Source organism: Hirundo rustica, chromosome 1 (genome assembly GCF_015227805.2).
Source record: "Hirundo rustica isolate bHirRus1 chromosome 1, bHirRus1.pri.v3, whole genome shotgun sequence".
NCBI classification, from domain to species: domain Eukaryota; kingdom Metazoa; phylum Chordata; class Aves; order Passeriformes; family Hirundinidae; genus Hirundo; species Hirundo rustica.
In genome coordinates, this window is record NC_053450.1 from 11236537 (window position 1) to 11380715 (window position 144179).

The 144179-nt window shown below is 41.8% G+C and overlaps 1 protein-coding gene across 1 annotated transcript; it reads right to left on the reverse strand.

Annotated features, from left to right (window-relative positions):
* Positions 1 to 40599: 40599 nt before the first annotated feature.
* On the reverse strand, positions 40600 to 106990 carry FER1L6 (fer-1 like family member 6). The gene is made up of 41 exons (XM_040075882.1): positions 106956 to 106990; positions 99315 to 99397; positions 98481 to 98607; positions 97822 to 97876; positions 97595 to 97726; positions 96818 to 96880; positions 93355 to 93433; positions 91057 to 91213; positions 89811 to 89997; positions 88063 to 88255; positions 86685 to 87034; positions 83960 to 84068; positions 82016 to 82196; positions 77388 to 77508; positions 76029 to 76129; positions 75283 to 75373; positions 74387 to 74506; positions 73179 to 73331; positions 71684 to 71870; positions 71010 to 71134; positions 68884 to 69018; positions 68195 to 68344; positions 65956 to 66066; positions 65186 to 65347; positions 63904 to 64087; positions 63532 to 63716; positions 62847 to 62969; positions 62676 to 62715; positions 60861 to 60976; positions 59631 to 59762; positions 58106 to 58231; positions 56943 to 57070; positions 55453 to 55623; positions 54132 to 54292; positions 51113 to 51255; positions 50450 to 50538; positions 48451 to 48549; positions 46729 to 46970; positions 46244 to 46407; positions 44931 to 45031; positions 40600 to 40786 (listed from the first exon to the last, which is right to left on the reverse strand). The coding sequence occupies exons 1-41, from the start codon at positions 106988 to 106990 to the stop codon at positions 40600 to 40602; spliced, it is 5598 nt and encodes a 1865-aa protein (XP_039931816.1).
* Between the last annotated feature and the right edge of the window lie 37189 nt (positions 106991 to 144179).

Sequence of the window (144179 nt, forward strand, 5' to 3'; positions counted from 1 at the left end):
CGGATCCCCTGTACTATTATCTCCTTCAGATCCTGCATATTGATTCTGTGATCCTGTTGCTGATGATTCTAATTGGGATCCTGCAAAGGCCACTTGGTGTCTGCTAAGGGTCCTTGTGCATGTTGCGAATCCCATAGCCGCATCCCCGCTCGTCTAATCATATTTCTTTCCTCGGCCGTGAAGAGAATATTCAATATGGCTTGCAACTCGCCCCAAGTATAAATACTGGGTCCCAAAAATTGGTCCAGTCTCTCGGCCACCCCCAAAGGATCTTCCAGGAGGCTCCCCATCTCCCTCTTAAATTCCCGAACATCCCCAGAACTCAAAGGTACTGAAACAAACCCTATCGCTGGGTGAGGTCCCTGGCCCCCCCCCACAGGCATTTCTCTTAGGGGATATAGGTTATGCTGTCTAGCCCGACCTCGGGTTATGGGTCTCTGCACTTCCTCGGGGGGCTCGGGATTACTTCCTGCTTCCTGAGGCTCCACTGGAGGTGCATCCGGAATCTGGGGGTTCTGAGGGGGTATGTAAGGGGGTGGGATTAGTAAGGCTTCTTCTTCTTTACTCCTGTCTTTCTTTCGTCCTCCCTCTTTGAGGGGAAACAGGAGCACTTCACCCCCAGGTCTTGTAACCCATACATTAGCATATTCACTTTCTTCCTGACTAACAGGAATTTTAGTGTTTACTCACAAGTTGAGTTTTTGCCTCACCCAATCTTCTGATGATCCAAAAATAGGCGAAAAAAAAATATTCCAGGAAATCTCCTTTCCACCTTATACTACTACACAATAATGGATCATTTTAGCTTTATCTTTACCCCCTGTGTTAGGGTAATGTTTCCAATTGTCTAATATGAACCCCAGTGGGCTATCTGTTTTATGGGAGTAGAGGGCCTGCTCTTCCCCTGTCCCATCTTCTGGAGTGCCCTCACACAAGCGTGGTGCGGAAATCACTCGCTTCCCCTTGTTCGTGGCTCACGCCCTCTCGGGCAATGAGAACCGCACTACTGAGGGTCCACAATCACTTGGAAAATCCGAGCTGCCGGTTCTCCTCTCACTCACACACACACTCGCAGCACTCCAGGATACCCGACCCAGACCGAACGGAATCTTCCACACAGATACTCACGCGTCTTGCGTCTTCGTCCGGACCTTTGTGCACAAAGTTTATAGGGTCTGCCGGCTTCCTTTGCCTAATGCTTTGAATTTAGGTTCGTCGGTCCAACCGAGACAGGAATCGGGTCTACCAGGGCCGCCGACTGATCGGCGGGGCGCCCCCCAGGCAGAACCAAAAGTCCTATCTCACAGGTGGATCCGAGTCACGGCACCAAATTGTAATAGACTATGAACACGAAGAAAAGTTCCAATAGGAATTTATTACATTACAGCAGGCAAAGCAAAGGCAAATACAGCGCTGGACGGCAGGGGAGTCTCGCTCCACCAACTGCCGTGAATTGGCAGATTTTTCAGTCTTGCTTTTATCTTGCTTCTTTCCTCCGATGATGTATGTGTGACGTGTTGCTGGGAGGGTCTCTTTCTGTCCCTCGGTGGTCGCAGAGATGAAGGCTGTAGTTGTAAGCTGGAATTCCTGAAACTTAAAGCTGATTAAGCAAGTAGAGAAGGAATGAGCAAGGGTCTGTTTGCCTATCAGCTTAGATAGTGACATAGTAACTTCTTGTTATCTTGAGTTATTTGATCTTCAGTGAACAAAAAATAGTTAATGTTTATCACAAGGTAAATGCAGCAACTGGTCACAACAGTAATGCTTTTTTCAGTCTGCCTAGTAGGTCACTGATGGAACAACAGCAAATATTTTTGCAAGCCCTTTTCTGCACCTTTTGGTAGTACTGCTGGATGGGAAAGACCAGAGGTAACAGCCCAGCCTTGCGGGAGTTTCACTGTTCTTGGTGGTCTTGTAGACATCAGTTAAAGTTGCATGCCTTAGACCCTTGAAAATGTGGGTCCTGGCTTTTTGCAGCAAAAATCTATAGTTTCCATTGAATTAAATTAAGAAGACACCTCTAAATATATCCCTTCCTTTCTCTGTCTGTTTTCCCATCTGTGCAAGACACATACACACCTTTTAATGTCTTTTTTGTTGTGAAGTCCTGTGTCTAAGTCAAGTAGATTTATTACACCACTGGAGAAACAGGGAGAAAACCAGCCTGACCTATCTGGCCCCTTTGCTGCCCTCAGCTGCTCCATTCTCATCTTCTAAGCATGTTCAGAAGTCCAAACGAGAAATATAGTTAGGAAAAACAGGACATGTTTTCATGGGTGATTGATAGAACTGCTTTGTCTAAATAATCCATTCAAAAGAGCCGGTTGTTTTCTGAGTCATGGTGGCTGCTGAGATGTGTAAAGAACTTCAAACTAGTAATTACTGAAGAATTAGTCAAACTGAGAACTGAAGTTCCCACAAGAGAGACAGCAAAGAGAAAATAATAAAGGAGCTGCATGTCCCCTGTTGGTACATGTGTTTGAAAGGAAGATGTCAATGGCTTTTATATTAAGCCATTAATATAAATAATAATCCAAATTTTCCATCACTTGATGTCTGGTCAGAGGGACTGCTCCAGCTCTTGGTAATTTGATTCTTTTGTCATCTGAGTACATTCAGCCTTACAAATACACAAAATTGGCACAGAGGCAACACACAGAGTGACCCTGTCTTTCTTCCATTTTGGCTTTTTGTAGGAGAAAGGGACTTTTTGTAAACTGTCAGCATGGTATTGTAATTCATTGTCTGAATAAATTTATCCTCTGCTGGATATTCAGCATTTCTAAGAAGGAGCTGACGGAAATAATTTTCCCGTGATTAAAGGATTCCGAGATGTTGTTGAGCATCCACTCCCACAGTTACTGCAGTGTGACTTGTCAGGCAGAGTGTAAACAAAGACTTAATTGTTGTTGACTAACTCAAAGTTTTTTGAACATCCATATGAGATGAACTTTTTCTATGCTGAAAAAGTGACTGCAAAAACCAGCAAAAAGGAGGCAACGCCATCATTCAAAATCCGGTGTATGTAATTCCTCCATGTAAAACCACGCTTAGCGCCTCTGCCAGTGAATCCAGCATCCTGCACCCGCACCTCTAACCTGAAGCACAGGCATACTTTTGAGCTCTGTGAAACATTTCTATGTATCTGTTTCTAAAATACAACAAGAATTGACCATGAAGGTTCATGGCACAGTTTTATCTGTCTCAGTCAGAGGTTTTTGGGTACCTTAATGCCTGTAAGTCTCTTGCTCTTGCTAGTACAGGATATCTGGGAATGTAGTGTACCCACAACAGGCCATTAATCTAATAAGTTTCTCCTGAAAAGAGCCCAATACAATTTTTTTATAAAGCAATAACATTGTTAAAATCATCATTTCATATGCCATTTCATAGCAGCTATAAAACATAGTGCTAAAGTTTAAAACTCTGGTTAGCGTTTCAATTTCTTGGGAAATGTATATCATCACATCCTAGGTTGATAAAACTCTAATCCTTCTTGTTGATGGGCTGTGGATTGCTATAAAACTTTCATTTCCTGATAGTCTAGAGGTGGATGTTGTCATAATTTATGCAAGGTGGGTAAAATGCAGGAAGAAGAGGATGTAATATTAGCATATTTAAATTAATTTACATTTTGTTTCCACTCATATTTTTATCCTTGGTGAATGGTATCTAATAGTCCAAAATAGCACTCTCACTGTGTTGATTTGAGTCCTGAACAGACAAGTGATAAAAAAGGGGCTGAAGACATTAGAAAAAGCCAAAGGGGAACTATGTATCAAAAGTAAGTACAATATTTTCAGTTTGCTTTCAGTTATTATTCAGAAAGATGTCTGAAATGATTGACTAGTTCAACCTCCCGTCTTCTGGTGGCTGTTTTCAAATAACTCTAGTTCCTGAATTGGGCGGTCATATTTGACACAGACCGAGCTCCTGATTCCTTGTGCTTGCAGTAAAACTTAAAAAATAAATTTCATGACTCAGATATTGGACAGAATGCAAATTAAAAGGATATTTTTTCCTATATGTCATAGCTTAAAGACACCATTTGTGCATATGATTCTTGGGGTTTTGTGTTTGTTGGGTTTTTTGGGGTTTTTTTGGTTTTTTTTTTTTTTTGATGTGTGGGTGTCCTAGGGTAACTTTATGATGCTTGTATCCCCAATCGTCTGTTCTGTTTGTGCTGTATATTGAGTCCTGTGCTTTTAAGACTAGTTCTAAGAGCAAGGAGAAGCGTGGAGTTTGTTTTGAAAAAACTGCCTGACTCCTCCACGTTCTTCTGCGGACGGGGTGTTCGGTGGAGGCTTGGAGAGACTGCAGGACAGAAATCTTTTTTTTTGCTTTTAGTTAGTTTCAGCTAGCTAGGGCAGAGAAGTTCCCTGGACTGTTTTTTTTCCTTTTTCTTGGAACTGTTTAAACCTGCTCTGGACTGAAAACCCAGGGGAGCACTGGGGGCTGCACCTGCGGCCCACCGGGGCCTGGACCTCGGCATTTTCCAGCAGCACCGGAGGGACCGGGACTGAGGAGAGACTGAGAGAGAGCCGAGCTCCACCCACGGCAAGGACTTTCTCAATTTGCCATCTCACTTCAGAAGGAGAGGTTTTATTGTTTCATGATATTCATTCCTTATACTTGTATGCACTTCATTTGTTTAGTAAAATAGTTTTTTCCACTTTTCTCCAAAAAAGTTTTTTTTTTTTTTTACCAGACTGGTTAGAGGGAAGGGCCACTTAGGCTTGCTTCCTTAGAGAGATCCTCTACAGGGGTTTTCTCCCAAATTTGTCCCAAACCAGGACATACTTCTAACTGGTGCCCAACATGGGGCTCGAGAGAATGGAAAAAACCCAAATCACCCTAAAATTTTAAAAATAATTACAAACTAGCCAAAAAGTAAAAACTTTAGTCTCATAGATAAAAAAAAGCAAGAACAAGTAACAAGTGCCAAAAAAGGTCCACCATACAACCAACTGCCAGCAAAAAAAACACGCTATGCTCTTTTCACTAACAGTTCCTGCCACATCATAGAAATAAACCAGAAGTAAAAAGCAGCCGTATAAAGCCCAACACAACAAGTTGCACAAGCCACTAAAAAAAAAAGTAAGTCAAGCCAACTCGCTGAGCTCAAAGCTGTTCAACTAGCCCTAAACATTACTAAAAGAAAAAAGTAGCCAAAGCTCTACCTCTACACTATTTTGTAAATAGTAGCCAATGCTCTGTAGAGATAGCTAAAAAAGTAGAAAAAAGCCAACTAGCAGCGTAGAAGAAAACCAATCTAAGCTGCAAATAAGTAAAAAGACATTGCCACTCGAGTAAAAAAGCTACCTGTCAAAGTCCGTCATGTAAATGCCCATGTCCCCAAGAGTCAAGCTAATAAAGAGCACCGAAACAACGAGCAAGTAAATCAAGCTGCAAAGATAAAAATGTCAAAGATAAACTTAAATTAGCAACACAAAAGAAAGTTGTTTCTAGCTCGATAGGCCCATAATGCCTCAGGCCATCAGAGCAGAGATGCCACCTACAAGTGAGCACGAAACCGAAGAGTAAATCTAACCATAAACAGTATTTCTCAAGTTATCCATAACTGTAAGACGTGTGCTGCAATCAAGCAGGCCAAGCAAGTAAAGCCGCTATGGTATAGCGGGCGATAGTCCAAGTATATATATAAAAAAGCCTGGCAGATTAACTACATCACCCTTCCCCAAACCCGCCAAAGCAAGCGCTACGTGCTCACAATAGTAAAAGCCACCACAGGATAGCTAGAGACCTACCCCGTGCCTCACGCTACGGCCCGTAACACCATTCTAAGCCTTAAAAAACAAGTTCTTTAGAGACATAGTACCCCTAAAAAAATTAAGTCAAACAATAAAACTCATTTCCAAAACAGCCTCATCAACAACTAAGCTAAAGAACATACCATTAAGTAAGTGTACCATATCCCCTATCATGCACCAGCTTCAATAAAAGTAAAAAAATACAATAAACTGCTAAAAACCACCCTAAAAGCACTAAGTAAAAAATCATTCAAAAACTAAGAGCAGCATCTAGCAAAAGCCACCTAGTTAGTTAACACCCAAAGTTCCACCAACAGAGCAAGCCCTGCCCAGTCTAAGTCCCTACATACAGTAGATAAAAAAAGTCCCAGTAGTACATGTAAGAAGTTTGTTAAAGAAAACAATTTAAATCAATTCTGCTTCAAATACAAAAAATCCCATCCGTAAGATTGTCTTTGCTCAAAGACCAAGCTGCACATAGTAATGCAGAAAAATAGAACCACACAATGTGTACCCCAGAGAAATTTAATTGTTAAGTAAAAACCGTGTGTAATTATTGCTGTGTGCTGAATAGTACTGCCACTGTATGTAGCTGTATATTGCATATTGTTTTTATATAGATGTATGTGTGTGTAGAGCTGAAGTATATATTAGTTTTAGTAAATTGACGATATAGGGATAAGAGGTAGAATGTCCTAGGGTAACTTTATGATGCTTGTATCCCCAATCGTCTGTTCTGTTTGTGCTGTATATTGAGTCCTGTGCCTTTAAGACTGGTTCTAAGAGCAAGGAGAAGCGCGGAGTTTGTTTTGAGAAAATTGCCTTACTCCTCCACGTTCTCCTGCGGACAGCGTGTTCAGTAGAGGCTTAGAGAGACTGCAGGACAGAAATCTTTTTTTTTGCTTTTAGTTTCAGCTAGCTAGGGCAGAGAAGTTCCCTGGGCTGTTTTTTTTTTCCTTTTTCTTGGAACTGTTTAAACCTGCTCTGGACTGAAAACCCAGGGGAGCACTGGGGGCTGCACCTGCGGCCCACCGGGGCCTGGACCTCGGCATTTTCCAGCAGCGCCGGAGGGACTGGGACTGAGGAGAGACTGAGAGAGAGCCGAGCTACACCCACGGCAAGGACTTTCTCAATTTGCCATCTCACTTCAGAAGGAGAGGTTTTATTGTTTCATAATATTCATTCCTTATACTTGTATGCACTTCATTTGTTTAGTAAAATAGTTTTTTCCACTTTTCTCCAAAAAAGTTTTTTTTTTTTACCAGACCGGTTAGAGGGAAGGGCCACTTAGGCTTGCTTCCTTAGAGAGATCCTCTACAGGGGTTTTCTCCCAAATTTGTCCCAAACCAGGACATTGGGTTTTTTGTTTTTTGGGTTTTTTTTTTTGGGGGGGGGGGGATTAGCATTCAAAAAGATGGTCTCAAAGCATCAATAGGGAAACCATTCAGATTAAATCTTTCTATCCAGAGACCAGTGTATCCAGTGCATATAAACTCTTACCAATTTTTCATTCTATGGAGAATTCATCTTGCTGCCTAGAAAAGACCACAGAGTGCAGTGCTGGTAGTGCCAAATCCTCCCCTCCCAGTCTTGGGGCAGCTCTGGAGTGCTCCTGCAGGCAGCCCATGGGGTGAGACTGTCACTGAAGCTGTTCTGCATTCCTGTCTGTGATCACACGTCCTGCTGCATCCCAGCTGAGGAAGACTCATTAACAAGCAGACAGCAGGGATATATCAGGGCCTGGGGAGACACTTGTTCCTTTTTTCTTAACTAAGTTTATGGCAGAGAAAGGGCTTTGTGTCAGTTTACAGCCTGGTTTGTTTCCAAAGTGCAACCTAACCCCCTTCAAAATGATGAAACCACCTGTTTGTCCAAAGGCTGTATGGGACATTTTTGTATAAATAGCAGCCTCTTAGCGAACTAAGTCAGGACACCAGCAATGAGGGACTGCAAAGCCCCCATGAAAGGTGATAATGAGGAGGTGATTTGCTCCTGCCGCTGGCATGGCACACATGAGCTCAGTGCAGCCCTTTTTAGAGCCTGTCGAAGGACAAAGGTTTGTGGAAGAAGTCTACTTGGGGAGCCTGGGGTGACACAACCAATAGACTGGGGGTCCAGGGGACCAGGTGGAAACTCATCAGAATTGCACCCCTTCTGCTGCCACCACGCAGCACAGAGGGAAAAACCTCAGCACCAAAAAATCTGATCTTCCAAGCTGCTTGCCACTGCTGTCATTGGTAATATGGGCCATGAAATGGCCTCAATTGTCTTTATTTTTAAAGCCACATCAATTCCCAGCTGTATGTAAGATTGAATGACCATTATGATTTTAGTAACTTCTTAGTACCTTTTTCCCCCCATCTGTAAACCATAATTAGTAGCACTAAGCCTAACAGTAGAAGTTATGAGGCTAAATGAACTTCTGGCTCTCATCAAAGGATGCCGTTTAGACCCCTGCCTTTGATAATGCTATGATTATACTCTTCACTAGATTTATCCCACTAGCTGTTTTATCTGATCTCTTTGCATTATAGGTGTTAGAAAATAAATGGAGAAATATTTGCAGGCTGAAGAGTAAAGTCATTATCAATTTTGCCAACCATTTAATAAACAAGAAAGTGATAAACTCCCAAAAGATGATTTTAAAAAAGCACAAAAACTAATGGGATTATTTTCACTTACCATCTGTTTTTCATTCTTTAAATACATAAATATTAAATCCAGCAAAGACCGTTAAATGATTTGTTATGGCAGTCTGAATGGAAGGAGCTTAGACTTCTTCCTTGGATGGACTCTTGGATGAGCATGTGTTTGAGTAAAACAAACCTTCCAGAAGTACATCTTGTTCTGTGGAGATTTCCAGAGAGGCTGATGAATGTCAACTCCATGCTAAGGTTTAGAATAGGAGCAGCTTACATGTAAATATGAGATTTTTTCATTGCCAAATATGACCCACCTCAGCATCAGGGACTTTCAAAAAATACATTGTGAAGCCATGAGAGTTGGCAACTAGAGGAATTTCAAACAAGTGATGCTCACTTCTGTGTTGCTTGTGAAGTATCAAGCAGGTGTTTGCACCTCTGGTTTCATGAAGACTTTCCACTTTTGCTCCTGACCGTTCACACAAATGCTTTCTCTGACAGGGAGTGTACAACCCATACATTTTGCTTGGAGTAATACCAAGAATTCATCCCATGCCAATTTCTAGCCCTGTGTCAAAGCAGGTTGGTTTTATTTTTTTCCCTAGTTTATGAAAATAATTGTCTTCAACAAGGGATGTGTATGACAGATGAATAAAACAGGTTTTAAGACCACATGAGAGATGCATCCTAACAGACAAAAAATGCACCCATAAATTTTCTAACTTGTGTCATTTTGGTACAGATGGAAAAGATAATGAGCCACAGCTCTTCTGCCTCACTCCTATCTATAAGGGAAGTGGGACCATCTAGCTTGCAAAAAGCGCTTTGCCACAGAAAGAGTCCCCGCAAATCAGAGGTCCCCTGATATGGAGGCAAGGTCATGACTCTTGTTTCTAATTCTCAGCTCTATTTTTTAGAGCAAACAAAGCATCAATTTACGGTTTACTGCAGGTGGTTGAAGATAGCTGTGTGAGCAGGATATCTGCTTGAGCTATTGCATGACAGGTCCTACTTCAGCGCTTGAGAGCAGAGAAGACAGGATGTACCTGCACTTTTTCTCCCTCTGGATTGCATTATTGCATGGTTTTGGTGTCAGATTTTGGGCGTGGACCAGAATGACACGTATCAGATACTAGGTCCCATGCAAACAGAATGAAAAGACATCACTGGATGGAGAGGGCATTGTTAATAGTGTCTTAATTTGCTCTTTGTGGTCAGTGCTGCAGACTGCAAATATATCTGTGCGAGGAACTCACTTCAGCTGCTGCTGAATCCACATTTTTTGTTATTTTCGTATTTAGTGGTCTGGTTTAGACCACACACAGATTACAAAGTGTGTTATGACACATGGCTGTTGCTGCTGATTGATCTTTGGTTTACCAATGCCAATTTCTCCCCAGCTTCCTTCAGCTGATTTATAGTGTGGAAGAACAAGTTGAAGGATTATTCTCATTGGGAAATGAATTCTCACCTCATTGTTCAAGTCCTGTGCTTCCTCCACATCCTGCAAGGACAGGAATGGCTCTTTCTTTTCAAATATGTGTATTTGTCTCTAGCCATACATTGAGGATGCACATAGCCCTGCAATCAATCATAACCTGTGCTAGAAGAGGATTTTTAAATGGGTCTTCTCTGTTAAGCTGTATAATTGATAATATAGTGATGAGACAGAAAAAGAAGGAAAGTAAATGTAAGCCTGTTTAGTAATCTATGTTCCTTACAGACTTTGCCTGATTTTCTGAATGCATAGTTTCTATCTGTATATACAGAAAAGAATTGCCACGTATGTAAATGATTGTTGTAGGTGAAGGTTGGATTTTTCAGAATGACTGTCTCAGACCAAACACTGGAGATGGAACAAGTCACCTCTGGTCTGTCAAACTGTCCAAGTTACTGCACTACAAAGTAAAGCCCTAAAGCTGGTCCCATTACTTTCCGACTGATAAGACACAGTTATTAATAGCCAAGTTTACTAAGGTTTGTCAAAATCACTTTGGATGCCCACAGAACATTCTTGAATATTGATCTGTTAGTTAATGAAGACAGGCCTGTGGGGAGTAATTCTGCTTATTTAAACAGTATTGCCAACAGAAACAGACTGAATATTAAATCTTTCTTGTCTACTTTACAGACTTCTGAGAGTGTCTCGATGGTGCAGTCCAGATGGAGATATGGACACATAGAAGCCAGTATTTAGTCAGAATCCTGTTAATCCTCCCAGTTAAAGCTCTTTAACACACTATGTATCTGGACCATGAATTGCTTAGGATCATTTCAGGTCATCTGATCCACAAAAATAAAAAAAGATTGAGTGATTTTTCAAATACCTGTCCAAACGCTGGAGATACAAACACAGGTGTGCACCAGAAATCCCACACCCTCAAAATTCCAGAGTTAAGTCTATACAACTATTACCACAAATTCATGTTGATTTTCATCAGTACTGTTTATTATGTTGGAAAGTACTTTAAGGATAAAAGCAATTTATTAGTAATCATGCTCTGATACAGAATTGAATTACTTGAGAACTTTAAAGCTTTTTTTTTTTTTTCAAGTTTAACTCTTCTTCCAGATTATGCACATTAGTTTTCCTTTTGGAAATGTACAGAACAACATAGCCCTGACTTAAATGCACAGTCAATAGAGTCATGTGCACGGACTGTATATTTTCTTGTGTGAGTGGGGTCTGATCTTGTAGCCACTGAATGTGAATAAAAGCGTTTATTAACTCTGGTGTGCAGGAACATGACCATGGGTACCTGTGAATGTGACTTTCGATTTTTCCCTACCACTATCACTCAGCTTCTAAGACTTGCAGGACATAACTACACCATTTTTTCCACCGTACAAGTTCCAGTCAATTGGTGTGAAAGACATTCCTTTCATCAATGGAATAACGTGGCAAGAAAACAGACTACACATTGTGATTTTGGTTTTTCAATTATGTCAGGAGAATTCACAGAGTCTGGACGCATGGTTGTAAGTCATCATTGCCTTCCCCTCACAACCTGTGTACAAAAGAGATAGGTATTTCAAAGACTTGAGGAAACTGTTACAATCAAAGGATTGAATAAAGAGGATTTCCCCATCCTCTTTGCCCCCATGCTGTTCCTCCTGTCTTTGGGACTGTGAGAGCTAGCAAACACCAGCCCCTTCCTTGCCCAGGCAGCATATTTCAGAGGCTCCCAGTATTTGCAGGTTTCAGGCAATTCCATCTGACATGGGGAAAAGGGAATTAAGCAACTGATATCATTGGAGGATGGAGTACCCCAGAACTTGCCTAACTCTGGGTCCCTCCTGCTGCTCCCATTGGATTTGGCCCGTGCATTCCTCTCTGTGCTGTGTAAGCAGAAAGCAGTGTATACTCAAGTGTCCTTGAACATTTCCCAACATTGCACAATCCTCGTGTCCCTGTGAGCTGGGAGGTACGTGACCTGCACACATCTTGGGAGAACATTTGATACTGCCCACACACCCTCACCAGCATAGTTAAGTGCTGCCAATTTGCGATCAAAAAGTACTTTGAGCTTCCTGGGAGCAGTAGGGTAAGGTAGAGTGCCAAGATGGGTGTTCCTCTCCACCCACCTTGGTGTAGATCCAAGGGAACCACATAGCTGATGTGTGACAGCCTCCAGAAAATCCTTTGAGGGTGGGGAAGTCCAATCACAGAGGCTGGGACATTGTTCACTGGCCTCTAAGAAAACCTCAATCAAACAATTATACAGTAAATACATGTCATCTTCCAGACGGAGTCATGTAGGCTCTGAGGCTGGGTTTGGCTTGCCATGAAGACAAGGATGCCCAATGCCCAAGATCCCTGTACACAAATTGGAAGCATTAGAGCTTATCCCAAGATATATTACGTCTTTAATATGCAAAACATAAACCATGTCTCAGATGATTAAATGGGTTGAGCAGTTGGTAAGAAAGTCTTCAGTCCTCTCTTGCGGACAATTAAAGCAAGAACATTTAGATACATACAGGCTATTGAGTAAAGGCCAACAAAAGGCCCTGACAAGCTGCTACCTAATTTTTCTACAATTTTTGCTCTCTGGGCTGCGCTCCTGGACTCTGAGCAGTGCCCATGCACTGAACACTGGAGACTTGGTGTCTCATTTTACTGTTGCAAAGTCAGAGTGATTTGGTACTGAAATTACTGGTGTTACAGGGTGGTTATGATTGTCCCCTGTCCTTGGCACTTTTGAGGTGACACCTCAAATTCTGCATTCAGTTCTGAGCACCTCACTATAAGGAGGACATTGAGGTCCTGGAGCATGTCCAAAAAGGGGCAACAGAGCTGAGAAAGGGTCTGGGGAAGTCTGATAAGGAACAACTGAGAGATCTGGGGTTATTTAGCCTGGAGAAAAGGAGGTTCAGGGGAGACCTTATCAATCTCTTCAACTGCCTGAAAGAAGGCTGTAGTGAAGTGGAGGTTGGCCTCTTCTTCCAGGTAAGAGGTGACAGATTAGAGGCAATGGCCACAAGTTGTGCCAGGGGACCTTTAGTTTGGATATTAAGAAAAATTTCTTCACTGAAAGGGCTGCTAAGGATTGGAACAGTCTGCCCAGGGAGGTGGCTGAGTCACCATCGCTTGAATTGGTCAAAAAACTTATGGATGTAGCATTTGGGGATATGGTTTAGTGGTGAGCATGACAGTGTTAGGCTAATGTTTGGATTTAATGATCTTAAAGGTCTTTTCCAAACTAAATAATTCTATGGTCTCAGCGCTGAATCAGGACAGAAAATAGTATTATCAATCAAATTCCTGTCTTTAGGTGTATTCCTGCTTTTTCACAGGGTGACATGCTTCTGTATCTAATGGTATAGAATTGTGCAGGACACATTTTATGATAAAGGATCCCTTTTGCCCTTATAATTGCCTAAAAGACTAAACTATCAGTGGGATAGAGCAAATTTTCTTTTAAGCAGAGACTGAGCAGTAATGAGAGACTGAAAAGAATTTGAACGCTGTAGTGAACATTAAGTTCCTTCTTCTGTTCTTTATTTAGATTATAGATAAGCATGTTGCCATATAGATAGATGATTAAAGATACAGAAATCATAGACATTGGGGAAATGAAGGATTAGGGCTTGGCTTGACCTGAACCCATGTGACAAATTTCCTTTCAACATTTATTATTGTCTCGAAAACTGGGATTAGGCAGTGCTAAACACTGAGGGGAAAAAAAAAAAAAACCAACCCCCAAACCACAAAACTAAACAAAATCCCTGCCAGCATGAATTTACCATCTCGATACAAATGACACTGCACACAGACCACATGCAGGCACTCTCATGCTCGTGTTCAGAGCTGAGGTTTTAGTCCTGACCTATCTACTGTCAGATTTTCACCTGGATTCCCAAAGCTATTTTTTCTCACCATATTTGTAGAATCATAGGAAAATTCAGTGGCAGGGGTTCTTGATTCTGAAAAGTGGGCCACAAATGTGTGTTTGTATGGGCTGCGTTAGAAAGGAATTACATCAAAACCAGGTTTAAAATGTTTTAAACAAAAAAGGAGGTAGTGTTTCATAAGAGATACGTACTCTGCAATTATGCACAGCACTTGCAACCTCATTAAGCTCCACATTTTGTGCACTGTGTGAGATCTGCAGCAGAGCATGGTGTCGTGTCCTGGCTGAATGCTCAGTCTGATCCTGACTGACTGAACCCTCACTCACTCAGAGGAAACTTACATGATAATTGAGAAAAAAGCAAATTATTAAAAAATTTCAGATGAGAAACAAATCAGTTGCTGACTTGTGCTAACAATACTTTCATGGTTAACACATAGGACCAAGATCCTTGATCATGCATGTGCCACACAGGGTCTAGGGTCATGTGGAGGAATGAGCAATAATACTCAAATGACCTTTTTCCAGTGTATTAGGGATGTATGGCTGGAGGTAAAAATCACTATGAAAGCTATCAGCATTTGCAAGCTAACACACTGAACAACTGTGGTTTTTTCCACTATTAAGTCAAGTGCAATTGCAAACTACAGTAATCGAACATGAAGATAATGTTTAAAATAAGAACAGCAGTAGGAAGTGAAAAGAAAATAGGAAGCAAAAAAATCCAATGTGCTCTGTAGCCTGTAGGAAGGCAAAAGGAATTGGGGCATATTTCTGGATTTTGTTCCTTTATGCCAGTCAGTTCCACACAGCATGTGCTCTGGAGGAACTGGAGAAACAGATATAAAATAGCAGCAAGACCACAACATATGTGGAAATGTAGTCCACAGTCCAGAGCAGGGTAGAACTGGGAGGTGTGACTGGGAGCGGTGTCAGTGGCTCTGGCAATTCCTTACAGAGAGGAATTCAGCCAGTTTAAAAATAGCAGTTGTCAGGCAAAACAGAAAGTCCTGGAGACAAGCAGGTGGCTGCAGCAGATTTTTGTTTGAAATTATAAGGTCGAGGAAAATTACCATCTTCATGCAACCCTTCAGTTTCTTGAGATTGAGAAGAAGCCACAAAAGCTCATGGAAATCTCTTGCCTTCCCACAAAACACCTCTTTTCATGGAAAAATTAAGATAATGTGCAATGTGAGTTATTGCCTCCTCCAGTTAGTGTATTGATATGTTCTTTAGGTCCCACAGTTTGCAAGGTCACTTAAAGGCCAGATACTCTTCAAATGTAAAATGTCATTTACTGCCTGTGTCAAAGGTTTTTTTAGTTTCTCCAGGGCTCTGAAACACTCATCCTCATCCCTGCTAGCACTTGGAGACAGTTGCCTCTGGCAAGGAAGGAAGGGATCTATTGCCAAAGTAACCAGATTATGCCAGAAATGGAAACAGGCAGAAGCAGACATACAATAGCCAGAGCAATCAATCAGTGATTCCCCGGGCTCTTAGCAAACAGCCTTGACACACTCTGTGCAGGAGTTTACCATCCATGTAACCAAATAAAGCTCCATTTGCGCTGCAAGAAGAACAGAGCATTTTCAATGATTAGTTGCTACATGCAAACCAATAAACATATCGTCAAAGTACATGCTTTTGCAGATAATTCATTTTAAAAAGAGTGGACATTTTTTTGTGTGTGTGTTAAAAGTCCCTCTGCTGTTCAGGGAAAGAGATATCATTCCTAAGTTTAAATTACTATAGTCCTTGTTTATCTGAGCTCCTGACACTGCAATGGAAAGAAAAAATAGGCAATTCTAAATAGGATTTATGTAGTGTGTTCTAGACATTGACTTTAGAGCAGCATAATGGACAGTTGTAATCACTGTTAAGAAAAGCCAAGTGAAAGTCTCTGACATACTGTTCTCCACATCTGGTCACACGGAAATGAGTAGTTTAACCTAAGAGACCTCAGCCTGTGTAGACCAGCACTGGTCAGTAACTACAGCCTCCTGCCCCATGTGGATATGCTGGTTTATTTAACTTGCAAAGTTCTAGAGTCATCTGGGGCTAACTCAGTGATCTGTTTGAGCTAGCAATGGGAAGATTATGACCCATGCATTTGGGACAGCACTGCCTGAACCAGGTCTCTTTTCTGAACCCTTGTGTTATCTTTGTATTTTCAGGGATGCCTGAACATTCCACATTTCCCTCCCCAGACAGCAGTAGGGACTTCTAGAGCTGTACACTCTGATATACTTTGGTATGTAGGTGACTAATTTCCACTTGGTGTCTTCTGTAGATCTACCCTTCTCTTTTTGTCTTTGTCCTGAAACCTCTTGCCATTTCTTTTATTTATTTTTCCACAAAATGTGCTCATTTTGCAAATTTATAATTGTTCAAGGGGGTATGAAAGGCATGCAGCAGGCCTGAAATCAGAGTGTGGGTAGAACATTTCAAATTAATTTCCATCCTTTGAGTTCCTCAATGGCAGTTTCCACCATTGGGAAATTCTAGCATTTTTGACCTTATATTCCAAAATGAGAAAACCCAAACCAAGCAGGAAATCTGAAAACTTATGCCAGGACAGGCATTTTCACCTGTGGCTGTGTGATAAGGAATTAAGAGAGAAGTTTGAATTCTGCAAAACAAATATTTTTCAAAGGAAAAATGTTAGTCATGATATTTTCAGCCACAGCTAAACAAAGTCTATCTCTTTATTCAGATCTAAATTTCTTCACTAAATTCACTTGGCAGGATACTGGTTTAAGAGAGATTATTTTGCCAGCATGCTGTCCTGCAGCATTTTCCAATTTTGATCTAATAGCTTTTCCCCAGATAGCCCATGGGTAGGTGGTATAAACAGTAGCATATATATTGTGACTACCTTTCCAATTTCAAAGAAAGTTCAAGTTCATTTGCTCTTGCAGTGGCTATCTGGCAAATGACTTCTAATCATAATCTATGATGCTACCTTCTGTGTTTGTGCAATTTAAAAGGGATGATTAATCTTAAAAATGTCACGTTCTAGTGCCAGTAATGACCTTGTGTACGCATTCAGGGGGATGAACACTTTCCCTGTGTCTCCTCTTAAGGTAAAGGAGTGTCTTTGTTCTTGTTTCTGTGTTTTCTGTGGCAAAGACAGGAAATGTTAGATATATCTCTGGTGTAAACCACTGCACCTTATCAAGAGACAGATTTGATTAAGTGATTTTGAAGAGGTTTTCTCCAACTGTTAGAAAATCTGTATATGAGGCCTCAAAAGTGCAAGACAGGATACAAAGGGATTTTGCTAAGTGCACCTGTTAGGGAAAGCAATAGGTGTGCATATATTTCCGTATTCAGCATGCAGAAGGGAGGGGGTGTTAAGATCCAGTTATTAAAATTGTTAGAGGTATGCCTCTGCCATGATTAAGGTGCAAATGAGACCATATGCCAAAGTCAATAGTATGGATGGTATTTAACAGTAAATGTAGAGAAAGAGAGCAAAAGAAATAGAAGAAGGGAGTGGGGGAAAGAGAAAGAGAGTGACAGAGGCAGATTAAGTAGAAAATATCACCACTCCCTCGATCCCAACAGTGTCCTGTTGACCCTCTTCTGATCTTCTCAGTGCTGGGTGTCCTGCTAAACACAGAGTTCAGTGGATTAATATATGTTCAGGCTGGGTAGGAATACCCAGGTACCTCACCTTGTTCAGGGGAGCTGTCTCTTGCAACAGTCTCTGAATCTGTTGCATCATTTGGCACCACATGCAGCCCTCTGGTGCAAGGCCTCAGGAATGAGTCTGGGGGTGCTTTGGGTGTCTTTGATGACCCCTCCTCAGCTGCCTCTCACATAAACATCCTGTGTGTATGTGGCCTTCCCATGGTGGGGGGTTTTACAATGGAGAGAGTTTGTGTAAGGCAGGATGGGTGTTCACTCCCTCTGACCAGGGGTTACACAAAACCAAAAAACTTTCCTTCTCCCTCCATGCTTCTGGGGGAGTGCATGTAAACCTGGGATCAGCAAATGAGACTATGGGCTACAGCCCCTCCCACCTGGAACCCAGGCAGGGCTGATTGTCAGGACAGCTGCTGGGTTTGGCTCTCCTTGTGGGTGAGCCACAAGGAGACCTGGGGTGGCTCAACTCACAGTCCAGTTCCTATCAAGAGGTACATCTGAGGGGGGAGTGGCCTTTGGTGGTCGCAGCTTCTTTAACATTTAAGCCAATTACCATAACATTTCAGTCTCTCACAGGGGGTTTTATATTGTGGGCACTAGAACAAGAACTCCTTCAGTATCTTCTGGGTCATACCTAGAACTAGCAGAGCACTGCCAAGCAAGCCTTGAAGTCTGTTCAGCCATCACCTCACTTCACCTCTGTCCTGGCCTTCTAATATTTCCTCTGTGATCAACAGCTGCGTGTCAGAGTAAGCTCTGCTCAGGACAAGGCTTGACTGGCATCTTCCTCCCGCACCGTCCTGCAGAGGGATTTCACTGGCAAAAGATCTTTGACCTCTGCTCCTCCTCCCACCCTTTCACAGTCCATTTACTCTAAGTTCAGTCCTTGGGGGAGAAAAATGTCACTGTGACACCTGTAAGTGAAATCAATAACAGTAACTCCTTTTATCTGAGATTTCTGTGCTTCCCAAAACACTTCAGCAAAGTCTGTAAGTTGGCATCTCATTTTTCTTTGGCAGAGGTCTCTGAGGTAGAAGGGCAAAACAAGGACTTTAGGACAGTATCTGTGCCAGTCTTCAGACATGGATAGGAGAGGATAGGATAGGATAGGATAGGATAGGATAGGATAGGATAGGATAGGATAGGATAGGATAGGATAGGATAGGATGGGATGGGATGGGATGGGATGGGATGGGATAGGATAGGATAGGATAGGATAGGATAGGATAGGATAGGATAGGATAGGATAGGATAGGATAGGATAGGATGGGATGGGATGGGATGGGATGGGATGGGATGGGATGGGATGGGATGGGATGGGATGGGATGGGATGGGATGGGATGGGATGGGATGGGATGGGATGGGATGGGATGGGATGGGATGGGATGGGATGGGATGGGATGGGATGGGATGGGATGGGATGGGATGGGATGGGATGGGATGGGATGGGATGGGATGGGATGGGATGGGATGGGATGGGATGGGATGGGATGGGATGGGATGGGATGGGATGGGATGGGATGGGATGGGATGGGATGGGATGGGATGGGATGGGATGGGATGGGATGGGATGGGATAGGATAGGATAGGATAGGATAGGATAGGATAGGATAGGATAGGATGGGATGGGATGGGATGGGATGGGATGGGATGGGATGGGATGGGATGGGATGGGATGGGATAGGATAGGATAGGATAGGATAGGATAGGATAGGATAGGATAGGATAGGATAGGATAGGATAGGATAGGATAGGATAGGAATGGAACAGAATAGCATAGAACAGAGAAGAATGGAACAGAATATTTTGGTTGGAAGGGACCTACAAGGATCATCTAGTCCAACTGACTACCCAATCCCAGGGCTGACCAAGTAAAAGCATTTTGTTAAGGGCATTATCCAAATGCCTCTTAAACACTGACAGGCTTGGGGCATTTGCCACCTCTCCAGGAAGCCTGTTCCAGGGTTTGGCCACCTCTTGGTACAGAAATGCTTCCCAGTGTCCAGTCTAAACCTCTCCTGCTACACCTCTGAACTACTCCCATATCCTATCACTGGATCTCAGGGTGAAGAGCTCAGGCCTTTCCCCCTGCCCTCCTCAGGAAGCTGTAGCAATGAGATTGGTGCTTAGCTGCCTCTTCTCCAAACTAGACAAGCCCAGAGACCATCACCACTCCTCACAGGCCATGACACAGGATGTGCCTTCCAGCCTTTTTACCAGCATTGCTGTCCTGCTCGGAACATGCTCAAGGACTTTCACTTCCTTCTTAATTGTTGGGGCCAAGAACAGTCCTCAGGGTGAGGCAACACTAAGAACCCCAACAGCGGGATAATCACCCCTCTAGACATCTCCATTTGAACTAGAGACCTTTCTAGTTAGCAGGCGGAATTAGGCAGATTCATCATGCCTGTGGTAGATGAGATGAGCAGCACACATTCCTCCCTATTGATCAGAAAAGTAATGCAGTGATGACAAGCTTGGCAGCAGATGTCAATGTTTTAGAAACTGATGTGCAGTGAGTCGCATTTTCCTCATTGTGATAAATGTCAGCATTCTTCTCTGGCATTACTTTTGATACACTATCAAGACTACCTGCTGCCTTGTGATAAATGTCATGTTCAGACTCAGCTCCAAGATATGGATGAGTCTGACGTTGTTTGGTCTGGGGTGTAACTTCTAGGTCTTATCTAATGTCTTTGGCAAACTTTCTGATTGAAAGGGTAGTTGACTACAAAGGACATTTGCCAGTCATAACTTGTGAAAAAGAGTGAGAAAATAAGATGAAAGGACTATTTTGGTCTTGGTAACACTCAGGGCCTTGATTAAGGTGGATAAACAGGAAAACCGAACAAGCGAACAGGAAACTACTTTGTAGAGTGTTGTAATTTCTGAAACTTTAGTCCTTCCCACCCATCACATTCCAGTGTAGATCTCTCAAGAGACACACTTTTTCCAAATGTGGGCCATTGCCAATCGCAGGTAAAAAAATATCCTGTTCTGAATTACCACAGATTATCAACTTTACTCATTGTTAGCTGTTTTACCAGAATGTTTTGGAAAACAGCATTTGTAGGACTGGAATTTTGCAAAGCTAAGATCTCTAGGTAGTAAGAAAATGTCATATTCCTTTTCACTTTATTTTCAGCTTTGCAATCTTGCATGATAAGCATAAAATAATTTCTCACTCATTAATCTTCCAGTAGAGAAGACCGAAGCCATATCTCCAGGGAAAACAGTGTAAAAAGAGTCTCATAAAATTGTGAGACACCTTGACTCAGCACAGCCAGCTGTCTTTGGACAGGAGAAATTACAGTCATTCTCTCTTTGCCTTACAGCCACTGGGATATACATCTTATTGAAGCAGTTACTCTCAAAGCCCATTTGAGTCCCTTGTGATAGTTGTAGTACCACAGAAACAATTTATCAATGCCTTAAAGGGCCATTTTCATTTAACTAGAGGAAACAGGGAGATAAAATATTATAATTTTTTCCTGATTAAAGAAACTCCAAATCTCAGATTTAATTTTAATGGAGTGGGAGGAGGGGTGTGTTTAAAGAATCACATCCATTTGCTAAATTAATTACTGAGATTAAAATCTCTGATATAATCAATCAATAAAAATGAAATCATACTGGGAAGAAAATACTGTATTTGGAAATCAAGACGCTTATTTGCATGTATGCCATGCGAGGAAGATAAAGATGGCATCGTGATCATCAATTCAGTTTTCATCTTGTCAAGTCTTACAGAGATGCCAGCTTTGCAGGCCAGGTCAAATAAAACCTAAAACGGTAAACTGATGTGTGAAGAAGGATTATGTTTGGTTTTTATATCAATCTTGTTATTCTCTGTCCAGGACAGAGTCAGGTCTCCTTGAGCCCTGCTGGGCTTGTAATCAATTAATTGTATAAGCACAATTTTTGGCTGTCCCAATGTCATCTTCTTCAGATGAGCTCATACTTAAATTCATATCTGAATGTGAAAATAAACAAACATGCAAGCCAAAACACAACAAAAAAAGATATTGAAAGGAAGTACAGAGCCCAGAGGAAAAGGATTTATGTGTCTTCTGTTCAGCCAAGTCTGAAAGCCATGTGCTGGGTGTTCCAGTGGACCAACATTATCTTACAAGGTGTCCTGGTTTGGAAAGACAGATGTCTGCTAATGAAGGCAGGAGCTTCCCTGGAAAAGGAGAATGTAAACCCCTCCCTCTGAATTATTATAATTTTGAAATTAAGGGGCTCTCGAGAGAATATATGGAAGTAGGAATAACAGTTCTTTACTAGGAAAATGAAAATAAGAATGTAGTAGTACAAAAAAGTAAACAAACAAAAAAAGAAAACACTGACAGAGTCAGAATACAACCCGACACCCCGTCGGTCAGGGTGTTGGTAGCAGTCCAATTAAGTCCTCCTGGAGTGACAGATGTGGTTCTGTTGGAAGAAGTGATCCTGTAGAAGGGTTCAGTGGTGGTGAGATGGGTCTGGTCTCCCTCTGGGAATCCAATGGGAACAGGCTGTCCTGGTGTTCTGAATCTCAGCTTTTATCCAGGTAGGAATGCTTGGCTCCTCCCCTTGGGTGGGAGCCATCCCATCTCACAATGGGATGATGTAATTTTATCAGTCATGCAGTGAGCCTCAATGGCCCTTAACAGAAGATATCCCCCTGGGTGGAGGATGGGTCCTGGAAGAGTTAGAGAACACTGCCCCACCTGGTTTTAACTGATGGTAATAGAATACATATTTTCAGTTACATCTTGCATTGCAACCTAAGACACAAGACACATAAGCCTCCCTCAGCAGGAGCAGCTCAGATCTGATTGAGCTGCTCTCTCATCTCACAGTGCTCATGAACTGACACAGCTGTATTGCAGGATCATGCTTGCTCTTCATAAAAACACAACCAGTACAAGCAGTTTTAGAGTTCAGACTTTGCTTGTTGCCTAGGGGTCAGCTAGTTGATTGATTGAATGGATTCTTTTGTTAACCAGAGAGATTACCTCTCTAGACCTTACCTGCTGGCTACATGTGGAAGGAAAGACTGAGCATGAGGCTGGAAATAACTGAAATAACTGCATTGGCTATTTTCAGAAACAGGTTTCTGAAAAGATGGACATGCCTTAAAGTTCTGGGCACTGAGTTGAATCATTCTGAGGAGTCTGAGTTGAATCCTTCTGAGGAGTCTTTGGGGAGACGTGTGCTGACTTCAGTAGCAGCTGAATTGTGCCTAATTTCCCCAATGAATTATGAGGGAGTATCCAAATTTGTTGCTGTATCATTTTATATATATAGGCCTGTAATCATTTAAAAATTGACACAATGAGAATATGAAGGAAAACAGGGATGTCCTGTGTCCCTGTACAGACGGGAGATTGCCTAGACAAAGCAGTGTGTGTGGGCATGTTGGCCAGCCAGCACAGGAATAGGTGCCCACAAAGATGGAAATTCTCTGTCCTTGGAGATTTCCAAAACTCAGCTATGCTAGATTCTGAGAATCCTGATCTAACTTTGAAGATATCCATGCTTTGAGCAGGAAGCTGGACTAGGTAACTTCCAGAGAACCCTTCCAAGATAAAAGTACCCAAATCAGGAGACCATAAAACTGCTGATAAGTTTGAAAATGCAGTAAGAATAGAAGAAACCTACCTGATGTTCTGAAAAGGAACAATGAGTGGAAAGTTAAAAACCCAAAATGACAAACCTAGCACCCTTCTTTCAAATTGTTCAATTCCCCATAATAATAATGGAAATAAGTCTTCTTTTCCTCTAATTCTGTGAGAAGAAAACCCTACTGCTACAGTAGAGAAGAAATTTTCCTATTTGCAGCTCTGAAGTTTCCTGGTTTGCTCATGTCCCACCCTTATATATCTTTGTAGTGTCTGTTCACTACAGCAAGAAGTTGCATCTATTGCCATAATCTGCACTCTCTGAGTTTCATGAATTTGAATTCTTAGTGCAACGTTTTCACAGAGTGACACCTTCCTATGTAATCCAGCCCAAATTCTTGAGGATATTTGGTGCCTTCCTACTCCTTTAGGCAAGGCAGGCTGCCATGTAGGTGTCAGATCTTCCACAGCTGAGCCCATCACCCCAGCTTCTCAAGTGTTACAGTTCCTGTCACCAAGGTTTTACAAATCCACTGACAGGGCCCTACAGTGCCTACCTAGGATTAGAGGTCCACAGAGCTGCAGGTAAGGGCTTCACACTGTGTTTGCCTTGAGCAGGCTTCATAAAATCCTGGTGGCACCTTCTGCTTGCTGTTGGACCAACCAGACAAAAGATATAAAATTTCTCTCTCCAAAATGTATTATATTTGGTTATATAAATGTGGTGGGATGGAGGAATATCAGCAGAAAGGGGAAGTGGGAGTGGCACACCAAGAGTGTTGCACAGAAAGGAGGCAGGCTACCTAAGCAGGTGACCTAGAGGAAAATAGAGGATAAAGCCCTGTCCAGGACCTGTCTGTGGCTCATGATCCACCATCATTCATAAATCCCCATCCTTTTTATGAAAAATGTAGGTTTAAGACTGAAACTTTCTAGGAGATGGTCAGAAGGGCAAAGCTAAGCATGATTGCATTTAAATCTTTAAAGATCTGGTGATATTACACCCTCCAGCTGGACTGCCTCTGTCCTGTTGATGGAGTGACCAGGCTCCCTGTGGGCTGCAGCATGTCTATAGGGACAGCAGGGTGCTCAGAGATGAGGATCAGTGCCTGATCTCTGTTGCACCAGATCTCCACAGTGGAGGTGCCAGCAAAAGACACTCAGAAGTGCAGAGGGGGCCCAGGGTGGACAAGAAGTCTGCCCTGCAAATGGCTCCTTCTGTGCAGCTCTTCTCATGAGCTGCTCTCCAAACACATCCAGAGAACAGGAAAGCAGATTTCATTTCACACTGATTTTTTTCTTTTTAATGCTGTCCTAGGGTAACTTTATGATGCTTGTATCCCCAATCGTCTGTTCTGTTTGTGCTGTATATTAAGTCCTGTGCCTTTAAGACTGGTTGTAAGAGCAAAGAGAAGCACAGAGTTTGTTTTGAGAAAACTGCCTGACTCCTACACATTCTTCTGCTCCGGATGGGGTGTTCGGCGGAGGCTTGGAGAGACTGCAGGACAGAGGTTTTTTTTGCTTTTAGTTAGTTTCAGCTAGCTAGGGCAGAGAAGTTCCCTGGACTGTTTTTTTCCCTTTTTCTTGGAACTGTTTAAACCTGCTCTGGACTGAAAACCCAGGGGAGCACTGGGGGCTGCACCTGTGGCCCACCGGGGTCTGGAGCTCGGCATTTTCCAGCAGCGCCGGAGGGACTGGGACTGAGGAGAGACTGAGAGAGAGCCGAACTACACCCACGGCAAGGACTTTCTCAATTTGCCATCTCACTTCAGAAGGAGAGGTTTTATTGTTTTATATTATTCATTCCTTATACTTGTATGCACTTTATTTGTTTAGTAAAATAGTTTTTTCCACTTTTCTCCAAAGAGGTTTTTTTTCAGACTAGTTAGAGGGAGGAGCCACTTGAGTTTGCTTCCCAGAGGGATCCTATACAAGAGTTTTCCCCCAAATTTGTCTCCAAACCAGGACAAATGCAAATTTATATATATATTTATTTTGTGACTGTGAAATAAAGACATTATTTCAGGCAGGATACTGGGGAAAATAAAAAGAAAACCAAATTCAGGAGGGAGCACGAATCAGATTATTTTCATCAAATTCCAAGATTTCTGTGCAGAGGAGATAGATGAAAACTCTAGTAAGGACACATTTTCTACCTTAGTCCAGTGTGTAAAAGGTTTCAACTCTGCCTAGAGAGGACAGAAAAAAAGTAGCAATTATGTTGGATTTTCAAGTGGAAAAATTGTTATACATCTTTATTTTCCACTCGAAAAAATAAAAGCAAGGAAGAACAAGTCACAAACCTCCAATTGGAGCTAACATTTGCTCGGGTAGAGAGAGGCAGCTGACCCAAATTACAAGAAAACCATTGACAGAGCTGGGACTGGACAGTGGACTGCCTACGTGCACCTATTCTGCCTCCTGTGTGGCTCTCCTTCATCAGCTCTTCTCCCTGGATCAAAACCATTTTATCTGGTTATCAATTTCTAGAGCACTTTTTGTCTGCCATATCACTTGTTCTGAATTAGGTGTGAGCTATAGATGAGATAATTTGTGTATTGTGCCCCTGCACAAGGAAGGAAAGCTACTTGTGCAGTCTTGCTTCCACAATCCACATTTTCCAGACCACAGAACTTTCTATTTTCTCCTAGGATAATCCACCTTTTTTCTCTGCTACCTTCCTAAGTATTTCACTGCCTTTCACCAAAACTTTTCAACTTTCACTGATTTCCTTCCTCCTATCCTCAAAAACAAGGGAAAAGAAAAAGAAAAAAAAAAAAATAATGGAGGCTGACATTTTTACTGTACTAGCTGAATTTTCTGGCCAAAAACTGAAAGGCTGCAAACTCAGAGTAAAAAGTAAATTTCCCAAATTTTGGCGTCACAAGAATGCCAGATATTGCTCACGGAAAGAAATTAGATATAAGAAACTTGGTGCTGTGAAGGAGGCTTTATTGGCAATCTGTCCCTCCTGAATCTTCAGCACTGGAAAATTCTGAGTTCTTTGGTCCATGGTAATAAACAAGGGATTAATTTGGTCTTTCCTGCTACTTTATAATGCTGAGGGCAGTGGGTGTTGTATGACTCAGAGTGGAGCACACAGCTTGGCTGAGCTGTGGGCTCATTGCCTGTCTCGGAGGGGTGGCCCCTCAGTGCACACCTGGAGGGAAGGACCACAGCCTCCTCTTTTCCCACAAGCTCACAGGACAAGGGCACAAAGATATCAGCATTGAAACACCGTAAAATGGGCTGTAACAGGAGCCAGAAGGAAGATGAAGGAGGAAAAAGGTTATCTCTAGAGATGAGCATTTCTCCAAGTAGTGCCTGAGAAAACTCAAGGGCACCATTCTTATTTACACCTGTGGCAGTTGTGGATATGATTCATCCATCACAATGAGAGATGAGGTGTTGAGCTCAGGCCTAGGGCTGGAGAGATGGGGCCAGTGCTCAAGTCCTGGTTCTGGGATAGCATGTGCCACCAGTTCCCTTCACGGCTTCACTCAGTCATCTATTGACTCTTCCGTGATGGGTTACTCCCAGGGCTTGCTTGATGCAATATCACACTTTCTTCTTAAAAATCCTTGGTGTCTAACCCCTTAAATGTAAATTAATATGTAGTTATATCATTTTATTATCCACTTACAATTTCCTTCTAGTAAATACAACATCAATTTCACAACCAGTATATTAATTTCTTCCACTGTTAGAAACCAGATTCTCTTACAGATTTCCTCTGTACTAGCCTTAGAATATTTTCATCCTGCATTGATACAGATAAAAAACCTGTAGCACTTTATAGAAAATGTGGGAAAATATTAATCTTGTTGACTAAAAGAATACATTAAAACGGAAACAGTAAAAAAAAGTTTCACTAGCTATGGTTAGTCAAGATGAAACCTTCTCACAAGGGAATGCCAGTATCATTTTACTGACTTTAATAGAAATAAAAAGAACTGAGTGACATTTTAAATGGATTCAAAAAATCTTTCGCAAACAAACTTCTGTTCCAGAATTGCACTTAATTAAGTCCTTAATTTCTTTTCATTCACCACTCTCTGGACAGCTGAATCACTGCCTTTTGTTGCACCAGAAGAGGGATCATGAAATAATTTATAACAATAATCAATCTTCTGCCAAGCCTGTCACGAGTAATCCACTACCAACAGCAGTGGGAGGCTGAGTTTGCACTGGAGACCATCTGTGGGGGATACTGTAATGTGGTACATTTTTTGTCTGATCTACAAAGTTCACTTAATAATTGCTATCTGACCTGAGGTCAGGATAAGACATAGAATTTAGATGATGTGCAAATAAATCACATCCACCCCTTTCTTGGTCTTTGAAGTTCTCTCTGAGTGGAGTTTTTTTCCTTACTCTCTCCTCTGCTCAGATTCTGCATGTAATAGTCCACAATGTCATGCTGCATATAATGATATATTGGAGTAGAAAGGATGCAGAAGCATCCTGATACAATATCTTCCACTCTTCTTCCACAGTGTATTGTGCACTCCCAAAGTACCTTTCAACTGGAAAGCTTCAAGAACAGCCTTATAGATCCACTGGGATTAACAATGGAGAAAATAAACTGATTTCTTAGACCATTTTGTTCCATCTCTATAGCAGTGTCCTCTCACGCCTCCAGGCGTGCAGGCTAGCTCAGTTCTGCACTGCTACTACGAGGATCGGTCTGGGTTACAGGGCGAGTAACCTCCTCCTGGTGGGTTTTTGGTTCCCCACACCAGCGAGTGGACCAGATGGAGTTGCAACGGCGGCGACGGAAAAAGGGTCGTCTCTCTTTGAGCAGGGTAGAAGGTAGTTTATTAAGGGGAGTCCGGCAAGGAGCTCCACTTCAGACCACTGCTGCCCAGAGAGAGCAGAGATCAAAGCTGAGCAGAGACTTATAAACAGGGGAGGGCTGACAACAGGTCAGCCAACCAGGGAACACAGGGGTGGTAACAGGGGGTGTCAACTTCTGAACCATTAACAAATCACAGGAGGGTAGGAGGGGATTCCCCGGGCACCAGCCTATCACTCGACACCTCTCCTGGATCTTTCCAGAATCCAGGGAAGGGTCTTGACGTGACAGACAGGGCAACCACGAGGAGAGGGGGGAATTGACAGGGACAGGTGCAGGGAAGGAATGACTGACAGAAAACGTCCGGTTAAACAACCAACTTATAAGGGGGAAAACTATTACAAAACACAGGGGGGTATAGTGGACTAAACCATTACAAAAATAACTTTAAAATCTTACAAAAATAACTTAATAACTTAATAAAATAACTCTCACACCACTACACATCTCCATGGCTGGCTGCAGTACGTGGCTAAGAAACAGGGACAACAGAGCAAGTGACTGGATCTGCCTGACTCCCCCACCTTTCCCCAAGCAATACAGCTCAGCAGGTCACACCAGAAGAATTATTAAGGTGACTTTTGCAGTTAGACTACATGGCCCCTGAGGTTACCCTGCTGCCCTGTTCAGCAGGAATGAGGCGCCAGCTGATGCATTTGGGTACATTCAGAGTCAATGACTCAGAAACAATAAAAAGGTCTTGAAATATGTCAGGTTTCTGTGAGGGAGAAAGGAGTAATACCCACTTCCATCCCAGGATGGGTAGAATAAGAAGCAATCAAGAAAATGTGAAAGAAATTACACATTGGAAAACAGAAAACAATTGCTGTGAGAACAATAGATTTTCTACTACCTACTCACCTGCTCTGAAGACGGGATCCTTCTAATCCCAAAATCTGCTTTATAGGCACTTATAAGTTTGCTCAACTGTAACTGTTCGAGATAAAATTTTCCAGCCTGGGAAATCTCCCAGGGGCTGAGCTTTAGTGGAACTTTCAGCCCAAGTTGCGACAGAATGTTATGTTCTACCATTTTATATTCTCTTGGCTCCATTGCTAAGCTGGACTGGAAGGATTTAGTATGGAAAAACTGCAGTCTTTGCTCTTCCCAGTCATCCAATCCAAACTGGAGGAGCTACATTAAAAAACCCCAAACCTCAGTACATACCCAACAGAATTAGTAATTTGCCATTATCAAACAAAAGACGCTGCATTCAGGGAATCAAGCTCAGCCCCTAAAAGCACTTCAAATAAGTAATGTTTGAGCAGGTGCTGAAGAAGTTCCTTCTATTGGTCCTTTTAACAGTATGTGAAAGGCTCACATGTGGGGTTTTTCCCCTTGTAAACTAAGTAAAAAAGTGATGCAAGTGTGGCTACATCTCCAATAATTTGTGTAGCACCTATCTCAGACCCTTATCTCTGCTTACTTCAAACACTCTTCTTGAATTTGGAAACTGAGGTGAACCACTAACCTTATTGTCCAAAAGAGATTGATGGAAAAGTGCTGTGATGATAGCAGGAAAATGGTGTTTTTCCTAGGTCAAATAGAGAGAGAATTCCTGCTTTCTTCATATTATCTGTTAGGTCATGCCCAAGCATTGGCTGAGATGAAGCAGTGCAGCCCATGTGAGAGATACCTGCTGGGGCAGTTGTGCTGGGCCTGGGCAGTGAGATCACAGCATCAAAACACAGAAAATAAATTCTGTAGGAGGAAAGACATGAGTGTTTTGGGGACTGCTTTGCATAAAACTTTTCATTCCCTTGGAGAAGGGAGGTGTGTGCCAAGAGCAGACAATGAGAGAGGGGTGCTGGTGCTGGAAGCTGTCCCCCAGGTGCTGGAGAGGGACTTCTCTCTGGGAGCTGGCACTGGGGAAAACTGCCCAGTGAACTGCCTTTGAAGCTCTGCAGGAGACACAGTGTCACTCTTCCTGGCTGGCAGGTCCCAGTGGTACTGCCTGTGCACATCTCTTACTCCCCTGATGCACAGGCTTCTCACTTTCCCAAGACTTTTCACAGGGCAAGGCAGGGATGGGAACATGACAGGTTTAGTTCAGCCAAGCCAAATTAAGGCAGCTGCGCTTCAAGTAGGGGAAAAGATTTCAGGAGAGAAGGGCAGAATAAACGAACCCAAACTCACTTAGAACCCAACCTCAGATCCTACCTGTACAGAAACATTCCTGCCTGGTAGTTGCTGAGATGCCCTGAGGCTCTCAGAGTGGAAAGGAGTTCAGGCATTGACACTCCTCTTCCTGAGTGCTGCTATTCACTGTTGAATCCTAAAGGGGTTTGAACTCTGAGGTGTTAGCCCTGACCAAACACCTTCTATCCCTCCTGTGATGGCTGTGGCTGAACTCTCTCTTGCTCTTTTTACCTGTGGTGGGCCTTCTCTCCATCTGCGTTTGAATTCTGCTTGCTGGTTCTTCCCTATGGCAGGAAGGCAGCATTGGACGCTCAGACTGTTGTTATATTGGACCATCTGCTCTAACAAAAGACAGGTTCCAAAAGATAGTCTTGGAGGGAGAATGTGCGAATGTATCAGGAGCTCTCTTGTCCTCCTAGGCAGCCCCTCAGTTCTAGAGTCTTCTTAGGCTGAGGCTTTCCTTTTGAATTCCTATGATTCATACTTTGTAAGACGCATTTTTTGTACTGACACCATGGGAAATGCATGGCCCTGCTGAGCTTTATCGCTCTACAGAGTCCAAGAGCTACATCACTAAGGCAGAGGCTGGAGTTGTCCAAACTGCTCATTCCCACACCTGCCCACACACCACTCACAGAGGGCCTGCTGGGAAGTCAATATCTATTTATTTATTGTGCCTTGGGGTACAGAGGAAGCAGCTGAAAGGTTTTTCATTACCTTGGTCACTACCGGAGACCAAACTTTTTCCTTGATTTAAATAACTGTGAGGACACAGTTTCTGAGTGCCTCAAACTCTTTGAAGGGTTTTACCACCTCCCTGACTGTGACAACATTCTGCCCACTCTCCCTTTCCCTGCTTATGCAATAACCACTGGTGGTGGTCATGAAGGCCACATCTAGCTTAGAGAGAACAACAAAATAGTTAAGGGCCACAGATCTTGTTCAACAGCTAAGGACTAGCTGAGCATGTGCCAACCCAAAATAGAGCGGGTGTGTAAATATGACCAAGCCAATCACCCTACTCCATAAATAGCAGGCGGCCCAGGGTCCATTGGCTTCTCCTGTAGGGCAGCAAACTGTGTGACACAATCTCCCCTGTGTAGGGATGCCTCTCAAGGTTACTCCTCTAGCCTCACAGATGCTTGCATGCTAAACTTTGAAATCTTACCTAAGGGATATATAACCTGTATAACCCTGCATAACCCTCTAGATATAAATGGTTGACTGGGTCTGGGACTAAACTTGGATCTTGCTGCACCTACATCCCTATCTCATAACCATGAAAGTTTGATTGGTAGGTTCATTGAAACAGCTTGTTCTGGATCAGAGCTGCTGCACAATCTGAACTCAGGGGCTCTCCACTGTCACTCAGAATTGCTCTGCTGGGTACTGTTTGCTCCTTCTTCCAGCATTGAAATGCTCTTGGCTAGGAGGGTTCAATTCTGAAACCATTGACTGCTAAAAATGCTTTTCAGGATCTCTTGCCCCATCTTAGTGTGTCCCATAAGGTGTTATTTGCAGCCAGAGCTCATATCCAGGCTTGGATAAGCATCTGCACATGTCCTGGTGAGGATGGGCTGGTGAGGTCCTTGCATCAGGTGCTGCAGGAGGGGTGCTGGGGTGAGCACAGGCAGCTGACTCTGATGCTCTGCTCTGCCTCCAGTGCCTGCCCGCCTTACAAACCTTTGCACCACCTGTGCAAACGGGGCATCTTGTGGGAGCCCTGCCCTCATGTCCCAAAAGTGGTGCCTCTCCATGCCACCCACTGTTTCAGAACTGCACCCTGAGAGCCTGATGGGAGAAACTGATATCCAGGGCTGCAGTCACACTGCAGGAGTATAGAGAAGTTGTTTTTGTTGGGTTTTTTGTTTGTTTGTTTGTTTTGTTTTGTTTTCCAGAGAGGTTTCTTGTGGGCCTTTTTTTCCCTCCCAGCCCTCATGTTGAGTTTTTTTCCTCCCAGCCCTGCACTACAAAAGTCTGAAAATACAAAATTCTGAAGCTACTTACAGCTTTTTTATAGTGGAGCATTTGATCACAGTGTCTCTCTCTTTACTTTGTGTTCTGTTTCCTCCAACATACAAAACTATGAGAAGCATATATATTTGATGAGCACCAACAGAGGATTTTTCTTTTCCAAAGCTTTCAGCAGCAAAGTTACTTACTCAGCCTCCTGACTGTTTGAAGACTCGCAATATCAAGCCCCCTCCAACCCAGAAATACAACTCCCACTGTGTTAGCAAGAGCAGTACTGCTTTCCTGTGTGATGCTTTGGTGCAGAATCACTCCAGTTTAATGTTTAAGGTCTGCCAGGGATGATTGACCATACAGACCATATTGTCTGTTAATTAGTTAATTGAGCATGGATGCTGTGGGGTCCCAATGTTTCAGGGGCTCTTCTCTGATGGTGGGTCTCATCATCAGGGCTTTGCAAGATGTGAGGAGGATGCATTCCAGCTGCACACAGCTCAGCAGATGACTTGCAAGTGCACACATGCCCCTCTTGGTTTGCTTCCTTTTCAGTGAAGTATGTAAAATAAAACCAGATCACAAGGATTCTTGAATAAAGGCCTTATTGCTCTGCAATGAAAGGTATTTTGATGGATTAAAAAACAGATCACAGTCATACACATTTATAAATCAAGAACCTGGTAAAAGCACTGAGTTAATATAATTATAAGCAGTGCAATCAAAGAGCTGTCCATTGTGGTGGTGTGAGAATTGTTTTTATTAAGTTATTAAGTTATTTTTATAAGATTTTTAAGTTATTTTTATAATGGTTTCGTTCACTGTATATCCCTGTGTTCTGCATTGGTTTTCCCTTCTGCATTGGTTGTTTTGTCTACTGTAAAACCAGACGTTTTCTGTCATTCATCCCTTCCCTGCACCTGTCGCTGTCAATCCCCCCCTCTCTCCTCGTGGTCGCCCTGTCTGTCACTCAGAGACCCTTCCCTGGCTTCTAGAAAACTCCGGGAGGGGTGTCGAGTGATAGACTGGGGCCTGGGAGACCCCCTCCCATCATTTTGTGGTTGGTCCCCAGTTCCATGGTTCACACCCCCGGTTAACCCCCCGATTCCTGTGACTGGCTGACCGGTTGTCGCCACCCCCGTTTCCACCCCCCCTTAAAAACTGCCGCACGCCTGCCCTCAGGGTCTCTCCTGGGCAGCAGGTGCAGCGTGCAGAGCCCCGCGCTTCCTCTGCCTCAATAAACCTACGGTACATCCTGCTCGGGAGAGTCTGCCTTTCACTTAGCTGCCGAGGTCGCTTACGTCATCTACGTGCCCGTCGCTGAGGGTGAGATCCAAGTTCCCACAGAGAGGAAGCGGCGCGCTTCATCCGCCGCCCCAATCATACCACGTTGCCACAGTGAAACTGAGCTAGCCTGTGCTCGCGCGGGTCAGCGCGAATTGGACACTGTGACAGTCCATATGAAGTACTTGCCAGCTGCCACAGGTTAAAAGAACATCTTTTGTTGACAAATTTGCCTTGCTCTCTCAAAAGCACTGAAAAAACAGTGCATGTTTTTCTGATACAGGGATCATAATTTATTTAATTCAGTTACAAGAGAAACTGCCAGTGGTTTTGAATCAACCATAGCCTTTGAAAAACTTGTAAAATATACTGAACTGCCTACAGACCCATAGAGCTGAGACAAGACCAGGTCATGTAGGATTGAGCTACTGCTGTCAGACACTGACCCTGAGCAGTGCTGAGGAGCCTCAGCATCACCAGAGCCTGTCCTCAACCACACATTCCACAGGGCAGCCTGCTCCAGTTGATAAGCCTGCTCCTGTCAGGATCAACCTGCTCTGAAACCTGGAGGTAGCAGGATCAGCTGTGAAATTTGGAGCTGGTTCCTCCTTTACACTTCTGCTGTGGGTTGGAATGTGCAGGAGCTGGGTTCCAAGTCTGGGTCTGATTTTTGCTGCCAAACCGGCTCATAAAACGCATTTTCTGAAACTAAATTTCTCTTTTCCCCATGGAGGCAAGTTTCCCAGTCCCAAGGACTGCTGAGATGTGAAACACCTGATTTTACATTTTAATTTACAGCCAATACCTGAAGAAAGTCAATAATTATGCTCAGTAATTAACTTGCTATGGGTTCTTGACCTCACAGGAAGCAATGATGAACAGATCTAAACCAGGTGTGTGTCTGCCTTTCACTGCTTTTGGAAGAAGAGTTTGTTCCATCAGTATTTAAAATGAAGGAAGATCCCAAGAGGTTGCTTTCTTCCATAGAGGGAATGACTTTTCTGCTCTTGCAGTAGTGGGAACAGGTGGCACAGGGGAGAAGAAACAGGAGTTTTAGAAGGCCACTTGGCAATGGTGAGTGTTTAATTTTAGTAGTGAGTGAGAGCTGATTTGGAAACCTTGTCTTGTGATCAGGGACTGCAGGAAAACTTTGTGCCCTTGAAGGAGGCAGAGGAGAGATCTGAAGGTAAGGTAATTAACAGGTAGGATTCATATCACTTGCTCTGCTTGTCCTTCAGCCCCATTGGATGGGTTCAATTAACAAAGCAAGGCATGACCAGCAGGGCTTGTTAAATACTGCAGCCATTACAAGACCAGACTCAAACAGAGAACTGATACTTCTCTCACAAGATGTCAGTCCCCCAACCTGTCTGGGAGTCCTCAGGATACTCATGGGGACTCATGAGGAACTTCCTTGCAGGGCAGCAAAATGAATGGGAGTAAATTCTAAGTCAAACCTGTTACTTTTTTGTGAAGCTAATGAAATGGAAGTGATTGCAGCAACCAGGGCTTAGTATTGTGCAGCAAGGTCATTTTCTTCCCATGAATAAATTAGCATATCTGAATAATAACCAAGTGGAACAACCTTTCAAGCATTTATCAGACCTCTTTTATTCTGTGCCTAAAAAAGGTTTCATGTGTGGCATAAGCAATGGACTTCATGGGGTCTGACACAGACTGTGATGCCACAGGGAATTAAATCAGCACCCCAGTGACCACAGGGGCAGGAGATCTATAGGTACAAAGATCTTTCCTCTTTGGCTCCAATGGGAAGACCACCTTGGACAACATAACATCTACTAGGAAATAATCTGCCTGACAATAATAAAAGACTTGGGCGAGGGGGAGTTCAGCTACACTCTGGAGTGTGTTTATGATACAGGTCCCCAAAGACTGATGGAAGAACTCAGCTGCTGCTGAGTGGGCAGCAGTGCTGACTTTGATGGCTCACAGTCCATAGGGACACTAAAACCAAGTTCTCATCTGTCTCTGCTTCCCTTTCCATAAATCCAGCTGACTCCTCAAACCACTAAATGGAAATGCAACCACTGATCTATAAAATTTCAGCTCCCAAACTAGAGATATTGTGTGGGAAAGTGAGATTTTTTGAAATAAAGATGCTTTGGCTCTTGACCTGAGGGTCTGTAGGGGCTCTACCGCCACCTGAATTTTAGAGGACTGTGATAGGATTTGAACTACAAATATAGTTCTTCCCAAACTTTCCTTTTTTATCTTTGGTTTTACAAACTAGAAAGGCCCTGAACAAAACCTGTGGAGACAGTAGAAAGCACCAAGCCTTTCCGTCTTTCCTTTCCCCATCACAGATGTTACAGAAAAAGAAACAAATATCCTGACAAATCATCCCAGCTTCATGTTCCAGGCTTTCGTCTCAGAAGTCTTTTGACAGGAAGTCAGAAAAGTCTTTCCCGTCCAAAACTTCAACAACTAGTTTTACAGCACACATGTTGACTCCACGCTGCAAAGGTCTGTGGTGGGCATGTCCTTCAAGGGCACATCTATCTCCAGTGATAAATGTTGACCCAGGATCACCTGGACAGCACTGGTTAAGGCAGATATTCAACTCTCTTAAGGTTCTCTCATGGCCCTGGGAGGGAAAATCAGAATGCCTGGCTTTGAAACCCATCCTCCATATTGTCACATTTTAAAAACCAAATCCATAAGTGCTCCTCACAAATAGCTACTGCAGCTCCTTGTGCCAAGAAGAGGAAGATCTGGCCTGTGATGGTACATTCACAATCAAGTTTCCAGAGCCATGAGCAAATCCGCTTTATGGTCATAGATGCTGATGGAATATCTGTGTGATCTGCATACCACCAGCATTCAGTCAAAGCAGAGCTTGGGACATGCAAACCATTTCCAAACAAAGATAATGAAGGGGAAGAAAGGCACTAACTGAGCAGAACAAGTCCTCCTAAAGGGTTGCTCTTATTATCACTCTTTTATTAATACACTGACTTTTCTGTACTGTATTCACCACAGATGTGTTCCACACACTGAAACAGCCTTTGAAACTGCTGTAGTGTAGCACTTTTGCACAAGCTGTGTGCATCCCTCTGCATGGTGGGTACCAGCTCCAGAGAGCTGTCAGCTGAATGCAAAGCTGCTCTCTGGGGTGAAACTATTCATGCACCAAGAGCCAAGAGCATAATGATAGTGTCAAGAGGCTTTTGAAAAGTGTTTTGTTAAGTGCTTTGGTGAGGTTTTATTGCTATGGCTAATTAAAAGTTCATCACAAGCACTAAATGCAGCCAATGTTTATTTGCTGTGCAGTCATATTGACAGGTCAGTGCTTTGTCAGTATATTAGAACTGTGTGCTGGTTTCTGGAGAGGATTAACTATTGCTTATCTGTCAGGAAAAAGAAACATCACTAACAAACAAGTAAACAAACAAATAAATCCTTGTCTCTTATGTTATACCAGCCTTTGCATTTGGCTCTTTTCCTAATATTTTTCTAAAATCTGGCATTTAAGTAGCAGCGCAAAGCTAAACAGTTTGTGCCATCGTGCTTTGGGCATGACAAACCTATCTGGATTTTCTTGTGCCTGAAATATGTCCTTGGCCCAGCAGGGCCTTGCAGCCGTAACCACTGCTCATGAGTGCAAGATGCCTTGATCTAGGATGGAGGAGTGGAGAGGCAGGGCTTTCAAACGAGGCTGCAGCACTAGCTGTAGCCACTTAGGCTGGAGGTAGCAAAGTGGGTGAAGGATTCCTCTGAGATATGTCTCAGGGTAGCTGACTGCTCTAGTTCAGGGATTGAGGACAGACAGAGACCCTCAATGGATGAGAACCTCAGAGAATGACAAAGAACTAAAGGAAAAGGAATCTACTGGAAGAAGGTGATGATAGTACAACTATACTGTTTGACCATCCCATCCAGAAGTGTAGACATCCAACAGGTTTCTGGTGTGTATTTGTCATATATTGTTATATATATATCTCACAGTATTTCCCAGTCTCCAGGGATTCTCAATTTTGCCCACTAGTGGATACCAAATTTCTCCTGTGCCTGTCTTAAAAGACATTTGGGAAGGAAGTCTTATCTTGCCTGTTGATATCACCTACAGGTCTGCTGTGTTTTCAGTATCTGAATGGTGAGGGAAAATGCAGGCTGCACATGGCCCTGTAAATTGGAGGTGATTTCCTCCCCTCTCTCAGTCTCCTCTTCACTCCAACTTCTGAGGCAGCAGTAGCCTGCAGTGCACTTGCATCTTTGCAGTTTCTCCCTGGCAGGAGCCCGCTGCTCAGGAAAGAGCTCCAGCCACCCTGCAGCAAAAGGAGGTGACGTTGCTGGGAGCAGTGTTCTCTTGTGCTGTTGGGTCAAGCACAGCCCTTTTGAGGAGCTGCCATATGAGAAAAGTTCTGAGCTGTGATGGGCAGGTCACTCTGAAAGAACAGCGTGTTGGAATTAGCCAGTCAATGAACGGTCAGCGTCATCACAGAGAGTTCAGCCAGGGCCACTCTCCAGTCAGAGAGAGGGAAGGAACATCCATTAATCCTTCTGGCTTGTTCCTAATGAAGGCAGCCTCTGCTCCTGATGTGGAGTCCTGGAGCCATGGCAGAGACATCCAGGAAGCAGACACAGAGTTTCTGCTAATCAGTGTAGCTCTGATTAGTCTTCATAGCTGCTTACAGAAGTGCTTAAAAAGGAGGCTGTCTGGAAGAGTTTTATACATTATGCTTTCTCCATCAAAAATGCATGAAAAATTATTTGTTTGCTATTGAGACAGAGATTAATTAGAAAATGGAAATAAGAGGTGGCTGTAATATACCAAATGTCTGGGAGGTTGGAATGAGATCTTGGGTTGAGCTCTTCTCCAGTCACAAACAGCTGATAAAAAAAGTATAAATTAGTCTGGAATGAGACAGATTTGCTCTGCACTTTGGAGCTGATGGCAAGGAGTCTATTCAGACAAGATGATAAAAATCCTTTTGGAGCTGGCAGCTGGCACACAGAGCAATGAGGAGGTCTGCCTCAAAATCAAAAACCTTTCTGAGACTAATATGTGAAGAAAGCAAATTCTTATACCACCTTGTCAAGGGCTTTCTTTCTTCCAAATATACAAGTAATTTTAACATAGTCATTGGTCACTATGAGACCAATCTGCTGGGTCCAGTGCAGTCTGTAGACTGGGAGCAAAGCACAGAATATTCTGCAAAAATCAGGACAGAGCAGACCACAGTCCAGTGCTTCACACCATCTAAGGCAGCAAGAACAAACAAGCAGAGTAAGGACAGATGAACACAACAGCTGCCATGCAGTACTGGGACCTCTGACCTGACACAATGGAAAAAATTCAGATTCATTGCCTTTTTGGCTGTCCCAACATACTCCAGTCATTAATATTTATCTGTCATCTCTTGCACCAGAATAGTTCTATTTGCTCTCACGGGAGCTTTTAAATTCCATTTCCAAAATTCATGGTATGATGAAACATATTAGGAGAAACAACATTTTCTTTTCTGTTTCATACGGGTTCTGTTGCAAACTAGCACAAAATTGAAGAGTGTAGAGTGATATGAGATGAAGAGGGACTCAAGGGTGATCAGCACCTTTTCACATCACTGTCTTGCTACATTCAGCTGGGGCAGATTTAACCATGTTATTGTGTTTTAATTTCTTGGTCAAAAGAATAACTTCTAAAGGAAAAGAAAACAGAAAAACTCACCTGCTGTGGTGCTTTGCCTTTGGTCTAGTTGTAATAGACTTTCTCACATACGTAGATAATTTAGTAATATTTATTATATACTTAGAAGATGAAATTTAGAAGAAAAATGGAGTCACGATCTGCTGGATGGAGTGGGGATGGGATGCTTTCAGCTTGCCTTTATCCATCTGCCTCTGTCATAAATGGAATGGGTATGAGGCACTCTTAGAGCAAGTTGTCCCATCCAAAATAAGCCTCTAAAATGCTTTTCAATAGTGAGATGTCTTGTCTGTGGAAGTTTCACTGATGTCCATTTTCCAGGCTAATGCAATTACCTGTGTTGTAGGCCAGAGGAGAACAGAGAGCCTCATTGCACAGCCTTAGCAGGCCAGGTACAAGCAGTACCAAACAAGCTTCCCTTGTAAGTGGCTTCTGAGAATTATCAAGGTGACTGCTTTTCTATTCCTGCACCCTGACCTTGGTAGAATTATCAGCATTTATAGGATCTCTTTGTCTCACCTTTTGATACTTTGAAATGTGCAATGGGTGCTCACACTTTGTGTGAAGGGTGCATGGTGGAAAACATTTTCACAAAGATTGTCTTTACAACAGATCTAACTGTGGGTGATCTAACACTGGAGGAGATTTGGATGGTTATTTCAAATTCATAACCACTCATCTGAAGGCCAAGTGGAATCATTGAGTTATCAAGCCTTGTCTTGTGCATGACACAGGTGGCAACATTCTATGTATTCTGAAGTAGGATGAGGATTTTCACACTGACGGCTGCATCAGGTTTCATTCCTTGTTTCCTTTAGTACTCCATGGTTTGTTCCGTTCTGCAGCCCTTCTCTTTTCCACTGCTCTTTGGCTTTGCTTTTCAAGCAGCAGGATTTCCCCTGCTCCCTACAAGGATCATTTGTTACCACAATGCCCATGGATGAGTCTTCATCTTCCTGATCCCTCTCCTCCAGAGACCACCAGCACTTTCAATTTGCAGCTGGAAAATGTTCTTTCAACCTCTGCTACTGCATCCCTGTTATCGGCACTTAACTCATTTATGAGTGTGTGAGATGTTTTTGTAGAGCACAGCACTTTTTACTGAGAGGTGCAGGATAAATTCTACACAACACCAAAAGAGACAATTTAAACTTAGACTTCTTTTAATAGTACCTTTTATCTAAAAATAATCATGCCCTTATAAGGTTATTGAAAAAAATAAAATAATTAATTATGAAACTATGCAAATAATGTATTATACATTTATCTTTGTGTAAAGATTTTGACATTAGTATTTAATCATTCTTCTGTAATAATAAATACTTGACTGAGAAATTAATTCCTGCATAGCATTGAAGAATTTACTCTTAAATTCAGTTTTAGGTGCATAACACTTTCAATAATAATATCAATAAAGCTTCAGCAGTAATGGTGTACATCATTAATATACATCATTAATTTACATGCATGATAATATACACTAGGGATGGATCTGAATGACTATTGAAAGAAGACATTCCAACATTCTGAGAGCTCCGGTTTCTGATGTGAATAGTTACTTTTTTTTTACAAGGAATGAAATGTATTTCAGGATAATTAATTCTTTTTGCCTGACTTATTTTTAGTGGAAGTTTTCTTATTTGATTGACTACAATGAGAGCCATGATTACCCTTTTCCTGTAACTATCCTTTCACTAATTGCACCCGGCAGTGTGTAGATAAAGAGAACCAGGAAGATAACGAGAATAAGCAGAATTATGCCAATGATGATATACTTCTTGTAGTTCCTCCAGATCAGGTGATACAGACACTTGAAAGGATTTACAAACCAAGAGAAGGACGTGTCTGGTCGGCTAAAGGGGAAGAAAGAAAAAGAAAATCTTTTGTTAAGGCAGATCCATCTCTTTCCAAAGTTATCCCACTGCAAAATATATATTTGAGACTTAAAAGGACTTTTAACTCCTTGGAACCCACTACAGGGATTAGAGAGAATGTCCACAAGTTTCACAAGCTGTTGGGTCACTTTTCTTCCTCCCATTCCTGAGCCAAGCTCCATACACAATTGTCATGAAATTCCAGCTCACACATCATCAATACTTCAATTTATGTCATGGTATCTGGTTCAAAATGGAAAACAAGATTACGATAAACCCTAAAGAAGAAATGCAGGCATGATGAACTTGAGTACAAAAGCTTTCTAGTAATTTCAAGGAATTTAGTGTCACAAAAGTGATAAAATCTGATTGCACAGCGGTAGTCATGATGCCATAATAATCAGATCCAGCTCAGGTCAGGCATGTGGCCCAAAATGGTGTATTTTCAGAAGAAATTTAAAACAGGAAATGATGAAATGAAACTCAGATGATTTGCCTGCATACATAAAGAAGAGCCACCTTCTTCCAGTGGAGAATATCTGCACCTTACAATCCAAGATTTTTCCAAATGTTGCCCCATGTTGTGTTCTCTTCCATACCCAGAAGTTTCTTCTCACTGTACAACAAAGCCGACTGCATACAGAGAGGAAAACAATGTTCTGTTTAGGAAAAATGTTGGCCTCTAGAATGACACCTGGGCTGGGAGGACACTGTGATGCTGCTCCAACAGCCCTACCCAAGGCAGCATGTGCCAGCTTTCAATGGGATGGCCTGATGGATGCAATCATGTTGGGCAACATTAACACCTGCAAAACTACGGCAGGTTGTCTTTCTTATCCAATGTCACTGTAATTGTACAGTGCAGCAATAAGGAGAATGACATGAACTGAGGGTTACAAAAAGCTGTGGATATGTCTCACTCCAGAAAGGTGTTCCAGGAACTTAGGCAATATCTTAGCCATCTGATGAACTCAGCATTCAGCAAGTAGAAGTAAATGCCAATATGACAGAAAGTCTGTTAATGTAAAAGGCAAACTGAACATCTTTAAATGAAAGACTGGGCTTTTTATTGAGGTGAAAATGATTCAGAAATAAATAATCAAATTAGCCTTCCAGGTTAAAAGGCATTATTAAAAAACTGGACACGCTGAAGATTAAAACCACTTGAGTAACAAGACCCTTTGTCTGCATGTACCAACTGCTTGAGAACTTTTCATAACCTTTAAATGCTAGGAAAAAAAACCAAACCAGACCGTTGCTTATTTAATTTGTTTCCTTTGCAATGTAGGCAATAGAACTCATTATCATTTATAGCAGTGTATTTATTATAATAGACTGCATCCGGAAAGGCATCATGTCTTGATTAGCAGAATTGAAGAGATGAATAACCTGATAGTGCTTTGGCCAGCAGGAAATTACACTCATTGAACCTTATTCTTTGTTTGCATGTTTCTCTCTCTAGTTCACAGACATTTAATCTTTGTCCATCTTTGCTATGGTACATTAAAGAGTCTGCTACTGTCTATAGCTCCTAGAAAATAAGTTTTTGTTCTGAAATGATTTTGTTTCTTAATTAAAAATAATGTTCACAAAACAATCTGGAAATTGCTCCACTCCTCTGGGTGTTCCTACATGATAAGAAAAAAAAATAGAATGAATCTACAGCACTGGCATAGAGATCTGGAGGTCCTGAGAAGAGAGGTCCCTGAGATCCACTCCTTCCTGAAGAGAACTTATTTGAAGGGTAGAATCAATATTTTTTTATCTCCCAGCTGATTGTGACTGCTCTGCATGTATGAACCACATATTGCATCACCTGGGGCCACTGAGCTGGTAAACTTTAATACCTTTAACGAGACTGAGGCATGCTATGTCTTCAACTATTACTTTATTTTCTTTCCAGTGAGTGAGTGTCTAGCTAAAATAATTTTTACTATTCACATGCTGATATTGCTTTAGTAACCTTAGGATTTATTCTGCCTGACTTTAAAGCCTAGGTGCTCAGTCTTGTCCTTCATGGGCTGTCTGCATGGGGAGAGGAAGGACCTTCAGGAGGGCAGCTGCTCTCTTTCCCCAGCTCTTGTCTTAGGATATGTGTGCTAGGTAAATTGGATGACTCTCCCACCTGTACCATGAGCAGCTACAAAAGGAGCCTGAATGTTTTGCTTCTGAGGTGGGTAGCGTCAAATGATGCTGTCTCCACCCTACTTTTGATTAAATTGAGGCATAGATCTCAACAGAGAGTAGAATTATGTTGAGCCATATGCTGGCTGTGTCTCATACCAAAAAACCCGCTGATTACTCAGTGCAAGATCTGGAGGAAGACTCTGGTTTTGTGACTTCTGGATCAACACACCTCCAGGCTGTGCAGCAAAGAGGCCATCAGGCTGGTGACAACTTTTTGGCCCAGCAGCACATTTGCAGATAAAATGCCATTGAGCTGAAAACAGGGAGCCCTAGGCAGCCATGGGTGCATGGGCTGGGTCTCAAAAACTGAGAGGAAAATGCGACAGTGCCTTGTGCATCTGGTTGACAACTTTCTGGATATGTAATCCTTCTATTACACTTGACACTCCCTCTTAAAATTCCCTAGGCTGATTGCTTTCCACCACAGAGCTCTTCCAATTCTCTCTCCTCTGAAAGAAGTGCTTTAGTTTCCATTGCTGGGAATCTTTCAAGCAGACACCTGTCAGGCAAAGCTTATCCTGCCTTTGGGTAAAGGTGTTGGGTGAAGTGATTGATTAAAGACTTTCCAAGGATAATTTCAAACAGTGCTCTAATACCTCTGATCTGATAATCCCTTTATGCTGCTTCCTTCTTTCTCATGTTTATCCTGAGATGTATCTCAAACCAGCAAAATTAAACAGAATATGTAATGATTACCATTATGACTAGCAATTGAATTTTAGAAGCTTTGGTAGCAGGAAATATAACATCAATTTCTCTCTCTCTTTTTTTTTTTTTTTTTTTTTTTTTTTTTTTTTTTTTTTTTTTTTTAAATCCTGATCATTAAAAAAAATGCTCAAGTGTTTTAGTAGAACAAAGGACTTGAGCCAAAATAGATTAAAAGTACTTTTTTCTGAATGCAAAAAACTCAGCTGATACATTTTTAATGTGACAAATACTGAAAGATAAACTGCTCCTTCTAGATCATTTGCCTTTGTTAAAACATTTTAAATGTCCTCATTAAAAGGCCTTATGATGAAAAATTAGCATTTCATTCTTTGAGTATGGAGTACAATAAAATTAGAGGTGGAAATCACATCCTTTGCATGTCTAAAGAAGGGCAATGGTGCTGGTGAGAGGTCTGGAGCTTCTTATGAGAAGCAGCTAAGGAAACTAGAGTTGTTCATTTGGAAAAAAGACAGCTTCAGAGGAGACTTCATTGTTCTTTACAACCACCTGAAAGGAGGCTGTAGCCAAGTGGGAATTGGTCTCTTCTCCCAAGTAACAAATGACAGGATGAGAGGAAATAACCACAAGCTGCTTCAAAGAGGGTTTAGACTGTGTGTTGATGAAAAATTTACTGACCAAAGGGGCTGTCAAGCGCTGGAACAAGCTTCCCAGGGAAGCAGTGGAGTCACTGTTCCTGGAGGTATTTAAAAGAAGTGTAGATGTCACACTTAGAAACATGAGTTAGCGATGGACTTGGAAGTGCTGGATTGATGGTTGGACTCAATGATTTTAAAGATCACTTCCAACCTAAATGATTCTGTTATTAATATAATAAATATAATCCATCTGATCTCTATAGGTGACCAAACTGAGATGTTGACTGTATGTGTAAGCTATGATGATTTAAGATGTTATCACATACCAGGTCAGCTATGGAATGAGCTCATGTGTGAATTCCAGCTGAGGACAAATGCTCAGCAATGCAATTTATTTAGGATTCCAGAGGAAGACATTTCAGCAAACCTGGAAGGTACTGCCAGCAGCAGTGCCAGCCACCAGGCCATACACAAGCTGGACAAATTACCTGCTGAAGGTTGGAGCAGGAAAGAGAGGAAAACCCTGGAGAGCAGTGAGGAGGTGTCCTGCAAGGAGGTCAGGTGGTTGCCTTTCCCCATCTCCTCCTGAGTGCCCCTGCCCCAGCATGTTCAATGAGTATGCTCCTACTCACTTGGGTTTTTCCAAGGGCTCAGGCTCCTTTCGAGCTTTGCCTACTGGATTCTTCTCAGCTTCTTCTGCTGTGACCAAGTGAAACTCAGCTTCCACTTTGCCCTGGATCAGAGAGAGAATGCGTAAGTGTCCGGTCCCGGGTTGTTATCACTAATTCACAGCAGGATTTGGAGAAATGATGGAACCAATTGAGGGCAAGGGAAATTCATTAAGGAAAATAAGGTAGTCTTTGCAGTTGAAGAGAAAGCACAAAGGAAAACCCAGGCACAAATTGCTGACTTGTGCTCAAGGACTATGGGAAAGAGAGGTCAGATACTTTCTTCCAGCCCCATAAATATATTTTATGCTTCTTAAATTATAATGTGATTCATCTGAGAAGACGTCTTCTGTCTATCACACATCCTGACACAGCTGAATGTCTGAGCTGGAAGCTGTGTTGCTGACGTGGACTGGATGTAATCCATCAGCAGAGGGAAATTCAGCCAGTCACAAGTGCTGGAGCCATTGAACTGTGAGGTCTCAGCTCACAAAAGGAAAATGGGATTTAAAGATTCCAGTTACAAGTCAGAGTGGATAAATCAAATCAGCTTTATAGAATGGATGAAAAACAGACAAATGACTTTACATAAATTTGTGATTTCCCTACTCTATACCTTTGTGGATTGTATTAATCTGAAGTGTTGATCTATGCCCATTGGCTGTGATTCAAGGCTGAAAGAAGGATGCCAATGAAAGTAATAAATGTGGAAGCAAGGGAGAGAGGAGAGATCAAAGTGGAATGGGAGAAAGGAAGTCAATTGTACTATAGTCGAGAATAGGGAAGTAAATCAGGGATTTGGAAGTGGAGTCCATTCACTAAATCCATGGAAAGTACCCAGTCAGCTTCAAGCTGAATAAGGCAATGAACTTGAAAATGGCACTTTTCAGTAAAACATCCTTTTTGCTGGAATAGACAGACATGTGAAGGAATGGTAAGCTTTTCCTTTTCCTAAGAACACTCTTGGAGGGTCAATGGAAGTCTAGATACAGGGGAAGAAAACTCCTGAAAAAGGACCAAAAGCAGGTGAATTTATAGAGGGCTATACTACTGGAAATGAGTAGCTGGTAGCCCTTGGTCTGTGTCCCCCTAGGGAACTGAATGCACCTGAAAAGGCACTTTAGTGCTCAGTTACCTGGGTTCTTCTGAACCAAATATATGGAGAGCCACTAAAGCATTTGGAGGAATCTTATGGATTGCCAGTGGTGGTTGCTCAAAATCCAAAATTAGCATATAAATCCCAGAGAAAAGCTGTTCAACTGTAGTGAGCTGCTTACCGTAAGCTCCCCAGCCTTGATGAAGGGCCACCAGCCTCTGACGCGCTTCTGCTGAAATATGGAGATCTTGTTTTCTTCTCTTGCTGCCACAACTGTGCCTAGGTCACAGCTCTTGGCTGTCTTTGCTGCTCGAGGGAACCCATTCAGGTCCAATTCAAGAGTGCCTGGAGAAAGAAATAATGTGGCAACACTCAGGGGCCAGAGAGACACAAAGACATTCAAATAGCAGCTTCCAGATGAGATACATGGATGAATTTAACAGCTGAAGATCTCTCTGTACTGTCAGTCATTCATTTGTATTGCCCTAGCATTCTCCTCTGATTCCTAATTATTGCCTTTACAAGAATTGTGTAAGTTGGCAATGTGGTGCTTCAGAAAGGGAAAAGCAAAAGCTGGGGCTCAGACACCACTTTGTGGATACCTCTGCAAAACACAGGCCTGGTGAGAGCTCAGATAAAGCTCAGGCAGATTCATTGCATACTTACCCAAGAAATCATCTGAAGAGAGTCTTTCAAAATCCCACACCTGAAGCACCAGCTCAGCAGGTATTTTGCGTTCTGTCTTTTCTAAGGAAAATATGTTTTCTCTTTTAGTAACCACCATGTGTTTCTCTGCTGGGAGATACTGGAATGGGAACACAAAGCGCCAGTTGAAGTTGCCCTCTCCTGTCAAGGAATTGTAATGTACATCTGTCTCTTGCTTGTCTTCTTCCAGGCCCTTTATCCACCTACAGCAAGCACACAGTGGAAAGCATCGCTGTCACCAGGGGATCTTGAATTGTAATTGTTACTTGGTTACAGCCCTGACCATTCACTAATTCCTCCCTAACCAGTAAGAGGCAACACACTGTTCGGGACTGTGACAGGCAACTACAGCCCTGGCTTGGGGATCTGGGGACACAGGCTGCTGTAATGACCAGTGGTGATCAAAAGCTGAGAAAGAGAACGTGGTTTTTATTTCAATCAGACCCTGAAGTACCACTTAGCCAGTACCAGTCTGCTATCGGCCAGGACACCTCTCCTTTAGGACAGGCAGTGGTGACAGCATCAGTTGTTTATCCAGCACTAATCACACTGTACTGATGTTTTGCATCACTGTCTCAAGACTGATATCAGTGTTCAGTATTAGAGCCTAAAATTTTTTCAATTGTTGTTTGCAGGTATAAACATGGTGTTAGTACAGCTGAAGAAGTCTCTTGATTTTTTTGTGATTTCCTCTTGGTTTCTGCTACAGTGTCCATGATATCAGATGTTCTGTGGTACAAAGGACAACACTTTCTTGAACATAATTTTGTCATCTGAAGAGAGGAAGGATTCAGCTAGGTATGTTTTCATTCTGTAGATGATTTATCACACCTTGAATAAAGATTAGCGTTTTCGTGCTGTATCCAAAGACAGTTTTCCCCTGCAGCCCCAATATTTCAAAAAGGAATTGTGAAAAATGGTAGCAGTCTGAAACATGACACTGGCCCAAGTGCAAATCCATGCCTGGTGACAGATACAGTGCCACATACGCTGTTTGAACATAATGAGATTTGTGTCTTCATCATTAAGGCACAGAAGCAAAAAGTTTCCCGCTCCTGGCTTCTCTGTCAGACCACTCGGACATCACTCTGATGGTGATGTTCTCATCACACTGCTCAGCACAAAGTCTGGCTCCCTATTTAATGCCTCAAAATCATGTTCTCAAAGCTCCTCTGCTACTGTTCTGAACACTCAATTCATATTGGCACATTAATCTTACTCTCTAGGAGTGGAAAAACGGCAAGAAATCTAAGACGAGTCTGGAATCTGAGATTTTCAGTACTTTGTACTACCATTTAAGCCCACCTAATTTCCTGCCAGTCCTCCCTGGTACTCTTTTCTCTGATTATGTCCAACCTCTCTGCATCTGTGTAAGCTCTTACAGTTCAAGTTCCGTAAGTGTTTGATGTCTCTCTGCCAAACTGTGAGCTTGGAACTTGTGTGCCATCTCTGCCTGAGTAGGAGCTAACGATTAGTGTCGTTTTAGTTACTTGATTTTCAGAGGAGGTAAAACAGGAAAAAAAGGGAGCAGTATCCAATATGAATGACTAATTTTGACAGGCATTTAGAGCAAAGTGCCAGGGTCACTGAATAGCTCATCAAATATTCTCTCAACATTTTTTTTCCTCTGATTTTTGAATGAACTATTGCATGTTATTTTGAAGACAAGTGTGAAGAACTTACCCTTTTACATAGATATCACTTGATTTTTGTCCTGTAAAGATATTTTCATCTTCCAGAATGACATCCTCTGTATTCCAGATTATTACCCTCAATTCATATCTAAAAAAGAAAAAATGATTGTGTGTAAAGCTCTGGTCAGGCACTAATGCCAACCTCTATCAAATAATGCCTTTATAAAGTGAGAAATATTGTATCTGTGCATCAGTCTGAGGTCTCTTCTGTTTACAGGAGTCTAGTGATAGATTTGGGATGTTGGGTCCCCTCAGCTCACAGAGTATAATGGACAATGACAGGGTCACTGCCAGCTTAGGAGGGATGGAAAATTCCTTGCTTTTTATATGGCTATTCATTTTCAACTATTTTCGCAAAAACACTGCAGTGAAACAAGGCAAAGTTGATTTGAAAATCTTCATCAGAGCAGTTTCCAAAATAGTGATCAGCTTGATAGTAAAGAATAGAGCTCCCTGGGAGGCGCTTTTTAGAAGAAATTGCATTTTGTGCAATCTAGGGCATTAAAATGGAAGAAGACTGCTTGGAGATATTTGCATTTAAGCAGTAACAATCATCTTTAGAAAGAACAGGGAAAGGAATTAAAGTTTCTCTATCCTTTCCACTCCCTATATGCAAACATTTATGGTAATCATCCAAAGCTCTCAAAACTTGAGGTGAAATACAGATATTGCAAGTAACCTAAAAATTTAATAGTGAAAAATTTAGGTATTCCTTGAATCATTGTATGAACTGCAAAACAAAAAAGACAAACAAACAATGTTTGATAACACCAACATACAATTTCCCTGTTATGACATGTCTTGTCTTGGAAATAGCCACAGTCTCAGGGTGTGGAACAATTTGCTTCAGAATTTACCAGAGACTCTACATCATGGAACTCTTAAGGAGCTCCATGAAAAGCTAGCCTCTGCCTTAGCCAAAGAAACTTGAATCTGCAGTGCCCTACTCGAGTCTTGTTTTCAAACAAAGATCATCAATTAGAGGTGTTTTCACAAAGTTTTCGAAGTTTCATAGAGGCTGGAGCCTGTTTTGCTGCAGCAAATATGCATTCATCAGCAAGATGTGTAACTTGTGTTTACATGTACTGGGTTTTTTTCTCATAATTAATATTCAACAGTATTTTCCCCTGCTATAGTAGACTACAAAAATGGCAGCAACAAATTTAGTTTTAACAGCCTTGATTAATTTTAAATCTGTTTGGATTGGAAAATGCTTGTTGTTAAGGAGTTTTATAGAAAGTTCTGGCCTGAAAGGAGTAATTGCTACATGGATTCTTTGTTTGTTTGTCAAATCAAATATTATAGGAATAGTACCTGATGATATTTCAGACATGACATTCTCAGGAAGGCCTTGCTAAAATACAGGATAGGATGAGAATTCTGTTTCTCACTTTTGTGTTTTCTTTACAATATTCAATTAGCTTAAACAACTATGTGCAGTATCACATATAAAGCAGCATAAGGAAATGGGAGAAGGCTATTCCAAACAGATCTCTTCTATCTGTTGCTGCTTAATGTGTTTCTTGATCTTATCCTTGAACAAGTTGTTGGAAATCCAATACATGTAATGCTATGGCAGTAAATTAAAGAGCTCAACCAGAGTAAGTTATCTCACTGAAAAAGCTACTGAAACCAGAATTAATTCTTGCAGCTCAACAAGTAGATGATAACATAAGAATTACTTGCCTCTAGCCACCTGCAATGTCTTTATTATAAAGGATAAAGGGATAAAGGATAGAAAAGGATATCTTTGTAAGAAGTGTGTAATAGCTCTTGCTGAAAAATTGCCAACAGTTCTTTGAGTCTTTTAATGGAGAAAACCAGACTTGATGCTCCTCTTTAAGTCATGTGAACCTAAGAAAACTTTCCTCGGGACTGGAGAAGTTTTTTTTAGTAGTTCATTTTCTACTTATTTCCATACATTTAAGAAAGACTCAGTCTTTGAAGAGTCGTTGCCACTGTGGTGGCAGGAAAGCATAGAGCATTACCCTTTGGGCTTTCTTGGTGAAATGTCCACAGGAGGTCCTGGCAGGGGCATATCGTTAGGAAAGAGGTCAACCCACATCTGTACACGACCCTTGAAAACAAAGAGATAAACATCCCTATAACCCTATTTTACAGAGGCTTTAAAAGGCTTTAAATGTAGGTCTGACATCCAAAATCACCACTTCCCTTGCAAGCACCAACTAGCTCAATATTCTATAACTATGATGTAATCTAGGAACTTTCTATACAATATCTTTTTCATGCATATATTCTTTCAACCTTTCAGGTATTTGGTGAAGTTGAAATAGAGCTCAAACATTGTCAGCTTCAAGGTAAAATCCATGCAAAAATAGTATGTGATAAACAGAAAAAAAGAGAACCAAGATTTAGGTACAAGCAGAGGTTTTGTTAACTTAATAAAGTAAAGCATTTAAAAGAATGAAAAATTGCAGTTACACCTTGTGTAATTACTGTGTATTTGGTAAGTGGCTGTGTACATACATGGATGACAGTTTCCAGGTTCATACTCCATAAAGTATTGCATTTGGTGCAATACTGGGATGCTCGCTCTGTAGGTTTGCAGTTAGAGATAGAAACCACAATAACTGGAGAAAATGAAAACTGCTCCTGAGTCTACCATCACCACCACCACTGAGTTGCTCTACCTGTTCCATGCCTGGCTTATCCTTATGATAAAGAGGCCGAGTCTCAATGTGCTCTGGGACCAGTTTGTAGCCAGCTCCAGGGATTTCTTCCCAAGCACGTAAAACCTTTAAGGAGAGATGTTCGTATGATTCAACTGGCTCCTCTATAGGAAAGAATAAAACAAAAAGAACAAGGAGAGCTGAATTATAATATTGAATCCCTTGTTAATATGTTCCATTAGTTATTAGGAGTACTCATTAAAAACTTGCTTGAGTTAAGAGGAAGGTTTTATATATCCCACCTAAATAAAGGATGGCCTTGAAATGCTTCTAGTTTGCATAAATAAGGGGACCCACTGGGTTAAATAGAAGATTAGCACTCAGGCAGCAGTTTTCCTGTAAAATACAGCAAATCATTCCACTACTACAGCAGCAGTTTTTAACAGGAGGATGGAGGAAACACATCAGCTATTCTTTTGACAGAAAATTGCAAATTTTTAAAGCCTGTGAAAGACAAAGAGATTTGGATTTGATAAAGCTGACAATAAATAGGCACTAGGAGTTAACTGTCCCTCCTCTTACTTTGTGATGGAAATGGCAAAGACTGCCTTAGAGAATTGAATCACACATCAGCGGAAAAGGGTTGAAGTCCATGGGCAAGAACATTTCACCTCCTGACGCTCTCACCTTGGCCACTGGAAGGGATACCTAGAGAATGGCACCTCAAGGAAGGACCAGTGCTAATATTGAAAGTAGCATGGGTGTTATAAAGCAGAGAAAGCCCTTTGAGCTTTTGAGATTCTCTTTCCTCCCTTTTTGTGTGGGCTCCACACAAAAGGAGCCCAGAGTTTTGACAAGTGATATCTTCTAGATTAGAAGTCCCTAAGTGAGAAGAAGGTTAAGATTTATTTGTGTCAACAAACTGTTATCACTTTTCCTACGCAGGTTGCTATGTCTGAATTACTGATCGTTGGCAAAAGACCCATTTGGAATTTTAACAGTAGGTGTTAAACACTCCCTTACAGCTCAGAGAGTGAGGAAGGATGATCCTGTGATTATGAATCTTGGTTCCCTCTTGTGCACCAACATCTAATTTTAGCTAGCTAAAAGCTAGGTCTCTAGCTGCTATTCAGTCAGGCAGCCTCAGTAACAATGACACAGATTATCCTACAATATCCTGTATCCTCTCAAAGACACCTTTATAAAGATTTTTTTTTTTTTTTACCTTTGAAGATCGATTATTTCTTCCTATTCACTACAGGTAGTCCTGGGAGTAGTGGACAGGCAGCTGGACTAGAAGATTATTATAGGTCTGTTCCAACTGGACTATTTTTATCCTATCCTATCCTATCCTATCCTATCCTATCCTATCCTATCCTATCCTACTTCTCTCTTCCTAGAGCAAAGCTAAGTTTTTCCTTCCCTTGCAAGTTAAAGCTGGATGGATAATTATAATTTTCTCTACCTGTACAGCGGAAATGGGACTCCTTTCCCATTTCAGTATGCCTCTAGAGCTCATATCTGTGGCCTTTGTTAGTTTTACAGATCCAGTCACGGCCACCACAGGAATCCATCAGGAAATAAGGACCCAGATGTACTTGTCAGAACAGCAGTCTGGATAGAAATTATGTAAAGACTGCATGCAATAAACTATTTCTGTACAATATTGAAAGGCTTGTGTACGTAAGTCCTTTGGTCTTTGCCATCTGGTTCTATATTTCCTTGCTTCCGATTTCCATCATCTTATCTGACATTGGTTAGTCTGAAGCTCATTTTAGTGAACCAGAATTTTGATTGAGGCATCCTGCTGCTGGTAGTCACGCTCAGTCATCTGCTAGTGAGGAAAACAAAAAGCAATACTGGAGTAAAAAATCTCCTTCAGGCTAAGAAATCAAAAATGGATCAACTCTTCTCCCTTCAACAGTGCTTCCTCAGCAGCCTTCCACTCAAGGTGTGACCTGCATTTTGTAGTTGTCAAGAAGAATGTAGTCAAAGAAAAACCAACACTGATAAGGGAGTGGAGGTTTTCTTACACTGCCAGAGTGTCCACTACTGTCTCTGAGACCAACTCCTTTCACTGTCCTCAAAAGGCTCCATCCTCACACCTCTTTTCCTTATTCTAAGTACAAAACTGAGTCATAGAATGGTTTGGGTTGGAAGGAATAGTCAAAGACAATCTTGTCCATCCCCCCTGCCATGGGCTGGGGCACCTTTCACAGATGACTGTGTCCCACTCCACCCCAATGAGATATAGACACTCAAGGTCCCAACTGCTTTGACCTCTTTTTAACCTGGGGGTTCTGACAGTAAGTCCTATCCTGCCATAATCTATTATCCATGGATTCATGAACCCCACAGATACCTGGATTTACAGAGTGCTATTTCAATGCTTCAGAAGGGGCGTCAGAGTGGCAGTAACCAAGAGGAGGAAAAAGCCAGCAGAGAGGAAAGACAGGTAAGGTAGGACTGGCTGGTAAGTAGCCTGGAATATAACTGTGATCGGGGATTTGTCTGACCTGGAGTAACTCCCTTCAAAACAGTATTTCCCTTCCCTCTACTTCTCACTTCTTGGGTCTATCTATTCCATTGTTTTAATTTAGACAGAGAATACATTTTTTGGAAGACTATTCCTGACTTCCCATGCTTTGATATTCTGTGGGGACGGATTTCAGAGCATGCACAGACCAACACAAAGGCAGAAGACATATTCCGAGTGGGTCCCCCACACTCCAACCAATACTGGACATCCCATCCTTGGGGTCAGGTGGGAGCTAGTCCGAGGTATTCCCCAACAGCCACCATGGGGATGTCAAGTCATCAGCAGCAACTATTTCACTCTACAGATTCTTTGCAATTTAGCTGCAGCAAAAGCTGATACAGACACAGCATTCATTGCCAGAGTTACATGAGTGTTTAAGAGCAGACACAGGCTCCAGTAATCCAGCTTCAGAGTTCATAGCACAGCAGGGCTCCAGCTGTATCTTGGCACACTTCTGGTACTGCTACAAGGCAAAGGAAGGATGCTGAACTACTTCATTACCGTTCTCATCCTCTGTGAAGACTGTCTGTCCCTTGAAGACTTTTGTTCCTACTTGTATCTCTCCTGGCCTCATGAAGGGTCCACTTATTCTGTAGTCCTTGCACAGCTTAGTGAGGATCTCGCTTGGCTTGGTTGCATCTCGCCACGCATTATACCCTTCTCTGCAAGGAGGGACCAGAGTGAAGCAAAATGGGTGAGGTTTTCCTTCAGAATAGTGCACTGACAGATCAGGAATTTCCATGCAAGGATTCACTTTGTGGTCAGTGCCCCTGATATATGCTCAGTCAAATTTTCCTTTGTTCAGCACTGCTTCTTTCTTCAGACACTCCCTCTGTCTGCTCAGGTCCTTGGAGATCAACCTCCTTTCTCTTAAAACACAGGAGAAGCTGAGGCAGCCTTGCCTACAGCTTAGATAAAGTAATAGTATGGGCATGCTTCCCATGAGGAAGAGGAACATAGCTTGTTCCCTGTTGTACCTAAAAGATTCAAGTTTACATATGCGGCCTCCATTCAAGGAGAATTATTCTGCAGCTCCCAGATGCAAAGGAGAAGCTCAGGTTATCTGGGACCTGTAATCAGCACATAAGGAAATATCTCACACTGGAGACTGAGCTGGCAAGGGAAGCTTTGGGGTTTGGTCTGTGTTCCTGGATTGCTTTTTGACACTGTCCACCCATGGTTTGTAGATAAAATGAGAAACAATTATAGAAGAGCACCAAACACACATCTGCCAGGTTAGTGCCCCACCCCAGGACAGCAGAGTTATTTTAGATCCACTTTCTCTGCATTAATTAATTTTTATGCATGAGGTCCTTGAGAGTGCAGCAGTCTGGCAAGGACCAGGACCTCAGCCTCACTGCCCCACGATTCACCCCATTGCAGAGGTCGTGTCAGCAGCCTCTGCTCCTGCTCCCCCAAATGCTACACCAGTCCCACCAGCCTTGCTGCGATTACTCCAGCTGCAGCTGAATAGCAGAGAGCAAAGTAGAGCCCTGGCATAATTTCTCTGAGAGATGTTTCCCATTTGCCCTTTATGCCTGTCCAATGGCAGTTTATCAAGCAGGTATTTTGTAAACATCAGCTGTTTACTATCTAAAATACTTCTTGAACCAATGGTGCTGTTAATTTAAAAATATCCACTTCCCACTGAGGCTGGCAGTTACCCATAGCCACCACTAAGCTCTTTGGTGAGTTTTAATTAAAATACCCTCTGTGACACTTTTGTGCTGGAGAAAGCATAATATCTGGAACACATCAGTAATTTCTCCTTCAAGTCAAGTCACTCACTGTGAGCTCTGTTGCTGCCTGAAGGAGTACTTACATTTCATATTGACTCTGTAACCCACAGGTAGCTCGATGTCTGCTGTAGAAACGATTTTCCAAATCAATTTTAGTCTCTCCAATAAGATCATCTGTCCCAATGAAGTCATGGTCATAGATCAAGACTGTGAGCAATGAATCCTTGGGGAATGTAGCTTGGATTTCAAATGATCTACAGGGAAAATTGAGACCTAGTGAAGTCAAATCAATTTTGAACCCTAAAAGGCTAGGCTAATTAATGCCATGCAAACAGTGCATGAATAGTGTCTCTTTTAATATACACTGGGCTTTTTTGGGAGTGCTTTTTGCTTCAATTAAATATTTGAACATGCTGGAAACATACAGTGCAAAAGTATATTCTTCTGCCTGCTTCCCTAGCACCCTGTGTACTGTCCTAAGACTGTTCCTACAATCTTGAATCGAGTACAGCTAATACAGCTGTATGTAAGGGTTCTCATACATTTCCAGAACCCCCAAAAGGGACACCTAAGTCTTTTCTGGTTTCTTGCAAAAGCTTCAGGTTAAATATTGAATATATGAATCTGGGGCACACAACAAAATGATCAGGCAAAAGTTTTAAATAAATTCAAAAAAAGCAAAGACAAGAAATCCCCTCTCACTTGGTGCATTTTTCAGGAATCAGTATTGTTGAGAAGTTAAGTGAAGTTGAAAATATAAAACATGATTGTAAAAGAGATTTGAGAATTTACTGAAAGACAAGACATCCTGGTCACCACAACACTGCCTCCAGATTTCTCCAAAGCACAGAAGAAACTGAAGGATGAATTTTCTACTTTCCCCCCCATTCTAGGGTCTTTCAATCCAAAATAGTATAGTTTCTCTGTCTTAATGTACTTCCACTCCAATTCAAAACATTTTCAACCTTCTTAGGTTGAAATTTACTGGGTTAAATAGGGAAATTTACTGGGAAAAACCCTCCACAGCTATTAGCATTAAAAAGATAATTAATTATCATTGATAATAAAATAATAATTAAATCATTGATAATACAAACTGCATATTTACTGATACCTTGCCCCTGCCTCCCCCTTTCAGAAGGCTGTCTGAGTTCAAAAAATTCATATGAGATTTGATTCATATGAGAAAAATCTTACAAGATTTATTTAGCATTCTATTCAACCTGAAACAACAGCAAATATTGTGAAATCACACTTTACTGTTCTGATAGTTATTTTGCTCTAAACATAATGTATTAATTTTCACAGACAATTATAATTTGTTGCTTCATTTCCTCTCACACATCATTTTGCAAAACCTCTCACAGATTGCATTACTTGGTTTGTTTTGACGGGTATGAAAATGAAATATTATCATACAGTGTGATACCAATTCCCAGCGTTTCAACCATCTGAATTACAAAACATGCAAACAGGCAGAAATCTGCATATAGCAAACACTTACTAACAGCAACAGTGGTAGCAAGAGATAAAGCACAAATTACACTGAATACAAAAATTAGTCATCACTGACCTTCCAAATATTGGGTTTAGCTGCTTGGGGATGTAGTTTTCCCTGTCTTTAATTTCAGTGTTGCCCAGCCTCAGCACAATGTAGGGATCTGACTTGCCATCTGGATCAGCTGGACTGAGGTTAAACGCCTGTTAAGAATAAAAATTGTATACTCAAGAAGTTTGCTTAAATACCTCAGGGTCCCTACACAGAACTACGGTTTTCCTGCCCAGTCCTGGGTGTTCTGGAAGTTCAGGGGCTTTGCTGCCTCTTGTAATGTAAAATTTGGCCTGTAGTTTTGTAGGCTACTATGAAAAGATGATCTGGAGGAGAAGAGCATTTGCAAAGCTGGAAGCGTCCACCCATCACTAAGATAAAAAAGGCTGAACAGGAGAGGCAATGCTGAGGAAGAAGCTGGCTACAAAAGTGCAGGTAGAATTCAGGAAAGATTTACCCACAAATGTTGTTCCAGGTCCTTGAACAGCGCAAGCCAATTCTTTATAGAATCACAGAATTGTTAAGGTTGGAAAAGACCTCTATGTCTCTATATTCATTCAGGAAATAAAATAATCTCCTCGTATTTTATTGCCACAGTCTCTCTGCATGTCATATTTCTGTCTTAGATTACCTGCAACTTCTCAATTTCAGAGAAACAAAACTCTTGTGTTTCTCTGAAATATGAGTTTCTTCTACCCATTTTACCTCTCACACTGTTCTCTCTCATCTTGTGCTTTGTATTATTTCTACCTTTATTGACCCCAAAATTTATCCACATGTAGAACTTTCATAGTACGCTATTCACAGTTCCTCCTTACCTCGGTTTTGTTTAAGTGTGTGTCATTTTGAACAACTCTACTCATTAAAACTGGCTACATTTGCATACTGTGGATGGAACAGGTTGTCTACACTATGTTAGTTATGTATCCAGAGCTTTTAGTTTGAATAAGAAAAGTGATTCTCCAGTCTTGCAGAAATCTCCAGATTTATTGTAATGAATATACATAACATTTCTACTCTGAGCGCCCATTTTTATGGTATGAAACACTGAAATATGACCAGAAAAAAGAAACAAACCCCATGGATGAGGATTTTTAGAAGCTTCACTGCAAAGACACTTAAAGTAAACTGAGTTGAAAAGAAAAATCCAAGTTATTTAATGGTTAAAAGAGCATCTGTCTACTTACTGCAACAATATAAACCCTGATGAGCACTTTGACAGAGTGGTTTGGGGGTATCCCTTGCAGGATGCGGGGCTGCCCTCCATCCAGCAAGCTGCCATCCTCAGGACTTGGGTATATGCAGAAGGAGCCCTGGAAATACATTGACTTTTATCTCCCTTGAAAACAGGTCAAGCGCAATAAAAAAAACAACCCCTTGAATGAAAAAAACATTATTCATGCAACTTGTTTTGTGGAAGCCCTCACAGGGAACCCAAACTGCATTACACTAAACATCACTTTTAAAATGTCTTTTCTCTACAATATGGTACTATCATATCTAGGAGTACCTCCCTGCCTATTGACTATTTAAACCTAATACCTGTAAGTGTTCTAAATTCTTTTTTTTTATCATTAATATTTTAAAAATAATATTTTAACCATAACTGTATACTGGCAAATTAGTAATTCCATTGGGTAAGTTTCATAATGGTGTGACAGGAATCCAACTGTATTTTTGTGATGCCTTGGGAAGGGTGACCTGGAACAAAGACCAGACAGAACTAAGAGAATAAAGTAAGTATTTATTAAAAGGCCTTTAAGGATACACCTTGGGCAGTACAAGAGCGTGGCCAGGGCTACACCCAGGATGGACCCAAAATGGTCACTAAATGGATGACTGGTTACGAGGTCTCATACTTTTGTAAGTTTTGGTCCATTTGCATATTGGGGTTTAATTGTCCCATTACAGCTCCAGATTATGAAGTCCCATCCTTCTTGTTTTCTCTTTTCAGTCCACCATTGTTTATGCTTTTAGGCCTGCAAACGTGTAGCTGTTGTCCTTGGTCTCGGGCTGGAAAAGGATTTGTTTGTCTATGTGCTCTGTGAAGAGAGCTTACTAACACTTGATGTGAGGCGCAGAACTACACTCCTAAGCAGCACAAAATCTGCAAAACATGAAAGCTAAAACTTAAGGCATCATTTGCAGCTCATATAAATCAATATTGACTCATGTTGCTGAATAGCTCATATAGCCTGAAAGCAACTAACAAGTAATTTGGACAGAGAGCTGCATTGCAAGCTAATTGAGATATAAGTGAGTTTAATCAGTTCCTCTAAACTGCAAACAAATCTTAATAACATTACTCAGGTTTTAAACTTTTCAGATTGCCTGACGGAGCCCTGGATGAGTACCTGTGAAGGCCTACACTTAAATTACACAAAATTACATATAAGGTTCTGTAACTGGCAGTGTAGAAACCAAGTTGCATTAGTGAAATCTGGACTACATAATATATCTCTTCTTCCCCTTCTGTAATTCCAAACTTGTAATTCCTTATTTCAAACCATAAGTGAACACCTGGTGCTGGATGATGCTTTTTTCTATCAGATAATGCAAAAGGAAAAAAATCTTGACTCTAGATACAATAAAACTAATTCTATTTACAAAAGACTATCAATGTCTATTTCTTTCATCCCTGATATATCTGAAATATGTATTAAAACCTAAAGTCTCTAAACTATTACCCATTTAATCATTATTAAAGCTTACCTTAAATTTTCCTATTATTCTGTCTTCAGCATCAGCATGAACTTCATCATTAGATTTTCCTCTTAAGAGCTGGAAAGTTTTCACCCAGTCCTCAAAGTTATTAAATTCACTCTCCAAGTCTCCTTCATAAATCTTTGAAAATAGAAGAATGCTTATATTTTGTGGTGCAGTGAATACATTTATAGCAACTTTTTTATTAGAGAATGAATAGAAATTCATTTTGACCCAAAATGCAGACTTTAATAAAAACCAAGCTTTTGCAAAAGTCCTTGAGGAAAAAAGTTAATTCCCCATTTAAAACAGGACCAGTTTTATCCTCAACCAAAATCTTTCCCCAACTATTGAAATAACACAATAATGCAGCAGTTGGAAGTAAATCTGGAGGGGCCAAAATGAACATTGGTATGCACTGGTGTAGGTGAAAAATTGTGGATGTGCTGCTCTTTGCTTCTGTTTCCTTGCTGCACTCTGCCTTTGTTGAACTGACCCATTCTATTGTGATGTCTCAAAACTTGAGAGCAAAGCAAACAATAATAAAGTGCTGTTGGGACAGAGCTTTAGGATAGCTCAAAAGACCAAATAATTTTTCAAAGAACATGTTTTTTGAATACTCTCCCCCAGTAATTTATCAAGCATGAAACAGAAGGGCCTATACTACTGCCATCTCCTAAAAAATGGAAACAGCAGCTTCAAATTCCCATTTATTCAGCTGCAATCTAACCCAAACTGCCTTAATCTTTCAAAACCTCTCATCTCTCCAGACATTTTCACAACCCATATAGTTTTCTTTGAATTCCTTCTATCATTACCCAATCAAATCTAATGTGAGCTGAGGATTATTTCCCATCAGGGAGGATGCACTAGCCATCACAGCAATGCTTTCCATCTCTCTTTTGAGATATTCCTAATAGCCCACAATATTTCTGACATGAAACTTGGGATTTCCAACTACAGTATTTTACATGCAAACAACAAAACTGAATTTCACTGAAGCCTCTTTGGGTTTGTCTAAATCAGTAAATTCTGTGTCTAAGACCAAGTGAGAGACATCCACCCTGTGAGACCCTGGTTTCCTCTGTGTCCCTTTGGCTGAAGGGCATTATCACTATAATTTGGTGTATTTTATTAATTTTAAAGTGTCTGAAATATATGTAAGGAGGGTTTGCCAAACTCAGCTGCTGATATCAAACTTTGGAGAGACAGTGAATAACAGCCTTACTTTTGTCTTACCTGCAGTGTTGCTAGGTTTGGAGTTTCCTTTTGTACCCTTTTCAATGTCTTATCCTTCTTCTTTTTGTCTGGCTCATCCTCTATGATCAATGCTATGTGGTCAGAATTCTGCTTATCTGCAGATATTTAATGGCATCATGTATGTTTTAGTAAGCAAAGCACATAAAATGCTTCAGACAAAGAAAAAAAATTACATTTTTAAAGAGTCATCCTTGCTATTTCTCTATATTTTCCTCTACTGCTGGACATAGGGATCCCTCATTTACCACTGGTCCTCCCAAGCAGAGAGGTGACAATTTGTGCTCCCTGTGGCTACCAGTCTTCATAACGAGCTTGCTGGACCAAGTGTGATGGTGTCCTGTATGACGCCCTACCAGACCATCCTTTTCCTACCTCTCTGGCTGCTCCCCAATGCAAATAAACAGATCTTAACATTTTTCACATAAAATGTGAGTTTATTTAAAACTAAAAGCTGTTGTTTAGGTTGACAGCTACTTCAGATATCAGGATGACCCAAGTTCTTCTCTGCTTAAAGATTTCACAAAATACCACCCGGTGAAAGCCTAGAAGTGTGAGAAATGGGAGGAGGTACACAAGACTAAAGTCATATTCCAAGCACTGAGAGGAAATTTCCCCAAAAAAAGAGGGTGAGCCCTCAAAAGTTACACTGAGATAGTTCAGTTCTTTAGCGGAAATCTGGATTTTGAGTTCACTTTAATTTTTTGAGCAGTTCTTCTGTGTTTAAGAGTACTAAATGTTTAGACATATATATTTCATGTCAGAGATATATAATGCTTATCATCACAGGTTAAAATTTGTAGTAAAAAATGATCAGAAGAGAATTTATAAAGTCTGCAATCATATGTCACAACTGCCTGAATAGCCTGTGGATGGATGCCATAAATGTAAATGAACATCACATTTTTGTAGAACATTTTCTATGTAAATATTTCCTCCATTTGGACAAGTGAGCTTCACTCAGAAACTGGTCTCCTCATCTCTCAGCAACCCTGACGATCACTGAAGCACCATTATCTGCTATTCCTAAGATAATGTTATGTGATATTTAGGTCACGTCTTCCATTCAGAGCAATCTCAACACCCCCTTTAAACCACCTCAGTTACTGGGGGAGTGTGGTCAGCTCTGGCACAAAAAGGTGATTAATTTCATTCTGAATAGCAGCTCTGTGTAAACAGCAAATATTTCTTTATTTTCCCAGCCTTCTCAAGCAGTCATATTTGCCCAAACGTAAAATTTTCCAGAGTTCAGTTTGATTGTGGCAGGATCTGTTGAGTCATGGAATATATATGTATGGAGACATATACATACATACACAGAGCCTGTTTCTGGCCAATTCTTTCAGGTTCTTGTGAAAAAAAAAAAAAAAAAATCCTAGAACCTGAGCAAGACAAAACTTTCCAGTTATGGAAATAATACACATGACTACAAGTCTCCTAGCAGAAGCTGTTCCTGCATCACTGATCCCGAACTGGATCCAATTGAAAGGAGTTTATTTTCTGGAACATGTTCCAAATGCAGCCTAAGATCAGGATAATGTCTATCTTGTATCCTTTAAGGCTTTGACTTTGCTAATCTTTTTGCATGATTCTTGAATGATAGGAAATTCATGTTAGCACAACACTGGCTGTGAAGTTTTAATCTAGCCATCATCTGATCAGCTGTAGAGGAAAGAGCCCGGTACACCAACAGTACTCTGTCACCAGACATCAGTTGCTGCCAGTAAAATTGTAGAGAGGCAATACTAGAGAAAGTATTGGTGCAAAATAATAGAAAAATGCAAATAATTTACTTACTGTCTTCAGGTTTTCCTTCACTGGAAAAAATTCCTTTTGCCTTTCAAAATAAAAACAGAAGGAACAAACCCCTCATTATGAGTGTAATACCAAAAAGGCATCATTCAGCAGTAAATCTACATTTACAACATTGCTCATCCATGAGAGTTTTGGGCATGCTGGGTGACTCACCTTTTGCATTTTGAACACAGAAGCATAGTATTTTGACCACCAGTCAATAACATTTTCTGCTGATTCATCTGCAATGGTTCTTTTTTTCCTCTTTGTTGACCGTCGGATGGATTTTTTCATATCCTACCAAATGATGGCAAAAGCACTAGAACTGATTAAAACTAATCGCCTGACTCATGACATTGAGCATGAACAGCTGTATACACGGAAAATTTCAGTGTCCAAGAGATAAATAAAATGCAATATAAATTCCCGTCTCTGTCTTTTATTCCAAGACACTTCATTGTGGTCATCATATTATTAAAGCTATGTCTGTATTTTCTACTGACTATGCCATGACTTTAAACATTGGAGACACTACCACAGGAGCAACCCATACAACAGGCAAATCTACACCGATAATAAATAATGATGTTTCAAGGGATGTAAACATTCAGATACAAACTGGCTTCTCCCATTGAGTCTGCAAGCATTTTAAGTCTCTATTAGTGGAAGTAATGAAATTCTGTGGGGTCAAAGATGTATAGTTAACTGGTTCTATTGAGGGCCAGCAGGGTAGTGTGAGTGCCTACATCAATACTCAAAATCTCTAGACCTGGGGTCAACCGATTACCAATTTATAAGGAAGGGCTGAAGTCTGCAAGACTGCAGGAGGAAGTCAGCTAGTAGTTTCAGCTCTACTCACCTTCTGTTTCTTCTCTTTCCCTTGCTCAGAGGCAGAGTGCTCTGGTTCAGTGGCAGGAAGTGCTGTGAGGGATGGCTCTGGCTCTACCACTGTCCATTTACCCTGCTCCACCTCAGCGTAGATTTCATCAGATAAAAATTGTTCTTCTTGGGATAGCTCAGCAGCCTGGGATGACTCAGGTGAAGCTGAGATTGAAACTTTGCAAGTTAGGTAAGATTTTGCCAGAAATACTGTCATAGCATTTGATGATCATCAAATAATCATGTGATTGAGGGTTTGATCCTATGCCCAACACAATAAAGCACACCTCTAAGTGTAAACTTCTGAGAAGGTCCATTGTCTTTTTATTTGGGGTCAGAATGGAACACTTACCTTTCTCAGTTTCTGCAATGTCTACTCTGTGAGGTGCAGCTTGAGGACCTAAAGGGGTTTTACATAGGAATTGCTTAAGACAGTTGATGGTATGTGTTCCAACAAGAGTACTCCTCCCAAACGCTCTCCAGTCAACCACACAGATGCTTAGTGGGGGATGCAAGAGTTCATTTTCAGGCAGCTCCTAGTGCAGGAGACAGACATGAGAGAATTGCTAGAGAATGTAGAACACATATAGAATATTTTTTATGCACAGCAATAAGGCTTCTACTCTTCTCTCCCTCCTTCCTGTCCTTCTCCTCCTTAGCTATGAACATATTCATAATGTAAAACGCATTCAGCATATGCAATATGATTTTGGTTTTCTGCAAAAAAAGCTTTGTTCTTTAAAATACACAGCGGACTGTACAGATTGTGCTGCTGAGATGAATCCCATGCTCTCATATTGAAGCATCTCTTGTTAGAATAAACTGGGAGAATCAGGAGCATTCAGAAGGATGGAATGCAGCATTGGAAGTTGTGAGTCTTAATTCCACTGCTGCTGTGTTGGAGGCTGTTAACCCTATCTGCCTCTGTTTGCCCAACAACGAGATGTGAACCCTGGCTGGTTACATGCCTTATAGGATGAACTACCAAGAGGAAAACAGCTCTTAGGAGCTAAAAGTACTGTAGAAACTGTAGTTCAGTATCCATGTTATTGTTCTGATACCCTTTTCTCAAGGGCAAATTCAACAGAATGTTCTATTCTGATGGTGACTGATTCTGAAAGTGCCAGCTCTTATAACCCAACCAACAGGTGCTACATTGTTTTGCAGTTCATAAAAGCAGGTGTGACAGTGTGAGAAAGTCCTGAGGTCATAAGCCAGAAATGATCAATACCCTCAATAGCCCAGTAACACACAAAGGAAAGTTGCAAGAATGGAAAGAAAGCAAAGGAAACCGAACACTACCCAGCAAAATTGGAAAGGAGGAAGAAAAATAGTAAATATATTTCTGTTAGCTGCCCACAAGTTCCAACCTATCAGTAAAAATCTGATTGCAGCGTATTTTCTTATCTATTTGGGACTTAACATGAAGAACATAATTTTCTTTTATCATATGGTCATAGCAGAGATCTTTTAATGCATTTTCAAATCAGTAGCTTTTGCATGAGAACTGACATCCCTTAGTATTTAATCAAGACACAAAAGGAATTATTTGACAAGAAAGGAAGGACAATGGTAATTAACACCTTGTCTGACCAGAGAACAGACACAGGCAAGGGGCAGCATGCTGTACACACCACTTCAAACCAGTCTGCAAGGCCAGTGAAATTGGGATTTTTCTTGTAGCTCTGTATGACAGAGGATTTGACTCCTCTCCCTGCACACTCAATGAGAACCTGGGGCCGATCCACCGAGAGGAGCTGGACTTTCTTCAGCTCTCGAAGACCCCAGAACAGGACCTGTGGTGGGCAGAGAGAAACACTGTTGGCCTGAAGAAAGTCTGGCTAGGCATGGGGAAATGGGCTAATAAGCAGGTGATGTGAAGGCTGCAGAACGAGTAGCAGTGAACAGTGAGGCTGGGCAGCATCAGGCACTGCAGTGATAGGAAAAGCTGCCACTCTTCTCAGCTTTCTAATACAAGGCTACTTTGGACAAAATCATACAAGACAGAAGGGCAGGGAAGGTGTAGACATTTGTACAAAGGCAGAAGGCATTGTTTGGCTGAAGTCTGGGACCCAGAAAAAGCCTGTGAGGTAGCTGATGCCAAACTTCAGCTCCAGTGATGCCATTTGCAATGGGAAGCTCTCCATCTCCTGCGAACACTCTCTTGGCTGCACAGAGTGTGGATCCATCAGCCATGCTCTGCCACAAGAGAAGTCCCTTCCCAGTAGGTCAGGATTAAGACAGCCCCACTGTTCCCCTCAGGTGGAAGCACAGTCTTGCATTCCCTTATATGCTATTTTCATGTGAATCCTATTGATCAAGATTGTAAAATCATCAGTTACTGTTACAATTCAACAAGAGAATAAAAGGAGATTAGGAAAGGGAAATAGTCAAAGTATCTCACCTCCACTCTGTATTTGCTTAAAACAGGCCGTATGTTAGCTGGGACTGGGTAAATTTGGCCAATATCTGGTGGATCCAGTGGGGGAAGTCTGTCTGGATCTGACTCAGGAATCTGAAAAATTAAGCAGTTGTAACTCAGTCTGGTTTTTGGAAGAATAAAACCAGTATCAGAAGTATTTGTTGATAATGGCACATAGAATACACAATTTAATAGTTTTATAAGACAAGTTGCAGAGCAGAACAGTTCTGCTGTGAAAGAAATGCGACTTGAAATGCTCTCTCTCATGCTGTGATGCTAAAATATACAGCAGAAAAAGTATTAAATAGATCTGGTTTAGTGCCTTTCTGAAAAAAATGCTCCTTTTACCTAGTAGGACATAGTTTGCCCTAAAGACATGCATGTAGTCTGAAGCATGGTAATTGTACTTACTAAAAATGGAAAGCATGGTAAGTCTATTTAACAAAATCCTGAGCAAAACTGCTTAGAAGTCTTCCACAGGAAGATTCTAGATGTGATTCTAGTTAAAAAGAGCTGGTGAGCAGACGGTGCACATCAGCAAAACCACACATTTGCTGGAGAGACATGATATTCTCCAGCTGCTATGGAATAGTGTTCCTGCATTATTGCGTGCACTCAGCATTTGAGAATTTCCAAACAACCTCTCCAACATTAGGGCTGAGTCTTCTCTGTGCAGCTACTAAACTCTTGTGGCAGGCAGCACTTCTGCTCTTTGTGTGTGATTGCCCATGAACCTGCCCCACGATCAGGAGCATATTTGGGTGTACACGACTGCCCCGTCCCAGCAGGGTGGGAGGAGAGCAGACTCTGAGGTGTGACCATCTCTGCCTCTTGCTGTGCTCCAGGCTTTGCTGCCTGCTTGGTGCACCTTCTGTGACAAAGTTCATTGGCCTAATTTCCCAACACTTTCCTAATTTTTAACTGTGTATTTACAAGCTTCTCTTTCCACAACAGGACAGATCTGAAGCCTGGCCTGATTTAGAAAATTCCTACATAAAACAGCGGAAGCCAGCACATGAGGATGAATCCTGTCAGGATTTCAGGCTCTGGCAGCAGGGAACAACCTACAGGCAGAGCTCTTCTCAGCTTTCAGCTGAAGCATGGTACCTAAGGAGTACTGTATATGGCAGCTTCTGGGAAAAGAAGCACAACCTCTGGAGTGCAGCAGCGTTCCTAAGCTAACTTGTCACTTTTGGGACGTGAAGCAAATGAGATACAGCTCTTAGAGGGTCTGTGAATTTGAACTCTTCTGCTTCATTTAACCAGGATATCTGTCTATGTACAGTTGTGGGGGAGCTAATTACTATAAGGGAGAAGGGATGTGTTCCTTGGTACCTTGTAGGTGTAGGAAGAAATGTGTGGCAAACATAATATCTAGAACAGCTCCTGCAGCAGAGGTAAGTATTCAAATAATTACCAGCAAAAATTCACGTGCACATGTGATCTACATTTTAATAGTAAAAATCCAAATCAATTAATTTAATAACTGCAGAGAAAAAGAGGTAAAACAATCTAGTACTCAAATGACAGTATGTCATGCCTGCATGAAGGCTTACAAAGGGATTTTGCTTTTTTGATTTAAAAAATCAATAAACCCTGAGTTCATTCTGAGCAAAAGCAAGACTCTCAGTATCCACTAGTGTGTATTTTTTTAGTGTACTCTTTTCTGAAAGCCAGGATGCTTCATTGTAAGATTAATTTTATCCCTTCAGCAAGACACAGCATTCATTTTGAAAGGAGAAGGGAGCATTCACTTCATACACAATGCTCTTCAGCTGAACCAAACAGTACCTGCAGATCATGTAATGTTTCTTTCAATATAGTTGGGGTATCAAAAACTCAACCTCCCTAATCCAGTCCTTATTACTCACCATTTCATTTACCTAGGAGTGAAAGCAATACTGGGAGCTTCAAGGCTGCTAGTCTGGGCCATGTGTTGCTCTGAACAGCAGGTCACTGCAATGGCAGCGGGACTGTCACAGTTTCTCAGGCCAGAGCACAGTTTAGGGCAGGGCAAGTGGCAGGCAAAGGAGGCGTACAGCATGTGAAGGGCTGGTGTGTGTGTGGGCAGTAGAAGGGGTGACAGGAGCTGCACTGGGGACTATGAGGCTCAATGGCTCCAGCTGCAGTTCCTACTAATTCAAGACGGTCATGGACCGTGATGCCATGCCAGCTTTTTTGAGCCCCAGGATGAAAAAGTGTAATTTTTGAGAAAATTTACCTCCAGAAGCTCAAATGTGGCAAGAAGATCTCCTCCTGAAAGACTTCCACAGTGCACTGGGTGGTAACAAAGTTTTGGTGGTTCATAGTTTTGATGAGCAAGTCTTACCACAGGGGCAGCCACTGTAGACCCAATATATTCTGCCTTACCCTAAATGGAGGAGAATACAGGGGTCAAATTAATTTGGATCTCACAATGGCTATAGGAGCCAAGATGATGCAGAGTTCAGTATTTATGAAAGAATCCTTCTGAAGGAAAGGCCAAGGTAAGATAAAAGGCAGGTATGAAGAGGAAGAGCTGAGTACTTATTAGCTCTTCAGAGTATCCAAAATTTCTGAGGTCTATATTTAGTCAGTGAGACAGCATCAGAGTCTGCATAGTCTTGACCCAGACTTAGATACAATATTCACAGCAATGTGCAAGGGATCTGGGGGCAAGATGCATCTGATTTCTGTAAGCTGGTCTTTGGGAGCAAGATTCACTTGGGGAAAATACAAGGCCACGTCTCTACAAGGCCATGTACTGAATCTCAGGGCCATTCTCAGATGTTAAACTGCAAACTATGGTAACACTGAGCTCTATTCAGCAAGGTGATCCATTTAAACCCTATTTAGTGACTCAGCTTTGCTTTCATGCTTGCAGTAGGATGTAAAAGCCCAGGATTTAAGTGAGAAGAATTTTGAGTTTACCACAGCATCATCATCATACAGCTCAATGACAATCTCCGGTGGGAACTGGGCGATCTCCTCTTTGTCACCATGAAGCACAATGCTGTTGAAAAGCAGTGTCTGGTTCCAGGTGGGGGATAATGTCTGAGAAATGATCTAACAGAAGAGATGAAATGTTTAATGAGCTGCTTGGTTGAGTGTCCTTCAGCAGGATATGTTCATCTGCTGGTGACCTCCTTTTCCACAGTCTGAACAATGCCCTGTCTGACACCACATTTTTCAGCAGCTCCTCCCAGCCAGGAGAATATGAATCTTTCACTTTGAGGCTGGTACCTCCAATTTCTCCATTTCCCTTGCCTCACAAATCCCTAATAAGCTTATCAATACATGACAACCAGTCTGTGTAGACAAACATCAGTATTAGAGGAAAGCTATTGGTTTAGGAAAGCAGGCACATTCCAAGTGCTATTAAAAGAAAGCTTTTGCCCAAACTGAAGCCAGTTTCCACTTCTGCAGGGCACATTTTTTTAATCTTACTTTTCGTTCTGTATAATGACACTTGACACTTCCTGAAACAGAAAGAAGATAATTTCATGAATCACTCATAAGAAATCAAAAGCTTTTAATTTGTTGTAATTTGAATTAGGTGGATGCTTTGTTGGAACCCCACAATGCTTATAGCATTTCATCATAGAGAATGTTTTAACTGTCTAGGCAGAATATATATTTAACAAAGATAACAGTTAAAGAGGAAAAATGTGCCAACTTCAAAATTACTCATAACCTGCTATCATTCTTTTGAATGGAAATAAGGTTCTTTGCTACTGTTTATAGGCACTTGGCTGACACTCTTATGAAAACATGCAAGTTATCAGCTGCAATATTTTATTCAGGCAGTGAATAAACTTAACACTTCTGTGCTTATAAACACCTATTTTTCCTGGGCCAAATTCTACTTTCCAGAATCTGATGCATCTAGACACTAATTTAATTGGATTCATTCACCATCTTCTATTAGAAGTTAAAATCACATTACAAGAAAACCTCCATTATTAACCCCGGAGCAAAAGTAGCCCAAGCAGGCATTTACAATTTAGAGAAAGGTTTTTATTTTTGTTCCCTTTGGCACATACAACAGAACTTGATTTGTAACAGAATAAAATATCAGAGGAACTTTAGAATTAATTAAATTAAAACAGTCTTCTGTGAAGTTTTAGGGGGAGGGGCTGGATGGGAGGGTTGATTATTTTCTCCTGAAGCAAGACTGTATTTGGTGTGAAGCAAGATCACATTTGGCTCAGCAAACTCTGTTTGTGGCATGATTGTCAGAATTCCTGCCCAGTTTTAACTCCAGGGTAGCTGTAAAGGTCTCAGAACTTTTGAAAGTCAGTCTCCATGTTCTGTGAGGGACCACCCTCCCGCTCACTTGCCCAGGCTGTACTTCAACGCTTCTTGCTGAAACTGTGTAGAAGTTTCCACTTCTCTGTAGAGGCCCCACAGAAGCCCATTTTATCCCTGGAGTTTCCTGAGGGAGATGGGAGACTATTTCCTATTTGGCATATTTTAGCAGCCTTTCTGTCTCCCATCTCTCTGTTTTCAGCTCATTTCCATCTTAACGCTCTAAAACCACTGTTGTGCTTTCCCATGTTCCATCCCAAAGGGCAATGCTGGCTCATATGGCTACAGAAGCCACAGAAAAGTCTTCCCTCTGCTCAGTGACTGAAAGCATAGGCTAGAGGAAAAGAGAACCACGAGGGTTCATCCTTATACCCATATTTATACCTGACAATGAACACAATCCAAATTTAAAACACATAAATAAAGATGTGAAGGTACACTTGCTACAAAGTCGCAGCAGAGAATCTGATACCTGAGCTAAAATAAACTAGGACTGCTGCGCCTCTTATTATTGTAGTGGGTAACACGTAAAATTTTGCCTTGTTTGCAGTGGACTCTCAGTATCTGCTCTTTAACAGCAGGCATCTAATTTTCCTGCTAGGTACCTCCTCGCAAAACCAAGCTTTTCTCTTTACATAGCTTAATTGCAAATACAAAAACCAAACAAAACCAAACCAAACAAAAAAAAAAGCCAACAAACAAACAAACAAACAAACTTTTCAGTCACCAAAAGAGGCTTTGGAACTTACCTTCGTGGTCTGGCAGCGTGATGTGAAAGTAACTTTTGCGAAAGGATCAGAAAGCCCGGTGCTGTCAGCGGCAATGAGCCCCCTGGCCTGATACATGTGGGCTCTCAGCTGGAAGAGGTGTGGGGCTACATCATGGCAGAGAAAACAGCCACATCAGCTCCATGGAAGCAGTGCAGCACACGGGTAGGAGGGGAAGATACATCACCTGCTCTCCAACCAGGATCTGACAAGGGGAACTGTTGCTAATCCTGTCTCACTAAAGAAACACCTGAGGTACTCAGAAGTTGTGCAAGACATATGAATTCACTTAAAATCAGTTATGTAGGTCTCTACTGCAAGAGTAGTGCCAATTTTTATCTCCTTTCACTCTTTTATCTACTAGGTGTTATGCATCATCAGGAAAGCTGAGGGGTGCTTCCTATACAAGGAGACAGATCCATAGGACAGGAAACAGAAAATGCAAGCGAACAAGTTCTTTCTTTCCCTGACATCTACAAAGTGTCAGTGGCAGAACTGATGACTTGGCAATGAAGCCAGCACTTTCTGATGAGAAGAGGCAAAGCCATTATCATCTTGGAACAGTTACTTTATATAGGGGTTGTGCCGTGCTCTGAACTAGAGCTTTCGGGACCATTTCTCTTAACTGTAAATAGGGAGAAGAAAGAGTGCCTTACTTTTATACAGCAGGCAAGCAGATGAGGGAGGCGCACTGTGCCCTGAGTTGGTGTTGGATGGTAATTCAATCTCATATCCTACAGGCAAATTCTCCATGGCAGTGTGGGCATAGCTGGTAGGTCCAAGCCACAGGTAGATGTCCACCTTTGCCTGCACAGTCCAGCCCAGAGGGCGCTTGCCTGGGAGCTGAAGAAAAATTCCAACATCAGCAACAAGCTCAGGTGATGGTTGGGTGCTAAGTCTTACCAAGCCAGAGTAAAATAAAGAAGTGTTCTCTGAGTTGATATACTGATAAATGGCATTTCTCCACAGTGAGTGGCCCCGAGACCCATTTAGCACAAGAAACTTCTGTGTTTCTTAGGGCAGGCATTAGTAGCTTGCTCAACTAACAGTCTATGTAAACTGCATACTGCCTAATATGCAGAGGTTTTTGCAGGCTATCTTATAGCTGCACACACATAAGTGCTATCTTATGCCCTACTTTGCCCAGACTTCAGCCCACTTTCCATTTCATGCAGTTTTACTGGTCTCCAGTAGTTAGTCCCATGTATTACTAAAAATATTACTCCATTGGGCAGCTCAGAAAACATTTCCACTATAAAATGTTACTAGTCTTGGCCTATTTTTTCCTTTTTCTTCCTTCCCACTTCATCTGCATCTGTTAAGTTCAGAGTTTAGTATTTTCTGTTCCTAAGGTAAGTCTTGATACTGAAAGGGCTGGATAGTTAATCTCAGAATATTTTATTTCATGCAGAAAAATAGTACTTCTCTTAGTATGTATCTATGGCAAGTATCTTGGGATCTTAGATGTTTTTATCTGCTCTTTAGCTGTGCTTTATGGGAGTATTCCCAGAAGTCCAAGGTGAAAAACCACTAAAAAGTCATAAGAAGTTACAGTTTTCTAGAGTATTTGGGTTTTTCCAGATGGTCACAATAACAATTACAATATTCCACTGTAGGTACCACTGATCACACTGCCTTTGTAGGACTATAGCCACTAGGGCTTTCCTTTAACATGAATAATCCCGTAACAGTATTTTGGACATATTGTACAAACTTAAGCATGCTTTAAATAGAAAGTATAAACAATTCCTATATTATCCCTGAATACCTAGGTTTCCTCACTGAGTTGCTGAGTGCTGGTCTCTCACCAGTCTCCTCCCAGACTTTCATGTGCTGCATTCTGAGGTTTTTGCCAGCAAAGATGCTGTACCTTTTCCATTTGTTTACGTACACAGCCATTGATAAACAATGTTCTTGCCTCACAAGTAGTGAGGGAATTAATTATTCATACATCAAAAGCCCAGCAATGATAGAGTGCTTACAGAATGACAACCATAAATGTAAAAAGCAAATACTAATAAATGGTGGACGCAAATCTGTACATATTTTTACATTACAAAGATTAATCTGTAAAATACTATCTTGTGAAGAAATCTGAACACCAAATGCTCCCCAGGCATCACCTGTGTTTGCAGTGTGCTACAGACTTACTTTCAGGAAATGAGTTTTAATCTTCCCACAGTCCTTGCCTCTCTGCTCTTGTGCTGGGGAGTAGAGTATGTTTTTTGCTGGGACTCTTGCATATGCAACTCTTTTGTTGTTGCTGATCATCCAGATGAACACATCAGGCACTGTATTCTGTGGCTGTTAAATGAGATATATTTAAATAAAACAGAATTATTTCTATGAGCCACCACCATCATATTTTTGTGGAAACACTCTTACTAAGAGCTGATGCTCTCATGCTGCTGTGAAGTGGTAGATGTACCCCTGAACTAAAGGAGGATGTCCATGCTTTGCAGTCCACACCTCAATTTCTAATTACAGCTGAAGGTAAAGAGCTTTGCAGACTGACTAAGGAACACCCACTTCATAAGTAATTTCAGGAGAAACTAAAAATAAGGATCCGGGTATGGGTCTATCCCAGGAAATAACTTGACCACAGACCACATAAGTAACAACCATGGAAATACCATCAATTTCATCTATACCAGCAAACCAAAAAGGACCAAGACCAAGCTCAAACACTGACATATGGTCATCTTTTCTGCTTGTGATGATGTTCAGGGAGACTGTCTTGCCCTGTCCCAGGTAATGTTTCCTCAAGCAAAGCTTCAGTGTGGTTTGAAAAAAATGACCAGCCAAGGGGCTGTTCCCCAAAGGAACTGTAAGCAGGGTCACTCTGTTTTAGGAAGGAAGAGAATTTGCGTGTAGAATGCAAACCATGCCACTGTGCCACTTGTTCTCTGAGCCAGGGAATAGCCATGGCCCTCTTTGGTTTGCTAGCACAGACAGCTCTCAGAGGCACAGCTTTCTAGTGGCTGGATTTTGGCCCGACTAAATATATCAATTCTTCTGCTATTCTCAGGCTAAATAATATAGAAGTCCCAAGCTCATATCAGTCCAAATCCATACAGGTGTCCATACAGGTGGAGACATGAGTTCATATCAGAAATCTGGCTTCTCCAGACCACCAGGTATGGGATGACCTTATTAAAAATATGTGTATCTGTGGTGCATCCTCTCCATACCACACAGCCCAACATTTCCTACCCTGGTTTGATAACAGCCCCATTTAATACAAAAGAGAATAAGGTCCAGATATCTGAAGGAGAACTCTTCAGATTCTTCACATAGGATTATGAAAAATCAAAGCCAAATCCTGGATTTTAAATGTTTCAGATTTCTGTGTGGATTACCTCATCAACCAAGAATCGAATTTTATCTATAAAGCTCTGAGTCTCACGAATCATTTCATCCAGTGGCATATTCTTTTTCTGCTGCTGAACGATTCCCTTGGCATCACTGGACATTGCTTCCTGCAGTGAGGAAAGACAATATATGTATACTTTTCATCTGTTATCAAGTAGTTCGAACTGGAAGAGAAACAGTCTTTGATTCAAGTTGAAAAGAGAAGATGGGAAACACTTTGGTCAATGTTTCTTTGTCACAGCAGAAACTGATCAACCCTTTGGAGCTGGACAACATAAAAATTGAATGTCCCCCATTTTGTCGTTGTTTGTTTGTATACTGCATGTATGGAAGTCACAAAACCCATGTGATTACCACCTGGAATTAGTGGGCCTTGATCCTGACAGATGGCACAATCTTTTGTTCTACAAACAGTAAAAAAAGACAATAAATACTCAGATGACCTCCACCCAGTTTATTATCTTCTCGCTGGTTCCCTGGAGGAGATTACTAGGTCTAGGAATATCAAAGGCCAGACTTTACTAGTCTTGAAGTTCAGCACCACCAAAGTAGGTAGATGCCTGACAGCAGTGCCAATTTGATGCTTTCTCACTGAACTCAGCATCACTCCATTTTAAGATGCATGGACAAGAAAAATAATCTCATTATTATAATGTCTTATTGGTATTTAAAAACAAGATCTTCTGATTCATTTTAGTTTATCTGAAAAGTCTTTATTAAGCACAGTGGGATTTATTAAAAAAATGCTCATAGATACTATATCCATATGATTTACAAAGCATTCCCATATGGTGCAATCAAGTAGAAAATAAAATAGAAAAAAACAGTGTGCTTTCAGTAATCATCATTGCATCAATGTTTATAGGAAAAGAAGAGCACATACCAGCTCTTGCTTGAACAGCATGACCCTCTTTTTGTCCAAAGCAGTGTGGTTCAACCCTTTGGGCTTCTTTTCAGCAAGGACCATGAACACCCTAGGACACAGGAATAACAGGGTTTTTAAATCTGTTATTTTTTTTAATGTGAGAATATTAATGTGCTAAAATACATTGGAATGTTCTGTGTCTGCTGGAGTACATGAACCAGAAGACATGGATGCTGAAAATCGCTGAAAGATTATGTACCTATAAGATTCAAGGAATAGAATCCAAAACATCTGCACCACACTTCACAAAAATGGCTTAATAATATCTAGAGATAAGGGGGTTTGAGCCCAATCATGTAATTTGATACAGAGCCTACTGGATCTATACCAATATGTGTCATCCTTTGTTTTTATATTAACTTGGTTAGGTTTTTTTTACAGTGTATCTATCACACACTTTATTAAATATTACTTATCAAATATACAACATATTCTTAGAGTTCTGAAAGCCAAAATAATATGACAATGATTGGCAGTAATCTATTGTCAATACCAAATATGGAAAATAACAATAAATATTTTCTCATTCTAAATAGAAACTGAAATTTTGGAAGGTCTTTGTTTTTACAGCAAAGTAAATAAAATATATATCTCAGTAAGTTTACTGTACTTTTTTTTAATTATCATCAGTTTCCTTGTCTAGCCTTTAATTTGTAGCCAACATTAAATTTGATTTTCTGTATGCATCTAGGAAATGTTATTACCTGCTTTGATTGATAAAACCATTTAGGGTCTTCTTCATTTTCTCTTCAGCTGCAGTCTCTGAAACTTTGATCAAGTCCTTTACTTGCTCTAATGATTCTTCCTATGAAAAACACATGAGAAAGCCATTATGCACAGGAGGGTGCTTTGTCATTCTGCCGGTGTTACAGTACATTTATGACTAGCAAGAATGAGGGAGGTGATTTTGTGGCTTGACAGAAAAAGCCTTTGATATATCACTAGAAGAGCACAGGGAAAAGACTCTACCAGCATGATATATTTTGACCTTTTCCCAGTCTTTCCAATTACTTGTACAAGTTATTACTGCTTGGAGCAACTTTGTGTCCTTACTTTTGGGGGAAGATCAATCAGCGGGAAACATTGTCCTCTAGGTAGGAGAAAAAAATTAGTTCTTGGTTCTGTTTCTAATCATGCTGGTTAACCTCAGCAAGTTGCTGGAGTTAACGTCTTAAACTTCAGTGGTCACTTGAATCAATATGCAAGGCCCATCACAAAACCTACTGTTATCCATGAGGAATGGAGTCTGTTCTTAAAAGCTAAAATAACTATCTGGATTTTCAGCAAGGCCTGTGGGTATTCAGCTGCACTGACAAAAATTATCTCTCCACGTATGTCTATTCAGATGTTTAATATTCAAATACCTGAGTTCAAAATGTTTGGTTATAAGTCCCTGTCTTCTCGTGATATAACCTTGCATAAGTATGATTTCAGTGTTGTTGCTCACAAGATATATATGGATAAATGAGGGATGAATCAGACTCTTAATCTGAGTGCCCCACATGAAAATCTTCAACATTAGGAGTCACTTAAAAACCAACCAACCAAACAAAAAAACCACCACAACCTACTTTATTGAGACTGTTGAAGTCACCTTTAAACAAAGGTAAAAAACCCCCATCATTATGGGAAAACACTGTGACTAGGACATTAGAGTGACTTCCCATGAGATGGTATGCCATTCTATCTCTGTCAATATTTTAGGAAAACTAAGAGTAAATATTGTCCTTTAAGGAGTGCCCAGCACAAATATATGGCAAGACATTAGAGGAAGAGTCATAGGAGATAAAATTACTTTGAATCTCATAATTTAATTGTTTGAATGTTTTTACAAACATTGTAAAAAATATGGCTGAAAAAAATATTTCTGGTGGAAATACTTGAGCAGCTCTAATAGTTCAAAGCAATCTGGGGGAAAGAAAAAGGAAAGGGTTTATATCAACTACTTTCTCACAAAATGAACAAGGAATGCATCTGGGGGAAATTTTGAAGGTCTGATTTGGAAAGTGTGGCCTCTTACTGCTATATTTTGCTGAATACATGGGAGGATGGCTGCCACTTACCAGGTGATCTGCCATTTTCTCAAGAGTGTTGGAAGAGTACAGCCGAAAGGTCTGGTTGCCCCAATAGCTCTTTACACAGATACAGGGCTTCCTCTCATCATATGGCAAGTACTGGTAGTTCCTGTGAAAATACAGTAGAGAGCAGATCACAAAGGAGACAGAGCACTTCAAGGGGAGGCAGAGGAAAGAAAAGTTGTTTCGCGCTCTCAGAGCACAAAAATTGTAGACACAACAGGATGTGCTCTCACATGCTAACAAAAAAATCCTGGGAAGAGCAAACACAAACATCACTTATGCTACCAGTGAGATCCCTGAAGAGAAAAAAAATGAAGTAAATGGATCTATTTCAGTGTTTTCCAGGGTGGGAGAAAAGCCAAACAAAAAGACATGCAGAGAAGCTCTGAAATACTATTAATGGTGGGAAACTATAAGGGAAAAAGAAGCAAAGATTAGTATCTGATCACATCTTCAAAAGCCATGGTTCCACACACTGCACAGTGGAAGAGCCACGGCAGAGTCTCAACACCATATTACTTCCACAAGATGCTCTTTTTCAGAGTTTGTGGACATTGATGTTCCCTGTTAGAAACTGATCTGCAAGGCCTGCTTAGTAAAATCAACTCATAATAACTCAGTGATAAAATGCAACCACTGCTCTCTCTTCTTGCTCTTTTGATCTTAAGTCCAAGTTCAGCTGCACGAGTGACTTGCACTAAAAGAAATGAGCAGGAGGCCAGCATAACCAGAGTCTCTGCAGACCTACCACAAATCTGATGTTTTGATTACATCCGTAATAGGTACTATGCCAAGTCCATGTACCCAACAAGCACATTGTCCTCCTTTATATAAATACTACAGCCTTATGAAACTTAACTGCTCAGCCACACTGGATTTAGCTATAGAGTTATCCTCATTTTTGGTACCAATGGTGGGGCAGTGGAGACCTTTTAATGTGTATGAACATCTGCAAACCACATCATTTTCTTCTGTCCATGGCTCTAATGGCCTCAGACAGTCTCTGTGATTTCAGATAGAATTGACCACAGGTGTAGTTCACCAAGCCACGATCATGGAAACCAAATCACTTTTTGCTCTTGAGTGTCGTATCAATGACTCCAAACTTCCACATATCCCTAAGAGGCTTATGTGTTAATCTTTTTAAATGGAAAAAATTCATGTCTTCTCTATAACTTCATTTTACTGCCCTATGTGATATCAAAAGAGAGAGAATTTTCCATTTACTTTCTCCTCAATAACCCACAACAAGGTGAGGATCACCCATTGAATTTGGTGCACAGCAGAGCTACACAGGCCTTGGGTGTCATTAATTTTGGTGCTTTCAGAAGAGAGAAAATCAATTCAACCATCTCCTAGCGCCTAAATATCTTAACCTGAAATTCATCGAGCTTATGAACTTTTTCATTGGGTTTACTAAGAAGAGTACATAGCCATGAAAAAAATTCAAATGGAAAATGAGATTTCATGTCTATTATTCCCACTATTATAATTTTGAGGAATCACTTTTTCAGTTTTAGCTTATCCTTAGTTTAAGCTTTGACATAAATGTGGAAAATTCCTGGCTGGTTCATGGTGTTTGCTTTAGAAGTCTTATTGCTCTGCCTCTACCTTTCATTAGTTAGTGGTTTTAATCTCCAAGATATACTCTTCCTTTTGTTTTCCACGGTTCATTTATGAAACTAAAATGGAGTTTATCTAAACTACTGGATATCCCATCAAGTACTTATTAATACTAAAAATATCCAGTGGAGAGACCACCAAGATGACATTATGAGAAGACAGTGAAAAACTCATTAAATGGTGTCTGTGGCTGACCAAACTGTTTTTAATAGCCCAGGAGGGAATAAATGATGCAGCACTCTAGATAAATTTGAGGAAAAGGGATCTTTAATGAGAGAAAACTTTATTAATACTGGACCAAGCCAAGAAGCAAATAGCTAATTTGAAGAGTGATTGATTCTTTTACAATGGTTCTTTAAATCTAAATTCTTGTTAAGGGAAAACTAAAAAATCCCAGCTTCTCTCAGGGAAGATAACCTTCTACATGTACCTAAAAATGCAGTTCTGTTAATGAGGAAAGGTAACTGTATCAAGCACTGAGGTTTTTTCCCCTCTCTTTTTTTAGTTGCTGCAAATCTTGAATTTTTTTGCCATGATATCTTCATTCTTGTTTTCTTTCACTAGCTCTTTTTTAATCTAAGTGAGTGTCATGGGTTAGTACAGTTTGTTTTTTTAGTTACAGAAGAATGTAGAATAATTCTCTGGGTCAGGACCTGGGAATTGTTTTAGAAAGGACAGGGACCTATCAGTGGGTTAGTTGGAATATTGGCATCTGTTCTGACCACTGAAAATTGTTAACTATGACTTTGGGAAGTACCCTATAAAACCCCTTGATTTCGTGTAGGTGGGCCTTTTCCTATTTTCCTTTGGCCAGAGAGAGACAGGTAACATTGAGTTGGGCCTGCTGCTCCCCCCTTTTGGTGGGGAGCTGGCCTGAGGCATGGCCGGATTCCATCGGCTCCCAGGAAGGGCGGGGGAAGGAGAGGTTGTTGCTTTACAATAACTACCTTCTCTAAACTTCCCAGGAGCGGGGAGAGATCTCTGCCGGGCCCCTGATAAGAGCTATGGGCACCATTTGGGCTGAGGCCACCCGATTTACACTGAGGGGTGGGCTGAGAAGGCATTTATGATCCTGCCTGTTTTTTTTGTGATTCTGGACTGCCCGAGTGCTCTGATCTCTGATGTTTCCGTGAGTTCTTCCTCCCTCACCAGCGCAGCCTTGAACATCTAACACCACGAGCCACAGAGGGAGAGACAAAGACTCCGAGCAGATTTAACCTTTTCCTGGCAACATGAAGCTTCCAGAGCTTGGCCCTTCTCTGTGAGAGTAAGAAAGGACAGAGTGAATATAAAGAAAAAAACAGCATAAAGTCAGTAGAGCAAGAGTGAAAAGACTATTGGGACAGGGGGTTGAAGAGTTGGTTGTTCCATTCTTACCTGAACCATGGAAATGAACTCTATATTTAGATCATTCCTTTAAATCATGGGAAAGATATGCATTTGGGGGATGATTGTTTTGATTTGTGTGTGCATTTGAACAAAGGTGTTTGTGATGGACTAAGTAATATTAATCCTATTAATCCTATCTGCTTAAACAGAGATAAAGATGAAAAGCCCTCTGTGCCAGAGGAGAAGTGAGAAGATATCTCTGTACCTTGAGATGAAGAATCCTTTGCTTTGGAGTTATTCATCTTTAAAAGGTGACACCCCAGTATGCAAAAGTCTAAGACCCATGACCCATAAGCCGCTTGGGGACCTGCTCCTGGGAGGGTCACAAAGGCAGGTTCCTCTGGGCGGTTGTTTTTGTGACAGTTAAAAAACCCACAAGAAAACTGTTCTAGGTTGTCAGTGGGATCCATGACTCTAAGAGAGACTCTTCCCCTAAAGAATTAATGAAAGACTATTGTTAGATAGTGAAACTGACTGAAAATTACAAGTTTTGTCTCTTTATGTTGTTTTGTAAAAAAGTGAACAGTTTGTAAGGGGAAGGAAGAGTGTTTTTGAAGTTTCATTCTGTTTTAGTTTTTTTTTTTCCAACTTTCTTTTTTCTGTTCTTTTAGTGTGTGTTAATAAAACTATTTGTTAATTTTTAAGGTTGAGCCTGCTTTGTTTTTCTCCTAGTCTCTCTCCCACAGAAAGAGTAAGTACCAAGACCAGAATTTAGTGAATGTGAAACCACTACATTAATTGGTGTTTCCACCCGGTTTCGAAATTAAAACTTACAGTGAGCCATTGATTGCAGAAGAGAATGAAAGTGCTTTTTAAATTTAGAGACATCCAGAAACCAGACAGATCCAGGTGGATATATTCCTCCCGGTCTTTATATCTGTAGACTGCTTGGCCTTCTAAAGAAAGAAATACCATCTAGTCTTGGTAGTCACCAATATTGGGAATTTTTCTACCTACCACAACAACAAAGAAAATACTTATTTTTATTAGCATCTTTCAAATGAATTAAAATTTACAATTCTGTCTATAAACAAGGTTATTTAGAAGAACTGTTCTACATGTTTTCATCCATTGCTCCATTTCTTTTCTCAATGACCATTTTCTCCTACCTCAGTTACGACTTGCTATTTAAGTCTATACCTGTAATTATTAGCTCTAGAAAGTGTTTTGGGAAGGTGACTTTGCTTTGACCAGATTTCAATATTTCACATGTGACATTGTGCTTCTGGAGCTGGACACTGGCTGGGTGTTACCTGTGATCACAGTGTGGGACCCTAAACCAGGGATGGCACTGAAGTTGCGTTTTGCTGTAGCTTTCCGTTGTACAGCTGGTGTTACACGCAACACTTTCAGAAAGGATTCAAGAGCCAATGAGGCCAAGATCAAATGCACATAAAGTAGCTCAGGGCCTGTTCACTTCAGTGAAGACAAGAAAATTTACTATTGTGAAAGAGGTAATAGAGGACCTGAAAGCCTTCATTTCACACAAACTCTTTAATGCTGCCAGGGTTCATCAATGAGGAGTCATCAATTCATCCCACAGGATTACAAAATAAGAACCACAGTTTTACATTATGAGGTTTTGAAACACAGATCCTCACCTGTTCCCACCTGTGATCAGTGGCTTCTCAGGGGGTGTTGTAGATATCAAAGGTACTCCAAGGTCATGAGACATGTCATCTTCCCCCGCATGCAGAAGGCTTTCTTCTGCTTCTTCATTATGTATCTTCTTTTTCCCTCCAGCTCCTGGTGACACCCCATCAGTAGTACTTCCAAAGTTACCTAGAGACCCAGGGTTACAGGAGATGTCTAACTTGGAGGTGGTAAACAAGAATGAGGTTTTCAAAAAAGAAAATGGCCAGTCATACCAGTGAAAAATCTTTGTCCCTTCCTGTTAATTTAGCTCTTTTAACCACACCACAGTTTACAAAGGTTGTCACACGTTATGTTTTTCCCTGGAATGTCAGGTTCTAGAACAGGGCTTCCTTACCTGTCCCATGTGACTTACACCTATCACATCACTTAGTGATGTGATCCTCTGATTGCTGGCCTCTAGGACCTTCGGCTTTTGCTAAAAAAATTCAGAAACCAAAACAATACTGCTGTTGATATTTCTGCACCCAGGAGCCCTGATATGGGATTGATTCATACAGGAAATGTATGTCTTCTTCACAGTGTATGGATGATCATTTCAAAGTTTGATCTCAGAAGTGATAAACTCTTTTTCAGACAAGTAAATCCTGCATATTAGGGTTGCAGAGTTACTAATAACAATGCTTTGAGGCCCCAGCTTCAAGCCTAATGCCAGACAACTCTGCTAATGATGCAATCATCTTCCCTAAAAGGATTTTGCCTTTAGGGGCAATTATCAGTACTGGGAAAGAGGTACATCCATCAAACTGATAATTACAGGTTTTAAAAAAGACAGACAGAAAACATACCCTGCAGAAGAAGAATGTGCTGAATCACCCCATATAACATTTTGATCTGGATTTTTAGTTCAGCCTTTTGTGTAAATAATGACAACTTGCCAAGTTTGGGTCCAAATTTCAGCTATATGGGAGGCTAATAGATGTTCAGGTCCAGAATTCAGACCCAGATTAATCTTTAGTATTAATTCTGACAACAATCACTATAATTTCTTGTCCAACTATTTAAATGAGTTTATTGTCATTCTCAGCTCAGCTTCCTGCTATGTTTCGGCAGGAATCAGTGTCACTCATTGATTCCCCTGTTGTTCACAACATCTCTCCCTGCACACAAAGCCTTACAGATGAGCACAGTCATGGACCTGAGCACAAAGACTGGAAGTGCCAGGGTGCAACTGTGCCCCTGGACCCTTGGTGGGTCTGGTACAGAGATAACCAAATCCCTGCAAGGGAAATGAGACCAATTCAAGCTTTTCTCTTAGGAGAAAGTTCTTGTGCTTTGAAAAATATGCACTCAATGTTCATGAAAATGTCTTCTTTTTCAGTTTAAAATGCTTCCAGGGATAATTTAGCTCCACAGTGCGGAGTTAATGGAGTATGGTACTGCTTTCCCCTGCAAGAGGAAAGCACTTACCAGGAGGATGTTAGGTGGTGCCTGCAACTTGAGTCCTTGCTCAATCAAGTACATCAACCCCCTGCCACACTCACAGACCCACAGGTAATTCAATGGGGTTGGCCAAGACAATGGATGGAGATCATCCCCCACAAAGGGCTCCCTCCAAGCCAGGGACTGATTGCAATGGACATCACAGAATGAACTCCGCCTAAAGTAAATTATCTGAGCTTGAGAGCCAAAGTGATTAAGAGGGTAAATAGTGGCTAAGTTGCTGTATATATTGGGGGGAGGATTTGTACAGGGCATTTGGAGAGTAAGACAGGCATCAGTATGCCCAGCTTGACTGTTATCCAGAGAAATGATAATCAGGGTTTAACTCAAATGTAAGCTCTACTCTGAAGCTGATTCCTGAGCCCTGAGACACACCAGTCAGTAATACCTATCATTCCCTTGCTCCTGAGGCTCCCTCTCTCCTTTGGGTAAGTCCTTAACACACTTACCAACAGAAACCTCAAAGGTTATTGGCTTGTCCCCAAGCTTCCTGTCAATCATTGTGGCTTCAAAAAATGTCCCAAAGAGAAGGAATTCCTCAAATTTCTCTTCATAGATCTATTGGAGAAGAAGGAAGAATGCAATGGTCTTTTGCTGAATTTTAAGGCTCTGATAGACTCTGTTTACACCTATTGGAGACCCAGCATCTGCTTGTGCCTGGCATGGACTCTCAGTCAAGAAGGCCCAGCTAAAACTTCTGATGCTCTTGGGTCATTGACAAAACAAATTATCAACCCCAAGGCAAGACTAAGCTCAAAGGAGATATACTCTATGGTTTGAGTTCTCCTCAAATTTACACCCCAAATGTCACAATCTTTGCATCCAAAACCTTCTCATTTCACAACACCTGCAAACTGAGACCCATTAGGCAAGACAAGCACTAGTTCTTCTGCAGCGTGAGTGAGGCAATGCATAAAAATATCAACTCTACATGAATATTTGTTTCCCTGACTTCTGCAAAGCAGAAACAGTTTTTGACACAGCCCATGACCTCTTTATTTTGAAAAACCTCTGCTATACACAGCAAAAGATCATAGGTCTTCAGTGAAAGGATTAGCAGCATCATATATCAAAGTCAATAGCTCAAACAGATTGCAGCTCCAGAGTAACTTTAATGTTTTATACTTCTCAAGTATGAAACCCAGAGAGAAGGTTATCTAATAAAGCCAAGGCTCAGAGACTATGACACATGCATCTATCTCCCATTATAAAGAAAACAAATTTTAATATCTTCTTGCTGTTGGAATAGGTCAATAAAGCTGTGCTGAGGGGATGGATAATTTGCCTTTGTTGTCTCACAGGCTCTATGAGAAATTTTTCACATTATTGGTAATGTCTCCAGTTACTGCTTTTCCTTTCAGAGGGTTGTAATACAATTACTGTTTACTGTACCACGAAGTAGTTGCTGAATGTCAAAACCAAAAGAATATTAAGCATCATTGTATCATGCTGTTGCCTTTTATTCATTCTCCATTTGAAACTGAGAAACAGTGGCCAGAAACAAATCCTTATTATTACTATTAATGTTTGGTAGGTGTTACAGCAGGGTTTGTTTCCCTGCCTGAGGTATTTATGGCCCAAGACCATAGTGTCTGAGCTACTCATAATAATGGATTTCTTGCATATAAAGGAAAATTCATGGAAATAAATGCCTTTGAATGTTACCTCTATTAGTCTTCAGAGAAGAACTGAGGGACAGAGGTAATTGACAACTATATGAGTAAATAAAGTAACAGCAGAGCACAAGTTCACATAAATGGCTTGCAATTATCCATGACAGTTCTCTGCTAACACACTCCTTGACCCACTCCAGCAAGCTCTCAGGCCAGAAATGCCAGGGCACAGGCCAAGGAAGTGTACTTCTCAAGGCTAGACCTCAAGACCAAAGAACAGTTGCTACTCTCCTATTTACTTATAGAGATGGAATGGAAAGACCAAGAATCAGAACTAATAAAGGATATAATTTTTTCAAGAAGTAAGATGGAACTCCCACTACAAAAGACAAAGTTCTGATCAATGACATAGAATCACAGAATCATCAAGGCTGGAAAAGACCTCTGAGACCAGCAAGTCCAAATTTGACTGAATGTGTCCACTAAACTATATCACAAAACACCACATCTACTCATTTTTCGAACACTTCCTGTGATGGTGATTCCACCACTTCCCTGGAGAACTTGTTCCAAAGCTTAACCTCTCCCTCAGTGAAACATTTTTTCTAATATCCAACCTGAACCTCCCCTGGCACAACTCATGGCCATTTCCCCTTGTCCTATTGCTAGTTGACTGGGAGATGAGGCCAACCCCACCCCTCACCACAACCTTCTGTCAGGTAGCTGTAGTAGATATAGTGAAGTGGGAGGAAAATTGGTTATGAGAGTATTTTTTCCTATTTATTGGGTTAAAAAAAAATGAGCTTGCATATGAAGCAATTTCTACTGCTCCCAGAAAGTTACGTGGTGGAGCTGAGAATCAAGGTGCAAACATTGGTTCAGCTCCCAAGCTGATGCACACTGCCACAACTGCCAACCTTCTCAAAGCACCACAGTGTAGATTTTCCCAAGATGTAATCCTATACAACAGGTGCAGTTGGGCAAACAACATCAGTTAACATTGGTTGAAACTGAGCACAAAATTTTCAGCTCTTCTTCTAAAGGGATTATCAGCCTAACACTAACACCACATTGGCAATGCAGTATTAAAGGAACAGATCAAATCAGGCTAGACTGTATCTCCCTCTCTGCATTTTCACAGATCCTATGTCAATGATTCTCTATTGACTTCAATTGACAGCTACGGATTTTCGTGAATGAATGCAGGATTTTCTTGAATGAATGCAGCTGCCCACACTGGTTCTCTGTCCATTAGTAGATATGATGTCAGATAAGTTTCTAGCAGGAACGTGTGGATGCAGCTAGTGCAAAAGGGATAATATGACAGGACACTAAATCTTATGAATACCAAATCCTACTCAAGAGTTTTTTGTGTTACAGGTACACATTAATGTTCCATTTGTGCTGTATTATTGTGGGGAGCTCTCAAGACTGTGGAAGCATAGAGCAACTGTAGGGAGCACAAAAAACATTATTATATGGCCTGACCCCAAATACACACACCAGTGCCATTCATGGATGTTTAGAGATACATGACAACCAATCTCTTAATCATACTGACCTCCAAAGGTACATCAAATGGCTCTACTTCCACTTCAGTTGAGTTCATCTTGTCTGAAGGAGAAGCTGACTTACGGTCCTCTCCTGCTTTGTCAGTTTTGTCTTTTCCTTTGAGTGCTTTGAAGTCTTTATGTTTCGATGACGATTTGATATCCTTGATAATGCTTGAAAATTTCGACTCACGGGCTCCTCCTGAAAGTATCTCCACAGCAATCTCAAGGAAGAGACGTCCCCTGAAGGAGACTCCTTCTCCAAAACCTTCATTAAGCTCCTGGTGGTCATCAATGAGGCTGTGGTTCCTGGGTGAGCCATAGAGATTGATCCAGGCAGGCCCAAAGGTAGGCAAAAACCCTGGAGATAAAGTACCTTTTGTGGCTTTTCTGTTAGGTTGCTAGCATGCTCTGCTCACTGTCTACTCCAAGAAATCTTGCCTCTAACTCCCCAAAAGCCAAACCTGGACCCATTTCTGGGCAGTGGGGAATCACTTCACATAGAGAACTTCCTTGCAGGGCAATTCTTAAACACCAAGGAACTTCTGCCAGTACCCAACCAACTGTGCTTGGGTGGAGCTCTTTCTCAGGAGATGATGGTACCACACATGCTGGGCAGGAGGTCTATTGCATCTCTTGAAAAAAGAGCTTGCTGCTGCAGACTAAAGACTAGGACATGGCAGGAGAGAATGAAGGCTTTCTCCTTTAGGTCAAACTGTTTCCAAGTTTGTCACTCAATTTATACAAAATTTTCTTTTATTTTTCTGATTAAGGACTGAGATAAACATTTGAATTGGTAGGTTTAAGGAGTTACTGTGTCTGCACTGAGCTGTGGTAGCTGACCATGTTCCACATGTAGGTCACACAACATAAACAAGGCTATACAGGTAGATTCAAATATCAGTGAAAAGACTCCAGATAGTGAGCTTCTCCTCTAACAGAGGATAACACACTAGTCCCTGGTGCCTCCCTGGTGATAACACCCACCTGGAGCCTTTCCTAACCACTTTGCTTCCAGTGAGTAGGTCAAAAACATAAGCCCACTCTGCCTTTGATTTTTAGTAATTTTCAGTTTGTGGCTTCATTGCTTTAAAGAAACTCACATTAACGATAAATTTACATGTGTCACCCCCAATGGATTAGAGTAGACTATTGCCACAGTCACAAAGATGGTACCAAATTATGTAGCAGCCCTTCAACGAGAACAATATCAGACCCTCCATGAACTGAGCACAATGTAATATAATGTGAAATTAAGCAACAGAATGCGTCTCAGAACCAACACTTGAACTCTGGACATCCCTAAATTAGGATTAGCCAGTGCTGAGATCCCATGCAAGTAGATTTTACCTTAAGGGTATATCCTGAAATAGACATTTTCCCCTTTACCTTTGTCACCATCTTGTTCATTCGATATTTTCTTTAAATCAATGAAGTGGGTAGCTAAGGCCACATCATTCATGCTGCCTTCATCCCAGACCTGGATTTTGACTCTTCGGCAGAGTGGAGGGAACATTTCTTTGAAGATAATCTGTTCGTGCCACACTGGATCTGCGCAGTTCTTTTGCACTGAAGTCCGGCCCTGAAATGGAAGTCCAGCAAATTTAATACCAGAAGGGTTGAACTCTGGAGAATGGCAATGAGAATGGCAGAAACTGCACTTAGCAGCATCTCTCTGGCCATTTTCAAAGCATTAATATCCTATCATGAAAGTATTTTGGCTTTTCTGTTAGTTTGTTCATTTTGCCCTCCATATCTAATAAAAAACCACACTATGGCTAAAGAATTCTCATGTACGCACAGCAGAGGCTGGAATGAAATCTAATACTTCAGGACCCTTATCCACAAAATGTATCTGTAAAGCCAGACTGCATTTCTGCTACAAACATCTTCAAATGTCTTTTGAAATATCTAGGTAGTGGTGATGCAGTGCAGTTTTTCTCATTAAAGACTAAATTTATTACAGATGCCAGGCTGTGGGTACCAATGGGATTACCTTAAATGAGGCAATTTATCTAGCATAAAATACGATTATTGTGGTCCATGTTCTGGATATATGCCTGTGTGCAAGTGGGGTAGGTCCTCCAAACCTAAGGACATGGCAGGACTGTGTCACAGCCCATACAGTCACTGGCTGTGGCAGGTTTTACACTTTCTCATTAGGGGGAGAGAACCGAGTCAGAAAACTCTCTCTATAAAACTACATTTTGCACACCACTGTGTAAACTCACATCAGTGACCCATTCTTGTCTTCTTCAGCCCTCTATTGATCCTGAAGGTGCTGCATGTTTGCCTGTTTTAATCTACAGTAGTACTTTGCAATTTGGATTCATGACAAAACAGGCAATCAGCATAAAGAGCCTCGTTCTCACGCCTGAAACATCTAAAAATGACTAAGTGGAGCTGTCTCTAAGGCTTTCTTGCACACAGAAAACATTGCTGGCTTAAAATATTTTCCATTTTGATCTTTTGTTTATTTACACCAATAATCAAGACAGGTTGCCTCACACAGTGTTTCATGGTGTACCCCAGGGGAACCAGGCCCTGGACTTCCTTTACACTCCTCTTCCAGCAGAGTCAGAAACCTCTCCAAGCAGTAATCCGTCACACCATGTTTGATGCTGAAGTTGCTCTAGAAGCAATGAAGGCAGGCAACACTGTGTCTGCTAAAATGCTTACTCTACACAGGAAAGCTGAGAGGATCCTGAATTTCAGCAGAGTAATTCAGAAATCAATACACAGCCCTAAAACCCTGACTGAACCACATTTACTGATTTCAGCCCTGCTTCCTTATTTCATTTGAGGGAGACCAGAACATAGTGCTTACCTAATTCCCTGCTGGGTAAATCACTGTCCTGTAACTCGATGTTTTACTAACAGTGCTACAGAATCCACTTTCCCGTCCTGCTGCCTCCCTCTAACCAACTGCTGTGAGCTTGATATTAGATCTGCTGGCATTAAGTGTCTCCGTGATTTTATTTCTACATCATTGAAGAACTGAACATTTTTTGATGACCAAGATACGTTTTACCTAATTTAGGTAACTATAAGTTAAATGACATCAGCATAATCACCTGCCTGTAGCACAGCTAATAGGAAAGAAATCCTACTTTTGTGATCAAGAGGATCCCAATTACCATTTGACCTGCAAACATGACCACCACATAGGGATCCACAAGGTCCTTACTGTCGCCTATGAATGCTTTGGTGACATTGGCCATGATGCTAGAGTTCATCTTTGGGAGTCCTTCTGCTTTGTAAATTCTCACATAAAATCTGGCCCATGGTCTTTCAGATGGAAAGCCTTTGGGGATCAAGAGATTCCTGAAAAGAAAAGAGAAGCTGATTCCTTAAAATTGAAAACTTGGACAATGAAGTGATATTTTTCCAACAGCATTGTGATCTTGGGTTAGCATGCACCTGAGAAGACACAAAAAAAGGTGTATGAATTTGCTTTTTCTTTTTTTTTCTTTTTTTTTAATCTTTTTACCACAAGAAAATTATATGATATTACTCAGCAAACTTTTCTATATGGTATAGAATCAGGTCCAGTCAGATAAGGCTCTCAGGACCTTGTTCAATAAATCCTGAATATCTTCAAGGACAGAGATTTCCCACTTTCTTTGGGCCTGTTTCATTTCACCCTCTCCATGGTAAAAAAAAAAAATCTGTTCTGAGATTTCATTGTTCTTACCTGCCTCCAAAGCCTCTCATCCTTCTATTGAAAAGGGCCACTCATCTGAAAAGAGCCTGTCTTTGCCCTCTTTATGTATGATGCCCCTTTGAGTGCTCTCCTTTAGGCTCAAAAACCAACACCCACCACCCTTCCCCATAGAGCATGTGCTCCATCAGCTTGGTGACTTTTCACAGACTTGGTCCAGGATGTCAGTATGGACCAGAAACTTTGCTTCAGGAAAATTTAAAGTATGCTGGTAGCATATTTACCACCTAAAACATCTGTATTTTACAAGGAGAATTATAATTTGCCTGGGTTTACCTAAGGATGTGGAAATATCCATACACTCACATCTGAGAGTGGAGAAGAAAGAGGCTTTCCTCATATTTTTACTTCTTGCTTCACTGCTTTAAGAAATCATTAATTGGTTTCAGATCAATGAACATTCTGTCAGGAGTAATTTGGAACTTAGACAACAGGACTTGGTTAATTCTATCAGCTGCAGAGACCTTAAGCTGCCCTTCAGTTTAGATGAGAGGATTGTAGAAACTCTCTTTGAACATGTGAGAACAGCCAGGTGTACAATGTTATCCTGCTATTAACCCTGAGTTAACAAGGAAAGGACTGAAATGCGGGCACAGACTTATTGAGGCACCTAGTAAGGAAGAAAGCATTTAAAACAAAACAAAACAAAACTCTTGTAGTACTTTTCAATCTGCTCCTCAGTATCAGCTGCTTTCTGTGTAGCTTGTATTGCATCACCTTTCCCAGTCACACTGAGGTCACACTTCAGGTATCCCTTGGCTCCTGTCCTAATGTCAGCAGGGTCTGTGAGAAGTGCCCACTTGTCACAAAACTGATGACCTGTAAGAAGGACAAGCTTAAACACTCAAATAAAGGATTTTAAAACATGCAAGTATTTTCCTCTTCACTTCCAGAAAAAGTACATCAAACAACATTTGTGCTGTCAGGAGGACTTGTTCACCAGACACTTCTAGAGGGTCCAAAATACTTTGTGATCAAAAAGGCAAGTAAAGGATTGACCCAGAGCTTGTCAGCAACAAGTTCATTTTCATCAATGTTTACTGAGATCAACGACTAAAGACCAGTGGAAGCCTGAGTGAGATTTCAGCAGCTGAACTAAGGCTTGTCTTTGTGAGGAAAAGCCACCTCTTTGATGAGAACAGTCAGAAGATCTCAGAACTCTGGCAAAACCCTTGCTGGGTGCTGTGGCCACTGTAACACCAGCAGACAGCTGAGAAAGGGAAGGAGAGTGGACAGCCATTGGAGGAAGAAGAATTAGCCAGAAGCACATTCAGCTCCTTCTTTCAAGGGGGGAAATATACTAGAAAATGCACCCACAACAGCCCTTGCAGTAACCCTGTTTCAACAAGCCCATCAAGAAAGGTGCTAAGATCTCATGTTAAGTCTTTGGATGTCACCTTCAGTGGGTAAAGGAGTGGGAAGGAGAGACCACAGTGCACCAGGGATACGAGATCAAGATCACCCCTCAGACACCACCCTCCTGTTAAAGTGTGAGAGAAGATATGGGACAGAATTCAAAACTAACACAGCCTGAGCATGAACACAGACTGTTCATTTCAGATAGGCCATTCCTCTCCACTGACTCTTACAGGAACCCTGCAGAGAAGGTGGCCTGCATGACTCTACACTCTTGCTATAACTGTGTGACATCTACAGCAAGCAGCCTGAATAAGTTCTTCCCCAAAGAGAAAGAAGAGACCATGTCCTTGAGTAATTATGGAAGAGAAAAAGGTGCATGTTTTGTGGATGGTCGTAAAAAAACACCAAAAGAGAGGTAGGTGGTCTTTTCTTAGCTTCAAATTTCAGAAAGCACTGAACAGCTCTGAAGATGACAAGTCAAGTGGACCCATGGTCACCTCTCTGTCATCTTCTCTCTCCTGTTATGAACTGCTTCTCCTCTTGTCTTGTGCTCTCCTCACCATTCCTTCCACTTTCCATCCTAGCCTCCCTACCTCCATGCCTTCTATCCAACACAGGTGACAGAGCTTTAGATGCTCTGTAACAAATGAGTGCACTTGGGTGTGGTGGTGCAGAACTGTTTTATTAGGTTTTTATAAGAAGTTTATGTTATGGTTCATTTCACTGTATCCCCAATTCTGTATCCCTTTTGTGTTGTCTGTATAATAAGGTGTTGTGTGTCAGTCCTCCCACTCCTCACCTGACTTGTAACATCACATCCCCTCTGCCCCAACCCCCCTCTCTGGGGCAGCCTGTCTGTCACTTTGAGGAGCCCTCCCAGGCTGCGAAATCTCAGGGAGAGGGCTTCAGGTGATGGGTCCCCTGGGGGGAATTCCTTTAGCCCTGGATTTTAGTGGCCTAAGGCTCGGGGGTGGGCACACCTTGTTACCCCCTGAATCCCCTGATTTGTTGTCTTGTTGTAACCCCCCTGGAACCCCTCCCCCGCTTATAAGGTGGAGGAGGGAGATTCAAATCCTCTCCGCTCGGAGTTTCTCAGGTGTCTGCTCCTCAGCTCTTCAGCTAATAAATACCTTTTAACCTGCTAAGCTGAGAGCCAGCCTTTTCTCTTCTGCTGCCGTTGCTGTCACGACACTATTGGGTCCAGCTGCTAAGCCGAGAAGCCGAATGAACTGGGACCTTCTGTGGCTGTGTTGACCCGAGCTAGCCGGAGGTCATCTCCCGCCCGGTGTGGGACAGAACCAGACACAGACTTGGGTTTTGTAGAACATTCAGCTGCCCACTCTGACCATTTAAAGATATGCCATCCTTGAAAAGTGCTACCCACCAATGGGCAGATTACCAAGGTGTATTCAGTGCTGAACTTCTTTCTAACATTTTGGCTGGTACTCTACTCTCCAAATAGGAAAACAGCTCTCCCAAAAGCTTTAAGTTGGTGTAAACCACAACCATCAAAGTGAAAAAGCAGCACATCTCCCTCTCCTCCCCTTCCCTGCTTCAAATCTCTCTTATCAGACAAAAAGGGCAGAAAATGCACCACTCACCTGGCTGAACGTACACTGTCCCCAAATCCACTTTAAAGGAGCCTATCAGCACACTCCCAATCAGTTTATTGTGCATAACCTGTTAGAACAAAGCTGATTAAAGAGTGTCACTATCTCCCTTCCCAGTCAGCCTAAGAATGCACATCCAAAGATAACATTTGGTTCAGATTTGCTGCAACATCCAGCACCACCCAAAACTGGGACCACATAGCCACAGCAGATACAGGAAATATTTGAAATATGTTCTTTACCCAACATTGTGCCAATTTAGAAAACAATATAATTGCACCTGAGTGGAATCACACAGGTTCATCCCGGGTCCCTGCGATATAGAGAGCAGGAATTAGATCAATGCTCCTTCAGAGCAGGTGCAGTTATATTGCTTATCCTGGCAGTCTTAAATAAATAATAATGAATATAAACACATGGGATGTAACTGGTTTCACCCTAGGCTGCAGAAATCCTATCACTTTCTGTGCAAGCTGAATTGCCATAAAAACCGAGTACACTCAGAGAAAGAATTTAAGTGCTTTTTGGCAACATTTAATGTACACATAAACCAAGAGACTCAATTCTAATCTACCTCCCCCAATATTAATGAAATCAGAGAAGTGATATAGATGTAAATTAGATGGCAAGCAGGCCCCAGTGAGTCTGTCTCTGTATTCTTCCTGCCAAGTGATTAATTTAATTCAAATTTAATTAATAATTTTCAATTGCCTTTATTCCCAGACCTATGTATTTCAGTGTCTCATTTTCAAATACTTGCATGTGGTCCACTTTACAGATAAGGCAGAGGCTTCTTCTAAGGGAAGATTTTCTCTAGAAATGTACTTCTCAAAAAATGTGTCTCACCTAGTTTCAGAATATCTTAAAAGGTTGAAATCTATTCCTTGGTGGTGGAAAAGCATCTCACAGCCATGCTAAGCAAGTGCTGTGAAACTTTTCATCCCTCAGGGTTTCCTTCACTCCCAGCACGTATTTCCTCTCTTTGTTTCTATTCCCCTGATTGCATTCTCCAGTTGCATGGTAATGAATCTCTGTTTTCAGCAGCATATATGAACACTGCCCAAGGTTAATTCATTGTTGTAACTGAGCTTTTTCCTAAAGTAATTTTTACCTAGATGACTTAATTTCATAGTGTTGCACCTTCATCAGCTATAAATAAAATAAGTTTTCTGAGCCTGATGAAGCTGTGCAGATATACCACAGGTAATGGTGACACATTTTCCCACACCCCTAAGGCAGTCAGAAAGCTGGCACTTTCCCCTCCACCACTGGATATATGGAATTTATATCACAAAAATGTGAGATTGGAAAGACTGGCCATATCTCAGAGAACAATAACTATACATCCCCAACAGCATCAGCAGCACACAGGAGTTGGTGCCTTGGCAGTGTGCTGATACACGAACCATGTCTGAAACACCTATGGGGCCACTCACTGTGATATGTCATAGAAGTGAGGTGATATTTACTCCCATGCCATTATCAGCCTGTAGTAAATTTTGTCCTCACAGATGAGATCAGATCTGCAGGTATCTTACACAGTCATGAACTTCATATATTTGAGCTCTGAGAGTGATACAGTGGATTTTAATGGAACTTTAGGATTTTGACCGTCAGTTTACTCCCAGCATTGAAAACCTAGTTGTCCCATTGTCCATGTGTAAATGAACACATTTTATTCTGTAGCTGGCAAAAGTCACTCTATTAGCAGCTCGGAAAAGGAAGTAGACAGTGATGTGTCCTATAGCTCTTGAGCACTGCTTGTTTCTGTCAACCTCAACCAGCACATCTCTTCCTGCTGTACATTATTAAATCAATAAAGCACTTCAGAAAATAAGAACTTTTTCTGGAGCAACAGCATGGTACCGTGGTTTTTCTGAGGTTTTTTATAGCCTTTCGAATTTTCATAAAATGGAGTCAGATCTTTAGTTACTGCACAATATTAAGAGCCGTTTCTACCTTTTTCCCACATATGTAACATAAACAAATCCTTTGTTTTTCATTCTCTGTCCTTTGTTTGCATATTTCTAACCTGAAAACAATTGTAACTAACAGTTGGTCTAGCCACTTGGCTGAAGGGTGAAAAACCCCAAGAAGCCAATCTTCAGCCAGACCCACAAATGTATAAAAAGTAAGAAATAAACAAGGAGGTCTCCCTGGACTCAGCCTTGAGCTGGCATGGAGGAACCTCTCTGCCCTGCGAAATTTCTTGTCTACGTGTGATTGCATTGCGTATCACGGTAATAACAGCACTCTGTTTATTTGCCAGAGAAATATCTAATAAAATGGATGGGCTTTTAGCACAAAGAAAAATAGTTCATGAAATACACAGCTTGTGATATTTCCAAATAATACAAATACAGCACTGTCCAAAGTCTCATGACATCTTTAATTTCTTAGCAGCTTTGCTACATATGGTGATGAGTTTTGGACAAGATAATTAACATGGCTCCACAGACTCGGCCTTCCAAACTGCACATCATTATCTAATGCTCCAAGTCCAAGAGCATGTGTGTCATCCATCACGACAGTTCTGAGAATCACAGAATCATAGAATCGTTTAGTTTGGAAAGGATCTTTAAGATGGAGTCCAACCATTAACCCAGCACTGACAAGTCCACCACTAAACCATGCCCCCATCAGCTACACCTACATGCCTTTTAAATCCCTCTGGGGATGGCGATTCCACCACTTTGCTGGGCAGTCTATTCCAATGCCTGTCTACCCTTTCTGTGAAGAAATTTTTCCTAATATCCACTCTAAATCTCTCCTAGTGCAACTTGAGGCCAGTTTATCTTGTCCTGTTGCTTGTTACTTGGGAGAAGAGACCAACCCACCCCTGCCCACAACCTTGTTTCAGGTATTTGTAGAGAGCAAAAATGTCCCCCCAGTTTTTGGGGGGCAAAACTCTCCTGAGTTTTGCTGGGACTTTATCTGAAGTGAGCAGTGGAAGCAGCACCCAACTCTTGAAGACCACTCCCATGCTAATAGCAACAAACCATTGACACCCCCAGACAGCCCGAGAGCCCTGCTGAGGAAAAATGTCTGCCTTAATTTAGTTAATTTAGTTAGAAAAGGTTATATCTGAGGAACTGATATAAACCAGATGTTTGACTCAAGTGGCAGCTTGAAAATAAGATGGATTAAGGCAGTGAGGAAAAGAGGGAATTAAGTTGAATTTTCTTATTCTACCTTGAAGTTTGTCACACCAGCAATGAGTGTCCCTAAAAATGCAGACTAAATATTCCTTTAGGGTATTTTCCTTCAAATCTCTGCTGGCTGACTCTCCTCCTTATCCTCTCCTCTGTCCTCTTTCCTATACCTCATGCTGACTTTCTAGCACTTTTGGTACCTAAAATTATTTCTTTTAACTACATTAAGAATCATTTAGAGTTGAAGTGACACAAACAACAATGACCTTTACTTACCGTACTAAGCTTTCCTAGGTACTTACAGAGATGTTGATTATTTTGTCAAACAGCAACACCTGCGGTCCAACGAAATCAAACACGAAGTACTGCGGGAAGAGGGGACAGCATATGAGAATCATCCCTGGACAGGTAGCCAGTGCTGTAAGCTGCATGGTGCAGCAGTTTTTGTAACTGCACAGAGCCCTGGTGAGATGCTGGGGGTGCTGGGAGGGCAGTGGTGGACAAAGAAAAATTCTTTCTTTTGCACTTGACATGTTTCTGCCATGGCCCAGACTTGTTTCCTAATCTATTCCTTGTATGGCTGCACAAGACCTGCTTCACAAATGCCCATAAGCCTCAGTCTGCATCAGAAGGTATCAAAAGGGACAGCAGGCACAAGGAAACCAAAGGACTTGTTGGTTTTGGGTGTTGTTTTGGTCTTGTCTGTCACCAATTGGAACAAACATATGTCAAGGAAAGGCTGAAAGCATGAACTAGAAGAAAAGGGAGTGGAGGTGTGTGGGGGGGTGCAGTATAGACAAAGCTCCCAAACGGATGATTTAAAAAACTGCAACAACAGTGGGGGTAAGGCAGAATGTGCTGGAGAGGGTGGGGAACAGGTTGGACAGGCCTTGAGAAGAGAAAGAGCAAACATGTCTAAAACCCAAGGGAAATACTGCTGGTGCTTTGTCTCCTCGAGAGACCTCCCTGCTCAGACGTGGAAGTGCTGCAAACATAATTCATCCCCTTATAAGCTACCAAATGGCAAAGTCCACCCAGAATCATTGAAGAAAGTGTCTTCCTTAAGAGAAAGCACCTACTTCATTGTAGAAAGGGGCATTTGTGCTTTCCTTTACTGTTGTTTGCTTCTTCTCGTCGCCTATCTCGATGATCACCACGGGATCGATGTTCTCACCCACCAGCTGCCTGGCCTCGATGATGGTGATGGCAATCTGTGGGGCACAAGGATACCATGGACACTCCTGGGCTCAGGTCCAGCCTGCCTGGGGAATTCACAGGCACATAAGGGCTGTCACCCCCTGCTCACCTGGTAGTTCTGGGATTTCATCTCCTCTTCATGAATTCTGGTCACGAGCTTTGCCCTGTTTAAATGACAAAAGTAGTCATTAGACATCTCTAGGCAAAAGCTGGTACTTGGACACACATTGGAAAGACTTCTCAACAGTAAATGAGTATTATATATGGCAGACAGCTTTGTTGTGAACTATTAGGCTTGATTTCATCAGCAGACTCTCTCTTTCTCTTACACTTTTTGATAGGTAAATGTTTTGCATCTACACAAACCACTGCAGCTACCTATCATGCACAGCAATGATTTCACTTGTTGATCCCATCAAACCTGACTCCATTCCTCCCCAGACTGCATTCCTCTCCTGTATGAAAAACATAACCACACAAGCTCTTGGCTATAGAGATCGCTGTTCCCTTTGGCTTGTTTTGTTTAGCAGAGTTCCTTAGCACAGTTGAGGCACACTCAAAACCATTTCAATCTCTCCCTCCACTGGATAGCATCTGGTGATAACACTGAGCATTCCACTCTGTTGTGTGGGAGAGTAGGAGTGAAGGGATCACTACTGTCAGCAAATGGATTTTCTGTCAGATGTTTTGTTCAAGGGTAATGTCCCTTCTCAGGGAGGGTGGAAAAGGTGTTTCGGGGGATGTTAGGTAAGATACGTGAAGGAGCACCTTTTCTTATTTGGGCTTAAGGATCCAAAAGCACTGGACAGAGTATCACTGTTTATTAGATCTTCCTCCACCTCTTCCTGTCTTCCAAGAGTGTTATGGAGAAAATTTGCGGCTTCATCATGATCACCTGATGAAGAAAACACACAAGGAAGTAAAACCCTCATCTGATTTCTAGTAGTAAAAAGCTAACTTGGAGCAGAACAGTGAATTTATCATTATGAACCGAATACTTTATTTATTTGGGTGTCCCTGTTAGAGATACTCTCGTGGTCGCTATCGAGCAGCATTGATTACAGCAGCAGCAGCTCCTCCCCTGTGCAAAACCATTTCCCACATCTGTGTGATAGCTGTAGCCACTCTCCTCACCCCATGTGCACTGACAACAGGCACACACACACACTACTGAGTAAAGCTGCCAGCTTTATTGAGCCAGCCCATCCAGCCATCACAGCCTATGCAGGTTGAGTACTTATGGTTTCTAAAGGAAGCAGAACTTCTGGATGAATCACACACTTGTAGTAAATCATCTACCTGTAAAGCAGAAAAAACCCTCAAAAATGTGCCATCTCTCTATGGTAAGAGGGAGGCTGACATTTTTAGTTGACTTTACCATGTAGAGCAGTATGAGACAGAATCTGAATGTGAACTTCATGAAACAGTTAATGCAAAAAGAATTAGCTCTGTGTTTATTTGGGAGTGATAAGGAGTTTACTGCCTGTTTTATCAATACTAAGTCTTGAGACACAATTCAAATGAGTTCACATGAAATCAGATCTAATATAATCCCCCACCACCTGCTCATTCCTGATGCAATATTGATTTATGAGGCCTTACCCAATGCATCTTTGTTTGCAATAGTCAGCCCTTTCTCGCCTTTTTTTTTCTTCTTCAGCTTCATGCCAGCAAACAGCCCCTTTCTGAAAAAGTAAAGAAAATTGATCAGTGCAGTATCTTCAAACCTTTTCCCGTACTGGACTCTAATTTAACTCAAGGAGTTGTTAAGAGGGAGCTTTGATTTCCAAGCATTATGCTCTGAATTTCCTTTTTTCAACGTCAAACAAGAGAAATCTCTGACTTTTTACTTCACCTAATTTAGTTTCTTCTTCAAATTTAGCCACGTACAGGCAAACACAATGTGACAAGAGCCAAAACTTCTATTCAAACCAAGATGGCAAGATGCAAAGAAAGGAAATCCAAGATAAGTTTCCAATCTACTGACTTCCCACACATGTAGCTCATTCCTTCTGCTTGTGACAAGACCAGAGATAAAAGGCAGAATAGAGAATCCAGAACAAAAGCAGTTTTCCACTGAAGCGAAATAAAGTATTTTATGTAAATACCTTGGTCATGACACACAGGAAACCCATGGTATCCATGGCATATAATTTAAATAGTTCTCTCCCCTTCAGCAGCAAAGGAATGAACAAGTCTGAACAAGGGTTACTCCTCAAGCTGTGTTAGAGAGATGCTTCTGCCTTCAGCATCACTTCTTCCAAGAAAATAAATATGTCACATGTTTCAGAGGGAGAAACAATCTATGCTGCATGAGAATTTTGTGCTATTACCTGTACTGGAAAACCAACCAAGTGGTGAGAGCCAAACACAAAGGATTTAATATAATAGCATTTTTCAGGTCCTTTGTTGGCCACAAGCATGCACTGAAAAGCATTCAGCAAATTTTCTTCCTCCTGTCATTAGATTTGTTTGCCTAAATTATTGTAGGTATAAAAGTTTACCTGGAGAAGCATACAGTTGAACAAGCCAAAACAAGCAGGCACCTACAAGCTGAGTAAATCTGACAGTGACCAGTGCTCAAACATCTGAAATCATCTGCAAACTCTAGCTGTGGAGGAAAAGATACTGCAAACTGGAAAGGGAAGTTGGTAATATTTAAAGGTTGTATCCAGAGCAAGCAAATTAAGTTTACTGGCCAGCCCAAAAGGAATGTCAGCAATATAGTGTACAATAGCAGAAAATGCACAGCTTCTTCATGCCAAAGAATGCTAAAACCTGATCCGTACAAGTAGAAATGCAGCACCCAGACAGACACATGCCTCGAACCAAGCAAGAGTCAGAGGGTGACTGGAGGAAATGGCCATTAATAAAGCCTGATGTGTTAACTGGGCTGTCTTCCATGATCCTTATGTTTACATAACACTTGAAACTGCTTAAAGACAGAACAGCAGAAGGTGCCACAGGGTAACAGAAGGAGAACTAGCCAATCTTTGGATAACTGCATGGTGCCAAGAGCAAAATCTGTCTTTGAAGTAAACCAGATTTCAGTCTCAGGTTTTTAGTCTGTCGGAGGTTTGGGCACAAAACAGCATCAGGCTGCATCTGCACCCCTGACCAGGTGCTCTCCTGCTCCCTGACCCCAGAGGTTACCTTAGATAACCATGCAGAGATGTGTCCCTCAACAGCACCAGGGAGGCAGCAAGCAGGGGTCACCTTCAAGGCTCAGCTATGGGAAAGAAGAGTGTGGGTTTGTCCAGCAAGAGGGCAGGATGTGTTCCCTGTACATGGGATTTGCCAGAGAGAATCTTTGCTGTAAGGGTCTAAACTAAGTAAATTAAGTCTCCAGGGAACTGAATGAATTAATCCTTCACAACGGGCTCCATCACTTTGATATGTAAACCACTTGTCAGCCAGTGTCTGTGCACATGTTAATACTGTGCACATGGATAACATCCACACTGCTTAATATAACCAGTTTGGCTTCTTGAAAGTGCTCTGTGGGTATGATTTTTGTGGTAGACTGTTTTCATGGAAGGAATAAAAAAATTAAACTTTCTTCAAATTTCCACAGAATGTTTTTTGCTGCAGTTTTGACATAAATTCAATCAACTGCTGAAAACTTGAAAAATATTCTATCCCTTCTTCCCCAAGTTGGTGTAAATTTTAACATGAGAAAGTCTGGACTATCTGTGCAGTTATACCAGATTTGACAAGGACCCCAAAGCTATCCATATCCATCTGTATCCCTAAGCCCGGCATAAAACTGTGTGCCACCTCTAGGTGAACCCCAAAGATATCATCAGGAAATGTCTGCTCTGTTCCCCACAGGACCTCCTGGCTAGTAGTGAGGCAAAAAATATGGGAAATCAGGAGAGAGTTGGGGTGCAGAACAACTCATTCACCTGTCATGGACCTGTGGGGAGGTTGGAGGTTGTTAGTGTTGAGGTATTAATCACAAACTTCAGTGCAGATTTAACCCCCACATGCTACATGATGCACAAATAGAGGTTTTGCTCCTTCCTGGATCCTACAAGTTAATTTGAGATAGAACAAAGCAATTTCATGTCCAAAGAGAAGGCAGATGAAAGAATTCTTACAGGCAACCAAGAGGTTTCCTGGTTTAAGTGTTTTGATTCGAAGCAATTAAAAATCAGCCATCTCAGCTAATCAAGAACATTACTTAGCTCAAAGAGGACCGAGTGTCCCAGCGCCTTTCACATGGGGATTGTAAAAAATCTGAAGTTAGGAGAACTTTTTCTTTTCTTGTTATGCACAGTACAATGTGGATCTTAGTTTATGACTGTGATTCTCTGAGGTTTCCCCAACATAAACAGTAAATAAGAGTGGGACATCAGCCATACCACAGCATTTGGCTATGCTCAGACAATGTTGGATTTGCATCTCTGTGAACACAAGTGTTCATTTCCTGTTATCCCTGCTACAGGTTCACTGGGTCTCTGAATTAATTTTCATACCTTGAAAAAAAGACTCACAAATTTCATTCTCCTCTTGTCGGGGTTCATCCATTGCAATGTCTAGCTTTCAAAAAATTGCTTTCATGCTCTTTCTTTTCATCTAAGCTGTCCAGTCATCACAGAGGCTTTGTGATCACTTCTTTCACCACATAATGTTCTCTTAGATATCCAATAATTGCAATTTGTGGTCTAATTTAAAGGAAAGTTGACAAAAAAAAAAAAAAAAAATCCATTTCAGAGCTGTCAGCATGAGAGTTCAAATGACCTCACTAATACTGAACCTCAGACTTCCTCCACATCATTTAAAATCAGTATTTTCTCCCAGTAAAATCTTTTCAGAAGTCTGTGTGCTTGAAGAGTTGATTTAAGAGGAGACTGGCTTCCTGCTGTGGGAATGGTTACAAGCCATCCAGAGACAAACAGGCACTTGTAGGGTGCAGGTTATCTACCTCACTCTAGGATGGCAGAAGACACTTCTCCATCCCTTATAAAGTCAGAAGAATAAACTGAGCCATCTAAACACAGGCATGTGTAGCTCGAGGAGGGACCTTCTGTTCTTCTGTTCCCTTCCTACTCTCTGTGCAGTTTTCTAGAACTTGGTCAAGCAAACCCCAGACTTGGGCTTAGCTACATTAGACCAAGATAATTGCAAGTTCCATTTTGGTAGCCTTGAGATGCCCTTCCCTTGTGGTGGTGTGTGAGCTGCCCTCCTGGTGGGCACAGAGGCATGAAACCAGGGAGTGAGATCTGCAAACACAGAGGACAGACAAAAATACAAAGTTTTATCCAGCACATCTCCTGAGACCAACCAGTTCCCACATGGACAGGCTGAGTGAGCTGCCAGAGTGCTCCTGGCAGCAGAAATCCCTCACTGGAGCAGCTGCCCTGCTTTTACCCCCAAGTCCCTTCCTCCCTGGAAGCAGCAGTCTCAGCAAACCTTTTGGGACCGTCAAAATGATTTAGTTCAGGGATGATCAAAGGCTTGTGCACCTCAGCTCTGAGCCAGCTCCAGCGCCTCAAGATTGTAAGCTATGGGTACAATGATTGTCTTGGCTGAGGAAGTAGAAACTGAAGAAAGGGGAAAAAAAAAACCTTCTGCCTTCCTACACATGAAAATAAAGCTTGATAGGTGAGGTTTTATATTTGGATTTTTGTTATTTGCATTTTGTAAGATGTCTTGGTGGGTTTTTATTCAGCTCCTTAAAATTCCGCTTCTTTCAATGTAAGTTCATATTCAAGAGTCTTTCAGTAGATCAAACAGTACTGCACAAGGTGAATAATTATCTACACATGAGTAGCTCTAATTTTCATGAAATAAACACAAGCAAAAGAAACATAATTCTCTAAGTTATAAAAACGTTTCTTCCTTTCAAATTAAAAACAAAAAAAAAAATCCAAAATGTAGGAATGACTCTTGGCTCATTTTATCACTTCTAAAATATGTGCTAGTCAAGGAAATTCTCATAACTTAAATCCCTTTTTCCAAAGAATAGAATATAATCACAATACAAAGATGTGGCTTCAAAATGAAAAGTCTAATACATCTAAAATAGTCACATAAGCACAGTTGGTTAATTCAGAACCACTTTTTATTAAGACAGTATGTCATTTGTGATAATAAATGAAGTCCCAGAGATGAACTTCATTGCACTACATTTAATTATCAAGGAGGGCTGAATAAAATAAGTTCTGTGATCTTGGGCATATGGAAAAGAAAAGATCTTAATGAGTGGTTACTGATGTACTTATTTCATGCCTTCTTTTCTCAGGATTACAGAAGTTAAGGGAAGACTTTGCCAATTTATTAATTCAATTTACTCTCTTTCCCAGTGCAGAGTAGGTGAAGTGAAGTGTTTTGCTTCATTCAGTATACTGTCAGACCCTTCATTCTGCTTCAGCAAAGAACCTTCCTTTATCCCCAAATCCATTATTTCTGCTGTGGTTCTTTCAAAGCTTGGAGCTTTTACGAGCTGCCTTAACTTGTTTACACTTATCCTGATTTCCCCCTGGTTCTGCTGTTTTGACAGGTCCAAGGATTTGTAATAGGAAAGCTTCAGCTCTTCAAGAATGTGAATACAGAATCCTGTATGACAAGCTGCAATTTAAAAAACTGATGTGGAACACACACAGGTATCAGTTCTGAATCTGGGGTTTTTCATATCTATGTGATACAGTGACTTCACATGTCTTGCTTCAACTATTAATATCTCACAGATAAGAAAACAAAATTGCAAGTTGACAATACAGTGGTCAGGATTAGTTACACCCTGGCTCTGTGCATTCACAGACAGGCTCTAAAATACGTATTCAGGAGAAATTCTGCTGAATTTGGGGGATAATTCTGTATAAAATTTCTGTTTCTTCCACTGCAACAGTCAAAACCTGTAATCAGCCATTAGAAAGCATAAGAAATTAAATAAAAATATGACAGGGAACATATTATGCCACTAAATTACTGCATTTTGGCTAAAGCTTGCTGTTTTGTCACCTCATCTCAAAAGGAACCTTAAACTCAGCAATGCAGAGAAAGCACTGTGAAGTGTGATCAAAAGAGGATCCTGGCAGATTCAGCCTGACAAAGAGATAATAGCTTGTGTTTTTCAGATGGTGCACTGAGGTAAAAATAATGAAGCCTGCCTGAGAGGTGCTGAACTGGCAACCAAACACTAGAAGATGGTCCTGGAATCATCCCTGGTGGTCCCCGAGTCAGCAGCTGAGTGTGCAGCATCAGATGAAAACATCCACACTCTTGGGTGTTGTCAGGATGGGTGTCAGAGAGAAAGGAGCGAGTGTCAGTTTGCCTCTAAAGCACTGGTGAACCTATACAAGGTCATTACACAGGATAAATCAATTTAACATCTCATATTTTGTGTGCAGCTTTGGCCTCCAAACCTCAAATAAGGCAACAGGGTTAGAAAGGACACAGAAAAAGGGTGGGAAAAGCCAGTTTACAACAGAATGAAACAGCTGTAACTCTTAATTTGGAGAGGAGATGACTAAGTGGGAATAGGATGAAATTTTATAAATTTAAACTGGCAAATAAGGTGAAAGCAGAACTGCTTCTTACTCAGCTTAACACAAAACACTAGAATAAAGATTCACTTGATGAAACAAGACTGAAAATACTAAAAGGACTGGATGGGGATGTATCCATTAAAACTCTTGATAAAAATTTTCTGGATGATAAGGAGAACGGACCACAGAAAGTGCCCAGGCTCATGTGCTCTCCCTGAATATCCCATCCTTTTGCCACTGCTAGAGAAGAGCACAGGGCCAGATGAATATGGGATCTGACCTCACAGGATGTTTCCCCTGTTCTAGTCATTCCCCGATCATAAATACCCAATCTGTGCATGGCTGGGTCACCTGGCATGGATTTGAATCAGGTATGGATTATCATGTTTCTGTATGAATGATCAAAGCACACAGTGCAAGCTTTTACCAAAATTATATCTAATCCAGCACAAAGCCTGATAGTGAAAATACAAATCCTTTCTTGGAGCACACTTGAACAGGAAAGTGAGTTCATTCCCAATTATCACAATCTCATGTGATCACCATGTCTTCGAGAGGCACCTGGGTTTACTGTATTGTTTAAGCACACCTGAAGTGTTCTTTGGAAGTGAGCTAAAAAATAATGAGTGACATGGAAAGATGGATAGAAAAGGAGTGTCTCAGTTTCACTCCCCAGACCACAAAACCACCGTGCTCAATGACATTATCAGGCAACAGGTTTAAAACAAATGAGGGTGTGAACAGATGAGGTGTTCTTCAGTGAGACATATAAATCACACATTGCAAAGAGGGTCATTGAATTAGAGAATTCAAAGAGATTTCAGGCACATTTATGGAGTCTGTGGACAGAGGATCTGATATCCATCCAGCTCATTTCTAAGTGTGTGAAAATGCTGAGGGCCTTGCTCATACTTGTTTCACAAATTATATTTCCAGTTATCCATCTTTGGCCCTTCTTGGGAGGCAGAAACTGGTTTGACACAGTTGCTTCCATATTTTTCAGCATTTTAATTTAAAAAAATTATTTCCCTAGATGCAGAAGTGATAACAGGTATACTGATATGCACTCTGAGCAATCTATAATTTGAACTTTTGAATTGTGCACAGTTCTGCCATAAATGATCTAAAACTCCAAACTCTGAGAAGGCTTCAGGAACAGCAGCACCACAGCATTGTATCTCTGCAAACACTGGCCATTTACCCTGGCACATACAGCCTCAGTTCTTCCAAAACCTGTTCCTTCTGCAAAAACCCAATGATTTTTATTGACACATCTAGCATCCTTATGCATCATGAGTCATGACAGCAAGGAAGCCACATCCTGAACAGATGCAAATTAGTGGTCATGTTCAACTTTTCTCATGTCAATACACAAGAGCTGGGTAACAGATCTACTAAATACCAGCACAGGCAGACAAAATAAATAATGCAGTTGTTACACAAAAAGAGGTCCTTTCTTTTGTTCCTGCACATCTTAGAGTTCTTTACTCCCTCTACAGGGATCTTAACCCCTCACCTGCTGAACTGTGAAGGACTTCCCATGACTTTGGGCAGTTAGAAATTATTAAAGAATAGCACAAGGCATTATAAACTTGATCTTACCTTAAATAATAATCACACCCCTCAGAAGCAGCTAAAACAACCTTCAAAGGACTTATTGATTTTCTTTCCTTTCAAGAAAAGTCTTTAAATATAATTAGCTGAATTTAATTTAAACCTTGGAAGGATTTCCTGAGGGGATTAGACATACCTGTGGGCCTGAGGCACCACGGTTGAAGGCTCCATCCTGCTGTTTTTCTTTCAGTCTCTACCTTTTACATTGTAAACAGACATTCTGAATTTATAGAACCAGTTAGGTTGGAAAAGCCCTCTAAGAGTGTCAAATCCAACCATTAACCTGAGACTTCCAAATCCACCACTAAACCATATCCCTGAGTGCCACATCTGCACATCTTTTAAACACCTCCAGGGATGGTGACTCAGCCACTTTCCTGGGCAGCCTGTTTCATTGCTTGATAACCCTTGCAGTGAAAACCTTTTTTTTAAATATCCAATCTAAAGCCTCCCCTGGCCACATTTGAGGCTGTGTCCCCTTGTTATATTTGCATTCAAGTTTGCTTCTTGCTGGTAGCAAATGTGGGGCCTCGTTAGTCAATCTGGCAAACACTGAACAAGAACAAAGATTTATCTCAGTGCAAACATTAACTCCTCTCACTCTGCAGAGATCTGCAGGAGACAGTAGGTTGTGGAAGCCATGTGCTGCTCATGAGCAACAACTCCAAGCTAAAAGACCATCAGGCTTATCACACCCACCAAGACACCTTGAAAAAGTTCAGATTTCAGACAGTCTTAGCAACCACTCTGGAAAAATAGGCCTAAAGTATTCTTGTATTTGCACTCACTTCATTTTAATAAAGAAATAATTTCTTTTTCCACCCATAGATTTCCTAACTTCTCACTATTGCAGCTCAATGTACAAGGCTCTGTATTGTGATTCCCCCTTCTACTCTTCCAACCTCATCAGTTCAAAGGCTTAACATCTGTTATTCTTAGTTAATGAACCTCATATTAGTCACAGCTCTTGCCTCCAGTCTAGTAAATACAGCTACTTTCTTGACATTTCCTTTTGGACATACTTCAGTCCTTGCTGAGAACGAATTACAGAGGCACAAGACAACTTTTGTTCTGCACTTTTCAAAGGCCATTTTGACATTGTTTTTAACCATGTCTGATGGGAGCTGGCCTTTAAAGAGGACGCTACATTACTGTGAAGTGAACACCTCATTAAGGACACCTTTGGAATTAAACATTTGAACCCCAGCAGGAGGATTCATTACTCCCAAAATACATAATTAAGTTCCCTGCAGTGAAGAAGTACCCGTAGCATGTGAGGTATCAGTAATTTTGCTGGAGTGAAAAATGCAGAGAAATTAAACCACAATAGGCAGCTTAACTCAAGCAACCAGGGTCAAAATTCTTTATCTTTTTGTTTCTTTCAATGGAATTTAGGGAGATAGCTGCCTCTTCAGGTCAGGCTTATTTGCTCTTCTTCTGTTCAGAAAGATTCCAGCCTAGCTGTCCAGAAGCTGCCCTGCCCTTCACCAGCATCCATCACAGTCTTGTTTGACTTGAGTGATTGAGCACAGCTCTGCTCAGAGGAGAAATGGTAATTAAATCAGGTATCTCATATGCTCCTGTATCTTTAAAAAGCATATGCAAAATTTCCTGTTCTCCACTGGAGCAGAAAATTAATGGGTTTTTTTTGGGTTGTTTTGGTTTTTTTTTCATTCATCCTTCTGAATTTTGCAATTTGTGCAGGCTTTTACTAGAGATACTCTTCTTCAATTTCTTTTCTCATTTTTCTTATCTACCTTGTCTTTCCCAGTTTTAGGTAATGATGTTCCTATGTGACAGGCAGTTACTGCTGCTTTACCTATCTACTTCCCTTAAAAAGTTTAATAACTTTCTCATTAAAAAGCATGAGCTACACTAAGGAAGGAATTGGAACATAGATAATAGCACATAACAGCACACCCAGTCCAGGCAGACTGGGCTGACAGCAGAATGGGGTGGTCCCCTGGGACACCCCACACAGCACAGCCATTCCAAAACACTTTTACCAAAGTGAGGTTTTAAAGCACCTTGTTCCTAGATGAAATCCTAAACACCAGGAGCAGTGAATGAGCCCTTTCAGTGGAAGGGTTACTCACAATCTGCTAATTTTTTTTTTTTTTTTTTTTTTTTTTTTTTTTTTTTTTTTTTTTTTTTTTTTTAATTCTTTCTTGCAGGGCTGAATTCAGAAATGATTCACAACCTGCACAGAATGGTTTCACTACTTTGTCCTAGAAATTGCAACCAGATATGCAGAACTGGAAGCTCTGTCATGGAGAGAGTTCTGGGCACCCAAGTACACACCAGTGGATGATCAGTTTTGTTCACCAACATCCTGTCAGGCAACAAACTCTGCTTACCTCTCCAAAGAGCTTCTCTGTCAGGCTGCAAGCAGCTTACACCATCCAGGTCTCAAACACCTTGTTTCCTAACTGGGCAAAGCTTCCCATAAGACCTGAAACAATCCGATAATGTCCCCTTTGCTCAGCTGGACATGATGGCTCTGCATTGCAGACTCAATTAGCATTTGAGTGGCAAAAGCTGAGGTAACCATTCAACAGCTGCCCTGACTTTTCCTTTTCCTTTTCCTTCTCCTTTTCCTTTTCCTTTTCCTTTTCCTTTTCCTTTTCCTTTTCCTTTTCCTTTTCCTTTTCCTTTTCCTTTTCCTTTTCCTTTTCCTTTTCCTTTTCCTTTTCCTTTCCCCCTTCCTTTTCCCCTTCCTTTTCCCCTTCCTCACTTTATTGAAAGAGAAAGTAGAAGGTAAGTTTGTCATGACTGCTTCATTTTCTATAGGAAATGTTTTCAGACTTAAGGAATTTAACAGTTAAGATTTAGTGTGTAAAGAGGTGTAAATCAGCCTTCAGGCCATATGGAATGCCCGCCTTGAGCTGCCAACAGGGCTTTTTTAGGTGGATGTAAACATGTACCCTGCTCCTCAGTCCATGTGCCTCCAGACTGGCAAGGCTGGCAAGAAATTTCACAGCGTTTTGTAACTGAGTGCTGTAACAGCAAGGAAAGGCTGTAAGGGTGGAATCTCCTGTTCTTGCTGCTGTGAAAGACTATGTTCCAGGTGCAACTTCAGCCTATGTTTTCTGAAGTTTGTGTTTCCAGAACTGCTGTGCAACAACTAGGGCAGAAGCAGACTCCATGTGTATCTATACATACTCTGAAATCAAACCATGCTTGCAGAGCAATGGTACAATGGACAGTCTTCTTCCAGGAACTACCTTTTCCATACATTACTACTCACTAGAAAAGCCACGGGTGCCATGTAGAAACTAGACATTATTAACTAAATTAGTGAAACCAGATCATGTGATAACTTCCTATCTGTATGACCGTAGTACTGACAATTCCATTCCTTTCACCTTTTGCTAATGAAACTAAAAACCCTTCAAGGCTTTCTGAGAAACTTTCAGAGATTCTCTGAGACTCTCTGAGATCTCTGTGAACATACCCTGGCCCAAACACAGCGGAGTCCTGGTCTTTACCTGCCTCTGTATCAAAGACAGTGAAACAATCCCGGGGATTGCTGTGGCACACAGTAAGTGCTGGGTGAAGGGCACAGTCACTGTGGGTGGGAGAACAGGTTCCAGGGTGGTGGTAGCCAAAAGTGAATCTTTTTTCAGCAGGTTATTAACAGCATCCTATTAAAATAGGTGGAAAACAAAGGAGCTGTTTCCGGCTGTGGTGTTCATACAGGAAAGCACCAGGAAAGAGCCCCACGGGAATCCTGCCTTCAGCTGCTCATCACATCACAAAACACATCACAAGTCCCTGCCTGAGGGGGAACACTTTCCCAAGATTTACCACTTTTCTCCCCTCCCATAGTAAATCCAACCTCAGCAGTATTTCTTAAAATCATTTTTTCCCACCTCAAAGTTCAGCTTTGCATCTCCCACTCTCCCCCAGCAGGAACAACCCTGCACCAGCCTCAACCCTCCAGCCAGGCACCACAGGACACTAGTCCCTCTGCCTGATGGACTGCTCTGTGCCACAGGAGCAGAAGGACAGAAAGTGCTGGCACGTTCATTTTATGGATCTGAGGCTGAACAGAAACTCCCTTGTATTTACAGAGTGGGTGTTTCTCTGAGCTGCCTGATAAATCAAGGTGGGGGCTGTGCCCAGCACCAAGATATAGGATGCTTAGGAACTTAGGAGTGTCAAGAAATAGAAAGCTTACATAAGGGGAGGTTTTCAGCAGTCAATATGTTAAGTGACTCAGCCCCTCTCCTGCCATAAAAAAATAGTCCAGGCCTGGGCTAAGTCCAGCCTCCAGTGGAGGGCCAGGAATGAGAAGAAAGTCAAGATTCAGAGTCTATTTCCAGCCTCACTCCTGCCGTATCAATAAAGTTGTGTAGCTTTGAGTGGTCTCTTCAGTTAATGGATTTAAAAGATTTACCACGGGAAGAGCATCAAACTTCAGTGCTTTGAAAAGTGCTCTGATCAAAACCATAGCATTTATAGAGATGGGCTGGTGCATCTGAGGACAAAGTTGTTTCTCCCAACAGCCTCGGGCACTTAGTGATCCACATGTTTTGTGTTCAGTGTCTTTAATGGGTGCAGAATATTGTTCTCAATTACCTTTGAGACCCTGAGGGACTTGGTGCCATTTGTTCCACTGACACAGGTGGAAGATTCCCCATCTCTACATTCAAGGAAAGACTGGACAGGTCCCTGAGCAACCAGATCTACTTGAATGTGTCCCTGCCTATGGCAGGGTGTTGGGAGCAGATGACCATTAAAGAGCTCTTTCAACCCAAACTATTCTGTGATTCCAGATGGTACCAAACTGGGCATGTTGCTGCCAAATGCAAGAAGCTATAAACAGTCATGACTTCATTTTGTGGCAAGTCAGAGAACAAGAAGCATAAATCATCTGCTGACAGGGAGTCCTCAAAGCATTGGAGGAACCTCTCTTGGAGAAAGTGATACTTGGTTAGAAAAAGACATTAAATAGCCTGTCCACTCAGCAGATATAAATTGGTGGGGGCTCTCAGTGAGGGGGTTGCCCTATAAACAGGATTTCTCTAATTTTTTAGGGAAGAGTACATGTCAAAAACAATGCAGAAACATCTAATTAATGATCCAGCTGAAAATAAATAAAGAGGTTTGACAGAGCCAGGTATAAAGAGCAGAATTTGGCTTTTGTTAAGTGATGCTGCAAAGCTGACCAAGGGTCAAGAGAAGTGCAGTTATGGGAGTGGCTGTACAGGACCACAGCAAGAGCATTTTTCCAGTGCTTCCTGAAACTTTGGGGAGCAGGTTGCAAAGTGGTCACTCGGGGATGGAGAGTCAGGACCTGACAGCCTCTGCAAGACTTGGCTGGTGTGGGACAATGCTGTTGGATTACCCTCACTGAGTGCATTTCTTCCTGAATATTTAACAGATGAATGGTTTGATGTAAAGGAAAATATTTCAAATTTGAGAAGTATAATGAGTGCTTGTGGAAGCAAAGTATTACATTCAGTGCCCTGCCCAGGGGTACCTCAGTGTTCTGATACCATCCCTAACACAATCTTTTAGCACTTGCCCTACTAAAAACTTTTATTTCAGGGAGATAAAGACATACAAAAGGGCGGAGGGAGCAGTACACAAGGGCCCTGAATTGTAATCCCAACTTTGCTCAAGGCAGGGGAGCAGCTGCTGGCAGGTCTCTGCTTCCCCTTCCGTCTCCCTGCTTGTACAGTAGATGCTGCAGCGTGGCTCGGGCAGCACAAAGTGACTCAGACCCCGCTAAAGCCTTTGGTTCTGCTTCTGCAGTCATAAAAACTACTGTGTCTGCAGAAGTAAGGGAGCATCAGTGACAGACTTAGGGCTGTGCTGGTCTGCAAAAGAAACCTTCTAGCCACCAAGTCACAGAGCAGCCTCACTGCCAGGTCAGCCAGAAGGGCTCTGAAATCTGCCTGTAGTCACTGATGATACCTGACTTAGTGCCTTGTGAGTGTTGAAACAAGTCTGGGGCAGGAACTGCTGCTGACCAAGCCTTGTTCCGTGAAGCCAGGCAGACAAGCACCGTGGCTGAACCATTTCTCAGAGGCCAGGCTGAACCCCTCCCAGGCCAAGCCAGGTCTCAGTATTCAGTATTCAGCCCATGCTTTGCAGCTCAGCTGTGCAATCAACCTCCCCACAAAGGGATTTTTATTTTACAGTACTCACAATATACTTAGTTTTTGACTTTCCAAAGTCTATTAGCAAGATTTGACAGCAAATTATTGTGGAGTTAGAGAAGGAGAGGAATCATAAATCCCATCTGGGTGTACTTGGCCCACAATATTATGTATGCTTTGGATGTGGTTGTGAATACCAAGTCAGAGGTTAGTCTCTAGTCAAGGTATGAGTTAAATCACAGTGGTTTAATTCCTCTCTCTCCCTTGCATTCCTGGTTATAGAAGGCTGCCTGGGCCATGGATATGAAACACACTTATGGCTGCCCTATTTTGTACCACACCCTGTCAGTGCCAACAGCAGCACTGTGAGCTCTCACATGCTCTCATGGGGAAACAAGGCTCTACCTTCTGCCCAATACAGCTATCAGGACTCGTGGCCAAAAAATACAGCCCATCAATATAGCCTCAAGACTGCTGGCTGGGTCATCACCTTCCAGTGATGATATAGAATATACTCTGAATGTCAATTAAGCAGTGATATTTGCAAAGATGCTTCTGTTTTATCAGTAGATTGTTTGCACTGGAACATAACGATTGACTGGTGGGCAGGGAAGTATTAATCCCAAATAAATCCTTTCTGATACAGGAAAAAAACCAGACTGTTTGCTGAGGAAAGTGCTCATCATCTCAGTGTATCCCACACACACTGTAAGATTCTCTACCAAGAAGACATGAAGTTCAAACACTGCTCAGGAAGACAGGCAGGTTGATTTCTGTTACCTTGGTTTTTTTGAGTTTTTTAAAGCTTTCTGATTGTTTATAAAATGGAGTCAGACTTTTTAGCTACTGTACAATATTAGGAGCAGTTTTCACTTTTTCTCACACATGTAACATAAACAAATCCTTTGTTTTTCATTCTCTGTCCTTTGTTTGCATATTTCTAACCTGAAAACAATTGTAACTGACAGTTGATCTGGCCATTCGGCTGAGGGGTGAAAACTCCAGAAGCCAATCTTCAGCCAGACCCACAAATGTATAAAAAGTAAGAAATAAACAGGCAGAGGGTTCTCCGCTTTAGTTCTCGGCCTTAGCTCTCTTGGAGGAACAACTCTGCCCTGCGAAATTTCTCGTCTACGTGTGATTGCTTTGCGTATCCCAGTCACAGATTTCCATGAACAAAAAGCTGTGAGCACAAAGCAGCTCAGAAGTCACTATGCCTGGCACAGAGCTGCTTTTTTATTCCAGCCTCAGAAAGGTTGTAGCTCACTTTACCAAGTACAGACATCCAGTAGCAGGGGTCCTGGTGGAAATACGTGGAGGATGAGAAACATACATTGTTGTCCCAAAGTTTTACCAAAAGCTACTGACAATTCTTGAGCACATAATACAGTTCTCTATTTACAAATGCCTATGTATGAGATTAAATTTATGATTTTTGCATTTCCCATGGACTGACAACATTTTTCACTTCCTATGTCCCTGTGATCCCACACTGCCAAGATCTCTTTTCTTTTTAGATCTATTTTTCCATTATAAATTTGTTCTTATTGTCCCTACTTCTGTTGCAGTCCAAATAAGTGAGGAGACCATCACTGAGCAATGTAAAAGATGTTCCTAGATGAAGAGGCAAGCAGCTTTTTATTCTGACATTTCTTGAAACAGGATGAATATCTCACTTATCTTAAAGTGCAAAGGACTCATTTCTTGCTAGTAAAATGCTTACCAGTCACATATTCCAGAATAACTTCCTGTTCTGCAAAACTTTAAAATTCATCTTCAGTATGATTTAAGAGGATTATCTTCATAACAGACATATCTTTTGAAAACCAGAAGAGCGGGTGTTGCCTTCACCATTTCTTTAGACATCAGGTTTAAAGGAAGCATTTTATGGAATAGCTGCTGCAGTAATTGTGTTCTGGTCCAGTCAGCAATCATTGAAAGGTGACTTGATTTTCACTATAGATAGTTTGTACCCTGCCAGGCCAAATAAACTCCTTTATTCTCCAGTCCTGAAGCAGTCAAGAGAGAAAAGTAATAACACCTTGAACAATTAGTTATAGAGTATGAGAATAATTGCCTGGGCTAAATCCCAGGGAATCTCCAGAGGCTGTGAGTGGGACACAGGGCTGCTACCACTCAGCACCAAGTGACCCTCTGAAAGTGCCACACTGCATGTGCGTTCTGGGTGATCCTGGCAGGCAGCTAAACACCACACAGCCATTCACTTACTCACCTCAGTGGAGTGGAGGAGAGAATAGGGAAAAAAGGAAAAACTTTTTCATTGAGATAAAGAAGTTTAATGGGACAAAAATTAAGGGGAATTATTATTATTATTATTACTATTATTATTATTATTATTATTATGCACAATGCAGTTTGCTCACCACCCACAGACTGATGCCCATCCAGTCCCTGAGCAGCAGGTCACCACCCACAGTCAATTCCCCCAGTTAATTGTTCAGCATGATGCCATATGGTATGGAGTATCCCTTGTATCACCTGGGGTCAGCTGTCCCAGTTGTGTCGACTCACAGTTATTTGTGCACCTCCAGACTTAAGCTGAAAAGTCCTTGACAGAGTGTAAATACTTTTCAAGAACAACTAAAACATCATCATGTTACCAACATTATTCTCAACCCTAAATCCTAATCTTGCAGCACTGTACCAGCTACTAACTGTAACCCAGCTAAAACTAGGAATATGTGCTTCACACTTATGCTGCAAAATGCCTTTAAACTGGACTAGAAATCGATCTCCTCTGGTGCTAGAGCACCAGATTCCATTTTGCTACCAGAAAATCCAAACTTGTAAAAGAAAGCATGTGACCCATCCAGATTTTCCACAAAATTACCCTTTAATTCAAAGATAGTTTTGTCTTTCAAAGGAGAGGGTCTGAAAGTTCTGGACAAATATCTTCTCTCTCACCTTTTACCACAGCCATCAATATAACGTTGTTTATCAATATTGTTCCTTTGTTTTACTGTTGCTAGGGGGAAGCTGCTCAAATAAAGGCTGTATAAAATGTCTAGAGCACTACTAATGCCTACAGCAAACATCTTTATGTCTCAATATTTGTGTCTCATCAATGTCCTTGAGAGCATCCTCCCTTGACAGGGTGGAACTCAAAGGAGTTTGCTGTTTGTGGGTATGATTCACATTTCGTCAAAAATAAACACATTTGGTTGAAACAAGTTCTTTTGGTTATTGCAGTATTTCTCAAGATGTTTGGAGGCAGCCAAGTAACTGCAATTGCCACAAGCTTTGTTAGTGTCAGAGATAGAAATGCCTAGTCAAAACTACCTGTCTGTGCAGTCTGGCAAGGAGCCTCTCTACATAAAAATTTGTCCTCTTGTGAGGAATTAGGTCTGCATCAAATTTCATTCATCTTTTACATGACTATTTAATAAAGAAGAAAAGCAAACAAACCTGAAAGAAGATACAGATTATTATATGAAGAAAGATTGCTGGAGGAATTACTAATATGCCCCTTTGTATATAAACATACAGAAGAATTATTAGTCTTCTATTCACAGAATCACAGAATACTAGATTGGTAAGGGTTGAAAGGAAGCTTTGAAAATCATTAAGCCCAACTCCCCCACCACAGACAGGGACTCCCTTCAGCAGACCAGGTTGCTCCAAGCCTTATCTAACCTGGTCTGAGTACTTTCCAGGCTGGATTATCGACAACTTCTCTGGACAACCTGCTCTAATGTCTCACTGCCCTCATCAAAAGAATTCTTCCTTAGGTCCAATTGAAACCTACTGACTTTCAGTTTAAAACCATTGCCCTTGTCTTGCCACTGCAGGCCTGGTAAAACTTCTTTCTCTGTTATTCTGTAAGTGCCCTCTATATACTGAGAGGCTACAATAAATTTTCTCCCTTGACCTTTCTCTTCTCCAGGCTGAATAATCTCAGCTCTCCGTTCTTCCTCACAGGAGAGGTGCTCCAGCCCCCCGTCATTGTCGTGGCCTCTCTGGACCCATTCCAAGAGTCTTTCTTATGATGTTGAAGACCTCAGAGCTGGACACGGTGAGGACAGGTGGCTCCAGGGGGGCTCTCACAAGAGCACAGCAGAGAGAAAGAATCACCTGCTGGCCGTGTTTCTTTTGATGCAGCCCAGGACATGCTTGGCTTTCTGGACTGCAAGTGCACATTGCCAGCTCGTGTCCAATATTTCACCAACCAGGATCCCTCAGTCTTTCTCCTCAGGGCTGCTCTCAACCCACTCATTCTGCAATTCTGATATTGAGGATTGCCCCAACCCATGTACAGGACCTTGCACTTGGCTTGCGGAACTTCATGAAGTTTGCATAGACCCGCTCCTCAAGCCTGGATGATATCCCTTCCCTCAAGTGAATCAGCTGCAGCTTTGTGTCGTCTGAAAACTTGCTGAGGGTATTTGTATGACTCAAGAGGAAAGCAATATACCCATGAAGTAATTGTCCTCATCCACTGTTTCAAAAATATTTTATCTCTAGCACAACTGCTTTGCTTTCCCTTGTGCTGCAGCTGTAGTAAACAGGAGTAAAGCTCCACACTTGAAATAAAGCTCCCCACTATGTTCACCATTTCTGGGAGTGAGGGAGGGAGCCAGGGTTTGGTCCCACTGTGTGTGAGCAGGCAGGATCCTCCTAGAAGATCAGTGGAGACAGACAGGCTCTTCCAGAGAGCATTTAGCCACAAAGGCTTATGTGGTGATATGTGAATTGTTTTCAGGAGGAATACTTCCCTCAAGGACATCAAGAAGCCTGGATACAACATAATACCTAAAATTTATTCAAATAGTCCCACCCAGCCTCCTCTTGCCTTTCTTCTGTGACAAGCCCTTCTCAGAAAACACTTTTGTTAACTGTAAAGGTATTTTACTGTAATGCAGAATAAATATCTGTGTGATAATAACTAGAAATTCTTTCTTCTCTGATGGAGATATCCATTGTCTGCAGGATCAGTCCCACAAAACATTAAATGACTGGGACTCCAAAATCACATATATATATATCTCAGCAGAACAAATACATTTCATGCAGAAGAAATTGAAAAATTGATATAAATCTTACTAGAGCTAATGCTTGTTTAGTTTTAGGTAGTTATTCTTAGATTGTTTCAATGAAGGAAGCAAAACACTAAAGCAAAACATGACTTTCTCTTTACACACAAAAAACCCTTGTGCAATTGTCCTAGAATTTAGGATGAGGCACAAATTAAAATTTGTCACTATGTTAAATTCATTTAATCACTACCATTTATTTACTATTTATATAAACTATATAAAATTCTAAGGCAAATCCTCTAAGGACTTTGGCCAAGATTTGGTCTCAGTTCCACATCTCTGAGACTGCAGAGATGCTACAAAATCCATGAAAAAGTTCTGGTTTTGTTCTTCTACAGCCAAGGCAATTTTTTTTTTCTAGATCCACATTCAGCTCTACTGCAAAAGAAGGTAGAAACAAGAATATATGCTACAAGCAGGATATACTATTTAAATGATATTACTGGTAACAGAAATACAGAAACATATCAATAAACTTGGATATATTTTTATTTTTATATTTATATATATGCATATGCTCGAAGCTGCAAATACCCACATATTCCTCTGTTTTCCTTCAGCAAAATGCCAGTAACCTTTCCTTAGAAAAAACAAGCACTTTAAAAACTAGAGCTAATCCCCAGATAATGAATTAGATCAATTTCACAAAAGTAAGATTATTTCCAGCTGCTGCACCTGGGCATTAAAAGATTTAAGTGTCATATTTTGCCTTGAGATGCATCCTATTGAAATCAAAAGACATTCTCAATGGATAAATGATCCATTTATATGTATCTACCTATGAAACACAGCAATGCTGTTTCTAAGTAATTCTTCAGAGCAGAATCACAAAATTACAGGGAGAGATACTAGTTATGTTGAGCCAACTGATGCAGACACAGAAACCACTTTTATACATTCAAGCCCTACAGCCCTGAACTAGGGTGCTCCAAGGGATTTCTGTTCTCTTAACTTGCACTGCTGGGTCAATGCACACCACACGTGAGCCAGTGTGGTCCTGAAGACACTATAATTCTAGGAAACAGTGGAGAGGAAAAGAAAAACCAAACCAAACCAACCCAAACAAACAAACAAACAAAAACACAAACAAACAAACAAACAATCAAACAAAATCCCACAAGTAAAACCCCAGCTTGCTGACTTAAAGGAAACCTTCATGCAAGCACCTTAATGTTAAAATTCTAAGTCTCTAAGTATTCCTAAAACTAATTTTTTCTAGCTGCAGATGTCTTACATTTTCATTACCAAAAAACAAAAAGAGATACATTACCTGTGCTTTTTTTCCTCCATCTCCTGCACCCTCCTGTTGTCTGGTGTCAAGCTAGACTTCAGCAACTCATCCCACACAGACACACCAGTCTTCTTCCTTTAGCTGCCACAGGGATTCTGCCACTATGATGGCAGTGGCAGTGGGTTAATCATCTCTCAGATGATTAACCCACTGAGAGATCTGCCACAGTAGGGTGAGGCTGTTTAAACACTTGACTGTATTCATGACGGTTATTGTAGATAAGGTTTCCCAAAGCACTGATGTGTACAAATGCAGTTAGCTGCTTACTGAAGCCTATCAAAAGTCCATAGTTTTGGCTCATAGTGCTCCTTTACTGAGATATTTTTGGTCCTCCTACCATGCTGCTGCAGTCAGGTGGGATCAGCTCATGGCTCAGCCAGTGTTTTGGCTCATAAAAGAGCCCCAGAGGCACAAGAGCCTGATGTTCTGGGGTGCAACAATGCCAAAATGGGGGACAGTGGGGTTTTTTGTGTTATACCCTTTCACAGGGCTTCATGTGGTCCAGGTATTTGCTGCACTAACACAACTTCTGCACCTTCCCTGCATGCATAGACCCTCTCTCCAGATTTACCTGCCCAGACCTTTCTCCCCAGTGTACAAATATCCCAAGAAAATCAACAGAATCTTGGGAGTTTGGCCAAGATATCAGAGAATGGTATAGTGGATAAGCACAAGAAATATTTTATTTAGTTTAGGTCCTCCCAGCATTCAGAGTTATTTCTCCTTGTATGTCCCAGATATAAGAAAAAATTCTCAATTATGAGGACAGTCCAGCATTAGTACAACTGGCTCAGAGAGTCTTTGTGATCTCCATCCTGGCAGATTTTGAAAACCTGGTTGGACCAAGCCCTGAGCAACCTGGTCTGCGTTCATGGATCACTCTCCTCTGAGCAGGAGGTTGAACTGGAGCCCAGCCTAGGGCCCTTGCTCAGTTCTTCCGTGATCCTGTCCTATGAACCCAAATTCTGACACTTGGTATGGTGTGTGCAGGCATATCAGGATTTACAGCATAGGTTGAGGATAAAATCTACTCCCCATAGAGATGTTGGTCATATATCTTCTCTGAATTACAGCTTATGCAGCTGCTGTGTGGGAATCATTCTAGTTTCTCATTTCCCTGGGGCATTTGCAGGCTTACTATAACATTTTAAAATTGTTCATATGGCAAAGGATGTTCTACAGCCTCACAGCAATACAACCAATGCAATATTTCCATTAGTCCTTGAAGTGATACAAGTCTAGACTTTGGCACAAAGCATTGGCATAGTTTAGGCAATATCTTGCTTAACCCAATGAAACTAACTGAATATCAACCTGGTGACCAAATACACAGAGTATTAACTAGGTCACCATTTCATGTCTCATATAAAAACATGCATATGCTACACTGTGCTCCACAGTTCTGCAAAAGTAAACATCTTCCTTGTATTAAAAAACACATTAACTGAATAATGAAACTGATGTAATTATTAAAATTAGCACAAAAAGAGGGGACCTGGTTCACTGAGCAGTCCATTGCATATGCAGTCATTTTTCTACTCAGTGCAGTAGCTTGGCAGTTCATGTCTAAGTGCTGCCAAAGAGTGGTATTAAGGAGAAAATGAGGAAGAAAAGAAAAGCCTGACTGCTTGGCAAGAGGAATGCTTACACCATGAAGGTTAATTCAGGTCTCTCCAAACAGGAACTGCTATCTTAGTTATAAACAAATTATGATAGAGGGAAACAGTAAAGGGTTTCAACATTTGTTAGTATTTTCTTAATTGATTTTTTTAGGGCTTATGGCTGTTTTAGGACTTGGCTACTCACACAGATGCTCTGAGTGCTAAGGAAAACTCAGAGGGACATGTTCATACCCTGTAGTGTAAACATTTATCATTGATGGGTTTTCATATGGCAATCTGGGTCAATTTAATAGCTCTTTGCTGCTGAGAAGAGATGAGGGCATTATTCCCATTCACCAGTCCCCTTTTTGTTCTCAACTATCTTTCTGATAAATATGTTATGCCAGCAATAGCAACACTCCTCTGAGCAAGTTTATCTACCAGAAAGGAGTGGACAATTTGGATCTGTCTTCCAGAAGAAACCAGAAAGTCTGGAGCCAGGAGGAAAGAAGGAAAAGCCATCATGTGGTTGGGAACAGGAGAAAGGACGGCAAGGAAGATAGAGCCATCAGGGTGGTTCAGATCCGGATGCAACCACAATATTAAGCACTTTTTCTCCACTCATATCTTGCCTTGTGTGACCTATGAAGGTGTCAGGTGAGCACTTTCTCCATTTCTTTACCCAGTTATATATTTTTCCTGACAAAGTAGTCCTAGCAGCTTTCTGAGGAGGAGTCTGGATATGTTTAGCTGAATGCTCATCAGGACAGCAGCTGGAAACAGGAGAGGGCCCAGACTCTGAAATAAGGATGCAAAAGAAGCAGTGCAGCTCAAGAGGGGCAACCAGTGCTGCCTGCAGTTCTCCAGGACATCCTGTGTGGTCTCACTTCACTGCTCCAGAAACAGCTAGGTGTCATGGATCCTGTGTTACGCTTACCAACCCTTGCAGGCGGCTGGCCTCCATGGCATCTCTAAGGGCACAGGATGTGTGTGTTTATACAGCTCCAATTTGGCTTGTGATACAGCACTTTAGGAGGACTGAGTGTGACCCATTAGTTTTTGGTAGGTAATGCTGCAGGGCTCTGTTTTGAAAACTGAATGAAATAAAGCAAAAGATGGAAACTCAAATTTTTTGAAAGTCATTCCAAGCTGTTCTGGATGATCTCAATCAGTCCATCTCCCACATTGCAAGGAAGTTTGTCATTCACGGTGCAGAGAAATAATTTCAGGCATTTTTCTGGGGCACAGTAAATTCAGTGGATATTATAGCTGCCACTGATAATTACCTTGCAGAATTGATGTAGTTTCTTTCACATTTAGGATACTGACCTATCTTAAGGTGGAAGAATCATCTCCCATGTTGACAGACATCCATCAGGTATCAGCTGTCCTCAATTCAGCACTTCAGGGTGTTTTCTAATGTGCCTGTCCAGAGGAGGCCAGCAGAGCTGTACCTCACTGCTCAGCATGAACTGGAGAGGGCCTTTATGAGGTCAAGTGACATTAATCTCATCCTAGGTATTTTTATTTCTCTAATTCCATGAAAGATGCCAGACTCTTGCCTTTGTGGGAGACCACTGATGGCTCTACTGGACAGGAGCCACAGAAGGAGTTCCTCTGCATTAATACTTAAAATGGGCAAATTCTCCTGCATTCATCTCTGTGTAGAGACACATGCTCAGAACTACTATTTAATTTGGTAATTTAGTAATTTAATTTGGTTTCCTTAAGTTTGGAAATTAAATAAATGAAAGTGAAATGAGACACACACAGTGCCCTAGAGGAGGTCACACAGGAGCCCAGTGAGGTCTGTCTGATCCGCTCAAACACCATGGGGGCAGGGGAGGCTCCAAAACAGAGTTGTGCCCTGAAAAACAGTGACTGTAGTGAAGGTCTGTTGTCTGCAGGAAAGAAAGGAAGAGAAAAAGCGAGTCACTACCAGGCTTTTAGTCTGCTGATAACTTAGAAACAACGGTATCTTGTAGCACAGTCTTTGCAATGAGAAATAATGACTGACATCATAGAAATCCACAGTGGATTTCCAATCATGCTGCCCTCAGACAGTGGGATTTGGGTTGGTACTAATTGACACTAATAACACAAGAAGAACACATTAACTTTTTTTTTTTTTTCCCCCCCAACAGCTACCCAGTGATTAAACATGGAAAACTTTGCTGTGTTTCAGTAGTGGGGGAGAGATGAAAGTAGGTCTGTCTGGACCCATCTCCAGCAATGCGCTGCTCTTTGCAGAGACCTCCCTGGCTGAGGGATTACATAAACCTGAGAACTTTCCTGCTTCCCAGGCAGCTGTCTTCCAGAAAGAAACACTGTGACTCATAAGTGTTTACCCACTGATATCTCAAACCTCTGACAAGGCAATTTGGTTGAGAGTTCAGCTGAGAGCAGCCACAAGGTGTGGCTGGTGCTCATTATACGGTTATCATTATTAGTTTGAACAATGTCACTATACCTGCAAGGGAGGGTTTGGGTAATGCAATGTAGTGAATTAAAATACTGAGGAGAATGAGTCTGGGTAAAGTATATTGCTGGACAGAAATGGGAAAACAGGCAATGAGGAAAAGGGCACCACCCAGGCAGATGCAAAGCTGGCCGGGTTTCTCATACACTTCAGAAAGAAAGAGGAATGAAAGAAAAATTAAGAGGCTCATTGAGAATATTCATTCAGGGATTTAATTACAAGGACATTTTATTTATGCAGTGGCCATGTCCGAGAGTCTCTTTTGTGGATGAAGCATCCATCATTTCTTCATTTTGTGATAAAAAGAATTATGCCACTCTAAACACCTAGTTTTATACTCTGCAGTCTAACATTCTGTGCAGTTTACCCAAAAGAAGACAGTAGAACCTGTCATGGGACAGAGGAGGGTGATTGAGATCACCAAGGGCATGGGATGCCTTCCAGAAATGTTACAGCTTGGATACTGATGCTTGAAGAAGGCAAATGAGTGGGATAGATTAGGGCCTCTAAAATCATTAGATCATAATCATAAAATCATTGTGGAATGGCAAAGATGATCAGGAAACACTTGTTCACAGTTTATTACTGAAGAAGTGTTTTACATAAGACACATCGCTACAGTGTGGAACAGATGAAGCCATTCAGCTCCTGCTACTAAGACATGACCATTGTATGTTACACCTCATGTAACATTGAGATACCAAAAGAAATTATGGGTAAAGCAACTCCATGCAGAGCACTAAGTACAAGGTTCTCAAGTACAGTCGGTTTTTAAAGAATAGGGTTTTTTAAATTCATAATTAGAAGATCATCATCTTCGGCTTCTCTAGCAGTCCATGCTTCTTGGAAAAATTGCCGAGTTTTCATGAATAAATTTAGTCCTGAAAAGATCACAGAATCACAGAATCACATAATTTTTAGGTTGGAAGAGACCTTCAAGATCATCGAGTCCAACCCATCTCTAATACTTCAACTAGACCATGACACCGAGTGCCACATCCAGTCTTTTTTAAACACTTCTAGGGATGGTGACTCCACCACCTCCCCAGGCGAGCCATTCCATACTTCATCACTCTTTCAGTGAAAAACCTTTTCCTAATATCCAGCCTATATCTCCCTTGTCGCAGCTTGAGACTGTGTCCTCTTGTTCTGTCTGTTGTTGCCTGAAGAAAGAGACCAACCCCCAGCTGACCACAGCCACCCTTCAGGAAGCTGGGGAGAGAGATAAGGTCACCTCTGAGTCTCCTTTTCTCCAGGCTAAACAAACCCAGCTCCCTCAGTCGTTCTTCATACAGCTTGTGCTCCAAGCCCCTCACCAGACTCATTGCCTCCTCTGGACACGCTCAAGCATCTCAAAATCCTTTCTTAACATGATGGGCCAGAACTGGATACAGCACTCAAGGTGAGGTCTCACCAGTGCAGAGTACAGGGGAAGAGTGACCTCCCTGCTCCTGCTGGCCACACCATTCCTGATCCAGGCCAGGATGCCACTGGCCCTCTTGGCCACCTGGGCACACTGCTGGCTCCTGTTCAGCTGCTGTCACCAGCACCCCCAGGTCCCTTTCCTCCTGGGCACTGTCCAGCCACACCATACCCAGCCTATAACGTTGCAGGGGGTTATTGCAGCCAAAGTGCAGGACTCAGTACTTGGACTTATTAAACTTCATCTTGTTAGACTCTGCCCATCTGTCCAACTGTTCAAGGTCTTTCTACAGAGCCCTTCATCCTTCCAACAGGTCAACACACGCTCCCACCTTAGTGTCATCCGCAAATTTACTAATGAAAGATTCAATACCCTCATCCATGTCATCAGTAAAAATATTGAACAGAACTGGCCCCAGCACAGACCCCTGAGGGACACCACTGGTGACTGGCCCCAGCTGGATGCTGCACCATTCACCACCACTCTCTGGGCCCGGCCATCCAGCCAGTTCCTAACCCAGCGAAGAGTGCTCCTGTCCAAGATGGCTATTGATGCCAAAGAATTGGAACAGACATTATGCACAGCTACTATAAAAACTTTCCATGCTCTGAAATGGAAGAAGGGTTCTCATGTAAATTAACTACAACCTGCCATAAAAGTTTGATGGCCCCTTTCTCTCTGCTTTCAGAACAGGAACTCTCCGAGGCACACAGATAAAATTTTATGCTGCCTAACCAAAGCTGGAGTGAAGTCTGGGGCATACCAGAGAGGCTGCAGCCCAGCTCTGGCCAACCACAGTCTGGGCAAAGCGTAACTCTGTGACATCCTCTCCTGGAACTCTTCTTCCTTGTGCTGGAAGTCACTCAGGCATGAGGTCTCCTGGAGACCCAAGCCTTCCCTGTTTTTCTCTGAATTAGCACAGACAGCAGCAAGAGGAACATCTGCTGGGAAATGGAGGCAGAGTACACTCCTGAGAAACTCTGATAAGGGGGCCAAACCCCCCAGAGATGGATTTTCTTAGTCTGTAGCAGCTGAATTGGGAGGAGACTGTCTTTCATTTTACTTCATTTATCAGCTTACCCCATCTTAAAGTAATCCATTTCCCTTCTTACTCACTAACCTAATAACAAAGCTGCAAAGCAAAGACAGTCAGGCACAAGCCAACTCTAACATAAAAGGAGAAGCTTGAACCTGCTGTCAAATTTCTGACTTTTCTTCTGCTATTTCCTCTCCTCTTTCCTCTCAGAAGGAAGTTGTGCTGGAAGTCACACAGTTTTCTAGGTCATAATCCACCTGATGTGGAGGGCAGAGGTGAGATTCATCTCTCCTAACTCCACGTGTCTGCAGACCAAATGCGTGATGCGTGAAATAGTAACCCAGAACCTCTTGGCCAGGAAGTAAAGACACATTTTGAGACTTGGCTGACCTAACATTCTAGAGAGCTCCTGCAGCAAGGGAAACTCCTGAGTTCTCCTGTCAGGTTCAGACTTAACATTTGCAGCCGTGGCCCAGCAAAGAGGGTGGAATAAAAGCCCCCAAAGTCCTTCCCAGTCATGCTGTACTGAAATTACCCTCAATGGCACAGAAGACATAGCTAATAACTAACACCATGAAGGGAGTAGCTCCTGTTCAACAACCCTCTCAAGCTCAAAACATCAGGCCACCCTAGTCTTACTACCAATGGGGTCCCCACATCATATAAGCTGGCACTTCCCAAGGACTCTGCAACATTTGATTCTGGTATGAAGTAGAGATGGCATCACACAAATACACATAAAACTGACCTGTCCTGCAGTGTGATCACTGACACCTTATCCACCTGCTCAACAGGCAAAGCTTCAGCCACATCCTTCACTCAGTCTTACACAATAAAATTAAAAGCAGCTTAAAAAGGCTGGTACCTGGATTCCCCAATGCTTTAAATGAGCACTTCTTACTGAAGGTAGCATACAAAGAGACATCTCTGCTTCATGTGCATCCCTTTCTCATTTTTATATACAGTATGAAGAGACTGGAATTTATTTTGCCCATGTGAATCAAATGAAATTCTCCTCCTTTATATACTTAGAGCTTCCCCTACAGCTCAGTAATAGATGTTTTGGGTTCCCTCTGTGAAACAATTCTGTATAAACCATTCAAACAGTTTTGTGTTCACAACTGTAATTAAAAACTTGATAAATAAAGTTGGTTTGCTTCCTTCCTCAGCTGTGTTTCATTAGAAAAGGGAAAGATTTTTTTAAAAATATGTGCACTCCTTAGTATTTCATACAGATATGCTCTGTTTGTTGATTTAATCCACAACAAGCTTATTCATTTAAATTGAATCTGAAATCCTGCGGGTGATATTTTCATGCCCATATGTCAACGGACGTCTTTTTTGGGTTTGTTTTTTCCACTTCAACAGAAACAACTTCATACAGAATTTTGTCAGCAGTGTCCATAATTCAAATCCCACCTCAAGACAAGCTCCCAAGCCTCAGAGGTTTGGTCATAAGCATGAGGATGTGTTCTGTACTTTAAAACCTCACACAGCATTACTCACAGTAATCTTCCATCCCTCTTTCCAAAATTTATCATGTTACTGTGCCCTGTTGATCCTGAACCCACTTTTTTACAAGCAAGTTACTTTAAAGCTACCATTGTCCATAGAATTATTTGTATATGTTCTCCCCTTCTGCAAGACCAGGTAGTTACTACATCTATAGCATCACATGCTTCTTTATTTTTTAAACCTTATTCTACAGCACAGGCTTGATGAGGCAAAGGCAGCCATACCTTTGAAATGCTTTTCACTTGGGTGTGATTCAGACAAAGCTTCTGATTATATCCCACAATTTTTTTATTTCCCAGTTTCTGCATTAAACAGATTTCATTTCTTCTATAGGCAGTTGTGAGACATTCACTTCTCCTTGTAAAGTTAGATTGCCATTAATTCTGATTTTGCCAGCTTTATATTTTTTTCTCTGTGTGTATAACTGTGGAGAACAGTTATTGCCAATGCCTTGCATAGCTTCCCCATTACTGTTCCAGCCTCATCTTAGTGAGCATTGCTTAGAGAATGCATTTTTATCAATTTATGGACACCTGCCCACAAATTTCCATAATAGACATGGGGTTTCTAAGCATATCTGCTGCTAATGGATTTGGAATTGCTCCATGTATTTTATCTGCATTGCATTGCCTTCAAAATACTAGTAGTATAATTTGTAAAGCAGTTTTCATATTATCTCCTTATTTAATTTTCTTCTGTGATGTCTCAAACCAGGATGAGATCAGAATGGTGATGTCTTCATACTGTTCTGCTTGCAAGCTGCATGCAGGTCCTAAACAAGAGATCACAGCAGCAATGGGTAGCAGTCTCTCCTCCTGAATCCTTGCAGACCAGCTCCAGAAACCAAAGTACAGCAGAGGGTCTGTAGATAGGGACTGTCTGAAGAGCAGCCTCCAGTACAGACACTACACTCCCTAAAATGCTGTCAGCCAAACACTGTGATTCAGAGCCCCAGAAATATTTCCCAATACTGCTGATTAAGGCTTCTCATGTGTGGCCCCACTTATCAATACGAGGTCCCACTGTCTCCCTCATTTGATTTTTTAAGGACGCAAAGGACCCACCATGGAGAGCTCTGCCCAGGTGCTGACTGTCCTGGGTCAGGAAACACCAAATTTGCCTCTAGAGCATCTCTCCAAATAAGCTTTCTAAATGATTGCGTTAACTTTGGGGCATTGCAAACACCTCCACAAATGGCCACACAGGCACTTCTGAATATCTGATAATCTGGCCCTGATTTAGGCATCCCAGATGGTGTTCAGCTCTCATTAGTTCTTGCAAACCACTCAGTCAATACTAACTTAATTCAGTTACAGAAAATGATGAACAGATGTCACATTTTCTGATATCAAAGCAACAAGATGGAAGATTTTTTTACCTAGTGGGTAGGACACAAAGTCATTACAGACCAATGGACCCATTACATGGATGAATGCTACACATTTTTCACAAGTATTTCCATGACTGGGTTTATCTTGATTTTTTAATTATTTTCTCATTCAATGTTGGAGTCCAGGGCATTCCTTTGCCTGCCCTGGAGGGTCAGGGACCTGGACAGGGGGGTCTGGGACCCCAGCTCAGAGCTCAGAGAGACACTGGCTTTGATCTCAGTCCATGGGAAAAACTTCCTTCACTGCGAGAGGGTTTACAGGCCACAAGAGTGTGAAAAATAGTGGTTTAGCTTATCACAGGGTGAAAAAACAGTATATTTAGGTTTCTAGCATTGAAGTGAATGGGGGCAAGATGGAGAATTTGGGGCGTTGTCTCCTGCTTCTTCTTTCTTCTTCCCTCACTCCATTTCAGCAGTGACGTGGGCACAAAGTAATTCAAGAAGATTGGGTCAGAATAGAGATGACCTGTTTAGTATTAGGGATAGACATTGGTAAGAAATGGTAAATAAGAAATACGTAGCAATTCGTATAAAAGATAAGGACAGCCCTGGGACGGGAGGAGTCGTGAGAAGTCCAGGCAGCTGCAAAGATCTAGCTGAACTGAGAAAATTGTAAGATAAGAAACAATAAACGAAGTATGCAACCTTGAAAAATCTAAACGTGAAGACTCTGTCTCTTTCATCGGTTTGGCACAGAGCTGTGCAAGAGGGCAAAGGACTCTAAAACCACCTGAATCTCGGGGAAAAGGCCCAACAATTCAAGGTCTAACAAAGCATTGTAATCTCCTTTTGCATTTTTTATTGTGTTTTGGTTTGGTTTTTTTTCAAATAGCCTGAGCTGTTAGAATAATATCACCCAAGAATCTCAGCCTTTTCTTAAATACTCCTCTCCACCTCTATGGAGGGGGAGATTTGCCTGCAAAGCAAAACCCATTCACATGTCCAAACCACCAAAACCACCTACAGGCTGAGAAATCAAGGAATAACTCCAAATCTTATCTGTTGGGGGACTCCATTCTAGATGATCCGCAGTTTTTAATGTTCCCACATGTCATGCAAATAAGTCCCAAGACATCAGAGAATATGACACAATTATTGTAAACTATTCAGGCATAGTAGGTATCAAATGGTAGGCCAGGTAGAAATATAAAATTGGGCTATAACATGGAATTCTGCCAAGCTGGTTGGTGTGTCAACACCCTTGTACACAGTGTGTTGTGACACAGGTGAGTCAATATTGAACAAGGAGCTAAATTTGAGGAAGTATCTTGTTATTTCAGTGCCACTGTTATGAGAATTTTTCTTGTGCTTTTGTCAAATGTGTGTTTACACAGTCAGGATTTTAGCTGCAAATTCAGAATGGAATATGCAAAGCCACGATGGGGGTTTCTCTGACTCTGAGAGCCTACTTGCCTTCTCAGGGCACAGAGGAGATGGCAAGGCTGGCAAACATCACCCAGCAGAGTCATCCTCATGGATCTCACCAGCTTTGCCCCTGGTGGGTACCTCTGACTCCATGTTTGCACTTCATACCTTTTTCCTTGGTCATACAAAACTCTCAGAAAGATGCTGCTGTTGGCCCAACACATGCGCTTTACATCTCCCTGAACAGCCTCAGCAACTGCTAAGTGCTTGAGCGTGTCTCAGTTTTAGCAAGAGTGACAACTCCTTAAAAACCCCCCTCAAAATTTGGGTGCCACCATCTTAATGACACTTCAGACCTATGTAGAGGAATTGTTCCTGCCCCAAAAGCTTAAAAACCTAAGTAAACAGGGCTTGCTTCAGTAAGTGCACTGCCATATAAACAGACCCTAAGGCACAGCCTTCTCTCCATTGACTTTGTTTTTCATATCACTCAAACATAAAACTGATTGACAAAACAACAGACTGGGAAAAAAAATGAGCTCAAGAAAACAGGAGGTGGGTACAGTCACACAGATTGAGCCCAGAGCACTCAACTCCCACCTTAGAGAATGAATGAGGCAGCCAGAGCTCCATTCTGAGGTGTAGAAGAACACAGAAGCATGTAGAAATGCCAGAAGCATCAGTGTGCCCCCAAGGCAGGAACTTCAGCAGGGCCCTGCTGAAGCCCTTGGAGGTGCCAGCAAGGGACAGAGAAGCCAGGCTGTGATCCATGGACAGTGGGACCACAGTGAGGCAGAGACTGCCCCTTTGCTCTGCATTACCCAAAACCTGCACCAAGGGACCCTGAGTCTTAATAGGGATAATTGTAATTACCAGACTCCTGTTCATTCACCCCCTGCATGATTTTGTTCTCTCCATTGGTGATGGTGATCTTTAATGGAACAGAGCTGGCTGAAATGTGGGTCCAAGCTCTATTTGTGGCAGCATTTTCTCCCTACTGAGAGTTCAAAGAAGGGACAAGAGCATTTTGGTCCCAGGACTTTAATTAAGAGTTCTAAACCCAAACCAAGGGCTAAAAGGAGCTTGAATATGGATACTTGAATATAGACACACTATTCCATCCCCTTCCAAACACCAAGTGCACAGTCTGATTGCAAGATGAAGTGATTTCACAGTGCAAGTTTGGCATCCTCATTAAGATCACTGCCTCATACTATACTAAAAATACAGCAAAAAAGAAAGGTAAATGTAAAAGTAGATTGCACTTTTTTTTAGATACCACTTCTATGCTCATTTTATATCACTTTATGAGATGTTCAAGCAAACATTCCACTGAGCTCCACTGACAAAAACAGGAAAACATAGTTACTGCCTCAAATCACCCGTGACCCAGCAAAGAGAAAACTATATGAGAGATGAGGCATTTCCCTAAGCTCCCTGTGATTTGACTCATTGTTTATTGGGAGGGTTTGATTTGTAAATGGAAGGAAATATGTCTTCATTAAATTGTCTTTCCACACCAAACACAGACTGCAAAAATTATAGCTCTGGTTAAACAAGGAGGCACACAAAAAGCCGCATGGCTTTGTGAGAGTTATACGCAGAAAATCAAGTTAGGGATAATATTTGATATTCTGAACTGCAATAAGTCACAGCAGAAATGCCCAGTTACTGAACATAGCAACACTGCCAGGATCAACACAAAAACAGCCCAACCTCCTTGCAGCACCAGGTGGGTAAGGCACAAAAGCCAAATACTTATCTTTCTCATTTGGAAAAACATTTGTTTGCCTGTAAAGGGATTGCTCTATTTTAAAAAGCAAAAATCCACTACACTAGGGACCTGAAAGCCAGATAAAATAAGCATCTAGGAATATAAATATGAAAAAGCAGAGTGAGAGGAGATAAGCTCTTTAGTCATTCATCTTGATAAAGGTGAATTAATTTTTTTTCAATTTATTTAATTCAGTTTTGTGAAAGGTATTGTATAGGTTGATAAACCACACTTTTCAATATGAATTTAGATATTTATATAATTCAAAGATAATAGAAATTTCAGATGTAGTAAAATTTAATTAGTACAAAACAGATCCAAGCAGCACTGTGAAACCCATAAAATTGAAAATGCAGCTGTCTGTCACCTGCCATATAACTTACACCATCATTTGAGTCCATACAGCCTTTGCTTTTTCACAAAATCTCTGTAAAATACAGACCTGGATTGCTCTCATACAGGGTTTTATATCCAGGGGTAGTTTATCAAACATCTTATACCCAGGAAGTGGGAATATTTAAGAAATTTATATCTGCACCCAAAATCCTGCTTCTTCTTGTTGTGTGGTTCCTTTTAAAATAACTACCTGATCATTCATTGAAAGAGCTGTGCACCTAATAGTGCTGTTACAGCTACACCATATTAAAAAAAAAAAAAAAAAAAAAATCCACATTTTTTTAAAGGTGGAGAAAATTTAACAAAATGAACTTCAGATGGAACTGGTTTGGATGAAAATGACTGCAGATGGAATAGAGGAAAACACAGGATCTCTGAGATTTCTCTGAAAAGAGTGAAAAGAGCCACTTGCAGGAACTGAGTGCAAAAATAAGCAACTGCATTTAGGAGTCAGAGACTTGCAGACCTTGGTATCTGTAGGAGTCTCTGCAGGAAAGCCTGCAGGGAAAACACCAGGCTTTATTTCAACTCTTCAGCTTTCTCCACAGCTAGCGTGGTTTGTGAAAGGATTAGCAAAGCTCATCTAACTGCCATTACGTTTTCACCCAAATGCAGAACAGAATTGGAGGGAATTATCCTTTTTAGCAAAGGATAACCAAAATCCTTTGTCACTTAATTTGTCTCCTTCCGAGTAAAGAACCCTTGGCAAGCAGAGCCCAAAGCCCTCCTGCTCTCTCCCTTTCCCTCAAAAGCTGTCCCATCCCAATTCTTAGAGATCCATTTCCACCACAGCTGCAGAAACTCAGCTGCAGCATCAGGAACACACAGAGCTCTGACCACATGCTGCAAATAATGTCATATCTGTGTCTGTTCATTATACATACATACATATATATATATATATATACACACACACACACACACACACACACATATATACATATATATATATATTCAGGAGCAAAATATCCACTTATCAGAGGCTGGATAAAGCCAGTTACTAGTCATAGAATTGTTGGGGTTGGAAGGGATCATCTATTGTCAGCTCCCCTGCCACTGATAGTGATACTACTTCCACTGGAGGATGTCGCTCAAAGCCGCTCCCAGCCTGGCCTCGAGCACTTCCAGGGATGGGGCAGCCACAACTTCTCCGAACAATCTTTTCCAGCGCCTCGCAGTAAACATGACACATGAGTCTTGGTCTCTCCTGACCTGGTTCTTCTGCACTATGTAAAGAATCTCGCCCACGATGTGGCAGCACGGAGGGGCTCCCGGAGCCAGCGCACCCACGGTACAGCCCGCAGCTGCCCCAGCCACGGGCTCCTGCCCTCGGCTGCGCTGAGTCCGGGCGGGGCTCGGAGCCAGCAGGCAGACGTGCTCTGCAAACAGACCCAAACAGCAAACGAACAGGTCGGGGATCCGCGCCAAGGGCACCCCCAGGTGCTGGGCTGCGGCGGGCAGGGGGCCGCGCCCGGGAGGCGCGATGGCGGCCGAGCGCACGGCGCCCACAGGCTGCCAGCGGCCTGCGGGCAAACGCGCGGCTCGGAGGGACGGTGTCAGTGCTTCCGATTTCAGTTTCAAGTCAGCTACCCTCCAAACCAGTTGCCTGTAAGAACGATAAAACCATCTTTATTTATTCTGATAGCAGTTCCCCGGTTGCTGGAGTTTTCCTGCTGCAGAATCCTAGTCTCCCTTCACTAGCACAGTTCTGCAGATGTATTTAACTACAGGCTGTTCCCATAAAGCAAACCCTTGGCTTGGAAAACCTTGAGCCATAGCCTGACCAGTTCTCTTTCCAGATTTACTTCAGCTTCTGTTACCTGGTCTCTTGTGGTTCTAAAGGCTCCAGCAGATTTATCAAATTCAGGTTTGAGTCTTGGCAGCAGAAGCCTGAATAACTCGGGACTACAAAGGTCCCTATAGATACAGGTCAGAGGAGCTGAAGCCAGACTTTGTATTTCGGCTGTCTGTCTGGTTATACTGCAACAACTGCAGCAGCAAATTCAACAATATTTGTGGAGGGGTTTACTCTAATTCAAGTATACTGCACGAATAAAATTCCCATTTTGGCTGACCTTGGGATAAAAATACTTCAACCAGCCCTAGGGGCAGGTATGTGGATCTTGGTAGTGTTCCTGCCTGTGGCAGAGGTCTGGAAGTAGATGATCTTTAAGGTCCCTTCCAACTCAAACCACCCTGTGATCCTATCATTTCAGACCATCCCATCATTTTGTCCTCTAACTAGCAATGACAAATCCCTAGTGTCAACAACAGCAGTACAGGGCACAGTCCCAAAAACATCCACTTTAACCAAATAATTGCCAGAAAGACGGGACATTATGCATTTTGTGGGCCTGTTTAGAAATACTCTCTGCCAAAGAGCCATTCCAAAGTACACAAAACCAGCTGTATTTGAAACTACCCGATGCAGGAATTTGTGTGGCATTTTCAGGACTAACCTGGTACATTGAAAGCCAAGACACTTCAGACACTTCATCTCTTACTGTCACAGATCAGATTAGGTGGGTATCTCCTGGTGATATCGCTACTTTGGTAACCATACTGGCTTTGGAGTGTTTCAGCAATCTTATATTCAGCACAATTAGGAAATAAACAAATTTTTCACTTCACTCCATTTTAATGATACAGATCTCTGCTCTTTTCCTCTGAACAAAAGGGACTTTTGACCACTACAATGCCATCCATAACACTGATGTGACGGTGAAGCTGATGAGTCAGTCCTAAGAGGCTGGTGGGGACTGCTACAATTAGGACAACCCTTCATTTCTGCCCTATTTTTATCCAGCTCTTCACTTCTTATTCTGAAGTAGTATTGTTTCAGGTATCAGCCACACAGACACAGCACTGCTGCTCAGCAAGCCAAGAAAACTGAGGCATTACATGGAGTTAAAACCTCTTTGCCCTTTACATCTCTCCAACAGATAAACCTGTTGACTTAGTCACAGCCTCACTGCAGGACTTTGCCATCCACAGGGTACACACAGCAGCTGTCTCCTGTTGTGTCACTGACCTAAAGGAGAGGAGCAGTTTGGTTCTGCTGAAGTGAAGAATATAACCTTGGTCAGTTTGGAATTGAATCAAACACCTGTTTTAGCATGGTTTAGTTTTGGGGTTTTTTTTCCCCCAAATTTAAACATAGGCAAAATATCTCACAATGGCAGAGAATTAGATTAAATCTACAAATAGTTCAGCAAAAGAAGCCTGTTTCATTTGAATTTTTTCAACAGGCAAACTATTAGTCAAATGAACTCGTTTAAATAGTGTCTCAGCTCCAGTCTGCAGTTTTAACTGGATGTTTGCAACAGGAAAGAAATAGGGTGACCCTTCAGCATGAAGTTTTAAAAACTGTGATGATTCTTTCAGGGATGATCATAAACCATAAACCATCCTTCTGTAAATACATACTTTGATATTAGTGTAAGCATATTTCCCTTTCTTAGATAAAAATTCTTCATCAATTTTCTGGTTACTTCTGGTGTATACCTTAGGCAGGAAAAGATAACTCGATTTCTCTAGAAAATACCTTATCTATTCTTTGAAGCCAGTGACAAAAACAAATTAGAGCTTGGTGCAGGCATGAATTTTTTTTTCTGCCATCCTATTCCTTGCACAGAACTGCAGATTGGTTTGCAAATTTTTTAATCGAGTGAGTGTGAAATCTCAAGATAAATTTGAGCAGCAGAATGCCAAAAATTAAATTTTTTTTGTCCTACTGTCTGTGTTCATCCCAAGGAAGAGCTGCAAAAAGCCAGGACGGTGGAAGACACCTGTGAGAGGTATGCAGCACAGCAGAAGATATGTAGGGTATGGCTGTTTGGTCTCTTCCCCAATATCTGGCCAGGAAATTGCAAAAATTATTCCAGTCTTCAGAGTTTGAGATGACAGGCTGCAGAAGTGAAATTCTACCTATTTCAGAATAAGTAAAATATGATCAAAGGAAGACCTTCAAGTGATTTTTGTTTCCTTGGGCTCACAGCACACTGAAATGAAACTTCTGATACTCCTAAGCACAAACTGTCTATTGAATTTTTCCTAAAAACTTTTTCAGCCATAAATCCCAAGGTAGGGAGCTTTGCAGAGAGGAATCACAGTTAAAACATAGACCAGGTAATGCATGTACATGATACTGTCCCGTGCACTGCTCTTTCTCACCTGGGGACTCTAAAAAAACCCAAAGGGCATCCAACACAACACCAGCAAGAGACCACAAACACCTTGGCCAATAAAATACTTGTGTGTTTTGCTCCGAAACCCACCACAGAGAAGTTGGTTTCCCCTTGGCTTTGCCCAAGGCAGGCTCACTGCAGATTTGCTGCTGTTTGTGGCAGGTGGGTGCTGAACTGAGCTCAAAGCAAGAGCCAGAAAATAGCACATGGCATCCCCCTGAGAAGAATACCTAAAACAGACTATAACTTACAGAGGAACAGTCTCAGTCCCTGTCTGCACTGGAGAAGAGAAAGAACAGCCCCATCCCAGTGGGAAAGCCTCCTGGCTGCCTCCTCTCTTCCCTGCCAGACACCTTGCCATCCCCTACTCCTCACTGCTGATGGCACTTGAAATCTGGCAAGCTGAGTGCTTTCCTCTCTGGCCATGGCATGAAACACCCTACATCAGCCTGACAGCCCAGCGTGGGGATGTTTTAATTACAGTTTCCCAGGGCTGAGCTCTCAGTGACAGAGCACAGCACTGCCACAGCTCAGCTCACACAGTGAGCAGCCTTTAACAGAACCATCATGATGGATTTTCGTTCCAACATCACCGCTCAAGACACGACATACACATAGTTAAATATATGCAGAAAACCTCCATGCTGAAAATCTGATGAAAAGTGCTTTCTTGCCTCAGCACTCAGTGGCAGCAAATATAAAAGTATCACTGTTGCCAACAGATCATCGACTGCAACTCAGGTTCACAAACATTTTTAGCTTTTCAACACCGAGTATCTGCTTCAAGCATATAAGAAAGCACAGCTTGCAATCACAAATCAGTAACTTTCTAAAGACTGAAAAGTTTGTGTCTAACTTAAAAATACCATTTGAAATTTTTAGCTTTTAAGTTTTCTTTGTTCAAAATACAAAAACTGCATCATTCTATTAATTTTCATCTCAGGTTTCCTTTTTGGAAAAAGTGAGCGTCACGCTCAAGTGATCTGTAAAATTAAGAACAGCTCTTCTAGAGCCTAATTCAGTGACTTTTCAACCTCTTCAGAACAGATAACTAAAATCCATTTACAGAAATCCCAGCACCCTGTACAAATCTTGAATACTTTGCAGAGAACTACAACACCAGCATCTGGGCAGCAGGTGTTAGGCAGGGATTAAATGCCAGGGAAGACAGTCACTTAAATAAAACTCTTTTAGTAGGCAAATACCAAACCCTCCAATCCTTTTTGTATTACATTCTCAGAGGTGCAACTTCATCCAGAGCTGCTGAAACAACTAATGCCAGTTAATGTTCCTGTGCATAAAATAAACATACAATCCATACTAAGTCCCTGTCTACAACAGTCTAATAGGTTTTAAAGATATAAATTGTTATAGTATGACTGTGCTTCATACATATTTGGGTTGAGTTTCATTTCCAATTAGTCTTCCACCAGGACGGTATGATAAAATATCAAGTTGAGTGCAGGGCAGCTGGTTCACAAAATTAGACTAGGAAGTTTAAAAATTATGGTAAAAAAAGTAAATATTAAATATGACAGCAGAATGCCATGAAGCTCAGCTGAAGTCTGCAGACACTGATAAACTTTCAAAATACAATGACAAAATACTGTTCACCAATGTAGCCTCAGTCCCGTATGCAGATGAGTGTTTCAGATCTGCTTCATGCTTTGAGCATTCACACAGCTCTTCACCCTGGACAGCCCCAGCTCAGTTTTGGTAATCTCCTTGCTACCTTCCTGAATGCCTTCAACCAAATCCATTCAAAAGCTCAAAGGATGTCTCTCTGACCTGCCATTTTAGGAATATCACACAGACATATTTGCAAATTTTCACTTGTTTCTTCCAAGCACAGTCACACCATTACAGTCCCACTTGGTCAAATGCCCACTTGTGCATTTTGCTGCTGAACCATAATAAATTGTTATAATAATAATTTTAATTGACTGTGCAAGGTATTTAAAGAATTTGTGAGAGAGAGCTCTGGGGAACGTAGGAAAGAAAAGGTTACCTTCAAAAGTCAGTTTTCCTTTTCTTAAAATAATCTGTATTCTTTGAAGTTAAGAGAAAAAGGATCTGGACTGTAAACTGATATTTTATAGTCTTTGCCATTTGCAATACAATTAATCATTTTTACTGCTGAAAATTTCAGAAAGTTGTCTTGCAGCATAAATGATGCCACAGATTTAAAAGACTTTGGTGTTTCCTCCTGGAGCCACATAACTATGCTTGATTCTCATCTTCGTGTTTTAGAAAAACCTACTTGTTGCCCATGATGTGAGTATATACAGCTGATTCTACAAAGACAAAAATCCCTTAACCTAAAGGGGTTTTTTTTAATATTTTACAACTTTTTTCAGGCTGGGGAGCTTCCTGCTGGCTGGACATGTAAATGCTGCATGTCTGAGAGCACGTGGAACAATGACCATTTTGGCCAATTTTAGTCGCTTCATGAGAATCATCTGCCTTGAAATGATGCAGAAACAAAACCAGAAATTTCTGCTTTTTCACTGTGTTACCAAATTTATATTTTAATTAGCTCCAACCTTTTCATTAACACCTATTTTTTTATTTGCTCTTCAGCATTTCAATGTAGGAGTTTTAATCAGCTTATCGAGTGGGAAAAAGATGGCTTTTTGCTGTGAATTTGTATACTTAAGATCTCTCTTTTCACAGCATCAGACAGAAACAGACAATGTGGATCCCTTGGGAGGGTCTCTTGCAGGGTGATAAGGTAGGAGGCTTTTCTGCATTTCACACACAGACTCACCTGAGAGCACCTCCTCCTGAGGCACTTGGCAGGGGGACACATCAGGGAAGGGAAAGAGGGCATAGAAGAAATGAACACATATATGGCACTGTATACACACACTGTACAGATACACACACAGCTTCCCCACCAGCTTTCTAGAACTATCCATTAGACTCCTAGGTTTCAGTAGGCAGCATTACATGGGAGCTCTTCACACTAAAGACAAGGCTGTTTCTGCCATGCAGGATGCAGAGCAACCTTCCAGCAGCTTTCTGGGCAATTATAGTTAAAAGTTCAGTCAAGTCGGCAAATCTACAGCAAATTCATTCCTTTGAGGCTTGGTGCTTTTTAGACACAGCTCAGCAGAGAGGCAGAGCAAAGCTTGAACACCTCCTGACTCATCTCCCTCCATTCACCCACAGCTGAACTCCTGCTGACTCAAGCCCTGGCAAGAGCTCTGGCAGTAACCCAGAGAAGGGGTAAGCTGAGGGGAAAAGGTCTCCATCAATTCTAGAACTGCAATGCTGTGTTCTATAGGTACCATACAAACGTCACACTGGCAGCTGGAAAATCTCTCTGACCTTGTTGTAACTCCTTAAAAATGCCACCCTCGTGGGTAAAGATTTATTTATTTTTTTTTAAATTATTAGTAAGAAGGTATTTATTGCTTATAGAAAAGTCACTGGTGGCCTATTTTTATTTAAAAAAAAAAAAAAAAAAAGAGGCACAATGCAGTCACAGTCATTGTCTTCTGTTCCACTTAGAGCAAAGATAAGCCTGCAGCAAAATTACTTGATAGACAGCATTGTTCTGTAACTTTTGGAGCTAGGAGCTCTATTTCTAAATATTAATAAGATATCCCAAACCACAGAAGGCCTTCATCCATTTTCATCTGGTTTAAGTATCCTTTCCTTCCCTCAGGACTGCAATCCCTGTCCTGAGCCTGCTTCCCACATCATCCATTCACCGACAGCCTAATGCAGCCTGAGAAGCCCCTGAGCCCTGGAGCCCCAAGCCCATGTGTGACAGACACACCAGTACAATGAATTAACAGAGGGTGTCTGTGCTGTGGTAATAATAAAGCCTAGAACTGCTAATGTGACTAAATACAGTGAAATTAATTCTTCCCAAGCCTGACCTGTGCCTCGGTGATACAAATGAACTGTTGGCAGATAGGGACAACTTTTTTCCCATGGCTCTAATTAGCGTGATGGCTTCATAATTACATGGGAATTTAGATGTGTTTGGAGAATGAGATAAAAAGCCTGCTGGGATCCTGGTGACTGTACTCGTTACCTACAAAAATGTTAGCATCCAAACCAGGGCTGGGCACAGACAGCTACAGGCGGTGCTATGAAATTCCAGAATATGCTTCCTGCTCTGTACATGTGGGAATGAGGACATCCCAGAGACAGACATTTACAAAATCCTCCAATTTCTAAATATCCAAAGCCAATTATTTGCTTATCTTCTTTCATGCCACTGTAGCTCACTGTTAACATGATAGAGACACAGAAAAATGAGGGTAATGAATGGCAGCTCGAGCACCAAGACTTGTGCATTCCCTTCCACAACCATAACTGGTGTGTGTAGGGATACATTACAGTGCAATGCAGCTCAGGGTGGCAAAATGAGAAAGCACCTGCAAAGGGCCTTGTTTGCTTGCTGCATCCACAGTGTCAGGATGGTTTATCAGTCAGGCAGCACCAGAGCGGCTGAACAACAAGATGCCAGATCACTGCAGTCATGGGCCAGCTGTCCCTCACAGAATCACTAGGTTGGAAGAGACCTTCAAAATCATCGAGTCCAACCCATGCCAAAAACCTCAATTAGACTATGGCACTGAGTGCCACATGCAGTCTTTCTTTAAACACATCCAGGGATGGTGACACCACCTCCCTGGGCAGACCGTTCCAATACTGTATCACCTTTCCTGTAAAAAACTTTTTCCTAATATCCAACCTGTATTTCCCTTGATGCAGCTTGAGACTGTGTCCTCTTGTTCTGTCAGTTGCTGCCTGGAGAAAGAGACCAACCCCCAGCTGACCACAGCCACCCTTCAGGAAGTTGGGGAGAGAGATAAGGTCACCTCTGAGTCTCCTTTTCTCCAGGCTAAACAAACCCAGCTCCCTCGGTCATTCCTCACAGCGTTTGTGTTCCAAGCCCCTCACCATCCTCGTTGCCTCCTCTGGACACGCTCAAGCATCTCAACGTCCTTCCCAAACTGAGGGGCCCAGAACTGGACACAGCACTCAAGGTGTGGCCTCACCAGTGCCACAGGGGAAGAATGAGCTCCCTGCTCCTGCTGGCCACACCATTCCTGATCCAGGCCAGGATGCCACTGGCCTTCTTGGCCACCTGGGCACACTGCTGGCTCCTGTTCAGCTGCTGTCTCCAGCACCCCCAGGTCCCTTTCCTCCTGGGCACTGTCCAGCCACGCCTTCTCCAACCTGTAACGTTGCAGGGGGTTATTGCGGCCAAAGTGCAGGACTCGGTGCTTGGACTTACTAAACTTCATCTTGTTAGACTCTGCCCATCTGTCCAACTGTTCCAGGCCTTTCTACAGAGCCCTCCCACCTTCCAACAGATCAACACATGCTCCCAGCTTAGTGTCATCCACAAATTTACTAATGAAAGATTCAATACCCTCATCCATGTCATCAGTAAAAATATTGAACAGAACTGGCCCCAGCACAGACCCCTGAGGGACACCACTGGTGACTGGCCCCAGCTGGATGCAGCACCATTCACCATCACTCTCTGGGCCCGGCCATCCAGCCAGTTCCTAACCCAGCGAAGAGTGCTCCTGTCCAAGCCACGAGCTGTCAGCTTATCCAGGAGTGTGCTGTGGGAGACAGTGTCAAAGGCTTTGCTGAAGTCCAAATAGACAACATCCACAGCCTTCCCTGCATCCACAGGTGGGTCACCTGGTTGTAAAATGGGATCAGGTTGGTCTAACATGACCTACCCCTCCTAAACCCATGCTGGCTGGGCCTGAGACCCTGGCCATCCTGTAAGTGCTGCATGATGACTCTCAGTACAAACTGTTCCATTACCTCACCAGGTACTGAGGTCAGACTGACTGGCCTATAATCACCAGGATCCTCTTTCCCACCCTTTTTGTGAATGGGTATCACACTGGCCAGTTTCCAGTCATCTGGAGCCTCACCAGTGAGCCAAGACTGATGGTAGATGATGGAGAGTGGCTTTGCAAGCTCCCTCATCACCCTGAGATGGATCCCATCTGGGCCCATAGATTTATGAATATCCAAGTGGCTCAGTTCTCTGACTGCCTCCTGGATAACAGGGGGATCATTCTGTTCCCTGACATCATCTACCAACCCAGGAGGGCAGTTGTCCTGAGGACAAGCTGTCTTCCCACTAAAGACTGAAGCAAAGAATGCATTCAGCACTTCTGCCTAATTCTCATCTGTGGTATTTTTTATGAGACTAGACGACCGCCGATGGCAAAAGGAAAGAGCCTGCTCTCTCTCACCGGGTGGGATATAACAGCTTTTATTCTCGAGTCCTGCCCTGCTTGGCTGGAGCTCTTCCCGATGGCTCACCGGTGCCAGAAAGAGTGAGGCCCTGTTGGAGTCCAGGGCATTCCTTTGGTTGCCCTGGAGGGTCAGGGACCTGGGCAGGGGGGTCTGGGACCCCAGCCCAGAGCTCAGAGAGACACTGGCTTTGATTTCAGTCCATGGGAAAAACTTCCTACACTGAGAGAAGGTTTACAGGCCACAAGAATGTGAGAAATAGTAGTTTAGCTTATCACAGGGTGAGAAAATAGTAGTTTTAGGTTCCTAGCATTGAAGTGAATGGGGACAAGATGGAGAATCTGGGGCGTTGTCTCCTGCTTCTTCTCCTTCTTCTTCCCTCACTCCATTGCTGCACTGACGTGGCACAAAGTAGTTAGTGAGGATTGGGTCAAAGTAAAGATGACCTTTTTAGTAATAGTGATAGACATTGGTAAGAAATAGTAAACAAGAAATACGTAGTAATTAGTATAAAAGATAAGGACAGCCCAGCTCGGGGGGAGACGTGAGGAATCCATGCAGCTGCGAACATCTTGTCGGACTCCGAGGAAATTGTAAGATAAGAAACAATAAACGAGGTACGCAACCTTGAAAAATCTAAACCTGAGAACTCTGTCTCTTCCTTCGGCTCGGCTCGGAGCTGTGCAGGGGAGCAAGGACCCTGAAACCACCTCAATGTTGGGGTAAGCCCCCGACAAGGCCCCTCCCGTGTTGGGGCTTTTTCCCCAGGGGGCAGGGCCCAGAGGCAGGGCCAACACACCGCCCAATCTGGGATAAAGTGGGAGGGGAACAGGGTTGGGTTACAGCTGAGCAAGGACAAACCATGTGATTACAAATCCGATGAAACAAAATATAAACCCAATTAATGCATGACAACACTCATCTGCAGTTACTAAGTTCCTTCTTGCATCCAGTAGAGAACAAAGGTTGGTCTTATCCTTCCTTTTGCAGTTAATATATTTGTAAAAAAAAAACATTTTTTATTATCCTTTACAAAAGTTGCCAAATTAAGTTCTAACCCCAGCTAGTCCCGATGAGCTCTGTATTATTAGATTGCTATTAAATAGGTCAGGGTGCTCGGGCATGCTGCTGAGGCTTCCAGCCCAGCCTTGCCACAGTCCTCTGGTGGAAAGAAACTGAACCTGTGTGACGGAATCTGCGTGGGGCCAGAATGTTGTTAGCTCCACAAAGGTTTGCCTGTAGCTTTAGAAATGGCTTATAAAAAATACAAGACAGCATGATCGGAGGTGTTTGGAAAAGCAAAAGGTTTTAATTAAGATGAAAAAAACAAACCATGCAAAACAAATGAGAAATATGCCATGCAAGGTGCAGGGAGGCCCCTTACACCTGCTAAGACACCTCAAAAACACTCCGAGGGTCTCCGTGCTCTCCTTTAACTATGTAGCAATCAAGGAGGGGTTTCTTGGCATCCTGCCCAATAGAAATAGCAACAGGTG

What these genes read in the sequence shown, in the direction of transcription:
- FER1L6 (XM_040075882.1), bottom strand. Translation starts at nt 106,990, where the DNA reads ATGGAGCCTTCAACCGTGGTGCCTCAGGCCCACAG. An exon ending in CTGATCACAGGTGGGAACAG is followed by an intron (nt 77,509 to 82,015) that starts GTGAGGATCTGT and finishes GTATTTTCACAG; the next exon opens with GAACTACCAGTACTTGCCAT. An exon ending in ATAAGCCAGGCATGGAACAG is followed by an intron (nt 50,539 to 51,112) that starts GTAGAGCAACTC and finishes TTTGTTTTCAAG; the next exon opens with GGTCGTGTACAGATGTGGGT.